At 47.1% G+C, this 143294-nt stretch overlaps 3 protein-coding genes and 1 non-coding gene across 6 annotated transcripts in view; all 4 read left to right on the top strand.

Moving 5' to 3' along the window:
* Positions 1–20976: 20976 nt before the first annotated feature.
* On the top strand, positions 20977–30678 carry MEOX1 (mesenchyme homeobox 1). Its single transcript, XM_033169560.1, has 3 exons — positions 20977–21506; positions 28244–28455; positions 30427–30678. Exons 1-3 carry the CDS (start codon positions 21053–21055, stop codon positions 30547–30549), a joined length of 789 nt encoding a protein of 262 aa, XP_033025451.1. The 5' UTR covers positions 20977–21052; the 3' UTR covers positions 30550–30678.
* A 35292-nt stretch (positions 30679–65970) lies between these two features.
* On the top strand, positions 65971–66046 carry TRNAE-CUC. The gene has a single exon. It is a non-coding gene; the product is annotated as a tRNA-Glu (tRNA).
* Positions 66047–97056: 31010 nt separating this feature from the next.
* ETV4 (ETS variant transcription factor 4) lies at positions 97057–137889 on the top strand. 3 transcript variants are annotated; one of them, XM_033170303.1, is made up of 13 exons: positions 97057–97283; positions 98433–98535; positions 98682–98778; positions 100682–100729; positions 114957–115010; positions 117943–118066; positions 119576–119650; positions 123173–123423; positions 129515–129589; positions 130754–130822; positions 134485–134654; positions 135980–136081; positions 137355–137889. In XM_033170303.1, the coding sequence occupies exons 2-13, from the start codon at positions 98476–98478 to the stop codon at positions 137568–137570; spliced, it is 1341 nt and encodes a 446-aa protein (XP_033026194.1). In that variant the 5' UTR covers positions 97057–97283; positions 98433–98475; the 3' UTR covers positions 137571–137889. The 3 variants fall into 3 exon arrangements, with proteins under 3 accessions (XP_033026194.1, XP_033026193.1, XP_033026195.1); XM_033170302.1 differs by having other exon boundaries at positions 97060–97283; positions 117940–118066; XM_033170304.1 differs by lacking the exons at positions 97057–97283; positions 119576–119650 and having other exon boundaries at positions 98476–98535; positions 117940–118066.
* A 4898-nt stretch (positions 137890–142787) lies between these two features.
* TMEM101 (transmembrane protein 101) overlaps positions 142788–143294 on the top strand; it is a 5347-nt gene continuing 4840 nt past the window's right edge. The window contains exon 1 of the mRNA XM_033170845.1: positions 142788–142969. Coding sequence (XP_033026736.1) covers positions 142818–142969 — 152 coding nt within the window. The 5' untranslated portion in view covers positions 142788–142817. The remainder of the gene's footprint in view (positions 142970–143294) is intronic.

Below are 143294 nucleotides of genomic sequence, written 5' to 3'. Positions count from 1 at the left end.
TTTTCCATAGAGAGGTGCAATATCTGTCCTAGATTAGAAAACCATTTGCAGAGAGCACAAAGCAGTCTCTTGATGAAATTGCCTTCTTTATCCTTCTTTATCCTTTCGTGTGTGTGTGTGTGTGTGTGTGGAGTGGAGAATCAAGATAATTATTCCACGCTATCTAGGATTCTGTAAATCATCTCTGTGCTCACAAACCAATCCAATTATTATCCAACATTTTCTCTTAAGTTTCTCAATTTTCTTCAGTGGCACAAATGCACAAAGCCTCTGACTGTTCTACAGGCAAATTAGTAAATTGCCTTTATAAAATTTGTGCAAATTTAATCAGCTCTGGGGACAGAAAAGCTGTTTTATACCAAGCGGCATATGGAGGCAGTGTGGTGTAGTGGTTAGGGCAGGGGTCAGCAAACTTTTTCAGCAGGGGGCCGGTCCACTGTCCCTCAGACCTTGTGGGGTGCCAGAGCCAGACTATATTTTGAAGGGGGGGATGAACAAATTCCTATGCCCCACAAATAACCCAGAGATGCATTTTAAATAAAAGGACACATTCTACTCATGTAAAAACACGCTGATTCCTGGACCGTCCACGGGCCGGATTTAGAAGGCGATTGGGCTGCATCCAGCCCCTGGGCCTTAGTTTGGGGACCCCTAGGTTAGGGTGTTGGACTAGGACCTGGGAGGCCAGGGTGGAAACTACACACATATAGAAAAACGTTGTGAAAATGCTTTTTTAAAACACGTTTTGAAAAATACATTGAGTTTTGCGTAGCTCATGGTTGCTATCTAATGTCACGTTTGTACATGTGCACTTTAAGTAAAGGTAAAGGGACCCCTGACCATTAGGTCCAGTCGTGTCCGACTCTGGGGTTGCAGCGCTCATCTCGCTTTACTGGCCGAGGGAGCCGGCGTACAGCTTCCGGGTCATGTGGCTGGCATGACTAAGCCGCTTCTAGTGAACCAGAGCAGTGCACGGATACGCCGTTTACCTTCCTGCCGGAGCGGTACTTGCAGGCTAGTTGCCATCTCTCAGCCTAACCTACCCCGCAGGGTTGTTGTGATGGTGAAATGGGAGAGGAAGAGAAGCAGGCATGCCACTATGAGCTGCTTGGAGGAAAGGTGGGATATCAGTGGAATAAACGAAGAAAAGATGGAGCAAACGGCATACAGGGTCACAGACTTTGCTCGGGACATTTTGCTGCCATGGGTGAAGACAGTGGTCTCAATTTATGTGTACAAAAACCAATGGACTGGCAGCTATACAGCCAAAATCACATTCCCCCCTGATTTTGCATACAGTCTTCTTCTTCTCCTCCTCCTCCTCCTCCTCCTCCTCCTCCACCTCCTCCTCCTCCATCTGCGATCACTCGTAGCCGAGTAAGATTGTTTTCCATAAACACGGTTTTAACGTGGATCCATAAGTGACTGTGGAGGCCAATTCTGGATCCACCCATCCTTCCACAGTGGGGGACATAGGTTTCCGGGCGGGAGTTGATCATGGTGAGGGTTTGCCAAGCGTGCCTTCCTCTTAGCGCATTTCTCCCTTGCGTCCTGAGGAAAGCATCCACACACAAAAATGTGCACATTAGTGCAAAATTTACTTGGCAAAATGAGAAAAGCTAGGAAGTGGAATGGGGCAAGCAGAATATAAAATGGAAGAATGGTATAAGGAGGTGTGGGATATAGCTATTAATGATCAGCTAACATGTGCCATTAAGGTAAGACGGGGAATATGCAGGAGAAATGATTTTGAGGAGATAATGAAGGGTGTTTGTAGGATTTGTACTGTTAAAACGGAAAGGGGCCAAACCATCGCAAGGGGTGTTGAAATTTTGGGAGGTTGGATAGTTACAATGGATTGGTCTCGGTGGCGGGGTGCACGTTTTTATTCTTATTTATGTATGATTATTATTTGCCAAAATAAAATAATAAAATAAAATAAACAAAAAACATGGAAAAGGGGGGAAAATGAGAAAGTGAGAGAAACCGACACTGACAGATCTTTCCATCCCTTTGTCTCTGTAAAATGCAGAAGATTGCTCTGTAAGCCTGCACTTCCAAAACCCAATTACTTTTAAAATCCTTTTCCCAAGCAAAGCCTCGCTCGTTGGATTTCCTAACACCCCCCCCCCCTTGACATTCCTTGGATGTCCTGCCCGGCCTGGAACACCCAGGTTTTCCTCAAGTTTCATTGTAGGCGAAGTTCACTGGCAACTCTAGATCTCTCCCAGCCCACGGCCTGAGATCCTTTAACGAGAGGCAGTGCCAGAACTCCCAGTCTGGGACTTGGAAGTACAGAGGCAAGCCAGAGCGTTTGCTCTGCTGCTGATCCGTAGGGAAACACCCCCAGGCCTTTTAAAGTCTCCTACCACTTCACCCAGGGACGCGGGTGGCGCTGTGGGTTAAACCACAGAGCCTAGGACTTGCCGATCAGAAGGTTGGAGGTTCGAATTCCCGCAACAGGGTGAGCTCCTGTTGCTTAGTCCCTGCTCCTGCCAACCTAGCAGTTCGAAAGCACGCCAGTGCAAGTAGATAAATAGGTACCGCTCCAGCAGGAAGGTATACGGCGTTTCCATGTGCTGCTCTGGTTCGCCAGAAGCTGCTTAGTCATGCTGGCCACATGACCCAGAAGCTGTGTGAGGACAAACACTGGCTCCCTCGGCCTATAGAGTGAGATGAGTGCCGCAACCGCCCAGAGTCGTCCGCGACTGGACCTAACAGTCAGGAGTACCTTTACCTTTACCTTAGCACTTCACCCATAAGCAGAGAGCAGTTGAGCATGAGACTCTTAAACTCAGGGTCATGGGTTCGAGCCCTATGTTGAACAAAAGATTCCTGCACGCGGTTGGGCTACATAGATGACCCTAAGAATCAGGAAAGCAGGCTAGAATTTTGAAAAGTCACATTCATCTCTAAATGTGTGTTCAGCACAAATGGTGTTTCCCGTGAGAACATATTAAGGCTGAGCAGTGGACCGGACTATTATGGATGGACAGAAATGGCATTAATACATGTTCCACATTTGCAATAGATCAGTTGTTTAGTTCTACACTTTGGAACTCCCTGCCTATTGACAACAAGCAGGCTGCGTTCTTTTTGGTGCCTACTAAAGGCATTCTTGTTTAGGCAAACCTACCCAGAGGCTTAGAAAGTTTTTAACCTGTTTTAGTATTTTAGCTTGGGTGTGTTTTTAAGTAGGGTTGCAAACTTCTTCCTATTTTACCGTTTCATATCTTGTGAACCACTTTGAGGGTTGTTTTTCTCTTTACAATCATGCAGTGTATAAATTTTATTAAATAGGTACATTGGTAGAACTAGTAGGCTCATAGAACTGTAGAGTTGGGGCGATCCCGGGAGGGTCATCTAGTCTGACCCCCTGAAATTTGACGTGGTACACTGAAATATATACGTTTGTCTTGCTTGCTTAGGACAGTTCTCTATTTGAAGGGCTGCCACAGATGGCAGGTTGCGGATAGGCACTGGTTAGGTGATAGGGATGGGGGAACGGTCTCGCCATCCCTATGTGAAGGCTATTCCATTAAGGGAATCCAGGGACTCAACTTAGTTTGGTCAACCCCCGAGAGGGAGTTGTGCCCGTGCCTGAGTCCAGGGGAGCATCTGGGGAGTGAACAGAGTCTGTTCCTGAGCTTTTCACCTACCTCAGGTGTTCACCCTTGGCTGACCTATGATACAGCTCTGGGTCAGCGCTACCTGCAAGGGTGCAAAGAGACGAACCAGAGCCTTTGCAACCACTCATTCTTCTGTAATCAATGAAGTAGTGGCCTAAATTCTGCCAAAAACCAAAACTAAAATTTGAGTCAAATGTGTGTTTATTTAGGGGGGAGGTCTCTGGGTCTGAACACGCAACTACTGCTCTAACCAACTGAGCTATCCAGGCTGACATTTCTAATGCTGTTTTGCCACTGAGCATGCTCAAGTCCTCACTGGGCTCTTTTGGGAGTTTTCTCCCTCCCCTGACGATTTTCTTTTACCCTAAGATCTACAGTGGTACCTTGGGTTACAGACGCTTCAGGTTATGGAGGCTTCAGGTTACAGCCTCCGCTAACCCAGAAATAGTACCTTGGGATAAGAACTTTACCTCAGGATGAGAACAGAAATCGTGCAGCGGCAGCGGGACGCCCCATTAGCTAAAGTGGTACCTCAGGTTAAGAACAGTTTCAGGTTAAGAACGGACCTCCAGAACGCTTGCTGAACAGAAGGTCAGCGGTTCGAATCCCCGCCACGGGGTGAGCTCCCGTTGCTTGGTCCCTGCTCCTGCCCACCTAGCAGTTCAAAAGCACGTCAAAGTGCAAGTAGATAAATAGGTACCACTCTGGCGGGAAGGTAAACGGTGTTTCTGTGCACTGCTCTGGTTCGCCAGAAGCGGCTTTGTCATGCTGGCCACATGACCCGGAAGCTGTACGCCGGCTCCCTCGGCCAGTAACGCAAGATGAGCGGTGCAACCCCAGAATCAGACACGACCGGACCTAATGGTCAGGAGTCCCTTTATTTTTACCTTTACCACTGTATTGGGGTTCTCTCCAGCCTGCCTTTTGCCCATGGATGGTGCTGTTTTGGCTACTCGGAATTTTGTTGGAATGCAGGCCGGCAAAGACCTCCGGGTTGCAAACTGGCAACCTTTCCCACCTTCCCGGTCTCTCTTTTTCTGGCCCTTCCAATACGATCGTTACCGTTTTCTATGGGGGGAAGTTTGGAGGCCAAAGCGATTGGGGTTTATGCGCGAGGCAGTCACATCCATTATCTTCATATCTCCACATTAGACATTTCATTATGTCTGTCCTCTCTCTCTCTCTCTCTCTCTCTCTCTCTCTCTCTCTCTCCCCTCTCTGCTCAGAAACACAGGGATAATGATTTCTCTGAAGTGATGGCTTTAATGGAAGTGACCCATATGTCTCATTAATCAAGTTAACACCATTCTGTAAAAAAAAATATATATCTGGATTCGGTTTGCTAATGTTATGATCTCCTTTTCAGATGTATTTTTAGCAAATGTTCCAACCATTACAAAAAAAAGAGTGGGTGGGGAGAGAAGGAGAAACATCCACCACATTTCTATTTTCCATCTCCCTTACTTGAGTCTCTTTGATACAAATAATTCAGTTTTTCCTGCACTCTACAGCTCTGTGACAAGAGAATTGTGGGTGCAGGGACCTGTTTGGCCTCATGTACGAGCCAGGAGTGCCTGGCGTGCTCTGGTCCATGGGGTCACGAAGAGTCAGACATGACTAATTGACTAAATAGCAATAACAATGCACCAAGGTAGGTAAAATGGTAAAGGACCCCTGACAGTTAAGTCCAGTCAAAGGTGACTATGGTGTTGCGCCGCTCATCTCGCTTTCAGGCCGAGGGAGCCGGCGTTTGTCCACAAACAGCTTTCCGGGTCATGTGGCCAGCATGACTAAACCCGCTTCTGGTGCAACGGAACACTGTGACGGAAACCAGAGCACACGGAAACGCCATTTACCTCACCGCTGCAGCTGTACCTATTTATCTACTTGCACTGGCATGCTTTCGAACTGCTTAGGTTGGCAGGAGCTGGGACAGAGCAGCGGGAGCTCACCCCGTCATGGGGATTCGAACTGCTGACCTTCTGATCGGAAATCCCAAGAGGCTCAGTGGTTTAGACCACAGCGCCACCCATGTCCCTGCACCAAGGAACCCCAAGGAATGGAAAGTGCTCTACTGCACAGCCTGGATAGCTCCGTTGGTTAGGGTATGGTGCTGGCAATGGCAACATTGCAAGTTCGATCCCCGTACAGGACAGCTGCATTGCAAGGGAGGTGGACTAGATCAGGAGTCCGCAAAGTTTTTGTGGCTTGGACCGGTTCATGGTCTCGCAGCCACTGTGGTGGGTCGGAGTGTGCGTGCACGCACGCACGTGCAAACCCTATTTCCGGCGCTCCTTCTGGCACGGAGGAGGCGTGCACAGCTTCCCATTATCTGCAGGAGTTTCTGGCAGCCAATGGGAAGCCGGCCAGCGTCGCGGAAGGCGGTCCCTGCTCTGCTCCGCGCCAGTTTAGCACAGCAAATGGGAGCCAACCGAGTGGGCGCCGGGGGTCCATGGGCCGGTTAATCGACCCCAATAGGCTGCTTGTGGCCAACCCCTGGACTAGATGATCCTCGGGGTCCCTCTTCCAGCTCTGCAATTCTACGATTCTGCTGCCACACGGCAAAGTCATTGAGTGGGATTCTTCTGCATAGCGGTACCAGGTTACAGGATGCTGCCCACGTGACAGGGTTCGGATAGCCAGAGAGAGAGGCAACTCCGCGTGCAGAAATCCGGCTTGTATTTCCTGGCTCAGGGCGAATGGAGGAGACAAAGAAGGAGGGCATGTTGCAGGCATGTGTGGCATGAGCACATGGAATCCTTTAAAAATAAAAACAATTAAAAAAAATTTATTTGGTTTTACAAATTTATAATTATAATCATACCACATCAAATCCACAATTAAGAGAATCTCTGGACTTCCCACTTTCCCCTCCATGGGTTCTGTTATCACCCCTTTTCTGCTGCATCTTTCCCCAATAATCCAATTTACCGGTATATTTTTTTGTAATCCAATTATGTCCATAGTTCTCGTAACATTACAAGTGTTATTGCAGTCCTGCTAACGTTTTCAACTGCTTACAGTGGTCTTCTAGGTAAGTTACGAAATTTTCCCCATTCTGAGTTGAGGTTTTTGTCTTCCTGGTTTCTGAGCTTTCCGGTCCATTTTGCCGTTTCGAGCGCATGGAATGCTTGAGCGATTGCCAGGATCTGCTCAGCAACACGGAAGGATGAGCTGAAGCTTCTTGCCCAACACACTGGTTGGACACACAGGGATGGCTCAAGGTGTTTAGACCCCTAAGGTGAAATGCCTCATTGCCTCGACCAGGCCTTGTACGCCTCCTTCCGGCAACTCCTGCAGCCACGCTGGTGCCAAACGCATTGCTCTGCTTTCCTTTGGACCACATCAGCAAGGCCATGTCATCTGGGCAGCCCAGGACCTCCAGACACACTTCCCAGACTTGCACCCCGGGGAGGTCACTTCGGTGCTGCTAACATAGCAAAAGCAATGCAGGAGGCAACAGTTATGAGTTACCAGTCTCTGCAGCTGCTGCAGCTGCCATGATCGTCCAGCCATTTGATCTCACCTCCAGAAGCGCACTCCATTGTTTCTCGAGACTGACGGATGCCAACAGGGCCGGATTTAGGTTTGATGAGGCCCTAAGCTAGTGAAGTTACGGGGCCCTTTGTCAACAACAAATTGCCACTGTTTTTTGTGTTGAATATATGATATATTGTAATTTATGGACCTAATAGGTATCTAAAGCCATTTGGACATAACAAAATATGTGTTTTATCAAAGTAATTGATATAGAAATGAGCAAACCAGTGATACTTTAGGGAGCAGGCTAGCAGGCAGGGCCCATGACTTATGTCATAGGAGCCTACACAACACAAAACACTGTTGCTGTATGTAGGTTTTATTTTATTTGTTTTTTTATCTCATATTTTGGTAATATACGTCCAGTTTTTTCCCCTTAAATTTTTTTGGGGCCCCCAAGAGAGTGGGGCCCTAAGCTATAGCTTGTTTAGCTTATACATAAACCTGGCACTGGGTGCCAACAACTAACTCACACCAATGGGTGTGGCATGACACAACGATGAGCGTCATTGGACAACTTCCCTCAGCCTTCCTGCACTGCACATGTGTTGCTTGTGTTGCCCTGTGATTCCCTCTTGAAAACAGCAGGAAATAACCCCGAATTTCGTCACTTTGCTCCCACAATTTCCTGGGTTAAGGGGGCTGCAAATGGATTTCTTTTTTTTTTGTGGGGGAGAGACACACCAAAGAACATGAAAATGAGCATTAAACACGCACTGTGCCCCATTCGTTTCCTGGGTGTGGCTTTCACATTGTGTGAAACCTCAAATATATTGCGGAGATTAATAGTTAGGGAAATGTAATGGAATATACGGCTGTGGCAATGCAGCCAGTGTGCCCGAGACAATGTGGAATGGTCACACCCACTTTTGCCCATTTCCACCACTAATGTTAGGTTTCCAGAGAGCTGCATCGCCTCCAACAATTCTCTGATGGAAATAGGGGTGTCCCATTCAACAACAACAACACTTTTATTATTTGTACCCTACCTGACTGGGTTGCCCCAGCTACTCTGGGCGGGTTCCAACGTATATGAAAACACAATTAAACTTAAAAAAACTTTTTTTTAAACTTCCCTATACAAGGCTGCCTTCATATGTCTTCTGAAGGTTGTATAATTGCTTGTCTCAGTGCGTCGCATAACTCCATACCTTCCAACATTTCTACAGTGAAAATAGGGACATCTTAAGGGAAAGTGAAACATTTCGGGATCAAATCAGAAACTGGGACGGCTACAAACAGGCCAAACCCTACGCCAAAGGATAAATGGACATAAATCTGATATCAGGAATCACAAGACAGAGAAACCAGTAGGAGAACACTTCAATCTCCCAGGACATTCTATAAAAGATCTCAAAGTAGCTGTCTTAATACAAAGAAATTTCAGAAATAGACTGCAAAGAGAAGTGGCTGAATTGCAACTAATCACCAAACTTAAAACCATGGAGAAACCTGGTCTGAACAAAGACATTGGATTCTTATCTCATTATACATAACAAAGCTATCTTTAGCCATCTCACCCCTTGCCTTTCCCTGCAAGACTAATTGTAGCCGTTAAGAGTCGTCAACAGGTTTTCCACACCTATCAGCTGATCACCCATTCCCACCACCCTTCAGAGTAATACCCATCCCCACTCCCTCACTATATTTAAGGATCTGGTGACTTCTGTTTCAGTGTATCTGAATGCACAGGAAAGCTCATACCAGGAACAAACTCAGTTGGTCTCTAAGGTGCTACTGGAAAGAATTTCCTATTTTGTTTCGACTATGGCAGACCAACACGGCTACCCACCTGTAACTGGGATGGCTACTGTAAATCTGGGACTGTCCCCAGAAAATTGGGACACTTGGACGATCTGGAGTTGACCAAGGATGAGTCCAACCTGCGGGTACAAACGCACCTTAGAATACTGAATCTGAACGCTTCATTGCAAAATGATTTCGGGAGAAAACGATGGTTTCCCATCCCACTCTGTCTCACACTGACTGAACTAAATTGAAACCCCCCCACCCTCACCCCACCAGACATTGCCTCCCTGCCTAGACGGCCAGATGCACAAAGGAGCTCAGCTGTTTTGTCTTGAGTCACCAAAGTCTGGAAATCTTCCCCACATGCAGAAAAAGAAATACAGTAATAACCTCGGCCCCTCCCCCCCCTCCTCCCACAATTACAGAATAGGACAGAGTCACTCAGTATTAAGAGTGCATTTTGAAATCTGATAGCTGTTGACTAAGCCAGGAGAGAACAGGAGGCCTTCTGGGCTGGAAGACAAAAACCATTATAAGGTCCAACAGCTGGGAGGTGAAGTCAGACGAAAATGAGCCCTGAAATAAACCCCACTTCCTGGTGGAGGAGAATACATACGCTCTGGAGCTTCTTACTTAAGGAAAGAGCAAGGGGGCGGGGGGGGGGTGTGCATGCCACCGGCCAATTTTTACATGACTTGCACCTGAAAGACTGCAAATGGAAGCTTAAGAAGTCCACACTCCATCCTGTGTCCTGTTCGGCTTAATGGTTCGTTTCTGCACTTCCTAGGCCTCCCTCCCCAGACTGTTGTTGTTGCTGTTGTTGTTTTGTGTATGTGGGTGTGTTGTGCAATATGCGATTGGCTGTGTACACCCCAAAGTGTTAAGCGCACATGGGTCACGCAGATCAAAATTTCTCCATGTGCAGATCTATCCAAACACGAGTGCTTTCAATTGCCCCATCCTAGAGTTTTCCATACAAACCTGTGGGCAGTGCTTGATGGGATGCATTCACACTGTGCGCTGTTAACCCCCAATCAGTTAGTACTCCCTGAGTTCTGAAGCCTAAGGCGCATTGTGGGCATGCACGCAAATATTTGTTTACCTGTGTGCATGGCAATAAAAAATAAAAAATTAAATCTGTGAAATCCAAGATTTCCACTATACCCGGGATGTTGGTGGCGCTGTGGTATAAACCACTGAGCCTCTTGGGCTTGCCGATCAGAAGGTTGGCAGCAGAGTGAGCTCCCGTTGCTCTGTCCCAGCTCCTGCCAACCTAGCTGTTTGAAAGCACACCAGTGCAAGTAGATAAATAGGTACCACTGTGGCTGGAAGGTAAACGGCGTTTCTGTGCACTCTGGTTTCCGTCACGGTGTCCCATTGCATCAGAAGCGGTTTAGCCATGCTGGCCACATGACCCGGAAAGCTGTCTGCAGACAAACGCCGGCTCCCTCAGCCCGAAAGTGAGATGAGTGCCACAACCCCATAGTCACCTTTGACTGGACTTAACCTTCCAGGGGTCCTTTACCTTTACCTTTACCTGTAGCACAAGAGTGCCCCACCCCACCCCGAGCAGCAACACAGTCACATTCAGGAAGCATTGTAGAACAAATAATAAAATAGAATAAAACAAATAATAAAACTGTGCATAACTGAACCAATACCATCATAGCCACAGATTATCATGGATGTACAAGGAAAAGGAAGTTTGGAAGTGCCCTTGGTATGTATCGTGACCAGGATTGGCAAACCGGGCAACTGTCTAGGGTACCAAAATCCTAGGGATGCCTATCTTGGCTGCATCATATGAATGTTGGATTGATTTTATCTGCATTTTACTTTTTAAACTTCGCACGCAAGCCACCTTGCATAATCATAATGAAAAGAGGATAGTGATTTGCATGTGGTACTGTATATGTATAGACACATACTTCATACCCTCCAAAATTTCTCTGATGAAAATAGGGCTGCTCCATTCCATAATAATAATAATAATACTTTGTCCATCTGACTGGGTTGCCCCAGCCACGCTGGGCATCTTCCAACATATACAAAAACATAATAAAACATTAATCATTAAAAAGCTTCCGTATACACGGCTGCCTTCAGGTGTCTTCTAAAAGCTGTCTAGTTACTTATCTCCTCGGCTCAGGGTTGCAAAACTCCATACTTGCCAACATTTCTCCGATGAAAATAGGGACATCCTGAGGAAAAGTGGGACGTTCCGGAATCAACTCAGAAACTGGGATGGCTTCTGCAAATCTTGGACTATCCCTGGAAAATAAGACCACTTGGAGGGTCTGCACACTTATAAATATCACCATTATTTAAACAGAAATAGAATGCATTTCATCATAGTCGGGAAGACGCCAATGGACTCAAGGGCTCAGCTTGCTGACCTGGTGCTTCAAACTGCTGGTGGGCAGCTTCGGTGCTCCTGTTCTCTCCTTTGTGGTTCCTGATATTTAAACCAGTTTGGGACTGGGCAGCCCTTCAAACAGAAAAGATAAGGAGTGTTCTCCTTTATAAAGGAGTGTCCTCCTGCAGGAATCTCAGCTAAGGCATCCATGACAGCCATTTGATACCTTTAAAACAGAGGGAGCTAGGGGACGAGCGCAGATTGGAAATGAAGTAGAATGTCTACCTCAAAACCTTTTGCAGGTACAGTACAAACAGTATACCTGAAGGAGCGTCTCCACCCCCATCTTTCAGCCCGGACACTGAGGTCCAGCTCCGAGGGCCTTCTGACAGTTCCTTCCCTGCGAGAAGTGAGGTTACAGGGAACCAGGCAGAGGGCCTTCTTGGTGGTGGCGCCCGCCCTGTGGAATGCCCTCCCACCTGATGTCAAGGAAATAAACAACTATCTGACTTTTAGGAGACATCTGAAGGCAGCCCTGTACAGGGAAGTTTTTAGTGTTTTATGTTTTATTATGTTTTTAATATTCTGGTGGGAGCCGCCCAGAGTGGCTGGGGAAACCCAGCCAGATGAGCAGGGTATAAATAAATTATTATTATTATTATTATTATTATTATTATTATTATTATTATTGATTTATTTGCATGTGACTGCCCCAATAGCATCCTGAGCACAAATCATCACAAATGCACAATAAAAAAGGATGCCCGGAGATATCTTTGTTTCTTTGCTCTCTGTTCTCCGGTGAAGAGGACCCTCTCATGAACCTAAACTGTATTTCCGTGTTCCCTGTGACTTTGGGAGTGGGAGGAGTGGAGAGAAAAGGGGAATTATAAACCCAAGCACATTTCATCAGCGTCGGAAGCAGTAATCCTGTGCGATAAGACACACTGCCATAAAATTAGCAATGTAGAAATATGATGTCAGAAAACTTAAGAAGAGCCAAAGAGATGCGTCTGGGGTTGGAAGGGAAAGCAGGAGAGGATCCGATTGTGGATGTGCTTGGGAAATGGAGCATTATTCTTTTCTAAGAAAATGTGGGTTTCTGGAGTGTTGAGCATGCTGGGGGGTGGTGGTTTAGAAAAAGGAAAGTAGATGCAAAGGAGGTGGTGGTGGGGGATCAGAAATGTTGAGCTAAGAGAGGCACTCCAAAGGTTATCTCATCCAATCCCCTGAAATGCAGGAATCTCAACTAAGGAATCCATGGCAGATGGCAATCCAACCTCTGCTTAAAAACCTCCAAGGAAGAAGAGTCCACAACCTCTCGTGGAAGTCCGTTCCACTGTTGAACAGCTCTTACTGTCAGGGTGTTTGGAGACATGTCTCAAATGAACATTCAGGATCTCCCAGAATCTGAAAAGCAGCCTTTTATAAACTCACTCAGTCTCCTTAAACAGGACACCCTCATTCTCAGTTCCACCCCATCTGTCAAATGCTATTGACCTACCTTGCAGGGTTGCTGTGAGGGTTGAAACAAGATACATTCGTACCTCAGAAGTCAAACGGAACCCGTTCCGGAAGTCGGTTTGAGTTCTAAAACGTTCAAAAACCAAAGCACATCTTCTGATTGGCTGCAGGAAGCTCCTGAAGCCAATCGGAAGCCCCGTCGGATGTTCGGCTTCCAAAAGAATGTTCGAAAACCGGAACAGTCACTTCCGGGTTTCGATCGTTTGGGAGCTGAAACGTTTGAGAGCGTCTTCTTTTGTTCACTTCTTTTTATTTCGAGGCAGTGCACACCTATGTTTGTGGAACTGAAAAACCTTTCCAGTCATGTGTTACTTCAGTCAAATCCCACATATGAATGTGGGGTGGGGAAAGATGATGGTGTGTAGCCCTTATGTGATCCCTTATTTTCAAATCTGAAACTTGGTGTGTAGCCTGGTGTAAATTAATTTGTAGCCTGGGGGGATTACCACGGCGTGGACTGTCCCTGAGAACCGTAGACTGTCCCTGGGACAGGTGAGAGTGCTGATCCCTTATTTTCAAATCCAAAACTTGACAGCTATGGGTTAAAGGTGTCTATCTCTTAATGACAAATTGTTTTGCGCGAGTAAGGAGGAGAGGGGGAGGCCGTGTCTCCCTCCTGCCCCCCACCCCCCCAGAGAAAAGCACTGCCCCCCTGCAGAGGAGATGCCTGACAACAGCAGCTGTGGAAGGGGTCACGGCCGGAAGGGGTCACGGGTTCCCATTACTGAAGAATGTGAACTGCCCTGTGTAGCCGTAAAGAGAAGCATAGGGCGGCAGAGGACATGTGTGTTTGTATTTACTGTGGAACGGCGTTTGCTCTGATTCAGGGGTAAACAGTGAGTTTTTCCCAGGGAAAGAAGCAGGGAAAACACATCCCCTCCAACATTTCTCCAATGAAAAGAGGGACGTCCTGAAAAACGTCTCGGACCAGAGGCACCATCTTCGCAAGGTGATTGAGGGGGCCCGGTGTGATGTCCCGATGTTAAGCAATCTTCTGATGCTGTGTGTGCAGTGCCGGATTTACATATAAGCTAAACAAGCTATAGCTTAGGGCCCCACTCTCTTGGGGGTCCCTCAAAATTTGAAGGCAAAACAAAACAAAACCTGGATGTACATTTCCAAAATATAAGATAAAAAAACAAATAAAACCTACATACATCAGCAGTGTTTTGTGTTGTGCAGGCTCCTATGTGCAAATGGCTTTAGATACCTATTAGGTCCATAAATCACCATATAGCATATATTCAACACCAAAAGAGTGACAATTTTTTGTTGACAAAGGACAGCTGGACATATAAAGGGCCCTACTACCTTCAGTAGCTTAGGGCCTCATCAAACCTAAATCCGACCCTGTGTGTGTGCAACATCCAAAGAGCCGGGTGTGTGTGTGGAGCCGAACGCCCTCTGAACATTGAGGAGGCCTGGACCCTCCAAAAATACAGTGGGGGGGCCAAAACTGCCTCGGCCCCTAGGAGTTGACACGTATGTCTTGGACCTGTGCCTATAAAGCATGGGCCTAGCGGGGGAAAACATGGGACAAGCAGCAGGGTGGATGAGCCTGATGCTGCTTCAAAGCAAGCACTACCCTGAATGTTCCAGTACATTTCTGCTTCACTTTCCTTCCAGCAAAAAGTGCCAATCAACGATCCCAATCAACTATTGTTGTCCTCCTGGCAATGCAGCAATAAAAGTGCTGGCACATTTGCAAAGCTAAGCAGGGTCTGGTATGGTTTCAAATTGGATGGATGATGTCATGTTGAAATTGCTGAATTGCAGGGGGGTGGGTTTGGAATGGGTGACTCTTGGGGACCCTTCCAAGTTACAGAGTCATAGAGGTGGAAGGGTATGTGATTAAATACCACCCACAAATAGTGACAATCTGGAAGTGCTCTAATTCTCTCTGTGTGATTAAGCCCCTGCATTCAACACCCTCATGTAATACAGATAATGTTTGTCCCGGGGTTGCCATAGGGCTTAGTTAACCCCCCCCCCCTTTTAAAAACCAATTGTTATTTGATTTTACAAGTATAGAATTATAACAATACAAAAACCATATCCCTATCTAGAGATTTCTCTGAATCTCTGGGTTTCCCACCTTCCCCTCCATGGGTCCTATTGTCAACTTTTTCAACTGCATATTATTTAGCAATCCATACTTTATGTCTCGAGGGACCCAGGTGGCGCTGTGGGTTAAACCACAGAGCCTAGGGCTTGCTGATCAGAAGGTCAGCGGTTCGAATCCCTGCCACGGGGTGAGCTCCCGTTGCTCGGTCCCAGCTCCTGCCCACCTAGCAGTTCGAAAGCACGTCAAAGTGCAAGTAGATAAATAGGGACTGCTCCAGCGGGAAGGTAAACGGCGTTTTTGTGCATTGCTCTGGTTCGCCAGAAGCGGCTTTGTCATGCTGCCCACATGACCCGGAAGCTGTCTGCGGACAAACGCTGGCTCCCTCGGCCTATAGAGCGAGATGAGCGCCGCAACCCCAGAGTCGGACACGACTGGACCTGATGGTCAGGGGTCCCTTTACCTTTACCTTACTTTATGTCTCTCCATTTTGTCCATAATATTTGCTACATTACAAGTGTTATTGCAATCCTCCTAATGTTTTCATCTGCTTACAGTGGTCTCCCAGGTAAATTATAATTTCCCCCCAATTCTTTATTAAAGTTTTGGTCTTCTTGGTTTCTGAGCTTTCCGGTCAGCTTTGCCATTTCGGTGTAGTCCATCAGCTTGGTTTGCCATTCCTCTCTGGTAGGAACTTTTGTCTTCTTTCCATCTCGTCGCATACATACAAAAGTCTTTTCTGCTTTGGGATCTCGGTTCCTACAATCAGCCTTTTTGTGTGTGTAACCCAGGCCATGGAGAAGCTTATTCTAATTTCTGCACACCAAGGCCTTGGACATCATCTTGTCTAGATCCCTGTTCGATGCAAGGATCTTGACAAAGTCATGGGAGCAAATTAGGGTGTGTTTTGGCGGTCAGTGGGCAAGCCTATTAAGGATTGGTTTTTGCTGGTCAGGGAAGAGGTGACACAGGTCAAAGATCCTTCCCAGGAGCAGAGGTCAGACGATGAGCTTCTGGTTCCTTTCAGATCCATTAATCTCGTTTGGATGGCTAGCAAGAGCGGATTATTCAGGGCACCTCAGTCGGCAGAGCATGAGACTCTTGATCTGAAGGTCGTGGGTTCGAGCCCCGTATTGGGTGAAAGATTCCTACATCTGCAGGGGGTTGGGCTAGATGACCGTCATGGTCCCTTCCAACTCTACAATTCTATTCGATCCTATCATTCTTCCCTTGCTCTTGACTCCACTTCTTGGATTGCCCCAGGGCTCTCCTCGCCCCAACCTCCTCTTCTAAGCCCGTGTTTACAAAAACAGACATGACCCCATAAATCAACTATCGATGTCTTGCCGGTGGGAGCCATTTGGCGTGAGAATCCCAACAGAGAAGGAAAACAGGTTGTGTGGTGTTTATTTATTTATTTTAAAAAAATTATTTCCAGGTTCAGCCAAAGAGGGCTCAGCTCAGGACTACAACTTTTACGCTGCAGATTGAAGATTGCGGAAGGCAGAGAGGTCAGCGGTCACTAGAAGAATCAGGGAAGAGTCCCCCCCCTTCCCCCCGCTTGCCGCCTCTGTGATTTTACTTGGGTAGGAATAGGGGCATTGCTGTTTGATTGCACCTGTAGAATCAATCCTTCCCTCGCCCTTCCAGTTTCGAGAATTTTCTCTCCAAAGGGATATGAAAAGAGTTCATTCAATTTAGGGTTGCTAAATTCCGATTAAAAAACAACAACAAAATGTGCTCTCCAAACAGGGACAAGAGCTAGAGCAGGGGTAGGCAACCTGAGGCCCAGGGGCCGGATCTGGCCCAATCGCCTTCTAAATCTGGCCCGCGGACGGTCCGAGAATCAGCGTGTTTTCACATGAGTAGAATGTGTCCTTTTATTTAAAATGCACCCCTCAGTTATTTGTGGGGCCTGCCTGGTGTTTTTACATGAGTAGAGTGTGTGCTTTTATTTAAAATGCACTCTGGGTTATTTGTGGCACATAGGAATTCATTCGTTCCCCGCCCCCAATATAGTCTGGCCCACCACATGGTCTGAGGGACGGTGGACCGGCCCACGAATGAAAAAGGTTGCTGACCCCTGACTGGCTACATTTAAATTGTACGTTACTGGCTTTAGGATGAGGGCAAGCAGTTTAAAAAATACTTCTCTATATTATTTTCAGCAATAACACACATTACCATGCAAGCTTCATCCCTGCAGGTGCATTTTTATACACATTACTTGGGTGGAGAATCGGACTGCAAAATTTGGAGAAGTGGATTTCAATGGATGGCTGCGTTCCAGTGTTTGCATACTTGTTTTTGAAAGTGTGAATTGTGTAGGTTTGCCTTGAAAGGTGAAATGAATCAAATTTCTCCCCAATCCCTAGGTGGAAGCAACATTTCCCCAGTACTGTTAGCTTCTGGCGGGACGTAGTTTTACAGCTCAGGCTCATGAATATATTGGCTAGTGGTCAGCCTTAAACGGCAAGTGATTTGCACAATATTCAGTTTCCAGAAAGCAAGATGCTGCATCTCAAATGTACCTAGAAGCTCATATGTAATATTGTACTCTGCGCATGCTCAGGATCTAGGGTGGCCTTTTGTCCTACTATACAGAGGTCAGTCCTCCAATTGAAGGGCTCTTTGGTCCAAATCTGATTGAAATATAAAGAAGGGAGAGCAGGGGCATACCCAGGATCAAAACTGGGGGGGGGGGGAGGCAAGCCATGGTTGTTCAGGTTCAAAAACAAAAACAGCTTCAAAAAACAAAAACAGCTTCAAAAAACAGAACACCCCCCCCCCAAAAAAAAACAGAAAGCCCCAAATGGCTGAAAAACTCAGTTTCCCAGGATCCTCAGTCCTCGCAAAGGAACTACTCACCATGCAAGGGAACTCAGTTTGCCAAGCTCCCTTGCAACGATGAATCCCGGCAACGATGAATTCGCCCCCTGACACTGCCCAAGTCTCAGCCTGCATCCCCATTTGAACAAGCAGGGTGCAGGCTAGGATCCGGTCTCTGATAGGCACGCCAGCTCTTTGTCGGCATGAGGGAGGGGGAAGCAGCTGGCACAACACACACATACACATACACACACACAGAGTGGCCAACTGCCTCAGCAAGAGCGGAAGAGCTCAATTGTTATTGAGATTTTGGGAGGGGGAGAAAGACCAGTCTTGAGCTTTTTTTCCCTTTTAGGCTGCCGATAACCATTTAATATTTTTTTTGCTTCTGGGGGGGCAGCTGCCCCCCTGCCCCCCCTGGGTACGCCCATGAGGGAGAGCAGTAGGGGTTTTGAAGTTGCTCAACAGGTCATCTGATTTCCCCAGTGGCACAATGACTCAGAGCGTAACCAGAAGGTTGGTGGTTTGAACCCACCCAGGAACAGCTGTGGGCAAGATTCCTGCATGGTAGGGGGTTGGACTAGATGACGCTCAGGGTCCCTTCCAACTTTACAGTTCTATGATCCTGCAAATAGAGTCTTCACCATTATGGTAAAATGCACTATACATTCGTTTAAATGACACTGATTACTGTATTTTTCCAGGTATAAGATGGTGTTTTTTTCCCTAAATCTTTTTAGTCAAAAATTGGGGGTTGTGCTATATACAGGTGGTGAATGCACAGGGGTTTGGGTTTGGGCTCCGGCTCTTGCAATATGGCAATCCTAACTTTGGGTGACCTCCAGAACAAAACAAAACAAAAACCCAACAACTTTGGCCAACTTCCCTCAGAAAAGCTCTACATTGTTCCGCTTGGTGTTTAAAATATTGCTTTCTTAAATTTGGGTTCAAAAAAATAGGCGCCGTCTTATACATGGGGGCATCTTATACACAGAAAAATACGGTATATCTAAATCTGCACCTGTCTAAATTAGCATATGAAAATCACATGCAAATCTCAATCCCATTCCGTCCTCTTGTTTGGAGATGCGTAAGTGACTACCCTATCAGAAGCTCTTTTCTTTTTATGATTGCATTAGATTTTGCAAGGCCAAACTGTAGCACTGCCGGCAAATGCTTGGGGGCTGAGCCCTCAATCCAAGCATATCCCACATTCATTGAAACAAAGCCGCAATTTTATGTCTAGAATTTTACTTCCAGGCTTATGAATTCAACTCAGGGCTCTTAGTGAAAGAATATGAGTTCAAGGGTTTATGGGTGCTTTAATGAATGCTTCTGGTTTGGGTAATGGTATGACAAAGGATTCAATAAAACAGTTATCCAGTACAGAAACATCCACAGAATTTAAAATGCCAGAAAGGAAAGCTAAGCATACAACCCTGAAGTTAAGCGCATATATATATATATATATATATATATATATATAGGCCTGTGACTATCACAGACCCTCCAAGTGTCCCTGTTTTCCAGGGATTTACAGAAGCCGTCCCGGTTTTTGATTTGATCCCAGAATGTCCCGCTTTTCCTTAGGACGTCCCTCTTTCCATCGGAGAAGTGTTGGAGGGTATGGAGCCATACATCCCCTTGAGCCAAGGAGATAAGTAACTAGACAACCTTTAAAAGACATCTGGAGGCAGCCCTGTATAGGGAAGCTTCTTAATGTTTAATGTGTTATTATGGTTTAATATGTATGTTGGAAGCTGCCCAGAGTGGCTGGGGCAACCCAGTCAGATAGGCGGGTTATAAATAATAGAATTATTATTATGATTATGATTATTATGATTATTATGATTATTGAATAGGGCGTCCCTATTTTCATCGGAGGAATGTTGGAGGGTATGGGCGACACCCACCCACCTGTAGGTGTTCAGAGGCATACAGCCTTTGACAGAAGAGGCAAGTACATAAGAGGTAAAAGGTAAAGGACCCCTGGACGGTTAAGTCCAGTCCAAGGCGACTATGGCGTTGCGGCGCTCATCTCGCTTTCAGGCCGAGGGAGCCGGCGTTTGGCCACAGACAGCTTTCCGGGTCACGTGGCAAGCATGGCTAAACCGCTTCTGGCGCAACGGAACATTGTGACGGAAGCCAGAGCGCACGGAAATGCCGTTTACCTCCCTGCCGTAGAGGTGCCTATTTATCCACTTGCACTGGCGTGCTTTCGAACTGCCAGGTTGGCAGGAGCTGGGACAGAGCAACGGGAGCTCACTCCGTCGCGGGGATTCGAACTGCCAACCTTCTGATCGGCAAACCCAAGAGGCTCAGTGGTTTAGACCACAGCGCCAGCCGGGTCCCTTTTGGCAAGTACATAGGCTGCGCACACAATATACCTTTCAAGGGAATTTGAAACACATTCCCCCCCCCCTCAAAGAATTCTGGGCACTGTAGTTTCTTAAGGGTTGCTGGGCATTGTGACTCTATGGGGTGTAAACTACGGTGCCCAGAATTCTTTGAAGGAAAGCAAGTGCTTCATACTCACCCGGAGCCATCATGGCTAGCAGTCCTTGTTAGCCCAACCCTCCATGTAGCAATTAAATTTACGAAGCAACTCGGGATTTCCCTTCTGCAGCTTTGCTTAGACCACTCCTGAAGTCTTTGCGCTTCACTCTCCGCATAAGCTGTCAAACTTTTAGGTCACGCCTGGAATTTTTAAATATCCCCTCCTCTTTACCTGGCTTCTCTTTCTTATCTTGTCCCCTTTGGACTGGCTCATGGATCCTTTTCTGGAAAATGGAAGTCTAAGGGTTTTCTTTACCGGGGCAATAAAAATAACTCCAGAGTGTGAGAAGGAAACATTAAACCCTCCTTTTGTGTGCGTGTGTACATTTCTCTCCCGCCCCCTCTACAAAAAAAAAAAAAGCGCAGACAATGTTTCTTTAAAAGTCTCCATCTGCAGTTCCCATTAGATGCGCCTCTAAGGTTTCGGGTGATTAATAGCTTGCATGCTTGGCTCGGGTTGGAGGGGTTGTGCACGCAGGTTAAGCCCTCCCCCTCGCTCCTCTCTCACATTTCCCTTCCTAAGCTTGTCACTCACACCCCAGCAAAGTATTTAAAAAGTGTTTTCTGGGCTTCAGCACTTCACAGCAAGGAAGCTTCGGGCTTCAAACGCAACAGATGTGAAGTTTCTCCCGTGGAAGCTATGGAGAATTCTGCAGGGTTTCCCCTTAACGGCAAAGCCATGGCAGTGAGCTGGAGAGCTGTCTAGCTGCAGAGGACCGGTTTTGTTTTCCTGGGCAAAAAGTTAGACCGCCGGGCTCCCTTTGCAATTGCGTTTGAAGAGCATCTTAAGAAACAAGGCACTCCTAGATGGATCCACCTGCTGCCAGTAGCTGCATGAGAAGCTCTCACCCTACCAATGCGCTCTGGGGTTGCCTGCGAAACCACCATGCCGAGGGTGGAGGGGCCACTGGGCCGCACCATTACCCACAAGCCCCCTTTTCGTTCCACCACAAACCGGACTTTGGTGTCTACTCGGACTTTTCCACCTCCTGCCTGGCTGCAGCCCCCCAGAGCCTTCCCCGCGACGAGAGAGCTTTCGATGAGCACCCTTCTTCCTTCCAGCACCCCGCGTGGCATTTTGCAGCCGCCGAGGGCAGGCGGCGTCTGGCGGCTGAGCTGGCTTTGGTCTCCGGAGAGCCAGAGGGCAGCGGCCCGAATGTGGTGGATGCCGCCATTGGCACGAGTGAAGATTACGTCCTGGCAGGGAACGTGGTGAGCGAAACGGAAAAGAGGACATCCAGAAGGAAAAAAGGGAGCGCAGGTAAGGTGGCGTTTTAAGAATCCTATAATTGTAGAGTTGGAAGGGGTTACACTTCCTCTGAAGGAGCAGGTTCGTAGCTTGGGGGCACTCCTGGATCCTTTGCTGTCGCTCGAGGCTCAGGTGGCCTCAGTGGCCCGGAGTGCTTCCCATCAGCTTCTGCTGGTGGCCCTGCTATGCCCCTATCTGGACAGGGATAGCCTAACTACTGTTGTCTATGCTCTGGTAACCTCAAGGTTAGATTACTGCAATGAGTTATACATAGGGCTGCCTCTGAAGACGGTTCAGAAACGTCAGCTGGTGCAGAATTCAGCGGCCAGGTTGCTCACCGGAGCAAGACGGCTTGAGCATATTACACCGATCCTGGTCCGACTGCACTGGCTACCAATTAGTTCCCGGGCCCAATTCAAAGTGCTGCTTTTGACCTCTAAAGCCTTAAACAGCTCAGGACCGCAATACCTCAAGGACCGCCTCTTTCCATGTGAACCTACCCGGACCTTGAGATCATCTTCTGAGGCTCTCCTTCGTGTGAAGAATGCCCTTCTTCAAGAGGTCAGGAGGGTGGCAACATGAGAACGGGGCCTTCTCTGCAGTGGCTCCCCGTCTGTGGAATGCTCTCCCCAGGGAAGTTCACCTGGCACCTTCATTCTACACCTTTAGGCACCAGGCAAAAACATTCCTTTTAAATCAGGCCTTTGGTTGTCCTGATCAACATCCTATACCCTTTTAAAATGTGGCTCTTTTTTGGGGGGGATATTACTGTGTTATTGTTTTATTTCGATTTTATATATTGTGATCTGTTTTGCGAACTGCCCTGAGACCTCCGGGTATAGGACGGTATATAAATTTATAATAATAATAATAATAATAATAATAATGCAATAGGAAGGGACCCCATGAGTCTAAGTTCTAGTCCAACCCCCTGCAATGCAGGAAACTCAGATAAAGCATCCATGACAGATGGCCATCCAACCTCTGCTAAAAAACTTCCAAGGAAGCAGCACCCAAATACTGTATATAAAAATCTCTGTGTTAGTCCAGTTATGCATCACTGAAAAATGTGGACCAAAAAAAGACACAGATTTGCATAATTTACATGCATTTGCTAATTTATATGTAGAGGTGCAAGTTTAGAAATGATTGCTGTGATTTGAATAGAAATACATCTGACCATGGCAGAGAAGACAGTGACCAGGTGCCCCATCTGCCTGCTGCATCTGCTGTCCACCTCAAACCACGAACAGATGAATTTGCCGCATACTGCCAGACCAATGGTCCGTCTAGCTCAGTACTGTATACAGTGCTTCAGACTTGGGGTCTCTCCCAGCCCTTCCTGGAGAGACCAGGGATTGAACCTGCGGCCTTCTACTTGCAAGATGTGTGATCTGCCACTGAGCTACGCCCTTTCCTCTGATTTCCCTTCCTGTAGTTCTTTATCTTTAAGGTGCCCTTGGATTGGACGGTCCTTCAAAAAGAGGGCTGTTCTCCATGAAGTAGGACACACGGCCACTCTAGTATGTATTATTGATTTGTTTTCATCTGGTCCAGGAAACCCCCCCCCCCTCTATATATATAATTCATTTTTGCCTTTAACAATTACCATCACAAATAAATCACAATCGTATAGACACAGGATTCTCTGAATCCCTGGACTTCCCTCCACCCCTCATTATTCTTTTCCAAGTGCATCTTATAATGTTCTCTATATCTTCTTAATACAGTAGTACCTTGGTTCTCAGACACCTTGGTACTCAAACAACTTGGAACCCAAACACTGCACACCCGGAAGTAAGTGTTCTGGTTTGCAAACTGTTTTCGGAAGCTGAATGTGCTCCGTTTTGAGTGCCACACTGCCGTTTTGAGTGTTACGCTGTGGTCTGCCTGTTTTTGCTATTTATTTTGCGCATTCACTTTTGCGGCTCTTTTTTGTTTTGTTTTTGTGACTGTGTGGAACCCAGTCCAGCTGCTGATTGATTGATTGATTGATTGTGTGACTGCAGTACATTGTTTATTGCTTTCATTTTACGGATCAGTGGTCTCGTTACACAGTAAAATTCCTGTTCAATTACTGTTTTAGGGGTTATTTTTAAAAGTCTGGAACGGATTAATCCGTTTTGCATTACTTTCTATGGGAAAGCACGCCTTGGTTTTGGAACGCTTTGGTTTTGGAACGGACTTCTGGAACAGATTAAGTTTGGGAACCAAGGTGCCACTGTATTCCATTCTCGCCATCGTTCTCGCTACATTGCAAGTGTTTTCTAAAATCCTGCCAGTGTTTTTAATTGTTTACAGTGTTCTTTTAAGTAACTTATAAATTTCCCCCCATTCTTTATGAAATTTGCTATCTTCTTGATCTTTGATCTTCCTGGTCATTTTCGCCACTTCAGCATAGTCCACCATCTTTGTCAGCCATTCTTCTCTGGTAGGTACTTTATCTTCCTTCCATCTTTGGGAAGAAACCTTCCAAGCAGTTTGGAATGCAGACAAAAAACTCTCTGGCATATTAATCATGGTGATGATGAAAGGAAACAAGACATCACAGAACAGAGATTAAGCAAAACAAGCAGTGGGAAATGCACTGTAATTAATTCCAAGGTGGGGAATCCTGCAGTCCTTCAGGTTTTGCTGGACTCCAACTCCCATCATTGCTGACTGCAGCTGATGGGAGCTGGAGTCCAAGAATGCCTTGAGGGCTCCTGATTCCCCCAGCCCTGGCCCATCATGGAACAACAAGATTTCAACAGGCCCATCTAAAAGCCAGTCATAAAAGGAGGTGGACTAATGAGCTTCTTGGGAAAAAGGGAATTCCACAATGTGGGTCCCCTACAGAAGAAGGCCCGTTCTAGCAGCCCAGCCAGCCAATTGGATGGCAATGGGAAGCAGAGCATGGCCTGCAGTGTCCAATGGCCAGATCCTGTGAGAGAAGGTGACCCTGCACAGCTTTGGACTGGTGTCAATATTGGGTCAAAGCAACCGGGCACCTCTTCGCGACAAACTGAAACGATTCTGAAATGGATTTCAAATGTGATGGCTTCTCTCCCACCAAGAGCCTTGGAAAGTGCAACTCTGAGTTTATGCTTAGGTGTCCTTTCTAGAAGATTCTAGAAAGGCGAATCTTCCTCTGTGAAATAGCCGCCATTGCAGGTGTTGTTTCGCATCATGGAGATGATCGCAACTCCAGATTTTGCGTACAAAGTCTAGTTAAAAGACAATGAAAATAAAGCACAGAGGTTCAGCTTATGAGCCAAAGGAGCAAGAAAGGAAGGCAGGCGTTTCGATTATCTAAAATAAAAACACCCCAGATTCCTACTGGAGATGGGAGTGTGGCCATCTCCAGCCTGCACTCATTACAAATAAGCTTCCCAGGTTGTCACCCAAAGATGGTATATAAGGTAAAGGTAAAGGGACCCCTGACCATTAGGTCCAGTCGTGTCCGACTCTGGGGTTGCGGCGCTCATCTCGCGTTATTGGCCAAGGGAGCCGGCGTACAGCTTCCGGGTCATGTGGCCAGCATGACTAAGCCGCTTCTGGCGAACCAGAGCAGCACATGGAAATGCCGTTTACCTATTTATCTACTTGCACTTTGACGTGCTTTCGAACTGCTAGGTGGGCAGGAGCAGGGACCAAGCAACGGGAGCTCACCCCGTCGCGGGGATTTGAACTGCCAACCTTCTCATCTGCAAGCCCAAGGCTCAGTGGTTTAGACCACAGCACCACACGGGAAGGAAGAGGAACCTGTTTTCTCAAGTTCTGTTGTCCCAGTTCAATTCAGACCCTGCCTCCTGGCAATGCACAGACACCTGGTTTAAAATATCAGGAGACCCAAACATTAATCCCTGATCCAATCATGGATTTCCCACACCAAATGTAGTTAGAACCCAATATGCCCTCACAAATGAGAAGTGGCTTAGGCATCTTGCAGTGGCAGGTGACTGGCATCCCCACAGTGCCCTGGGACAGCACAGGATTCAGGCATAGCGGGGCTGTTCCAATGAATGGTACTGGATGGGGGGGCAGATTGTCCGTCACATCCGTTGATGCTACCGTTGCTCACGGCCACCATCACTGTTGGGAAGCCTGCTGGCTTCAGTGGGGTGGAGTGGTCACCGTGGAAAGTTTGGAGCCTCCCTCACACCTGGCACTGTCCATGGATTAGGTCTGGTATAAGGCAGCGTTCTTTGTTCCTTCCTAAATTCAATCCTTCCTCCTGGATGGAAAACACATGCAGTCATTTTCAGGGGATTTGAAGGCTAGATAGCATGAGCGGTCGTATCGTTTAATCCAGACCTGTACCGCGGGCCAGGAAAATACAGCCAGCAGCTCCCTGTGAGGCCCAAAAATGTTACGGCTGAGAGGACGGTTTAGGCAGAAATCCCAGCTCACATCCAGGACCTGCATTATGTTAGAGGAGTGTTCTGCAAACAAGAGAGTTGCTTGATGCTGAGCTTGCTTTTGGGTCTCCCCTAGATCAGGGGTAGGCAACCTAAGGCCTGTGGGCCGAATGCGGCCCAATCGCCTTCTCAATGCGGCCCACGGACGGTCTGGGAATCAGTGTGTTTTTACATGAGTAGAATGTGTGATTTTATTAGAAATGCATCTCTGGGTTATTTGTGGGGCATAGGAATTCGTTCATCCCCCCCCCCCCAAAAAAATATAGTCCGGCCCTCCACATGGTCTGAGGGACGGTGGACCAGCCCACAGCTGAAAAAGGTTACTGACCCCTGCACTAGATGGACCATTGGCTTGATCTAGCTGGCTTTTCTTGTGGTTGAGTTTGAGTTTGAGACCGATCCTGTTCTGGACACTGAGGTTTGGTTGTGTGGGATGGGTTGAATAGGTAGGAGAGGATATATGAATTGCAGTTTATCCCTCCAAGCACCCACGTGTGCTGGGTTGAACAGACTTTCAAAATCCTGTCCTTGGCAGCAAAACCCAGAAGCCTAGGAATTAGGCTGCAAAGCTTCCTTTCAGCAAATCTAGCTACAAAACAAGCTGGCTTCCCCCTTCCTTACAAAGCTTGAGAATGAATCAGGCAACAAGCTGGGAAGCAAGTTCAAAAATAAGATTTGCTTGCTTTATAATTATGCACTGTTCCGCAGCAAAGGCAGCAGTAAAAACTATGCAGGCAAAATACTTACATTTGCAGCATAACCAGTCGTAGGGAAGTGTGTGTAACTGAAGTACATGAGAGAGAGGAAGAGTACTCTGTGCTCCTTCCATTCCAGGAGAGGAGGGGAAATGACACCACACAGAACCCTCTCTAGCAATCACATTTCTATGGTCTGAGTATCTGCCTATCAGCAATACAGCTCTGTGGGTTTAACCCCTTCTTATGCTAACTAGCAAGAATACACATTTGTTGGGTTTGGCTGCTAATCTCCCACAGGTTCTGGTATATGTGTGATCCTGATGATGAAGAAAATGTATCGAGCCACAGAAGAGGGCCCTTCCCTCAACACCAAACAGGCCAGAGTGAATTCCCCATACGAGAGCCGCATACTTGGGGACTGAGAAGGTGGACTACTAAACCCACCTTTATCCTGTTCTTTAACCATCTTGATTTGTGAATGCTGGCTAAGACAGGAATGAGGAATCTGCGTCTGGACTATAAGTGCCATCATCCCTGGCCATTGGCCACGCTGGCTGGAGCTGATGGGGAGTTAAGCCCGTTAAATTCAATAGGCCTACTCTGGGTAAAATTTAGCTGAATGCTGCTCCCTGTTTTACACCTAGAGACCCTACCAGTAAGCTGGGATTGCTTGATCTTTGCATTTCTTTCATTATTTAATAATGTATTTATTGGATCTGTATCCTGCCCTTCACCCGAAGATCACAGGGCGGTTCACAACATACATAATAAAATACACATACACAAAATACATAATAAAAACAAGAACAAAAACGAACAAATATCCCCCACACAAATACATGTAAAATCACATAGAAGGTTAATCGGCCAAATTCCTGTTTATAGGGAAACATTTTCACCTGGAGTCTAAAGATACGTAATGAAGGCACCAGGCAAGTCTCTCTGGGGAGAGCATCCCACAAATGGGGAGCCACCGCAGAAAAGGCCCATTCTTGTGTTGCCACTCTTCAGATCTCTCGTGGAGGAGGCATGTGAAGAAGGGCCTCAGGTGATGGTCGCAGGGTTTGGGTCGGTTCATATGGAGGGAGGCGGTCCTTGAGGTATTGCGGTTCTTGAACTGTGCCAACTCTCTTTCTCCTAGTGGGCTCAATTTGCTTCCATGATGTCAGGAAACCCCCCTCCCCACGGATGGTAGCGTCCCAGGAGCGTTTGCAGTATAGGGATCCACCTCCATTGTTCACCAGTTCGTCCTCCCCCTCCTCTGCAGGAAGCGACCATTCCTCCAGTGGGAGGGGGAGTTGGAGGCAGGAAGTCGGTGCAGGGGCTCTGAAGGGATCGCAGAGCCTGAACACCAAAGGGAAAGCGGGGAACGGGGTCAGGTTCCCACGCCCTGAGTTCGCAGACAGGAAAGACGTGGAAGGGGGAGGCGGGGGTTCAGAATCCCGCGGCTCTTTTGCTGGACAAAGAACCGGAAGGGTTCATTCCTGGACTCTGCAGAGGGATGAGATGGACGTTTGAACTTTTGCTGCACTGTAAATATTTGCACAATAAAGAACTTAGTTTTAGAAGTTCTGCGTTCGGCTGATTTCTCATGAGCAACCACTGAACGTCCTTACACATGAGGAATGTTTCTGTCCTTTACCTCTTCCAGAAAGCCAGGACACAGGCGGCGGGGGCAGCAGCAGCAGCAGCAGCAGCAGCAGCACAAAAGCAGAAGTCAGCAGCTCCAAAGCAAGGAAGGAACGCACTGCCTTCACCAAGGACCAGCTGCGGGAGCTGGAGGCGGAATTTGCACACCACAACTACCTGACGAGGCTCCGGAGATACGAGATTGCGGTGAACCTCGACTTGACGGAAAGACAGGTGAAGCTCCTCTGCTCCAGATGCCCCCTTGAGGCTGGGCAGCCTCCTCTCCAGCTTTGGGCATCAATGCCTGGAGACAATAGGTGGAGAGAAGAGGGGTAATATTGGGGGAATGTTCATTTGCTACTTGCTCAAGCACACTGATTCATTTACCAAAAAAGCAAAAACAAACACCCCCCCAACGATCACAAGGCCAATTCACCCAACACGACACCCTAAATAAATAATAATAATACAGTGGTGCCCCGCTAGACAAAAATAATTTGTTCTACGAGTGTCTTCGTAGAGCGAATTTTTCATCTAGCGAAGCGGCAATGGAGCGCAGAGGTTTTTGCGCCCCCCCCAAAAAAACCGTCTTGCGAGGCAGCCCCATTGACATTTTCGTCTTGCGGGGCAGCCTTCCGCTAGTGAATGCCTTTCATCTAGCGAGTTTTTTGTCTAGCGAGGCATTCGTCTAGCGGGACACCACTGTAGTAGTAGTAGTAGTAGTAGTAGTAGTAGTAGTAGTAATTTATTTATACTCCGCCCATCTGGCTGGGTTTCCCCAGCCACTCTGGGTGGCTCCCAACAGAATATATAAAAAAGCAACAAAACACCAGACATTAAAAACTTCCCTAAACAGGGCTGCCTTCAGATGTTTTCTAAAAGTCAGATAGTTGTTTACTTCCTTGACATCTGGTGGGAGGGTGTTCCACAGGGTGGGCACCACCACCGAGAAGGCCCTCTGCCTGGTTCCCTGCAACCTTACTTCTCGCAGGGAGGGAACTGCCAGAAGGCCCTCAGAGCTGGACCTCAGTGTCCGGGCTGAACGATGGGAGTGGAGACGCTCCTTCAGGTATACTGGGCCATTTATGGCTTTAAAGGTCAGCACCAACACTTTGAATTGTGCTCAGAAATGTACTGGGAGCCAATGTAGGTCTTTCAGGACCTGTGTTATATGGTCTTGACGGCCACTCCTATATAGAATCACAGAGCTGAAAATGGGAAGGCGGATCTGTGAATTTCAGGTCTGCTCTTTTTCTCATTTCATCAGCCTTAAACTCAGTTCTCCACATTTGCATCTTACTCAGGGGTTCAGTTCCAAGTGTTCCACATATTCGCAAAAACGGCATGTACCCAAAGCATTTGAGCTGCCCCCAAGGCTAGTGGGTGAGGGGGAAGAGAGGGAATCCTCAGTGCTTCCAAGCTCTCTGCCTTGTTTGCATTTACAGTGGTACCTCCGGTTGCGGGTGGGATCCGTTCCGGAGGTCCGGTCGGATCCTGAGGTTTCCGCAACCTGAGGACCACTTCTGCGCATGCACAGACTGCTTCTGCGCATGCACGCACAGCAAAACCCAGTAAAATACTTCCGGGTTTGCCGTGCGTGCAACCAGAGGGTTAGGTAAACGGAGGTACGACTGTAATTGGCACAATTACAACCATTCTGTCTTCAACCATGTATGGTTGAAATGGCGCAAGTTAAACAAGTGTAGATGCAACAGCATTTCAGTGCAGATTTCTCTCAATGCGAACATTCTTGCAAGCAATTCCCCTTAATGTGATGCATGATTTATATTCACTAATACAATTGTACCTTGGTAGTTGAACGGCTTGGCTCCCGAACAAATCGGCTCCCCCAAACGCCGCAGACCCGGAATTGCGAACGTTTTCCAGAAGCCGGACATCTGACGCGGCTTCCGATTGAGTGCAGGAAGCTCCTGCAGCCAATCGGAAGCCGTGCCTTGGTTTTCAAACCTTTTGGGGAGTCGAATGGACTCCCAGAATGGATTAAATTCAAGAACCAAGGTACCACTATACATGCATTCTTATGCACACTCGACCCTATCAGGTGCATTTATTTATTTATTTGCACACGTGGCTAGAGAACCGCATTGCAAAATGCTGAAAGTACGAATTTGCAAGGGCTGCGTTTTGCACGCAGCAAATACCAGCATACAAGCTCACCTTAAGCCTCTCCCTCTTCTCGCGCAGGTAAAAGTGTGGTTTCAGAACCGCAGGATGAAATGGAAACGTGTGAAAGGTGGGCAGCCGGTGTCACCCCAGGATCACAGCCTGGAAGACATGGACTCGGCTCCTTCTCCAAGCTCAGAGTAGCCCTGTACACAGTAGCTTGGAAGCCCTGGACCAATCTCTTGGCATCATCACAGCCCAGATCGTCTGCTCTCTCCCCAAGACTTTGCAAGAGTCGGCTGAAGAAGGAGCAGTTTTGGAAGAGACCTGGTCTTGCTTTCCTAGGTAGATCTGGGCTCTCTCTTTCCTTTCCCTCTTATCTCTGACCGAATTGCTTTTTTTTACAAGCACCAACAATGGGAATCAAGGCAGGGGTGGCTTCCCGATCATTCTAACGTTGAAGACATGACATTGTTAGAGCCATCGCTTCTCAGCCTTTTGGCTAAGATCAAGTGTAGGCATGATTAGAGCCATGAAGCTAACATGTACGTTGTGTTCACACCCAACTTAGCATCCCTCTCCAGGATCACATTCTGAAAAACAGAAACAAGCTGACGTTTTGAGTTTGCAACAGAAGCAGGCTAGACTCCCCCCCCCCCGCGCCACCCAGGAGGTCACCTAAAAAATCTTACAGCCCGTCTCTCGAGCTCCCCGCGCTATGCCCTGATGTAGAATAAGTGTGTATATAGAATTGCCTTAAAGGTAAAGGACCCCTGACAGTTAAGTCCAGTTGCGAACGACTCTAGGGTTGCGGCGCTCATCTTGCTTTACTGGCCGAGGGAGCAGACAGTTTTTCCGGGTCATGTGCCAGCATGACTAAGCCGCTTCTGGGGTGGTACCTATTTATCTACTTGCACTTTGACGTGCTTTCGAATTGCTAGGTTGGCAGGAGCTGGGACCGAGTAACGGGAGCTCACCCCGTTGCAGGGATTCGAACCGACGACCTTCCGATCGGCTAGCCCAAGGCTCAATGTGGTTTACACCACAGCGCCACCCGCGTCCCTTTTTAGAATTGCCTTAGGCAGTTTCAGATACCACTGCAAAGTGTTATAGATCACACCTAGTACTATATTATCCTCCGCCATTAAAAGAAATAAAATGATCAGTCCTTGCCAAGGGCTGGACAAGAATCTGCACTCCCAGAATGTGTCGAGAACTGCCACTTTCTTGCCTACGATTAATGGGCTGCTTTGTTGCTTGGAAGTGTGTGCTGTGAATTTGATTCCTGCTGCCCACCGCACCTCCCCGCAAAAACCACTTGAAGAGCTCAGATCTGCCTAATTACGGGGCAGCTACTTGGTTGTGCAACAGTTCTGCAGATTTGGGGGAGTTTGCATTTTGATTCCTTCTCTTGGTGGTCCAGGCCTTTCCTAACATAAAACTGACGTCTGTATACAGGCAGGAACTGAGATGACACTGTACTGATAAATTATAAAAAGGAGGAATGGGTTTGTTCATAGGTGTTTGTGGCCTGATTCTGTTTGTGACATGAGCTGGCCAGTGCAGGGGTCCCTCCAGGCTGGTGTTTTACTGCGGTTGTATTCTGCAACGTATTTCTGACACAATGATAGTGCGCTAGAATAACAGCATTGCAAAGCTGGAAGGGGTCCCAAGGGTCATCTAGCCCAACCCCCTAGAAAGTTTGCGGTGTTAAAAATAGTGGGGTTTCCGCAGGAAGTGACTGGATATGCAGCAGTGTAACTGCCCCAAAACTTTTGCAGGCCTGAACAGTATTGAAAGCAGGACTGTGTGTAATAATAGCATCATGCACACAGATCATGAGTGCACCGTAAAAAAACATATCTGGAGGGGCCCTGGCTATTTTTGTTTTTGTGCAGAGAACTTGTCATGCCTTTGAATTTGTTGTGCCGTTTGCAATCCATGCAAGCAGTTTGAGAGGAATGAAGCAACTCATTCTGCAGCGTGTCAGCTGTGCATTTGGACTCTGCAAGGATGCCCTGTAACTGCCTTTTGGAAAATTAAAAAAAAATCTTTTTTGTATGATTAAAGACTAAAGAGACATTGATCCGCTGTAAAACACTGAGCCTGATCTACCCCTCATTGTGTGTTGCATACAAACAGGCCGGATTGTACAGCCTTTGGTTTTCTTTGGGGTGGGGGGTGGGGAAATGCCACTAAATATATCTCTGTGGAAATGTGGAGTTTTCCCTTGGATCAGGAGTAACCAATGGGGAGTCTTCCCAATGTTGCTGGACTCCAACTCCCAGCAGCCTCAGTCAGCAGGGGCAATCGTCAGGGGCAATAAGAGCTGTAATTCATGTGAAGGGCACTATGTTGACTAACCCTGTTTAGGATCACTCTCCACACACTGAGATGATGGGAGGAATGAACAGGCTGAACGCAGCGGCTCATAGCTTGTGCACAGTATTTGCTCTATATCATAGTGTTGGAAGGGACCCTGAGGATCATCCAGGGGTGGCCAACTACCAAGAGACTGCGATCTACACACAGAGTTAAAAAACTACCCCCTTTTGGGGGGTTCAGGTCAAAGTTGTTGAGCTTTTTTTGGGAGGAGGAAAGCCCCATTATTTTAGGGGAGCCAAGGTTTATTAGCTTTTTTTGGGGGAGCCAGTGATCTACCACAGGCATTCAGTGATCTACTGGTAAGTCATGATCTACCTGTTGGACATGCCTGATAGTCCAACCCCATTACAATGCAGGAATATGCAGTTGTCCCACACGGGGATTGAACCTGCAACCTTGGCATTATCGACACCACACTCTAACCAGCTGAGCTAGCCAGTATGGTTTATTCAGCCAAGGTTCTTAGCCACTCCCCATTTCCCATAGGGGTGAGATGCTCCAAGGCCAGGAACAGCCCTTTCCCTGGAGGAGAGATCACTGGAAAGTTAAGGCGTAATATTTGGATTAAGCTACAAATACAGAAGCTGAGCAGAAAGATACTCAAGCTACAGGTCTCTTTCGGATCAGGGCCAGGAGTGCATGAACAACAGTCCAAAAGACGTAAATGGGAGTCGTGCTAGAGCTTCTTTTTCCAGCTCCTACCCAGGTCACCTTCAGTGACAATCCTCCAGAACCAGGTGCCTTTCTAACTACCTTAGAAAAGCAAGGGCTCTTCCCTCACTGGGTCAACAGAATCACACCTACCAGGACATTCCAGAGTAAGATTGTCTTCCATAAACACGGTTTTAACAGTGTGTCCGTAATTGGTGGAGGCCAATTCTGGATCCACACGTCCTTCCACAGTGGGGACATAAGTTTCCGGGTGGGAGTTGATCACGGTGAGGGTTTGCCAAGCGTGCCTTCCTCTTAGCACATTTCTCCCTTTCGTCCTGAGTTCGAGCATCTTCAAAGCCCATGACACCTTTGGTAAAGGCTGTTCTCCAACTGGAGCGCTCGCAGGCCAGTGTTTCCCAGTTGTCAGTGCTTATACTACTTTTATTTTAAAAAGATTTGCCTTGAGAGAGTCTTTGACCCTCTTTTGTTGACCACCAGCATGTAGTGGAAACTCGCGGAAGATCTTTGTAATCACGAGGAGTCAGGTTACATGTCCTATTCCCTTTTCCTCCTCTAATTAGCAAAGTAAGGTTGCTTGTGAGGAGGATGCAATTAGTCGAGAACACCTTCAGCTGCCAATGACCTTGGCCAAGCCACACTCAGGTGCCTGATTCCCTGACCATTCGGGAATGGTGCCTGATAGCCAGGTGAAAACAATCAAACTTAAGTCAGCTATATAAGCAAGGGAATGGAGGGGACAGATTGGGGCTTCGCCACAGACTAGGTCTTGGGTGCTGTGGGGTTTCTGGTGTGAGGGATCTCTCCCGCTGCTCTCTTGAAGCCCCGGGCGGCAGAAGAGGAGGAGATTTGTGTTTGGGCGTTGGTCAGGTACGCTACGTTTGTCTGATTGTATCTAGAAAATTAAAGCATACTTTTTTGTGTTCTTCTTCCATCTGTGTGTTTTATTGGATCCAGATTCAAAAAAAAAGGAGAACCCTGCCCCTTGGCAGAACATTTGGCGCTGTGAGCAGGATCTGGAGACAATGCCCTGGTGGAAGAAGAAAAGCCCTAGGCAGGAGGATGGCCAGAGCCACATCCCTGGTTGGCCCAGCACTAGTGCTTGGGCACCAGTGGCTCAAATTTTGAACCAGTTGACCCCACCAGTGTCATGGGATGCTGAGATGGCTGGGTTTGGAGGTGCTACCCCTATGGCTGTGTCTAAGTGTTTGCAGCTAATGGGGATAGAGAAAGGTGCGGGGCAGAAGACAGTGGGGGGGCTTGGATGGGTCCTACTCACTGCGCTCCGGAGTGTTTGGGAGCAATTAGAAGCCTCTCAGAGGAAGGTACAGCAGCAATTAGAGGACATCGCTGCTTTAAAGGACCAGCAGGCAATTCTTAAGGAGGTGCTAGAAAGCGCTCGGGGGAGGGAAGAACTGGCTAAGGAGCGGGCTGCCACTATGGCTATTCGCTTCGCTAAAATGAAACACCCAAAGCGGGTAAGAAAGAAGTGTATCCCTAACCCTCGGAAGGTTAGAGCCCTCATTGCTTCCCGGGAATGGGACCCCAAGACATGGAGTGGGGACATTTGGGATTCTAGTGATGAGGAGTCAGAATGGACAGAGGGAGAAGATGAGGGGAATGAAGAGGAATGGGTTGCTGAGGCACGTCCTCTAGTGACCAACAAGAGTAAGGGGCCGCCAGGTAACCCACAAGCGGCCCAGGCCACCCGGATAGTACGGGATTACACTCAGCAGGAGTTGGCGGAAATGGCAAAGACAAACAGGCAAAAACCCGGGGAGGGGTTGAGCCAATGGCTGGTTAGGTTGTGGGACCAGGGAACTACCAGTCTTTACTTGACGGGGGAGGAGTTGGTAAAATTGGGAACCCTATCCCGTGATACATTGGTTAATCAGTTTTTGCGCATGCCTAATTTGGGTGCAACAGGTTCCCTATTTCAGTGGTGTGTAGAGGCTGTATACGCCAGATACCCCGCCCCAATGGATTGGGAAGAACAGCCAGGCCCCTGGCAAACCATTGAGGAAGCCATAGAACAGCTGCGTGGCATGGCTTTGCAGGCTGGGATCTATCAGCAAGGGTTCCAGGGACCAGAGAGTCAGCGTCTCACTGCCGGCATGAGGGCGCGGCTGTTAAAGGGCGCACCTTCACATATGCGTGGCCCATTGTTAGCGCTGCTGGGCCCCGCCCAAGGGAGACCTGTTGGTGAAGTTGTTCTCTTGATAGGACAATTAGGGGAGGCAGAGAGAGAAAATGTCGCTAAACCCCGCGCCCGAATAGCACAGGAGAAGGGAAAATCAGGGACTGATAAGAAGTCCTTCACCAGGACAGATAAAACATCCTCCACCCCTAAGGTGACGAGGAAGCAGATGTTTTTGGAACTATTGGAAGCAGGGGTTCGCAAGGAAGATATAGATGGCATTCCCACTGCAGAAATGTACAACTTGTGGAAGTGGTATATTGCAGAAAGAGCTAGACCTGGTTCTCATGGGGTGAGCGCACTGCAGGAGCAAGTGTTGGCTGTGACTCCTACAGGGGAAGAAATCCAAGAAATTCCTAGCTTAGAACTTGAAGATTCCCCAGCACAGGAAGCTCCCCCATATGAGCAGGTTACTCATGACGAAGTCTGGTTCACCGATGGCTCCGCCCGTTACCAGGGAAATGAGCGAGTCTGGCGTGCCGCCGCTTTAAATCCTCGAAAACAAATTACTCTGACCAGAGGAGGAAAAGGGAAGTCCAGCCAATATGCTGAGTTAATGGCTGTATTAATGGTCATGGAACATGCAATTGAGCAAGGAGGGGATGTTGTATATATCTATACTGATTCTTGGGCTGTGTTTAAAGGGCTGACTGTATGGTTTCCAAAGTGGAAACAGGATGGCTTTTGCATCCACAACCGACCATTGTGGGGGCAGGACCTCTGGATAAAACTGGATCAGATGCTCTCAAAAGTACAAATGCACATTGGACATGTAGATGGACATACAACAGGGACACCTGTTGCCCTGTACAATCAGGCTGCTGATCGGTTAGCAAGAGTACGGACAGCTACTCCAGAAGACGAAGAAGAGGAGTTATTGGTATTAGCACGCTGGGCGCATGTCAAGGCAGGGCATCTGGGGGCCAAAGCCACCAAAGAATGGGCCATCAAGAGAGGCATTCCATGTTCAGTGAGTGCCGCTGCCACAGTGGTTGCTAATTGTCAAGTGTGCTCCCAGGTGAGACAGATGCCTCTGTCTAAGACACCCATGGGAAAATTACATCGGGGAAGTGGTCCTGGGCAAATATGGCAGATTGATTATATAGGACCCTTACCCAAATGTGGACGTTGGCAGTATGCATTAACCATGGTAGACACCTTTTCAGGGTATCTTTTGACTTACCCCTGCGCACGAGCGAACCAGCAGAACACCATAAAGGGGTTGGAGATGTTAATACGGAGGTATGGAGCGCCCCTTCAGGTACAGAGTGACAATGGGAGTCATTTTGCAGGGGGAGAGGTAAAAGATTGGGCAAATGAATGGAATATCCAGTGGATATATCATATTCCTCACCACCCACAGGCTTCTGGGTTGGTAGAACGGCTAAATGGGTTACTGAAGCAAAAGCTTAAACAGTTGACCCCCACCCATACCCTGAAGGGGTGGGGTAAAGTTCTAGATCAGGCTGAATTTGAACTAAATAGCCGTCCAATATGCGCTGGCCAAACACCATTGCAACGAATGATAAGTTTGCCAGCGCCAGCACCAGTGGAGCACCTAAAGGTCTGGAAACTCCAACCTTATGGCCAGCCACCCCTCCGAGCGACGCCCGATAGTGCTGGGGCTGACCTCATAACCCCTAAGGATGTGGTGGTACCAGCCGGAGGGCAGGTACTAGTACCCTTGGGGATTGGGGTCACCGTTCCCCATGGAACCTATGGGCGCATCGCACCTCGATCCAGCCTAGCCTTAAAAGGCTTGCAGGTTTTAGGAGGGGTGGTGGACGCCGACTACCAAGGAGAAGTAAAGGTGCTCCTCCATAATGTCAGCACTCAAGATGCATCTCTGCTAACAGGACAACGAATAGCGCAACTCATTTGCGAGCGTATCAGTGTACCCGATATTCAGGAAGCACCAGGTCCACCTCTATCTACTGTCAGGAGGAGAGGAGAGTTTGGATCTACAGATACCACTCTCACCTCTGGACAGAAGGTATGGGTGGTATACCCCGATCAGCCAAACAGACCTGGAGAGATTGTTAGTAAGGGACCTGGGGCCACCTACTGGGTGCTTCTGGCAAATGCTACTGCACCCATATGTTTAGATGCAGCCAAGCTGAAGCGGCGAGAATAATGACTCTCCTATTTCTTTGTAATACGCCATAATAATTTTCTTATTATATGCTTCTAGGACACCATGAATTGGTGGTGGTGGGTAATAGTCTGCCTCTGTGCGCACATCTATGATCAATCGAATCCTCCTGAGTTGAACACGACTACGCTGCTGCTGTGTGAACAACCAGCTCTGTCTCAAAGGCGATGGCTCCCCGGCATCCATGGCAGATGTATGAATGTGACTGGACAGGGGACATGGATGATGTCTGGCAAACGACTGTACTTCTCCATCCCATGGACGTATGATAATTTTACGCTGTCATGGTCCATCACATGGAATGTCACTTTCCAATATTTTAATGGCCAACGATGGATAACGCAGGGGAGTTGGCAGGATATCACTAGGTGGAAAGATTCCAGAGAGGGCAGATTGAGGGGGGATCATATAGATAGTCATGAGTATGGTTTTTTCTTTGTAAATTTGATTAGAGCACACCGTTTGCAGGAGGCAAGTCCTTCCACTGTTATTTTGTTAAGGGATCAGCCGCATGCCGTAATAGAAGCCTCACAACGGCGCATTTACCATATAAGTATTAATACCACGGCATACAACATTTCTATGTTCGAACCACAATGTAGGCTATGGGCGTTACCAATTTACAACTCCTGGATGCAGACAAGGCATAAGCGATCTTTAACGGAAACTATTCTAGGAGGGATAGGAACAGGGACAGGTGTTATTAACTCCATGGATATAGAAGCCTTGGAAAACAAAATGGCTGCACTAGGGCATAATATACAAGTAATGAGCTCGATCACTGAAAAGCAAGTCGTACAAGAAGTGAATGTGCTCCACCAGAATATAGAAGTAATATTAAGCTATTTCAATCTAACCTCATATATGATTAATGTAACCCAGCAGGGACAGCGTATGTTATCTACCATGACTCGTTGTGCCCTAATGCAGATGGGAAATATCATGAAATTGGAACACAGTATCCAAGACTGGTCAGCTGGAGAGACAAATGCTTGGAAAGAAATTATTACCGATTCAGATATAGATTGGGAGTGGATCCGGGTTACCCGGGTTAAAAAGCAATACCCTCTCTTGAAATTCGCGGTTACGGCTATAGTAAAAGGCACAGTTGTAACTGCCTACCCCTATCTTCCACTCCCTGATGTAGTAGGCAATCATCTTTGGATACCCCATTTCAATTCCCGGTTGGCGACTGACCAATATTTTATAATGACCACTCGTTGTGAGCAGTGGGGATTCCAAAAGTGGATATGCCCCAGCTATAGCACCCCTTTTGAACCCTGTGGCTATAATTTCAGTAGTGCTACTTGCATATGGATCCAATTAAATGATGATACCCCTAGAATAATTGATAATGGAAGGGGGTGTGTTTGTGTAGCCTCCACCGACCCTGTACAATGGGAAGATAATCACATAACACACCCTCCTGTTCGGGAATGTAGATGTAATGTATCCCGTGTTCAGACCACTATTGGATATTATGTGACGATTAAATATGAAGAGCGAACCCTAGGTTGGGAAGCCAAGGAATGGAATTTTACTTTACCAATGGGATTTAATGTTAGTTCTATAGCCCAAGTATTATGGAAGGATAATAAGATTCAAGCTCAATTACTAGCCCTAGCTAAACAAGACAAAGGAATGATGTTAAAAATTAAACATGAGGGAGCAGAGTTAGTGCGAGTGATGCGAGATGTTGGGGATCTCACTGTGCATCATTGGTGGGACATATTCTCCGGATGGAGTCCCACCATGACCAATATTTTGAACCTGGCCTTGCATCCGGTTATCATTGTTTTGGTGATTATATGTATTTCCATGATCTTCACTTGTTTTTTGTTTGTTAAAATTAAGCAGCTGTATGCAAAGGTGCAACCTATGTGGGCTATACTCAATCAAATGACACCGAGGATGAAAAGGAAATAGGATATGTTAAGGGGTGGAGTGTAGTGGAAACTCGCGGAAGATCTTTGTAATCACGAGGAGTCAGGTTACATGTCCTATTCCCTTTTCCTCCTCTAATTAGCAAAGTAAGGTTGCTTGTGAGGAGGATGCAATTAGTCGAGAACACCTTCAGCTGCCAATGACCTTGGCCAAGCCACACTCAGGTGCCTGATTCCCTGACCATTCGGGAATGGTGCCTGATAGCCAGGTGAAAACAATCAAACTTAAGTCAGCTATATAAGCAAGGGAATGGAGGGGACAGATTGGGGCTTCGCCACAGACTAGGTCTTGGGTGCTGTGGGGTTTCTGGTGTGAGGGATCTCTCCCGCTGCTCTCTTGAAGCCCCGGGCGGCAGAAGAGGAGGAGATTTGTGTTTGGGCGTTGGTCAGGTACGCTACGTTTGTCTGATTGTATCTAGAAAATTAAAGCATACTTTTTTGTGTTCTTCTTCCATCTGTGTGTTTTATTGGATCCAGATTCAAAAAAAAAGGAGAACCCTGCCCCTTGGCAGAACACAGCATCACGCTTTCCGTTTTCAAGTTCAGAATAGAGTAGTTGCTTTGGAAGACGATAATCAGGCAGCAGAGGGACAGACATGCCTATCTCTGTGAATCTGTCTCTCTTAAAGCCAGTGGCCACCAGCACACCTTGTGGCAGTGAGTTCCCTAGGTTATATATGTATTATGCCTACCCCCGAGCTCCTGAAACAAATGTCGGGATGACAGATATAGGAGGCAAGAAATAATCCGTCATAAATAATAACTGCTGTTTCGGACACAGCTTTAGTCTTGCCGCATAACAGATTGCTTTTCCGCACCTCCACCAGTCTGCTTGTCAGAAGGATTAAAAATAAAATAAAATAAAACCTAGTTTGCTGGCCACGAGGGACCACAGGAGAGAGCGAACCTGACCACCTGCAGCTCGCTCTGATGCCTGCATGGCACTGGAAAACCAGAACCTTCCCTGGTCAACATCAGCCAGGAGTAGGTATGTGTTGTGCATGGAATGAGCAGCAGGAAAGTGCTTAGTCGGCAAATAGCATGGGATGAGTCATGCAAGCAGAGATGGGATTGGGAAGCCAATAAGCCCCAAGGGTCAGTGCTAGCTTGACCCAAGAGGAAATTACTTCCTGACCACAGAAGCATGTCAGCCCTGGAGCATGAGCAAAGCAAATGGTGGGGGGAAATGTAATGGGGTGAGTGCTTTGTGTGCCACCAAAACCTGTCTCTTGTTGCTCCACGGGTAGTCAAGGTGGTGCCCTCCATATACTGTGGGACTCCAAGTCCCGCCAGCCTTTAGCCAGCACAGCTGTAAATGCCAATAAAACACAGTATACCCCACCTTTCCCCACGAGGAGGTTAAGGTGGCGTACAAAGAACTGCAGAGTTGGAAGGGGACCCCGAGGGTCATCCAGTCCAACCCCCTGCAATGCAGGAGTCTCGACTAATTCCCGGTGCTCCTCCTGCAATCCCCACAACAACCTTGTGAGGTAGGTAGGTCGGGCTGAGAAGCCATGGCTGGCTCAAGGTCACCCAGTGAGCTTCAAGGCCGAGTGGAGATTTGAACCCTGATCTCCCAATGGTCTTTGTCCGACACTCCAAACACTACACCATACTGGCTCTCAAGAGGTACAATATTATCTGGAGGGCACCATGTTGGCAACCTCTGCTCCAAAGGAAAGCGAGGGGGTGGAATGCAAGGGCGTAATTTGAGCCAGAGTTCAGCGCCCCCGTCTTCTGTTTTCAGGCTGCGACTGAGCCCTGGGAACTCCACATTATTGCCAGTTCGACAACTGAAAAGCACACCAGCGACTCTGCCAATTTTTCTTCGATCCTTTGGCCAATAGGCAAGAAAGTCTCACAGGAAGCCTCCACCCCCGTCTGTTATTATTTTTGTTTCCTCCATTTGCTTCCAAGCAGGTACACGGTGCCAGCAGGAGGAGAGTCCCAAGGCTGGTTGCGTTTTGAGCTCCAGCCCCTCATTTTAGTTAGCTGCATCTCTCTGCCTGTGTGAGGTTGAGGGTGGCTTCCTTGGGGGTATTCCAGGCCTGCTCCCGGAATTTTCTTCTTTTAGACTGCTGGAGATGTGCATGCAAAGTTCTGCCCAATCGCTCACTAAAGGACAAATCCTAACTCCCCACCACCCCCACCCCCCAGATTGGAGAAGCTTTATTGTCGCTGGTGGATCTGCAGCCTTGCCATGCCTGGGGTGGAAAGGTGGGAGCCGCAGCTGGCACAGAGATCAGCCCACAGAGATCAGTCCATGTGACAGCAGCAGGACCATCTCAGGAGTCAATGGATCCTAGGTCGGCTCAACCCTGGACTCGGCTACATTAGTAAAAAGAAAAGAAAAGAAGCCAGTGTTTCGAATGTATCATGAACATTCAGCACCAGATGGTGCTGGAGAGCAAAAAAAAAAATTCTTTGCGATTTTCCATAGCGGTTTTTTGTTTGTTTGTTATTACGATTTGATTTATGACTTATTTATAGTGGGGGGGGGGTTTCCCCTGCGTGCAGATCCACCCCGTCTCCAGTGACAGTTCTCTGCCACCTGTGGCACGATCATAGTGCCACTCTGCATGCAGCGGCTGGTGGAAGGATGGCAGGACTGGGCAAGGAGACACCTCTACCCAAACCAGTCTCCCTCTGCCCCTAGCTCCTTCCAAGTTGTTGTTTGGGTTTGGATTGCTGTGCTGGAAGAAGAAGAAATGTTTCCACCATGCTCTATTCTGGCCAATGAGTAGAATTCTAAACAGGCGAGCCCAAGAACCTTAATTTTTAAAATGAATACAATGAAGAATTTTAAACATACTGTGTATATGTATGTGTGTGTGTGTGTGTGTATATATATATATATATATATATACACACACACACACACACACACACACACACCTGCATTTTTGTTCTGGCTTTTCTGCAATGATTCCCCACCTCGTCAGGCCCCCTTACAACATTTATGGCGATGGGTCCCCCTGGAAAACAACCCAAGACCACATATTAGGGATAAACAAACCAAAAGACATCACAGCAAGTCCCAGAATTCAACTACAGAATGGAAGGAGTGCCTCTGAACATACACAGAGTGCCTTTTGTCTTCCACCCCACCCTCCATTATCTAGTCAATATAACTAGAATGGTAATGATGATTTTAACACTGGGAAACAAAAGGCAGCCTCTCCTTTTATCATCCTGAATAACTATTGATTTAATTTGAAGCATTTTATCCTGCCACATAAACTTTGACCTTTGCCCTTTTTAAACCTGATCAGTATTTAATATATGCTGATAGATTTTTTTTAAGACAATCTCTGTAACATAAAGATTTATAATAATAATAATAATTAATAATAATAATAATTTCCCTATTTTTTTCTGTTAAAGAACACCTCTCCTAACAACCATTCATAATTATTCTTATACACATAATTCAAGAATTTTATTAACCCTATCCCCAGATATTCCATTGGCTTGCTCCTTCCCCTCCGGCAAACCAAGGTATAACCAATTTCTTCTTTTAGCTGCTCTTGTTTTGTTAATTTATTTTTATTCCCAAAATTTTCGGTGGCCTTTTGGCCTTTAACAACAACAGCAGCAATAACGTACCATTCTCAATTTAAAAGGCAAAGGAAAATCTGTTTTGAAAGAACTGCTCTGGGGAATAGGGCTGGAGCGGAGTTTGGGATGCCTGAAGTGTCAGACAGTCAGCAGCTGTGAACTGGCAAATTGTTTCCCCTAAACTTGATCCGTATAGGAAATTGTAAATCTGCGCTAGCCAAAACAGAGGAGGTGCCATTTTGGGGGGGGGGGAGGGCAGGCAGCAGAGAGGGGAATCCCTTTGCCAGACACTTTTCCTCATTTCAGGATAACTTGGAAGTTCTGTGAAACGGGTCAAAAATGTTCGCCCATTCGGAACCAGGGCAGGAACCAGGGCCGGCCCGGGACATTTTGGCACCTGAGGTGAAGAACAAAATGGCGCCCTCCTCCCTGCCAGGGAAGAACCAGCGAGCGAGGATCTACATCAGGAACAAGGGGGCGGAATAAAGATCCACATGGGGATCTGCTGCCTCTATGGACCCCAGCGCCTGAGGCGGTCACCTCACGTTGCCTCACGGGTGGCCCGGCCCTGGCAGAATTATTGACGTCCTTCCGTCAGATTTGACTTCGTTGGCGTCGTCTTGGGCAGCCTTATCTGACTGGCTACATGGTGCCCTGATGCCCTCACCCTGGCTATGGGGTGTCATGGGCAGGAGCCAAGCGATTTGGGAAAGGCAACATTTTGGGGAAAGGCTTTTCAGATAACCGTGCGAGGGCCCCTAAACTCTGCTTTCCCCACTGAAAATACCCCCCTCCCAATTGGCTCTGACCTGGCCGCAGCTGAGCTGAGTATTACTACTAATATGCCCTTCACCATAAGGTCCCAGGATGGGCTACAACAATATAAGAATGCAATATTAAAATCAGTTTTAAAACATGCAATCAGAACCATAGTTTGGGTTTTCACATCTCTCTCTCTCTCTCTCAGGTTTCAATGGGGTACAGAGAAATGTGTATCTTTATAACATGGCAATACTTATGACATTTGAAGGATGTCCATATCAATGAATGGCCTTCGGGACTGAATCTGCCTCCCAGACTGCTCATTGGACCTCTCTGGCCAGAGATAAATATAAGAAGACTTCCTTTGTCAGCCAAGACTTGCTTGAGCAACAATGAGCTCTCACAGGTCTTGCATGTGTGTGTTCTTGCTTTTCAGCCCTGATTTGCCCATGGATCCCAATTGCTTCTTGGTCCTGACATCTGGCTTGCTCTTTGACTTTGCCTCCTAGTTTGTCCTGACTTCTGTCTTCTCCTATGGCTTTTGCTTCTTCAGCTCACCTCAGACTGCCCAGCCCTGGTCTCATGGTTGACCCATGACATTTTCCTGCCTGAGGAGACAGACAAGATGGCACCCCCCTCATTCCAAGTACAGAAGTTCTTCTTCTTCTTCTTCTTCTTCTTCTTCTTCTTCTTCTTCTTCTTCTTCTTCTTCTTCTTCTTCTTCTTCTATCACTTGTAGCCGAGTAAGATTGTCTTCCATAAACACAGTTTTAACAATGAGTCCATAAATGACTGTGGAGACCATTTCTGGATCCACACGTCCTTCCACAGTGGGGACATTGGTTTCCGGACGGGAGTTGATCACGGTGAGGGTTTGCCAAGCGTGCCTTCCTCTTAGCACGTTTCTCCCTTTCGTCCTGAGTTTGAGCATCTTCAAAGCCCATGACACCTTTGGTAAAGGCTGTTCTCCAACTGGAGCGCTCGCAGGCCAGTGTTACCCAGTTGTTGGTGTTTATAGTACCTTTTTAAAAAGATTTGCCCTGAAAGAGTCTTTGAACCTCTTTTGTTGACCACCGGCATCACACATTCCGTTTTCAAGTTCAGAATAGAGTAGTTGCTTTGAAAGATGATAATCAGGCAGCAGAGGGACAAACATGCATATCTCTGTGAATCTGTCTCTCTTAAAGCCAGTGGCCACCAGCACACCTTGTGGCAGTGAGTTCCCTAGGTTATGTAGTGCCATATATGTATTATGCCTACCCCCGAGCTCCCGAAACAAATGTCGGGATGACAGATATAGGAGGCAAGAAATAATCCGTCATAAATAATAACTGCTGGTTCGGATTGTCTTCCATTGAGTAGTTGCTTTGGAAGACGGTAATCAGGCCTCCACACAACATGACAGAAGTCCACAGATGTGGCAACAGACTTGACGCAACACCATCACCATCCGACCGCAGACAAATCAGGATGAATGCTCATCAGATAGCCAGTGCTATCTGACCTCCATACCAGTGAATGAGGCTGAATGCTCATGAAAGTGGTTGTCTGGGAGTGGTCTGTGTTGGGGGTGTTATGTATTGAAGTTCTCACCCTAGGCCACTAGGGGTGTGTGTATATAGTTTCATTCTGCTGCAGTTTTCACTAAGGTCCGCTTATGCAAATGAGGAATTGAAAGTGACGTTCAGGCATTGGTTAACTACAGAAAGTTGTTACTGTTGCTTTGTAGCTGAGTTCTATATAAGCAGGCTGCTGAGGCCTTCAACTCACTTCTGTTCCAGCCCGAGAATAAACAAGAGCTGTTCGGAAATCACTGTGTCGTCTGCTGTGTCCACCCACAACTTAACAGGGGGAAAGGCTGGAGGTACTGAGTTTGAGGAACAAGCAGTGCACCTCTAGTCAAAGACGGCTTCCTAACACAAGAATTTCACACAGAACCAAAGTCTGGCTTGGCAGTGTCCCCCCAGCTCAAAATGTAGAGGATGTTTTCAATCAAGAAAGTGAGCTCGGGGGAAGGTGCTGGCCTCCAATGGTGGTTTGTAAACCCAAATCTGAAGCAGCTGCTACTGCTGCTCGGAGCACCCGGAGAAACACAGAGTTTCATCCCCACCCTCCCTCAGGCTCCCGCTGCCGAGGTTTCGGAGGGTCTAATCGAAACAGCAGGCCTGGCGCTGTCGGCGTTACAAGCTGGTGAAAAGCCTCCGGAATGGATACCTGCCGGCGAGCGCATTTCTCGCCAGTTTCGGAGTCACAAAGGTGTCCAATAAAAACACGATGCTTCCTTCTCCAGGAGGCATTACTTAAGTGGATGTGACGGCATTTCACTGGGGAGCTGAGCCGGTAAGAAACCGAAGGCGGGCGGTTCTGTTTTCCTTCGGTGCGCTTTCGAAGCCTGTGACGCATCCCCGTGGCAAAGTTTGTTTAATCCACCTGCTGATTGCTTCTCCTCCTTGCTTTCTCCTTGACCAAGCATGAGGCAAAGTCCTTGACGAAGCTTAACCCGGCTCCACAGCAGTCAGTTGTCTCCTGCCCCTCCAAATCCCTCTGATTTCTTCAGTTCATCCTCCCTCTGGGCCCATGAGGAAAGGAGAAGGAAAGCGTGGCGCTAAGGAACACAGCGAGCATGACAGAACATTCCAGAAGCTGCGCGTCCCTCAGATCCCCTCCATCGCCTCCCCCAAATAAAAATGGCTGCCCTTTTTATCCTGCTAAATTTGTTGCCCTTCTGGGATTGGGAAAACGAGTCCCTGCTCACCCGGCATAATATGTCTGGATGAACTACAATCATATGACACAACATTAAATTACTCCTTCCTCTTGGTTTCCTTTCCCTGAGCAGTAATGGATGCCAGAGTACGTCAAGGCAGACAATACTTCTTTTGAGCTGAGGTGGATCTGGGTCCGGAGAGCAAAACTGTTCCAGAAGGGGAGGGGTTGGGGTAGGGGAGAGGAAATTAGGCAATGTTTTTGCAATGCAACCTCAAACCCACTCCGTCTTTTTTATTTTTATTTTTTTATTTTTTTAAAAACCCTGCTAAATGGCGATTGACCGTCCTAGGGAGTTAGGAAGTATTGCAAGGCCCACATGGCAAGTGATTCAAAAAGGGGGGAGTCAAAATGCCACCTCTTGTTTTGGGGGGAAAGGTTATTTCAACTCAATTTCCTTTCCAGGGCAGGAGCCCAGTGGGGAACTGTGCTTACCCTCCAACATTTCTCCGATCAAATTAGGGACTTCCCATTCCATAATAATAATGACGATAATTTTATTCTTTATACCCTGCTCATTTTACTCGGCTGCCCCAACCACTCTGGGTGGCTTGCAACATGTATAAAAACATAACAAAACATTTAAAGATTTCTAAGTTGCTACTGGAAAGAATTTTCTATTTTGTTTCGACTATGGCAGACCAACACGGCTACCCATCTGTAACTAAAACATTTAAAAACCTTCCCTATTCAGTGCTGCCTTCAGATGTCTTCTAAAGGTTGTATAAAACAAAATAAAATAAAAAATGCCTTCCAGTAGCACCTTAGAGACCAACTAAGTTTGTTCTTGGTATGAGCTAAGAAGTGTGCATGCACACAAAAGCTCATACCAAGAACAAACTTAGTTGGTCTCTAAGGTGCTACTGGAAGGCATTTTTTATTTTATTTTGTTTTGACTATGGCAGACCAACACAGCTACCTACCTGTAAAGGTTGTATAGTTACTTATCTCCTTGGCTCGGGGGCCTCATAACTCCATACCCTCTTTTGTGTTGCGAGGGGTCAGGAGCAATAAAACCCCTGCGTTCAGAAGCCACAAATCACCAAAATGGGTCCGGCAGGCTTCCCGATCGCGCAGTTTCAAAACACTTTCACCTTCATAGCAGAGTTCAAATGCACAGCGTTCTTGAAGCGAAACCCCCTGCAATATCGTCTTTGTTAATCAGCAGTCTTTAACAAACGTACACTGACTCCTCCACTGTCAGCAAAGCAGATTTATTACAGCGTAGCATAACTCAAAAGCCCGGAGATGAGGCGTTCATGGCTCCTCTCCGGTACAGGCAAAAACGAAAGCAACCTTCTCACACAGACTTCAGACTCGGTCTGAGAATTATAGAAGTCTCATATTACAAAGCATAACATCACATGTCAGTTCCTGTGTGACGGCGTAGCTAGATCTGTGTGTAACCCTTTCAGATCCTCACACCCCCTCTCGCCGGACACACAGGGCATGGTGCAGGTTGTGGCCTACACCAGATACAAACCATTGCAGAATTCCCAATGCAGTTGGAACCCTAAAGGTTTGGTGAACCCATCCGCTAGGTTCTCTTGGCTTGGACAATACTTCAGCTTCACCAAGCCTGTCTGAATACTCTGACAAACATTCCTAAACCGGATGTCCAAGTGTTTGGTTCTGGACTTGAACTGTCCAGTCTCTGCCAGCTTCATACAGGGCTGGTTGTCCTCCCAAACTGTGATGGGTAAACAACACTCCCCGTTGACTTCCTGGACCAAGCACTTGTAGAACTCCATCTCCCTACAGGCTTCAGATAACGCACTGAATTCAGCCTCTGTAGAGGAGAGAGCTAGAAGACTCTGCTTTCTGGATCTCCACCCGACCAGAGCCTCCCCGTACTTGACAACGAGTCCAGACACTGATTTCCTGTCGTCCAGATTGGCCCAGCTGCTGTCAGACCAGCAAGAGAGCTGTGCTCCACCTTCTGCTGACAGCTTGAGGCGCCAATCTCTGGAACCTTGTAGGTACCTCAGTACCCTCTTTATGCCATTCCAGGCATGCACACTGGGTTGTGCTTCTTATTGCCCTCGAACCTTGGTGGAGGTAGCATGTACAGAACCTCCTCCAACGACGAGTTCAGATAAGCAACGTCCACATCAAAGTGGTGCACAATAAAGCCTCTCTGAGCAGCTACAGCTAACAAAAAGCGAAGAGTTTCACTCCTAGAAGTCGGCGCATACACCTCCGTGTAATGCAAGCCCTTCTTCTGCGTGAAGCCTCTGGCTACTAGCCTAGCTTTATACTGAGGTTCTCCAGTTGCTGTGGGTTTAAGCCTAAACACCCAGCGACTGCTCACAGCACGCTCGCCCTTGGGCAGCGTCACTGTGGAGAACACCTTCAGTGCCTTCATGGAGTCCATCTCCTTCTGCATTGCCTGGTGCCACTTCATGGCTTCCGACTCAGGCAATTTCTGCACTTCCTCAAAGCTCTCTGGCTCACACAGAGCCATACAAGCCCACACGCTAGTGGCTGTGTACCGTTCAGGAGGAATTCCTTTCGTGGTCCTCTGGGACCTCCTCAGTGTGTCATTGGAGTCCCCCTCTGACTCAGACGAGCTGGACTCTGCCTGTGAGTCCCTGGCGTCTGGTGACTCTCCTACTGACCTGCTCCTCTTGAATGGTTCCCCTGGACCAGCCTCTGGAGATGTTCTACTGCGCTTGAACTGTCTTCCAGATCTAGCCTTTGGAGAAACTGGTGCACTCCGCGGCTCTTGCTTCGGAGTAGCTACTGGACGTGGTGCAACCTGGCCTTGGTTGGGTGCTCGGCCCAAACCACCAGAAGTGCCAGGAGTGGCAGCACCACTACCTCTCGGAGCTGGACCAACGGCCGGGGCTGGTCCGCCAGCTGGACCTGGTCCACCAGCCGGACCACCACCCGGACCACTACCACCAGCCGGTGGTGCACCTGCTTGTCCCACATCTTCAGGACCTTCCAGAATGTCAGTGAGAACTTCTGGATTGCCGTGAACACGTTTCCACCCCTCCTGCTCGCAGAACTCAGCACTGCAGCTGAGCACTACCCGAGACTGATCCTTCCCCTCAGGGTAGACGAACCTCCAGGCCTTGGAGGCTGGCTCATACCCGACGAAGATCATCTTTTGGGATCTAGGTCCACCTTTGCGGCGCTTGGCTTTAGGCAGCAGCACATAAGCCTGGCAGCCGAACACTCTCATGAAGTGAACCTTTGGCTTTTTGCCATACAACAGAGCATAGGGCGTGTCACCTACCACCGAATTGTAGGTGCGGTTCAAACAGAAAGAAGCACACTTCCATGCTTCAGCCCAGAACTTCTGAGGCAACTTAGCATCGAAAAGCATGGCTGACACCGCCTCTTGCAGCGTCCTGTTCCTCCTCTCGGCAACTCCGTTCTGGGGAGGAGCATATGGAGCTGACAACCTGTGCTTGATACCTTTCTGGCGGAAAAACCCTTGCAGTGTGGACCCTAAGAATTCCATTCCTCGGTCCGACTGAAAGCTGCGAACTTTGCAGGAAAACTCAAGTTCAACCGCAACGACCCACTCCTTGATCATGCTGGCCGCCTCCCCCTTGTGTTTGAGCGGAATCGACCATCCTGCTCTCGAGTGGTCGTCCGTGAGAGTTAGAATGAATTTGGCTCCGCCCATGCTGGGCGTCGGGAACGGACCACAGAGATCTGCATGAACTAGGGCAAAACACTCCGTGGTGACTCTATCTGATCTAGGAAAATGGCACGTTTTTACCTTGGCCTGTTTGCATGCAGCACAGTCAAGAAACCGTGAGCATGGTGAAAACTCGCACCCTTGCGTGTTACCTGGGGCCTTCTTTACGTACTGCCAATTCCTGTGGGAAAAGCGTCGATGCCATAAGTGTAAACAATCACGATGCATCGGCGTATTCGCGCACAGCGCCTGTGCTGTGTCAGAGGTACTGTTACCTGTTTCCAAAACAAAAACTCCATCATCATTACAAGGCACACTGACCAACAGTTTACCCCCTTTAGAGATGGTACAGACATCATTCTCCAAATGAACCACATACCCATCCCTTAAAAGAGAAGACACAGACAATAAACAGCGCTTCATGCCTGGAAGAACAAAGCATTGAAGATCAGCCTGTAAAAAATCAACAAAGACAGTAGCTTCAGTCTGCAGCTTTTTCTTTGAACCATCAGCAAGGGAAACTTGTTTGCCTCCAACAATGTCCTTGCAGTCCCGAGCATGGTCACCAGATGGCACAAAATGGTGAGATGCTGCTGTGTCAATCATGAACTGTAACTTAGCAACAGGAACGTCCTTGACGGTAGCCATAGCAGCAGCAAGATGACGTGGGTTTCCTCCAGACGATGAGCCCCCACCTGTGCCTCTCCTACGTGCGTTTCCAGGCTTGCCGAAACCTCTTATCTGTGTGTTTACATTAGCAGCGCCTCTGGCCTTGCAGTCTCGTTGCAGGTGGCTACTCGAATTACAGAGATAACAGCGACGTGTAGCAGCATAGGCCTGCACAGTAAAATCATGGCTTTTGTTTCTAGCTGCCCCCCCTCTCCTGCTGGGAACAGGGCAGCCTCCAGCATATCCATTGCCGGAGTCACTGTGCCTCCTACTCTCCTCCTCCTGTAAGCGTCCCGCAATCAACCGGAGATTAAGATCTGCAGCAGGCATGGCTTCCAGAGTGAGACAAAGGCTCTCATACTCATCAAAAACAGAAGTGAGCAAGATATACGACTTCTGCTCCTCCGTATACGTGATGCCCAAAAGCCTCAGCTTTTCCAACGTGGCTATCACTTTTTGCACATGTTCTTGGACGCTCTGTCCATGAGCCAGTTTTAAGCCATACAGCTGCCTGGTCAAATGGATTTTTGCACCAGCTGTAGGTCTCATATAAATTCCTTCCAGCCCGGTCCAGATAGCGTGGGCACTCTCAAGTCCAGCTATCAGGGGCAATTGGGAACCTTCCAGGGCCATTATGAGCATTCCCCTGGCTCTCTCATCCCTGCGTTGCTCAGCTTGTGCAGCTGCGACCACTGCAGCTCCAGCGCCAGCAGCAGCTTGGACAGGGGGGTTTCTCAGGCATTCACTAAGCCCTCTGGCAAGAATCCAAGCTTGGGCTTTCACTCTCCATTCCAAATAATTTTCTCCATTCAGTGGAGGAAAGGGGCAGGAAAAGGATTCATTTCCTTCAGCAGCGGCAGCCATTCTCTCCCCCCGGGGCTTTTCTACTTACTGCTGTAGAACTCAAACTCCCGGCTCCGGATTAATGGCGTCGTCCCACCAGCGAATGCTTGCCAGCCCTGGCTGCACTCCAGCTGGGTTTCACTGCCGTGGCACGCTGTCCATTCCTCCCTTTGAAGACGATAGCAGGCAGGCAATTAGCAAAGCCATAACCTTTTGCCCATAACCTTTTGTGTTGCGAGGGGTCAGGAGCAATAAAACCCCTGCGTTCAGAAGCCACAAATCACCAAAATGGGTCCGGCAGGCTTCCCGATCGCGCAGTTTCAAAACACTTTCACCTTCATAGCAGAGTTCAAATGCACAGCGTTCTTGAAGCGAAACCCCCTGCAATATCGTCTTTGTTAATCAGCAGTCTTTAACAAACGTACACTGACTCCTCCACTGTCAGCAAAGCAGATTTATTACAGCGTAGCATAACTCAAAAGCCCGGAGATGAGGCGTTCATGGCTCCTCTCCGGTACAGGCAAAAACGAAAGCAACCTTCTCACACAGACTTCAGACTCGGTCTGAGAATTATAGAAGTCTCATATTACAAAGCATAACATCACATGTCAGTTCCTGTGTGACGGCGTAGCTAGATCTGTGTGTAACCCTTTCAGATCCTCACACCCTCCAACATTTCTCTGATGAAAACAGGATCGTCCTAAGGAAAAGCGGGACATTCCGGGATCAAATCAGAAACTGGGATGGCTTCTCTAAATCCGGGACTGTCCCTAGAAAATAGGGACACTCGGCAGGTCTGAGCATGTGATCCAAAGATTTCCCCTCTTTGCTTTTTTTCTGTGCCAACTTCTGGATTTTCCATTAGGGTTGCATCTGGGGTGGCCAAGTGGCACACTATACAGAGGACGTTCCTCTATTTGCAGTATGCAGTTTGAAGAACTGTACAGCCACACAATGGTAAGGCAGATGCCTTGAAATGGCCCATCAAAGGATCAGTTTCTGGACGTCAGGCTGAGCAGGCACAGGTAAAACAACAAAACCCAAAAAAGTTAAAGGACCCCTGGACGGTTAAGTCCAGTCAAAGGTGACTATGGGGTTGCGGCGCTCATCTCGCTGAGGGTGTCAGCATTTGTCCACAGACAGCTTTCCGGATGGTGTGGCCAGCATGACTAAACCGCTTCTGGGGCAACGGAACACCGTGACGGATGCCAGAGTGCACGGAAACACCATTTACCTTCCCGCTGGAGCGGTACCCATTTATCTACTAGCACTGGTGTGCTTTCGAACTGCTAGGTTGGCAGGAGTTGGGATAGAGCAATGGGAGCTCACTCCATTGCACGGAATCGAACTGCCGACCTAACAATCGGCAAGCCCAAGAGGCTCAGTGGTTTAGACCACAGCACCACCCGTGTCACCTGATCATAGTCTTCCTACTATTTTGAGATGTATTGCGCATATATATATATATATATATATATATATATATATATATATATATATATTAACATATTTACACATACTAATTAGCATAGGCAAATGTTATGCAAATCAGCACCCAGTTTTGCCCTTGTTTGGTAATGCACCAATGCACCTCCTCTTTTGTGGGGTGATGCAGAAGTAGCTTCCTGAACAACGTCCAGTGGGTTGGTTTTGAAAAACGCTTGAGCCTTGCTCAGTAAAATTTTGTTGTAAACATACTTGTGTATTTGCACCATCTGCTCTCAGCCCTTAGGATCAAAGGTCACCCTTCTGCCTACTCGACAAGCCTCTTCTCTGGTTGCCTCCAGCCGCTATTTTGCAGGAGGGTTTAGGCACAAAGACCTTTGCAGTTACGAAAGTGAAGTGCTTTGAAAAGTGTGGGATGGACGAAAGTTGAATGGAAAGACTTATAACCTCCATGCAAGCAAATCAGGATGAATGCTTATTTGTCACATAGCTTCCCTGTAAACAAATCAGAATGGATGCTCACATGGGCTTAGCCAAGGGGGGCTGGGGGGCAGCTGCCCCCCCCCATCAAGTAAAACAATGTTGTTGTTCCAGTTACAGGTAGGTAGCCGTGTTGGTCTGCCATAGTCAAAACAAAATAAAATAAAAAATTCCTTCCAGTAGCACCTTAGATACCAACTAAATTTGTTCTTGGTATGAGCTTTCGTGTGCATGCACACTTCTTCAGATACAGTGAAACGGAAGTCACCAGACCCTTAAATAAAGTGAGGGAGTGGGGAGGGGTATTACTCAGAAGGGTGGTGGGAATGCGTGATCAGCTGATAGGTGTGGAAAACCTGTTGACGACCTGTTAATGACTGCAATTTTTACAGGGTCTTACAGGGAAAGGCAAGGGGTGAGATGGCTAAAGATAGCTTTGTCATGTATAATGAGATAAGAATCCAATGTCTTTGTTCAGACCAGGTTTCTCCATGGTTTTAAGTTTGGTGATTAGTTGCAATTCAGCAATTAATTGTTGTTGTTGTTGTTCAGTCGTTCAGTTGTGTCCGACTCTTCGTGACCACATGGACCAGAGCATGCCAGGCACGCCTGTCTTTCACTGCCTCCCACAGTTTGGCCAAACTCATGTTAGTAGCTTCAAGAACACTGTCCAACCATCTCATTCTCTGTCGTCCCCTTCTCCTTGTGCCCTCCATCTTTCCCAACATCAGGGTCTTTTCCAGGGAGTCTTCTCTTCTCATGAGGTAGCCAAAGTACTGGAGCCTCAACTTCAGGATCTGTCCTTCCAGTGAGCACTCAGGGCTGATTTCTTTTAGGATGGATAAGTTTGATCTTTTTGCAGTCCATGGGACTCTCAAGAGTCTCCTCCAGCACCATAATTCAAAAGCATCAATTCTTCAGCGATCAGCCTTCTTTATGGTCCAGCTCTCACTTCCATACATTACTACTGGGAAAACCATAGCTTTAACTATATGGGCCTTTGTTGGCAAGGTGATGTCTCTGCTTTTTAAGATGCTGTCTAGGTTTGTCATCACTTTTCTCCCAAGAAGCAGGCGTCTATTAATTTCGTGACTGCTGTCACCATCTGCAGTGATCATGGAGCCCAAGAAAGTGAAATCTCTCACTGCCTCCATTTCTTCCCCTTCTATTTGCCAGGAGGTGATGGGACCAGTGGCCATGATCTTAGTTTTTTTTATGTTGAGCTTCAGACCATATTTTGCGCTCTCCTCTTTCACCCTCATTAAAACAATAGAAGTACTTAACTAACTGACCAATCACGTCAGTTTTGCCCCCCCCAACAAAGTCCTGCCCCCTTCCTAACAAAAATCCTGGCTATGCCAGTAAAGATGGTAAATGCCTATGTGCAGGCAAATGAGGATGGATGCTGAATGAAAAGGCCACCCGGGGGCCACTTAGGGATGAAGGAGCAGTTCGATTCAGTGTGTAATTGAAGGCAACAGTCCTCCTTTGGAACCCTCACTTCTCTGACCTTGAGCTTGTTTGGAGGTTCTAGCAGGGGAGCACAGCTATCGTATACCCTTGACTGAAGAATGGTACACTCCTTCTATCTGGGATGGTCGTCCTCTTCCACCGAGCGCGCAGCTTCGGGAGGGACGCACATGGAGCGGTGAGGGAGGATGGGGACACCTGCCTAGCCAGCCAGATCAGCTGAATCAACCCTGGCAATCAATGGGGTGACAGGTGTCGCAACCAGATTGCCCTCACATCCACACTTCTCTGAATTTTGGGGTGCATTTCTCGGCCAAACGATGCTTACAAAAATGCATACCTTAGGGCATGGGTCGGCAAACTAAGGCCCGGGGGCTGGATCCGGCCTAATTGCCTTCTGGATCCGGCCCGCAGACGGTCCAGGAATCGCCGTGTGGATTCTGATTGTTCGGGCTGCACCATCCCCCACCCACTGCGGCGGCGCCTCCTCCCTCCCTCCTCCTGGTTTCTCCCTGTCCTGCCTAGAGGAGGAAGGGGGCTGGGCCTTGTTGAGCCGCGGTTGGCTGAGTGCCATTTTAAGCAGCCCCTCTCTGGAGCCAGCCCTTTTGCGCCGCTCATCGTCTCCCCGCCACCGCCAGCCCCTGCCGCTCGCAAGGTACATGTAAGCAGCCAGCAGGGTTCGCCCGGTGTTGTGGAGAAGGGAGGGGGAGAGTCTGGCCCCCCACAAGGTCTGAGGGACAGTGGACCAGCCCCCTGCGGAAAAAGTTTGCTGATCCCTGCCTTAGGGCAAAGTGCGGATGAAAACAAGGACATTGGTGGGGGGGGGGAATAGCATGCAAATCTGCACCATATTAGAAGTTGCTTGCAGAAATGTGCACATTAGTCAAAACTGCATGTGTATCAGGAGAAATTTGCACCAAAATGCTGAATAACTTTCTCGATGAGCACGCACACACAAATTGCTGCAGAAATGTGGAGAATCGAATTTAAGACTAGGAAAAACAAGAGGCCGAGAGAAGTGAAATGGGCAAATCCTTCTACGCCTAAGTTGCACGGTGTTTGCCGGCTCTGCGTCAGCCCATATTGAAGCGGCACTTGGTGTCCAGTTCTGAACTGTGGTTCCTTTTCCATTCAGCTTCAGATTGTTTAGTCTTGCTCAATGGATCTGGCACCCACAGGGCAGCTGCGGCTCAAAACACATTCGTGGCAACACCCACGATCCCAGTAAGTGGCCAGCGGGGCGTCGCCATGCTTTCCTGCCTCTGCACTAGAATCAAGATAACACCATCCCAGTTCCGAGAACGCAGCTGGGATTCGAACCAGGGACCCTCAGTTCCCTGTGCAGCTACCCCTTGTGGTGAGCTACTGGAACTGCAGCATGGAGCACCTTCCCGGGCGGCAATGTGTTCTTGGCTGAGTCCAGACTGGCCCTTGCCCACCTAAGCAGACCGCTGGTCCGTCACCTAGACAGAAAGATGCTTTCAGGGCTTCCTGTTTGTCCTGGGGCTTTGTCTGGCAAACAATGGTTCTTTTGGCTCTTTGGCGTGTTTGGGTTATGTTCAGACTCCTGGTTTTTGTTCCTTGGCTCTGACTCCTCACTGCGTCCCCTGAGTGTTCTCAACACAAATGCTGGCTCTTACATCCCAGCTGCTGGGTCTCTTCTAACAGCAGCCCAGACAGCTAAGCCCTGGTTGATATTTAGCTTCCATAAACACCTGGAGAAGGGAACACAGGGCCAAGCAAAACGTTATTATAAGTTTTCTGTTTTTTAATATGTTGCAGAAATTCATGTAAAGGTTGGGGGAGGGGTTGCCCCTCCAGCAGATATCACACACACACACACACATGACTACCAAAATGTCCCTATGGAACACTTCATCAGTTTTTCCTATCTCTATTCAAAGGTCCATATAGTTAAAGCTATGGTTTTCCCAATTGATGCTTTTGAATTATGGTGCTGGAGGAGACTCTTGAGAGTCCCATGGACTGCAAGAAGATCCAACCTATGCATTCTGAAGGAAATCAGCCCTGAGTGCTCACTGGAAGGGCAGATCCTGAAGCTGAGGCTCCAATACTTTGGCCACCTCATGAGAAGAGAAGACTCCCTGGAAAAGACCCTGATGCTGGGAAAGACTGAAGGCACACCAAACTGAGGGAGGCAGTGAAGGATAGGCGTGCCTGGCGTGCTCTGGTCCATGGGGTCACGAAGAGTCGGACACGACTAAACGACTAAACAACAACATTTAAAGGGCCTCTGCTGCACATTACCAAATGCAACAATTCACTGATAAATGTATCTACGTACTGTCTCACTAGGAAATTTTTAGAAAGTCATATAAAATCGCTCCAGCATGGATTTGCATCATACCAACTTTGTTCTGTTCAGGAAAGGAATGGCTACCAGGGGGAGGGGGGGAAGTCTGGGATGTGGGCAGCCATAATCCCTGAAACCTGGGATCATGTACACAGTAGTCTGTACACAGTAGCCTGTTGCACAAGAGGTAATCGCTGGCATCCTGGCAAATGGGTGTCAGACAGGCAGTCATCCCATGGACAATGGCAAAACATCCAGGAATGGATTAGGTTCTTGGTCCGGACAAAGAGGCGTGATTAACTTAGCCTGGGAAACCAGGAACTTGTAAATATTTCTTTTGTTTTACTTGATGGGTGTGAGGTGGAGGTCAAGGGAAGGATGGGGGGCAAACCTGATGCTCAGGTTTCTGTTACCAGACCCTCCCAATTTGTGATATATTTGTGATGTACGCATGATGTAATTTTAGGGGTGTTGTGGGTATCTTTGTAAAACTGATAAAAGTGGGAGCCATCCTTTGTTCTGGGCTTCTTCCTGCTTCTCCCATGTTGCAACAGTCCTTTAAAATAAAGACCAGGCCTACTGGCTGCTGTTTTGCTCCTATATTCCTGGCTGGTGTCTTTGTTCGGTCATCCAAGTGAGCCCAAGGATTTTCCTATAACAAATAAAAGTATGCTTAAGTGAGCCACTCTTATTTTGAAGCAGCAGCATCCGCCGAGGGGGCCTGCCTTGGAACGGGCTCCCGATCTGGATCAGGGCCTTGCCTGGTTCCCAGCGGACTCCAACTCTTCATTTGGATCAGGTCACATCTGTGCAATGCATCTAAAGTGCATTTGTAGCACAGGGTTTCTCTCAAGGAACTATGGGAACTGTAATTTTTTTAAAAAGAGCGCTGGCGATTGGAGCTTTGTTAGGGGACAAACTACAGTTCCCAGGATTCTACAAGGGGGAGCTGTGACAGTTACAATGCTACAGATGCGCTTTAAATGTATGGCATGGGCAGTAGTGACAGACCAGGAGTGCCCTGTGCTGCAAACTGTTTAACTTGTGTTTTATGTTGTTTTTTACGAGGTTGATGATGTTTTATGGAATTTTATCATTACCTGCCCAGAAATCTTTTGATGCTGAGCAGGATATAAACAGCCTACGGTAAGTAAATAAATCATGCATCTTGCACAAAATCCCTCCGCTTGCTTCAACCTGCCCAGAGAGAGAGAGAGAGCTCATTTTAGAAATTACAGCCTCTCTTCCCGAAGTCACTGGAAAGACCAGACTCCCCCTTTCCCCCTCCCATCCCCTTAGATATGAATCTGTCTTATCGTATGACTGTCAAAGGCTAATGTTTGGTTAAGAGGGGCAAAGGTTAACGTGCAACAGGTGCTCACATATTTCTAGGGAGAACCGATCTGCTCAAAGCATGCAAGGCTCAAAATCCAGGGGAAATATTAGTTCTTCACTTGAAAGAGGGGAAGCCGCCGCCACAATTGAGAGAGGGGGTGTTCAGCAGAAAGACGGCTCACGTTATCCCTCATGACACGAGTCCCCTTCGGTCCCTTCTCGCAGAGAGCTTTTTAGAAACATTTTGGGAGTTCTTTTCAAGCATGCCTATATTACAGACATGTGTGATGTAGCAGGCAAAGCCGCGTTCTTGCATTGGCAAATCTGCTTGGGTGACTTACATGCTGCCGGTTATGACCAGTGATGGATTGACGTATAAGTTAAACAAGCTATAGCTTAGGGCCCCAATCTCTCCGGGGGGGGGGGGGAATTAAAGGCAAAAAAAAACCCTGGATGCACATTTCCAAAATAAAAGATAAAAAGCAAATACAGTGGTGCCTCGCAAGACGAAAATAATTCGTTCTGCGAGTGCTGTCGTATAACGAATTTTTTGTCTTGCGAAGCACCAACGGGAAAATAGCGGTTTGATGGAAAAAAAAGAAGAATTTTTTTTTTCGTCTTGCGAGGCAAGCCCATTGACAAATTCGTCTTGCGGGACAGCCTTTCGCTAGCGAATGCCTTTCGTCTAGCGAGTTTTTCGTCTAGCAAGGCATTCGTCTAGCGGGGCACCACTGTAAAATAAAACCTATATACAGCAATAGTGTTTTGTGTTGCGAAGGCTCTTGTGATGTAAGTAATGGGCCCCGCCTGCTAGCCTGCTCCCTAAAATATCACTGGTTTGCTCATTTCTATATATAGGGTGCCTACATTCGCCATGGGTTTGTTGCATGGCAACATGTGCAAATGGCTTGAGATACCTATTAGGTCCATAAATTACCATATAGCGCATATTCAACACAGAAAACAGTGACAATTCATTGTTGACAAAGGACAGCTGGACATATAAAGGGCCCCGTTACCTTCAGTAGCTTAGGGCCTCATCAAACCTAAATCCGGCCCTGGTAATGATGGCTCTCCAAAATTGACCCAACACAATTGCATGACCACATCACTCTCTCTCTTTCTGAGTTGAAACAGATGCTTTGCTCTGGGACACCATACAAGCCCACCTGCCTGTTAAGCTCAGTGGCAGAAACTCTGCTCCATATTGTCTCACGGAGAGGAGTCATCTGGTAGGTTCCCCAACCTGGTGCCCTCCAGATCAAACAGCAACTCCCATCAGCCACCACAGCTAGTGTGGCCGGGTTGGAGGAGAGATTTCTTTGTTATAGCTTCTCCCCCACACCATACATTTAAAGCTTCCCCCGAAGAATGCTGGGAACTGTAATTCGCCCTTGGCAGAGCCACACTCCCCTTGCACCCTTAACAGACTGATCTTGGCACACAAGTGGGCTCACACAGTACCCCAGGACTGCCACCTGAGTTCCCCCGAGTGGCAGTCTGGGCTCACACAGTACCACAGGACTGCCACCTGAGTTCCCCCGAGGGACAGTCTGGCTGTGCCGTGCCCACAATGCGGTCCCACTGGTGCTAAAGGTATCACGGTATGGAAATCTGTTGAGAAACCCAGAAAGAGAAGCAGCAACAGGGAAGAATTCTCCAGATCATCTGCAAAGGCAGCTGAAGTTGCTGCTATCCCATAACCAGGCTGGAATCGTGAAGAGCCATAGCCCAGTGACAGACCCTCTAACATTTCTCCAATGGAAATAAAAAAGGTAAAGGGACCCCTGACCATTAGGTCCAGTCGTTAAGTAATATGTATACCAGTGCTGTCAAGTATCCCGTTTTCCCCGGGAATCTCCCTTATTTCAAGCAGTTTCCCGCTGCTATCCCTTATTTTTTATATCCCTTTAATTTCCCGTTTTTTCAAAGGAAGCAGGTCCTCTCCCTCCCCCTGCTGGCCAGGGACTGGGAAGACCTCGCCTCCTTGCAGCCTCAAAGCAAGCGGGAGCCATTTCCTGCGCTCACAGGTGTCGTAGCCCACGGGCAGCGTTTCCAAAATACAGTAAGCCTACTGCGCGCATTCACACCAGTGCCGCCCACTTTTGCTTCTGGCTCCGCCCACCACTGCCATGTGACTGTCCCCGGGATAGGTGAGGCTGCTGATCCCTTATTTTCAAATCCAAAACTTGACAGCTATGATGTACCGTATACCCCCCCCCATCTGACTGGGTTGCCCCAGCCACTCTGGGTGGCTTGCAACACACAAACACACACACACACGCAGTGAAACCTCAGTTTTTGAATGTCTTGGCTGCCGAATGTTTCAGAACACTGAAAAACCGGAAGTGGGTGCTTCCGTTTTTGAATGCGCCTCGGAAGTGGAAAGGCTTCCGCGGCACGTTTTTTCCATTTTCAGCATGGAAATTGCCGGCAGCCCTTTAATTTTTGGTTTTCAAACGTTTCAGAAGTCAGACAGACTTCCAGAACGGATTACGTTCAAAAACTGAGGTTCCACTTTATTAACATAATAAAACATTAAACGTTAAAAACTTCCCTATACAGGGCTGCCTTCAGATGTCTTCTAAAGGTTGTATAAAACAAAATAAAAAATAAAAAATATTCCTTCCGTTAGCACCTTAGAGACCAACTAAGTTTGTTCTTCGTATGAGCTTTCGTGTGCATTCACACTTCACTTACTTGGTCTCTAAGGTGCTACTGGAAGGATTTTTAAAATTTTTATTTTGTTTTGACTATGTCAGACCAACACGGCTACCTACCTGTAAAGGTTGTATAGTTACTTATCTCCTTGGCTTGGGGGGGGGTGTCACATAACCACATCCTCCAACCTTTTCCCAATGAAAATAGGGATGTCCTAAGGAAAAGTGGGACATCCCGGGATCAAATCATAAACTGGGACGGCTTCTGTAAATCCGGGACTGCCCCTGGAAAATAGGGACACTTTGAGGGTCTGCCATGGCAGAGAACTTGCTTTGCATTCACAAAGGACTCAGCTATGCAGCTGTAAATAAAACGTTTCAAGTGCGTTGCAAAGTGCATTATACAAATGTGACACTAGATGGTGATGTTGAGCTATGGCAAATATACATTTTTTCCAAAATGTTTTAAACAAAAGCATTTTCACAGCATTTTTTTTTATGTGTGTAGATTCCACCAAAGTGTCAGGCTCCATCTCTGGATGTCTCAACTACCATAGCATTGTGAAAGAGCCCAGTCTAAAAGCTTGGAAAGCCACCACCAGTCAATTGAGACTAAGCTAGATCAGGGGTCGGGAACCTTTTCGGGTTCGAGGGTCCCGTTCCCTCACAGAGAACCTTCTGGGAGCCGCATTCTGCTGCTGGTGGGCAGGGAATGGATACAGCTGAACTTGGGACAGGGTGTCTTCTCCTGCTGGGCTACCACTGGAGACAACAGGGGATGGAACTCTGAGATAGCTCAGATAGTAGAGCATGAGACTCTTAATCTCAGGGTTGTGGGTTCAAGCCCCATGTCGGGCAAAAAGATTCCTACATTGCAGGGGGTGGACTAGATGATCCTAGTGCTCCCTTCCAATTATGTTTCCGGACACAATTAAAAGTGTTGGTGCTGACCTTTAAAGTCCTAAATGGCCTCGGCCCAGTATACCTGAAGGAACGTCTCCACCTCCATTGTTCATCCCCGGACACAGAGGTCTTTCTGGCAGTTCCCTCACTGCGAGAAGTGAAGTTACAGGGAACCAGGCAGAGGGCCTTCTCGGTGGTGGCGACTGCCCTGTGGAACGCCCTCCCGTCAGATGTCAAGGAGATAAGGAACTACCTGAATTTTAGAAGACACCTGAAGGCAGCTCTGTTTAGGGAAGTTTGATGTTTTATCATGTTTTTAATATTCTGTTGTAAGCTGCCCAGAGTGGCTGGGGAAACTCAACCAGATGGGTGGGGTAAAAGGTATTAGTATTGTTGTTGTTGTTGTTGTTGTTGTTGTTGTTGTTTGTTATTATTATTACAATCATACCTCATGTTACGTCCACTGTGGGTTATGTCTTTTCAGGTTGCGCTCCACGCCGAACCCGGAAGTCCTGGGACGTGTTACTTCCGGGTTTTGGCGCTCACGCATGCGTTTGCAAACTAAATTGCGTCACGCACATGCGCAGACGCAGCACTGCAGGATACGAACGCTGTGGGTTGTAGACGTGCCTCCGTCATGGATTACTTCTCTAACCCGAGCGTCCACTGTATTATTATTCTAGGAACCGGAGACTCTCTGGCTAAGGCCCCTTCACTAAATCTGGGGCAGTTGGATGCGAAGAAGGGGTTCAGTACTGAAGCAATGGCACAGATTCATACTTTTCACTTTCTGCCACGTGTCTGTGGATGCTCCCAAAGCCCTCGCCAAACAGCAAACGTATGCCCAGAGGTGCAGTGTGCTTTCTGAGGCCTGGTTTGAGCCGAATGAGCTCACCTGAGACCTCCCAAGTGCCCTTATTTTAAATCCGATACGCCGGGGGTTAGCAGTCAAAGATCTTGCCCATCTAGACTACCGGTGGAATTTCCCACTGCTCTCCAAATGCATTGCGCCATTTAAGGAGAGAGCCCCTCTGGGTCTCCTTTTCCTTTCTCCCCCCGGTCTGTGCCGGTGGCTAATATGACATTGCCTCAACCACTAAATCATGCCGGGACTTGACTCCGGTGTACGTGTGTGTGGAAGATAAGACCCTCCTCGAGAAAGAGGAGACATTTTCCTCTGCGAGCCAGGCATCCCACACAGGCCAAGGTCTCGGCAGCTCTGCCGAAGAGTCAGGAAATGCCTTTCCTCTTCCTCCATTTTCACAATTTCGACACTGGAGGGGCTTCTGTCTGACTGGGGCTTGCCAGGGACCCCGGGAAGGCTTCCCTTCTTCCACTTCTCCAAACATCCCCCCCCCAAGACAACCGCTTTTGGGGCGGCATGTCTGAATCATGGCGAAGCTGTTCGCGGTATCTATTGCAAGGCTGAGCGCAGGCAGGTGCAAGCTAAGCCGTGCGGTTTCCTCTCCTCGGGCGCGTGGTTTTAATTCTGAGGTAAAAGGGAAATGCTCTGAGTCAGCTTTGGGCCTCTACCCTCCTCCTCCTCCTCTTCCTCCTCCCAACTCTTCTCTCTCTCTCTCTCTCTCTCCACAACAGCCATTTCTCTGGGCCTGCCATTTCTCTGAGAGGCAATGCGGTGCAGTGGTTAGAGTGTCAGACTAGGAACAGGTTAAGTAGGTTATGATGCACCGGGCAAAGGACTTGGGGCATAATATTCAGATGGCAGACTGGGAAAATTTATGGAAATCAGATCTGAAATTTACGGAATGTTGTACATTGAAAGAAAACTATATGAAAATGATGTACCGGTGGTATTTCCCTCCTACTAATTTAGCAAAAATGTATAGGACAAGTTCAAATATCTGCTGGAAATGTAAAGAAGAAGAAGGTACCTTTTATCATATGTGGTTGACATGTAAGGTGCAACGAACCTCCACTTCACCCTCTCCCCTTGTTACTAAGTGAATTTCTAATCAGGTGTTCTGGGTCAAATTTCAATCCACCCCACCTGTCCCTCTGAGGTCCGTCTGTTATTTCAATTCCCTTTTATTAATAATCTGGGGATCTCTTAGTAACGGGAGTTTTCCTGTCCAGCGGCCGTGGCCGGTTATATCCTCTGCTCTGGGCTTCAGGGGTTAAACTCTTCTTTGCCTACAGTTCGGGGTCTCTCTTTCATTAGATCCCTCACTATATCAGTTAGCTAAGCCCTCTTAGCAACTCTGTGGCAATACCAGGGTTTCCGCCCGCTAGCCCCTCCTGAGGGAACTCCAAGACACAAACTATCACCCTGCAGGTCAGTTTTGTCCTTTCCCTGAGTTCACCTCCTCATGAGCATACATAGCTCGCTGGACCAAATGAACGACGATATTTTCTTAGCTCAACAATAAGAAGTCTTTATTTCTTTCAGAACATAACGGTTTCAGTAATGGTTTATAAGCCTAGTTTCATAACAGTGTAAACTCTCTCTTTCAGCATCATATACACATCTTCAACGTATCCTAACCTATCCTAACCTACCCACCACTATCCTGGCCCCACGCCCTCCTTCTTCCAGTCACCACTCACTCTCTCTAACAGCTGCTCCCTCTTTTTAAAGAGCAGAATGTCCCGCCTCCCAGGAGATACCTGCCACTCAAACTGGCATGCCCATTAACTCATAAAACACCGTGGGTTTCTGAAAATCCCTTAACTTAGATCCGTTTCATTACATAAGGTAATAAAAGCTTTCTGGGAGATGACATATGATGAAAGGGAGAAAATGCTTGAAATAACTTTTGTTAAGAAACCAGAAGCTTTCTTACTAGGAATTACAGGTACCAATATTCCAAAGGAGCACAAAAAACTCTTTATGTATGGAACAATAGCCGCCCGGATGCTATTAGCCCAGAGTTGGAAAGAAGACAAAGTCCCTACCAGAGAGAGGAATGGCAAACCAAGCTGATGAACTAAGCCGAAATGGCAAAACTGACTGGAAAACTCAGAAACCAAGAGGATAAAAGATTTATAAAAGAATGGGAAAAAATTATAAATTACCTAGGAGAGCACTGTAAGCAGATGGAAACAAGAGCAGGATTTTGACTCACTTGTAGTGAAAAAAATACTATGGATAATGTGGTTTGATATAAAAATTGGAGTATGGATGAATATGCAGTTGCAGATGCTTAAACTAAGACTCCCAAAGAAGGGATGGGGGGGGGGAGTCTCGGGAATCTCTTTATACAGATATGTTTTTACTAGATTGTGTTTATTTGTATTTTGTATTTGTAAAACCAATAAAAATGATTTTTAAAAACATAGAGTGTCAAACTAGGACCTGGGAGATCAGAGTTCAAATCCCCAATCAAGCCATGAAGCTCACCGGGTGACCTTGGGCCAGCCACTGCTTTTCAGCCTAAGCTACCTCGCAGGGTAGGTAGCCGCCAAGGGATAGCTCAGTCGGTAGAGCATGAGACTCTCAATCTCAAGGTCTTGGGTTCGAGTCCCATTGTTGGGCAAAAGAATGTTGAACTGTAGGGGGTTGAGCTGAATGAGCCTTGTGGTCCCTTCCAACAATTCTACGATTCTCTGATTCTAGGGTGGGCGTGGGGACTAAATAAGGAGGGGTGAATGGTGTACACCGCCAGTGGCATGCAGTCAGTAGGCTAGAGGGACTAGCCCCCTAAATGTTCCTGCCTGTCAGGCTTCGGGGAATCAGATCCCTCTCACAGTGGCAGCCCAGAATCAGAGAAACTGTCAGGGGCGGGTCTGGATCAGAAGATTGGGGAATGCAATCGCTGGGAGATCAGTCCCTAACAGAAGAGGAGGGGTAATATTTGACCCCGCCTGCTTCCAGCGTTTCCAGAAGCAGAGAGACAGGCAGACACAGAAGCTGCACAGTTAGAGAGGAGCTACCCAGCTATGAGATAGTAGCTAAGCAACCAGAAGGGAGGGAGCAGCTGGGTGATACATCAATCGAGAGCAGGGAGGAGTCAGAGTAGGCAACTGATACCCTTGCGGAGGGTTGCCTGTTTGTGCTTGTAACAGAATGCTGTAATAAAAGGACTATAAATCTACCAAATGCTCGTTAATTCTTATTGGTGAGCCGCCGGAAGGGAGAGGGGAATTCCCGTACTTGACAGAAACGATAAAAGTTCTTACCAAGTAATTTATTCAATAATTCACAGAGAGGCTGAAGGAATGCAGCCTTCCCTAATAATGGTGTTGCTCCAAGTAAAGTCCCACCTCCTACATTTCCCCCTATTAGACGTCACTCCTGCATTGGTTAATCTGAGTTTTCTGCCTCTGAGCTGTCGGTTCTACTACCCTCAATGCCCACCTGGTCCTGGGAGAGGGCGGGTCGGGTCAGGAATGCATTCCAAGGACACTGAGTCTGTGGGTTGTCTCTCCCCTGGTGCTTTTTCTTCTTCCTGCTGTTCCTCCTCCAATATTTCCCAGCTTCTCCCCTCTGCAGCCTCTGAACTATGCCCTTCTGCAAACCACTGTTCTAAATCTATACTGTCCTCCTGTTCTAGGGAGGGAGACACGATGCTCACATGCATGACGTCGGCCCTCCCCATCACCCTCGCAAGCTGGTGCCTCTGGCCCTAACTGTTCCCTTGCGGAAAATTTCATTGCATGCCACTGTACACCACCTTAACCTCCTTGGAGATAGAAGTGCACAAACAAACCTGTAACATTCCCCCGACTCTCCATCTCACTGAACTGTGCTCCTCTAGACTGGGCATTGGTCCTGGTTTTCTTGGCCAACATTTAGACAAAGGTCAGACTACGACCGCATGTGCACCATCCCGTAAAGCTCACCCTCAAAGAATCTTGGGAACTGTAGTTTACCACCCGACACAGAGCTACAATTCCCAGAACCCTTGACAAACTGCAGTGATTAGGTTTCTTTGGGCAGGAGGAGATGGGATTTAAATGTGTGTACACAGCCATGCTGAGCATTCATTCTGATTTCTTTGCTGGGTGGTGATACATCTTCCTGTTCATTCATTCATTCATTCATTCATTCATTCATTCATTCATTCCTCCCACACTTCTCACTATGTTTCCCCATCACTTTCCTAACTGCAAAAAGTCCGTCTTATCTGTTTTGAAAAACAGGAGGGCTGACATTCTTCTTTAGCTAATTCGTATGGTTTTAGAAGGGGGCTTTATTAAGAAGACAATGTTGGACGGACAGTAGAGAGAAACTAGCCTACTGTATATAGAAACTAATCTGCTGCGCACAAAGGTTACGAATAACCTTTGTTGCTCTGCCTACTTTTGCCTCTGGCCTCGCCCGCCACTTCCATGTGGCCCTTGAAAAGCCACCTAAAAGGGAACGTGGCCCTCAGACTGAAAAAAGGTGAACTACCCCTGTTCCAAGGCATCACTGAAACAAACGAATAAATGAATTTCAAATGGAGCAAAATGGAAAGCTCCCCCCCCCCAGCAATTCTGCAATGCTGCCAGATTTGTGCAGAAACCGTAGCCCAGTTTCTTTTTTTTACCAGATCACCTATTCCTGCATTTAAAAGGGGGCCTAAGGCCTCTCTGACATCAGGGGTCTCTATTATTCACACGTGGAAAATAGCAGCTGCAAGGAAACAAATGTGTGGGATGCTCTAAAAGCCGCAGCTTGGATAGAGACCCTGGGCTCTAAGGCTGCTCCTTCTCCAGATGTTCATGGAGCTGCTTGTTGCTTTGCCATCTCTTACAAATGCCAGGAAAAAAAGAGGGGGGAGAGAGGGGGGGATGTAAAGCAGCACTTGGAAAACAATCCAGGTTTATAACATTGGATTTGGACGCAGACGGAATCCGGGAAATTGGCGAGAGAATCACTTTCTTGGCCTGGGACAGTCACCATTATAGGGAGCAAAATTAGTTCGTTTTCCCTCCCAGTAAGAGAAATGAGCCAGGAAGAAGGAGGGTGTTGCTGCAATTCAGTACCTGCATTTCTAATATTCTAAAGAGGGAACTGTGAATCTGTCGATTTCGATTTCCCTCTGCTCCTCATTTTCCTAATCTTAAATTCACTTTGCTACATTTCCCCATCCGTTTGTTATATTTTAAAGTTCTTGTGCAAAGCCACCAGCATTTCCATGTGATTTCTTTTCTAATAGGCGCATTTTATTTTGCATGCAAATATGCCCAATTTTTGTATGCTACGTTCCTTAAGAGTTGCAATTTTTATGCGCACCTCAAGGGTTGGAGAACAGCACCACAAAATCCTGAAGATCCATTTCCAGGCTTAGATAGCCAAGGCATGACACATGTTCCAAGTGACTCAAACAGCTGGCTAATAATAATAATAATAATAATAATAATAATAATTTATTTATACCTCGCCCATCTGGCTGCCCATTTGTCCCCATTGTCATCTACAAATGCCAGACTTTTTGAAAGGCCATTGCGTATTTTGGTTGGCTCACAGTTGTTAAAACCCCCGGTGCTGAAACATGGGCTGGAATTCTTTTTCCCCCCAGTGAAAACTGAAGGAGCAACATGTGTTCCGCATTGGTTTTGTGGACATTTTAAAAGCATAGGTCACCGTCAACCCGCATGACTCAAGCAAGTGAGCAAAGCCAACTGCCACAAGAGAATGAAGGGGCAGGAGGAAACTGCAGGAAAGTTGTGTTTAATGGAACATAGGAAGGTGCCTTATTGTCGTGAATTGGCTGGATGTAGAAGAATGGACCATAAAGAAGACTGATCGCCGAAGAATTGATGCTTTTGAATTATGGTGCTGGAGGAGACTCTTGAGAGTCCCATGGACTGCAGAAAGATCAAACATATCGATCCTTAAAGAAATCAGCCCGGAGTGCTCACTGGAAGGGCAGATCCTGAAGTTGAGGCTCCAATACTTTGGCCACCTCATGAGAAGAGAAGATTCCCTGGAAAAGACCCTGATGTTGGGAAAGATGGAGGGCACAAGGAGAAGGGAACGACAGAAGATGAGATGGTTGGACAGCGTTCTCGAAGCTACTAACATGAGTTTGGCCAAACTGTGGGAGGCAGTGGAGGATAGGGGTGCCTGGCGTGCTCTGGTCCATGGGGTCACAAAGAGTCGGACACAACTGAACGACTGAAAAACAACAACAAAGAAGAATGGTGGGAGGAACCAGCTGAGGAAGCCCCAAGGGAAGAAGGCTCAGAGCCCAGGGAGTGGTGGTGGGACAACGATGGGTGGTCACAGGGAGAAGACTGGAAAGAGGAGGAGTTGGAAGCTGAAGAGGTAACAGGGTTTAGTGAGCGGGGAGAATCTGTGGCAGACAGAAGTCCAGCATCAGAGGCAGAAGCTGAAGCAGGAGAGGTGGGGGGGGGGGCTAAGAGACAGAGAAATCTGTCTCCCTTTCCTCTTCTCTGGTCTCCCAGAACCAGGAGAGGCATGAAAAGGGCGGAGGGGAAGTTAGCTTCACGCGGGCACAATCTCAGATTGCTTGGGAAGGGCCCAGGAGACGAGGAGACTTAGGCAGCTCTGGGAAGGTGGGGAAAGGAGATTCCGACTAAACATATGGAAAAACTTTCTGACAATAAGAGCTGTTTGACAGTGCAACGGTCTCCCTTGGGAGGTTGTGGACTTTCCTTCCTTGGAGGTATTTAAGCAGAGGTTGGATGGCCATCTGTCATGGGTGCTTTAGCTGAGATTCCTGCGTTGCAGGGGGTTGGGCCAGATGACCCTTGGGGTCCCTTCCAGCTCAACAATTCTATGATTCTACGACCTTCAGTCTCCACAACCTTCAGACTTACCGGAGAAGAGCGGCTGTGGTCATTGGGCCTGGCACACCTGAGCAGCAAAGAGAACTTCATGTAATCCATGTGCTTTATTCCTGGCTCGCTCACGACACTTATACAGGATCAGAGCACTGGTCCATCCAGCTCAGTAATGTCAACACTAACGGGATTTCAAGCTGGGGATTGTTCCCATAACTAACTGGAGATGCTGAGGATTGAACTTGAGACCTTCTGCATGAGAGGCCAAAGCTCTGCGACTGAGCTACAGCCTCTCCTCACTAAATAGTGTGTGTATAGTTCCTTTGTGGCCCTAAAGGTATATCAAGCGCCAAGCCGGAAGGTGTCCACAGCTAAGTGCGCTGACGGCTGCTTCAAATTTGGTGTTATCAAGCATTGCGCATGCAAGACGCCTCTGTGAGCCAAGTGGAAGATCCCCCCTGTGCACATGCAAAAGCCTTTTCGGTGGTCCTTGGGCATCTGAAGGAGGCCTTCCCCACAGCCATCTCAAATACAGCATCAACTTCTCCCCAAAGCTGCACAGCCCCATCTTTCCTGTTGAATTCCAGATGGATGACATTTTCCTGGCTGTTGGAATCTACTCCTGGCAGCTGCAGCAGCAGCAGCAGTAGCAAACACTTCTTCCTCTGAATCACAGTAAATCAGGGTTTGAGGTTTCATCGACTGAAACCTACAACCGAAAAGACTCTCTGGGCTTTTCTGTTTTTAAGTGGTGGTGGTGGGGGAGTTGGCATCCGCCAAATGGAGACCATGACTTCATCCCTAAGTTAGGCAAACTGGAAAGCCCCTAAGTCCCTTTGTTTGCTGGGAACACGCCAGCCTCTGGGTCGGGACCATCAATGGATGCTCTGCTGTTGCACGACATGGTATAGCCCAGGCGTCGACAAGGTTATCTGGCCATGGACTGAATCAACCCCATGGAGAGCGTCTGTGGGCCGGACATGCACAGCGCAATGCCGAAAATCACATCTGCGCATGTCCGTGGTGCCGGAAATTGCTTCTGCGCATGTCCGTGACGCCGAAAATCACACCTGCGCAGAAGCGATTTCCGGCATCTGGACATGCACAGATGCGATTTCCGGCATCTGGACACATACAGACGCGATTTCTAGTATCTGCGCATGTTCAGACACAATTTCTGGCATCGCTTGGCAAGTGCCTGCACCGCGCCACGCCGGTTTAGCACAGCGCACGGGGGGCTTGCCGGCTCGTGGGCCGGTAAAACGGCCTTTGTGGGCTGCATCCGGCCCATGGGCCAGAGGTTGCCGACCTCTGGTATAGCCCATGGGTAGGCAAAGTAAGGCCCGGGGAGAATCACCTTCTCAATCTGGCCTGCAGACGGTCCGGGAATCAGCGTGTTTTTACATGAGTAGAATGTGTGCTTTTATTTAAAATGCATCTGTACTTCCCGTGAGAACTCAGGGCTGATTTCCTTCAGAATGGATAGGTTTGATCTTCTTGCAGTCCATGGGACTCTCAAGAGTCTCCTCCAGCACCATAATTCAAAAGCATCAATTCTTTGGCGATCAGCCTTCTTTATGGTCCAGCTCTCACTTCTATACATCACTACTGGGAAAACCATAAAGGTAAAGGTAAAGGGACCCCTGACCATTAGGTCCAGTCGTGTCTGACTCTGGGGTTGCGGCGCTCATCTCGCGTTACTGGCCGAGGGAGCCGGCATACAGCTTCCGGGTCATGTGGCCAGCATGACAAAGCGGCTTCTGGCAAACCAGAGCAGCGCATGGAAATGCTGTTTACCTTCCCACCGGAGTGGTACCTATTTATCTACTTGCACTTTGACGTGCTTTTGAATTGCTAGGTGGGCAGGAAAACCATAGGTTACCCTAAACTCAGCACAGGAGCCTCTAGGAGGGATGTGTTGGCAGGTGAGTGTGGGAACGAGTTGTGAGGTTTGGTTCACACGAACCCAGCTGAATAGAATTTGGAATAGCTATGAGTCTCTCCTTGCCCCTCTACTCTCCCCCGGAACAACCATTTTTGGAGCCTTAACCCAGCATAAGTTACGCTGACAGCGGTGCCAGCATGAATTAAAATATTGGGCAGGCCAGGCGAGCCCCTCTGCCCCTATGCTGGAATTGGCTCCTATGCTGTCTGATATTCCAGTGTTATCTCTGGCTGAGCGGCTTTCACTGGTGTAGCCGTGGCTCAGCTGAGAAAGCCCAAGATCCACTGCACCCAAAACCTATCCCGGTGGGTCTTGGGTTCGAATTACGCTGCTGGGCAATATTAAAAATTAGTAAAGCTGCAAAAGTGAAAGCTTAGGCTTTTTCCAGAGGTCTGGAGCAAAGGGACTCTTCCTTTCCTTTTTAAAATAAATCCCAAGCTGCAGCCCGCAACCCCAGAGACCTTCCTTGCCTCCCAGGCCTGCTGCTGTTGCTGCTGAGTTCATCTGGTCTCTTTTCATAACTGCATCCACCCGCTGCCCCAGCTCAGCAGGCAGCTTGGCCTGTTTATTCAGCTGCTAGCAGTGGCCGGTGCCCTGGGATCATCAATCATGTAGGTTTTGCTCTCAAGGGAACGGGGTGGGGGGGGGCGGACTGTGGGGGTGGAGAGGGAAGGATTAAACACAGCCCTGGTTTACACACCAGCCCAGCATCTATGAAACACCCCCTGGCAAATTAAAGGCGATTTGGAGCTCTTGCACAACAAACTTGCTCCCCCCCCTCCACCAAATTGGACTTTTTGCAGTAAGGAAAGTGATGGGGGTGGAGAAACACGCTGGGAAAGTGAGGGATACCACTCCTCGCTTGACGTAATGTTAGCCTCCCTGCCAACCAAATAAGAATGAAGGTTCAATAAATAGCTGTCGTCATTTAACCTCCCTGCAAATCAAAAGCGCAAAGCAAATGAGGAGGAACGCTCAATAAGCAGGTGGGCTGGAAACAGCCGGGAATTCATTTGTCAAAATCTTCTTTGGTTTCTATACTTAATTTGGTTGTTCTTCTTTTTGTACTTCTTAGGGTGTTTCTTTTTCCTCTGCTGCTGTTTTGAATTGCTTTATTTTTTTTTATAAAGTTTTTATTATTTTCCATTAACACAAAAAAGAAGCATAACATAAACACCAACATTAACACCATAAAACATAAAACATACTAAATAAACACAATCAAACAATGACAATAAAAAGAAAAAGAAGCTTATACAAACCTTAACCTAACATTTATCTTCCTACTTTCCTTGTTTCTATCTTCTCTATTTGGGGACTTCCCCCATTCCCTCCACTGTCTTCAAAATCTTATATATCTTCAAGGTAGCTTTATATCTTATTCAATTAACATTTAACCAAATTTTTAATATGCTTAATTTTACTTAATCCAATAACTATTCAACTATAAATCTTATCTTAGCATCAAATCTTAACACATTTTTGACAAATAAATCATCCGCACAAAAAATTTCCTCTTGACAGTTTTATCTAACATAAATCTACTAAAGCCGATATTCTATTTAGTTCTGCTCAAATATTCAATTTAACTGATTTAATTAAATAGTCTTTAAAAATTTTCCAGTCCTGTGACACCTTCTCCTCCCTCTGGTCCCGGATTCTGGCGGTCAGTTCTGCGAGTTCCATATAATCCATCATCTTCATCTGCCATTCTTCCACCGTTGGTATCTCTTCACCTTTCCATGTTCTTGCCAATAAAATTCTTGCCGCTGTTGTGGCATACATAAAAAACACTCTATCTTGACTGGGTATCTCTTCATTGGTTATGCTCAGAAGAAATGCCTCTGGTTTCTTACAAAAGGTAACTTTCATTACCTTCTTAAGCTCATTGTAAATCTTGTCCCAGAAAGCATTTACCGCTGGGCACAACCACCACATATGAAAAAAGGTACCTTTCGCATGTTTACATTTCCAACAAACATCTGACATTCTGGTATTCATCTTAGCTATCTTAACTGGTGTTAAGTACCATCTATAAACCATTTTCATTATGTTTTCTCTTAGACTATGACAAGCAGTGAATTTGATACCTTTCTGCCACAATCTCTCCCAGTCATCCATCATAATATTATGTCCTACATCTTTCGCCCAATCTATCATTGATGATTTAACCAGTTCATCTTTCGTATGCCACTCTAGCAAAAGATTATACATTTTGGAAAGGTTCTTAAAGTTCGATTCTATCAGTTCTGTTTCCAGTTTTGATTTTTCTACTTGAAAACCAACTTTTTTGTCCATTTTAAATGTTTCATACACCTGATGATAATGCAGCCAATCGGGGACCTGACTTTTCACCTGATCGTAGCTTTTTAGCTTAAAAGAGTCCCCTTCCTGCTGCAATATGTCCATATATCTTAACCAGTTTGCAGACATGTTCGGTCTCTTGTAGGCTTTGGCCTCCACTGGAGAGATCCATCTAGGGGTCTTTCTCTCTAACAAGTCTTTATATCTAGTCCAGACCTGATACAAGGATTTTCTAACTATATGAGTCTTAAAAGTTCTGTGAATCTTAACCTTGTCATACCAAAGGTATGCATGCCAACCGAACATATTATCGTGTCCTTCCAAGTCCAACACATCAGCATTCTCTAGTTTAAACCAATCCTTTAACCAGCAAAAGGCCGCTGCTTCAAAGTAAAGTCTTAAGTCCGGCAGGGCAAAGCCTCCTCTCTCTTTAGAGTCTGTTAGGATCTTAAACTTGATTCTAGGCTTTTTGCCCTGCCATATAAACTTTGATAGGTCCTTTTGCCATTTCTTAAAGCAATCCAGTTTATCCAAAATTGGTATGGCTTGGAATAAAAACAGCATCCTTGGTAGGACATTCATTTTTATCACTGCTATTCTTCCCATTAATGACAGTTTTAATCTTGTCCATATTTCCATATCTTTCTTTATCTCCATCCACAGTTTTTCGTAATTGTCCTTGAACAGGTTCAAATTCTTGGTTGTGAGATTGATACCTAGGTATTTTACTGTTTTGACAAAATTGAGGCCGGTGCCTTCTTGTATTCTTTGGATCTGTTCTGCACTCAAATTTTTACCTAAAACTTTGGTTTTCTGCTTGTTCAATTTGAAGCCAGCTACAAGTCCAAATTGTTCAATTAATTCCAAGGCTCTGGGGACACTGCTTTCCGGTTCCTGCAGGGATAACATCAGATCGTCTGCGAAGGCGCGTAGTTTATATTCTTTCTCTCCCACTCTGATTCCTTTTGTCTGTTTGTCTTTTCGTATCATATTTAGGAGGACTTCCAGGACCGTAATAAAAAGTAAAGGGGAGATAGGGCACCCTTGTCTTGTTCCCTTCTCGACTTCAATCTCCTCCGATATCACACTGTTTACTATTACTTTTGCTCTTTGTTCTGTGTAAATGGCCTTAATGCCATTCAAGAATTTTTCTCCAACTCCCATCTTTTCCAAATTCTTTTTCATAAATGTCCAAGATACTTTGTCAAATGCTTTCTCTGCGTCCACAAACAATAGTGCTGCATCTGTGTTTATGTCTCTCTCCAGTTTTTCTAAAATGTCCACAATAATTCTCGTATTATTACTTATTTGTCTTCCTGGTAAGAAACCTGCTTGATCTCTATGTATATAATCTTTCAACACTCTTTTTAACCTTGTAGCCAAAACATTTGCAAAAATTTTGTAATCCACATTCAAAAGGGATATTGGACGATAATTTTTCATTAAAGTCTTATCTGTATCTGGTTTTGGAATCAGTGTGATGAAGGCTTCTTTCCACGTCTCTGGTGCCCTATCTCCTTCTAGTATTTTATTGCAAATTTCTCTTAACGGCTGCGATAGCCAATCTTTCAATGTCTTATAGTATTTTGCTGTTAATCCATCCGGTCCTGGGGCCTTCCCCAATTGCATATTGTTTATTGCATCCTCTATCTCTTGTGTCGATATTGGGTGGTTGAGAGTAATTAGTTTTTCCTCTGGGACTTTTTGCAATCCGTTCTTTTCCAGAAATCGGTCTATCTCTGCTTCATCTATCTTCTCCTCCTTGTACAGTTGCTTGTAGAATCTTTGAAAACACCATCTGATTTCCTCCGGTTTCTCCACATTTTTTCCATTTACTACCAAATTTGTGATGACATTTGCCTTTTGTCTTTTCTTTAATTGCCAAGCTAGTAGTTTTCCACACTTATTGGCAGATTCAAATGTTCTTTGTTTCATCATTTTCACTTTCCATTCGATATCCTGATTCATTATATTCGCATATTGGGATTGCAAGTATTTAATTTCTTTTTGAATTTTAACACATCTGGGGTGTCCTCTTAATTCTTTTTCCTTTTCTTTGATTAATTTCAACAGTCTCTCCATTTCTACATTTTGTTGTTTCTTCTTTTTTGCTTTTTCACTTATGAGGAATCCTCTCATTACCGCTTTACTTGCATCCCAGGCAGTTCTTTTCTCCACTTCGGAACTCCAATTGATTTGAAAATATTCTTTCATCTTTTTCACCGCTCTTTCTACTAGCTTGGTGTCTCTCATCAGAGCGTCATCCATTCTCCATCTAAAAGAATCCTTGGAAATCATTTTTAAATTTAGCTGTACCGGATTGTGGTCTGAAAGCGTTTTGGGACCAATTTCTGCCTTTTGTATTTTTGGAGCCAATTCATTCGAGATCCAGATGTAATCTATCCTCGACCATGACTGCTGAGATTCACTGAAATAAGTTGCCTCTGTTTCTGTAGGGTTTTTTAATCTCCAAGAGTCCACCAAATTCAAATTGTCCACCATTTCAAAAAAAGTCTTTGGGAGTTTCCCATCATTCGTTAATTTGGTTCTTTGAGATCTGTCCATTAATGTGGAAACTGCACCATTAAAATCTCCAAGGCAAACTACCTTATAGTCCAGATAATCCAACAGCAAATCATGTATTTTTTTGTAGAAAATCGACTTTCCATCGTTTGGTGCATAAAGTCCCAGAATCAAAAAATTTTCGCCTTGTACATTAATTTCAATTGCGATGTATCTCCCTTCTTCATCTTTAAATAGCTGTCTTGGGCTATATTTCTCCTTTGCATATATCACTACTCCTCTCTTCTTGACCTTGTCCGATGATATAAACTCTTGGCCTAATTTTTTGTTCTGTAGTAATCTTCTATGACGTCGGACTATGTGGGTTTCCTGTAAACATATTATATCCAAGTTCTTCTTTTCTATGCTGTAAAACACTCTGCGTCTCTTTGGTCTCTGATTCAATCCCCGAACATTCCAAGTCATTAACTTGAGCGCCATTTTCCTTTATTTATTCTTCTCCTCCAGTTGCCTCTCCTTTCTTGTCTTCCTCTGGATCTTGACTTGGTCCTGGTAGTCCCGGCGGTGGTGGAAATACTTCTGGAAACTTGTACAGCTGTGCTGGATCAAGTGGGGTACCTTTAAATTGTTCCAGATGCTTATCCAAAAACTTTTGCTTTTCCGCCAAGGACCTTATTCTTATCTTTTTCCCTTCAAACGTAAATGCAAGGCCTTCTGGAAATTCCCAACTGAAGGAGATCTTTCTTCTTCTTAGCTCAGTCACCAAGTTGTTGTAAGGAGCTCTTTTGTCCAGGAAAAATCTGGGGATATCCTTATAAAAAATTACTTTATTCTGCTGTACCACCAGGTTGTTTCTGTAATGTAAGTCCAGAAAGTAGTCTCTATCGTGTCTATCGTGTAGCACAATCAAACAGTCACTGACTGTTTTAGTGCTTTTCTTTCCTCTGGAACCTCTAGGTCCGAATCTGAAGGCCTTCACTATGCGTGCTGAGACGTTTACCTCTTCTAACTCCCAGTATGTTGAAAATTGCTCCACAATATAGGCTTTTAGGTCTTCCCCTTCCAATTCTGGAAGACCCCTTAGACGGATGTTTCCCTCTCTCTGGTGAAGTTGCAGAAAAGCAAGAGACTCTTCAACAGTTCTCTGTCGTGTTCCAATATTCTCTATCTGCTCCAAATCTAAGTTGTCCAATTTTTCCTCCACCTTTTTTATTTTTTCTCTGACCACTTTAATTTCCTCAGAGTCCTTTTTCAAAGTGGTCACCTCCTGCCCAATTTTATTAATTTCTTCTCTGTTCTTCCTTACGTTCTCCTCAATTTGGCCAATTGATTTTTCCAAGGTCTGGGTGGAATTTTTAATATCAGCTTTTATATCAACTTGGAGTTTTTCTATTGCAGAGTTCACTGTTGTATTTACTGATGAAACTGAATCTTGTGTTTGCTTCAACCCTTCAGTCACACTTTTCAATCCTGCTGCAATTTCTGCCACACTAGCAACCAATTTCTCCATTTGTTCCTGAAGAGTTAGGGAGACAGAGCCTCTTTTTTGTGCAGAGCTAGATGTTTTAGATCTAGTGTCCATTTCCTGTAAGCTCTGCAATTGTAATCTCAAGGTCACTCCAGTTGCTGTGGTAACTATCTCAGACATTCACAGCAGAAGACCAACAGTCCCAAAAGTAAACACCAGGTGGCCAGCAGCTCACTTCTGAGAACAAAGAGCCTGCTGAGCCAGAAGCCCACACCAGTCCCAAAAATCCAACTTTTAGGCAAAGAGTTCAAATTTTCCAAAGTTATAAATTCCTTAAAGCCAAGAAGGGTTTCTTTTAAATAGCCCAAGTCAGTAGCTGTTTCTCACTTGCAGTGTTACCACCCAGTCCATAAAGTAACTTGTATCTGGCTACAAAGAAGTCAAAATGTCTCCACTGGTAAACAGTCACTGAAACACCAACAAAGAAAAAATGGCAACAATATATTGCAGCCCGCTACTGACCCGGAATCCTAATCCAGAGGGCGAGCGGTATCTTCTTTTGCCATATCAACTGTTTTTAAGTCTCTAAACATCCTTCAAACAACTTTTAAACGACTTTTAAAAAGTTTGGCAGAGTTCGCAAAACTTTTCCCGTTAGTCGCGGCTTTGATCTTTTAGCGCTACCGAGCTCGCTCAAACAGTTCAAAGGGAACAGGCTTCCTTTTAAAGTTTCCTCTTCCGGTTTGGTGCCGGTCAATGGCGGACGGGAGTCCGACGGCTCCGTCCTCCGCTAGGCTTTAGGGATTACCGTGCCTGCGCCACGGGTCCCTTAAAGCCACGGGAAGAGCGTCCCGTGGACCGTTAGCTTCGTGGGTCCCAGACGTGCCGTCTCCGCTCCTGATCGACCCTCGTAAGGGGGAAAATCAGGTGAGCGAAGCTCCGGCACGGGACTGAAGAAGCGACTGCCTTCGGAGGATCAAAGCAGCGATCCCGCCAGACTCGAGCACCCGGCACTTCCGACATAGAAACTTCCAAAGAAACTCTGTAAGTAAAAGTTTTGGACTGTTTGACAAGTTTGGAGAACACTGTTTTGAATTGCTTTACATTTTCTTAATTATAGGGTTTATCTAATGCAGTGTTTTTCAACCACTGTTCCGCGGCACACTAGTGTGCCGTGAGATGTTGCCTGGTGTGCCGTGGGAAAAACGTCCCGGCCGTTGTTGTTGCCTTCCTTCAGCCAATCAGGGTCAGCCCGCGTTTGTACACAGAGCCGAAAACAGACACCCGCCTTGCCCCAGCAGCGCCGAGGCTGCATTGCACGGCCCTGGACGCGGCAGCCGGGCCGGCCGCCTCAAAAGCGCCTCCCTCCCTCCTTCGCCCTCCCGCCGGCCAATCGTCAGGCCAATCGTCGGAGTTCCCTGTCTCCTCGGCTGTCGGTGTGGCCCTGAAGGGGTCCTGCGCGCTGCGCGCCGCGCGCCCCTTGTCGCGAGTGGGGTTCCGAGGCCAATGTAGGTGCGCACATCTTAGAAGTGGGAGGGGGGTGGAAAGAGCGGGCCGGAGATGAGGAGGAGGGAGCCGGCGGTGGGCGTGGGTGGGGGCTTGGAAATGGCGCGCGCGAGGCGGAGGCCGGGGGGGGGGGGAGATAGAGAGAGGATTCAGTACCAAATCGGATGCAAAACCGCATCTATAACCTCTCAAGGGAAACGTTTCCCAAAGTGCAGTCATCTCCAACCTACATAAATTAAGAATTCTTTTGCTGTTTGGAGGAAATAACAAGCCTGGCTCCTTTCAGCTGGGTGAGAGCACTTTGCTAATAAATGATGAATAATTAGGATGTGTAGGTTTCCTTTTGCATTTATTTTGCACTTGCTGGTTCAACCTCTTTGAACTTCCCAAAGCACAAGATCATCACAAAAAAGGGAATCACCACATTGGCTGGGCTCTCAAGTGTGGCATGGCAGTTAATTATATCATGTCAGGATGTTCAGGAGCTTCTCCACTCATGTCTTTGTCACAAAAAGTCACTCAGGTACAAGACTAGAGTCCCTCAGACCTTACTTGGGGCTGGACTATATTTTGAAAAAAATATGAACAAATTCCTATGTCCCACAAATAACCCAGAGATGCATTTTAAATAAAAGGACAGGTTCCAATTCTGTAAAAACACGCTGATTCCTGGACCATCCACGGGCAGCATTTAGAAGGTGATTGGGCCACATCCGACCCCCGGGTCTTAGTTTGGGGACCCCTGCTCTTAAGTCCAAGAATTATAAAATACTTTCTTTGTGTTTATTTGATTCCTATTCAAGAGAATTACTTTATATATAGTCAATATAGGCATAGAGTTAAATTTTTTAACATTTTCTAATGGTGGTGTGCCTCGTGATTTTTTTCATGAAACAAGTGTGCCTTTGCCCCAAAAAGGTTGAAAAACACTGATCTAATGAAATGGATTCTGCTGTATTGTGTTTTTCTTTTAATCTTGCTGGTGGTCTTGGAGATGGTTTGTGCAAGAAAGGGAGGGAGGAAATATTGGAAATCAATCAATATAAATCCTCACAGCCAAGGGCGCTGGCTCCTGGGGGCCGATGCACTTTAGGCCCCCTCAATCTTCTTTTGTTTGTTTAATTTTTGCCCCCAATGTTCAGTGGGCCCTGTGCGTGGCATCAGACATTGTGCGTCATTTCGCACACGTCAGGACACCATAGCAATCCTCAATCCTTTGGAAAAGCTGGTGTGTCTGCTCATGGTATCTCTGAGAGAGAGAGACAGAGAGGTTTGAAATTACCCCTGTTTTACAAATGGAGAACTGAGGCTGAGGCAGCAACTTATGAGGGACCACACAGTTTGATTGCAGAGCAGATGAGGGCCATAAACCCAGACTCTGGGTTGTCATGACCTTCCAAATCTAATACATCTGCATTTTTTAACAGTATCCAATCCCGAAGCCAGCATAGGCAGGACACTTCATAATATAACTTCACATCTGGCAGGGAGAAGCTACCTCTTTCTTTGCAATCTATCAGTAACTTATATTTCATTCTTGGCTCCCCCTCCGCCAGATACATTTAGATATTGTTTTTTGCCATTGTTTAAAGTGCCCTGCCTCACTGATCACAGGTACTGATTGAAACAAAAACAGCATTCTTGGTAGTACATTCATTTTTATAGCCAATATCCTTCCCCACACCCCTATGCTTTTCTTTATTTCTTTATTTATATTTTTTGCAGTTAACCATACCCCTAGGTATTTGAACACCACCTATCTCAGTCCTCTCCTGGGTTGGATGATCTGTTGGCAGGAATTTTGGGGTCTGAACAGCCCTTGAAGCACAGTAAGCCTGCAACTTATATAGAGGCTACGTTCCGGATATTACACCTAAAGCCAAAATCGTGAGTTCAACAGCGGGTGAGATTGCCAGTCTTCCCCCCGCCCCCGGACATCTGCCCCTTTCTGTTTCTTTAAAAAAAAAAATTGCCAAAAAAGCTGAATGTGCATTCAGTTAAATGTGCTCTAATTTCTTACCTATCTGTCCCTGTCTGCTTCCTGTTACTTCCGATGCTGCCACCTCATGGCGACGTAACAAATAGCACCCTAGTGTAATAGAACACTTGGTGTGACATTTGTCTAAAAATGTTTAGACTCTAAAAGCCTGGAGGGCTTAGGGCCAAACTAAACGAAACGTTAGAACCATGATCAGATATGCATTTTGGGGGGGGGGGAAGGAAGAAGTTAAAAGCAGGCACAAGAGGGAGGCTTAGTTTGTGACTGTGACACCAGAGATGGGAGAAATGTTTTAATTCTTTTCAGTGTCTTGCTTTCCTGACCTAAATTTTAACTCCTGCTGCTATTTTGCGAAGTGGGAAACACCTTCAATGTACTCTGTGGGTACCTGTATGTTTTCCTTGTGATTTTTAATGTTTTATTTATTTTTGTTTAAAAGTGCAAGCTATTTATTTGGGCTTTTATCTCATGTTTTTTATCTTGTGAATCACCTTGAGATCTTTTGATCTTTATTAATCTAATAAAGAAAACAGACCTCCCAAGTGTCCTTGTTTTCCAGGGACAGCCCCGGATTTACAGAAACCGTCCTGGTTTCTGATTTGATCCCGGAATGATCCCGGACATCCCTATTTTCATCGGAGAAATGTTGGGGAGTATGAGAAAACAAGGATGAAATACCCTGTAACATCACAGCTTGGGAGGATGAAAGTTTACAGGGGTAATAAAGTATTGGCCAGCAGGGCAAATACAGTCGTACCTCGAGTTATGAACGCTGCCTGTTGCGTTCGTCACGGGTTACGAACCCTCTGAAACCAGAAGTACCGCAACGGGTTACTTCAGGGTTTGGCGGTTTGCGCATGCGCAGACGCGCAAAATGACATCGTGCTCATGTGCAGAAGCGCCGGATCGCGTCGCACACATGGGCAGATGCGGCGCTTCAAGTTGCGGACCTTTCAGGTTACGAATGGGGTTCCGGAATGGATCCCGTTCGTAACCAGAGATACCACTGTAGCAGCTCTGAGAGTTGGAGAGCAGGGATGGGTTTGATCAGAGAAGCGCTGCAGAGACAACAGTTTAAAACCCCACTAACCTCTGCATTGTGCCTTGATCCAGCTTGGTCTACGCATTCCCTGCCCTGCCCCAGGCATGGTTGGAGAATATGAGATACAGCCCCTGTGCCATATAACAAAGGTCTAGCCCAGGGGTCAGCAACCTTTTTCAGCTGTGGGCCAGTCCACCGTCCCTCAGACAATGTGGTGGGCCGGACTATATACATATATTTTGGGGGGGAACGAATCCTATGCCCCACAAATAACCCAGATATGCATTTTAAATAAAAGCACACATTCTACTCATGTAAAAACACCAGGCAGCCCCCACAAATAACCCAGAGATGCATTTTAAATAAAAGGACACATTCTACTCATGTAAAAACATGCTGATTCCCGGACCGTCTGCAGACCGAATTGAGAATACAATTGGGCCACATCCGAGCCCTGGGCTTTATGTTGCCTACCCCTGGTCTAGCCCACATAGGCCTCCTGGAGTCTCATGGTGGAAGAACGGTGGGGTAGCAACATACTACACAACAGATTATTTTGAGCCTGGATAGCTCAGTTGGTTAGAGCACAGTGCTGATAACGCCAAGGTCGCAGGTTTGATCCCTGTGTGGGACGGCTGTACATTCCTGCATTGCAGGGGCTTGGACTAGATCATAATCATAATCATAATCACAATCATAATAATTATTATTTATTTATACCCCGCCCATCTGGCTAGGCTTCCCCAGCCACCCTGGGCGGCTCCCAGCAGAATATTAAAAACACGATAAAACATCAAACATTACGAACTTCCCTTCAGATGTCTTCTAAAAGTCAGATAGTTCTTTGTTTCCTTGACATCTGGCGGGAGGGCGTTCCACAGGGCGGGCGCTGCTACCGCCCTGTGCCTGGTTCCCTGTAACCTCGCTTCTCGCAGGGTCCCTCCCAACTCCATGATTCTGTATGAAATAAACAAAAGCAGGCGATCCGGTCCCTGCACTTCCACTATCCTGCCCTGTTTGGTCTTTGGATCCTGGAAATGTGGGTACTGGATCTTGCCCATGCCATTTAGCAACTTGATGAGGGCTGCAGTGTCAAACATCAGCCGTTTTCCTAGGCATGCCCTGCCTATTTCTTTCTTCTCTGCAGAGGAGGGATGGGGAACCTGGGGCTCTCTAGATGCTGATGGGCTCCCAGACATCAGCCCCAGGCAGACACATGGCCAACCAGCCAGGGATGATGGGAGTTGTAGTTCCAGTAACATCTCAGCGGTACTACAAGTTTCCCATCGTTGCTATATAACAGTGTGTGTGAGAGAGAGAAATGGAAGGAAGGAAGTACTGGGGTCCTTATTTGTTGGCAACCACAGCAAACATATGTGGGGGTGGATATGACTAGCGGGCCAGCTGGGCTGATCCAAGGGCCATATCTTTGTCTGAATTCTGCCGCTCTTCTCCAAAAACCGAAAAGGAAAAACGTACATTGAGAAATGAACGCCAGGGCTCTGGAGAAAATGGGTGGAACTTAGACATTTGGACAGCACACTCTTGTGGACAACCCTCAGAAATGCAACATTTTTGGGTCTTTCCTGCAGATCAAGCCACGCGGCACCTGCTTTTCTGATGCCCTCTCCAGGAGAGGTGGCCCAGAACACTTGTTTTGGGCTTCCTTCTTCCATTCAATATTTTATAGTGCAGTGCATTGATTATTGCTTTCATTTTATGGATCAATGGTCTCGTTCGATAGTAAAATTCACCTTAAATTGCTTCTTTTAGGGGTTGTTTTTGAAAGTCTGGAACGGATTAATCCACTTTGCATTACTTTCTATGGGAAAGCACGGCTTGGTTTTGGAATGCTTTGGTTTTGGAACGGACTTCCGGGACGGGTTAAGTTTAAGAACCAAGGTACCACTGTACTGCCAAATTCAGGATGCGCGATTGTAGTCGCTTGGGAGGCCTTGTGCAATACAAACCCACTTCCCCCAAAAGTTCCAACTTTTTGCAACCAGGGAAACCACACCAGATACTGTGATGCAACAGTTGGCTTGGATGCAACATCCCCACACCTCCCTGCCTACAAACCAGAATGAAGGCTCACTCGATCGTCTAACCTCCCTGCAATGAAATCAGAACAAACACAATTGATAAACCTAGATAAGAACAGGGGCTTTCCTGCACCAAATGCCCCTGTATCGGCAGCCCTCTGGGGCTCTGAGAGTTAAAAGCCTGCATGTGCCGTTTGGTGGCTCCTTTCCAAAAGAGGTTGCTGTTAAACCAAAGGTCCCCCCCCCCTTCGCTCACTCTCGTTAATAGATTTCTCCCATTGATTTCTCCCTTTATTGACTATCACTTCCTTTTTCTGCAGGGGAGCTATTAGCTATTAGCTGGGTCGCTGATCCATCGCAACTTAAAAGGCCGACCATTGATTGGGTTTTATTGGCGGCTCTTCCAAATGGGTGTGTGGTGTGTGGTGCAGGAGCGTCGCTAAAGACCCAAACACCCTTGGCTAAGACGTTTGCTGCCTCCCCACTGGTAGGGACTTTATCTTCTTGCCATCACTTAGGTATATAAGCTAGGCGCTTAAACCTGGGTTGCAGTCGCCAAAACGGAATGCCTGGTTGCCCTTTTGGGGCTGGACGGCTCGAAAGTCAGATTTTACAACGCGACTTTTGGGTTACCTGAATCTCATTCTGATTGTGCAGATAAAATATCACAGATGGGATGTGTTGTTAGTGCGTGAAAACAGTCAAGATCCAAGGATCTCCAGGCACGCACAGGGCCGGATTTAGGTTTGATGAGGCCCTAAGCTACTGAAGGTAATGGGGCCCTTTATATGTCCAGCTATCCTTTGTCAACAAGAAATTGTCACTGTTTTTTTGTGTTGAATATATGCTATATGGTAATTTATGGACCTAATAGGTATCTCAAGCCATTTGCACATGTTGCCAGGCAACCAGCCCATGCAGAATGTAGGCACCCTATATATAGAAAGGAGTAAACGAGTGATATTTTAGGGAGCAGGCTAGCAGGCGGGGCCCATTACTCACGTCATATGAACCTACACAACACTCCTTACCACTCCTTTCCCCCCCTTTAATTTTTTGCCCCCCCCCCGCCAAGAGAGTGGGGCCCTAAGCTATAGCTTGTTTAGCTTATACGTAAATCCAGCACTGGGCAGGCACCTCCAGATGGTGGAAATGTCGGGTGCCACCCTGGCGCCTGGGCATCTTCACTTGTTTGCAAGTGGCCAATAAGAAGGTGCAAAATGTGCCTGGTGGATTTCGAATGCTCGCCTTACCCCAGGGGACCTGATTGCACCTGAAAGCTACACAACCCATTGACAAATATCTCAGTGTCAGGGGCCGGACTGAGGAGGAATAGTGGGAACCGCCACCCCCCTCTTCCTGCACCTTCCCGAGAAGAGGAGGACAGTGTAGATTTAGAACAGTGGTTTGCAGAAGGGCATAGATCAGAGGCTGCAGAGGGGAGGAGCTGGGAAATATTGGGGGAGCAGCAGGAAGAAGAAGCACCAGGGGAGAGACAGCAGGCAGACTCAGGGTCTCTAGAAAGCATTCCTTACATGAGGGTCATCTAGTCCAACCCCCGGCAATGCAGGAAAGTTTTTAAGTGTGCGACGTTGTATTATGTTTTTCCTATTTTTGGTTGGGAGCCGCCCAGAGTGGTGGATGAGTCCATAATCGGGGTGAACCTTTACAACAGCAGTGATAGGGGATAAAATGGTAGGCTAGACAGTGCTGTTAACAACTGAAGTGGGAAAGAAAACCATTGCCTCTATTCAGACCCAAATGAATAGAGTTGAACTTCTGGATGGATTGTAGTTCAGTAGTTACTACTACTACTACTACTACTACTACTACTACTACTAGAATTTATATGCCACCTTATACCCAGAGGTCTCAAGGTGATTCTCAAAAAAGATCACAATACAGTCATACCTCGGGTTGCGCTCGCTGCGGGTTGAACATTTTCGGGATACGGACGCACCGAACCCGCAAGTACCGGAATGGGTTACTTTCGGGTTTCGGCGCTCGCGCTTTGCGCATGCGCAGAAGTGCTGAATCGCATCACGCGTGTGCGCAGATGCAGCGGCGCGGGTTGCGAACGCGCCTTCTGCACGGATTGCGTTCGCAACGCGAGCGTCCACTGTATATAAAATCAAAATTAAAACAATAACCCAATAATACCCCCCGCAAAAAAGCCACATTTTAAAAGGGTCTAGAATGTCGATCAGGTCAACCAAAGGCCTGGCTACAAAGGAACGTTTTTGCCTGGTGCCTAAAGGCGTATAATGAAGATGCCAGGCGGACTTCCCTGGGGAGAGCATTCCACAGATGGGGAGCCACTGCAGAGAAGGCCCCGTTCTCATGTTGCCACCTTCCGGACCTCTCAAGGAGGAGGCACACGAAGGAGGGCCTCAGAAGATGATCTCAGGGTCCGGGTAGGTTCATATGGAAAGAGGCGGTCCTTGAGGCATTGCGGTCCTGAGCCGTTTAAGCTTAGTTTCATGCAGGAGCTGCCCTTTGAAACACCCTGTTCAAGTATGTCCACCGTTAAGATCAGCCATCCTGGCAGATTGAAGTGTTCTACTGATTTATGAATCCCTGCTAGATTTGCGTCTGTGGATATGTTCGCATAGGGTCTAGTCGCTTTGTCCTACGTAGAATGCTATGGCTAGCAGATGACAGCATATATCACTTTGGAAGGTATTGACTCAACGGCCTTTATTGTCAACAGGCTTCCAGATCCCAGGCTAAATCTGTACGGCTGTAGAAGGCAGGGTTTCGCCTGTCATTGAGTATATATCTTGAAAGATATGGGGCTCCTTTGTCACCTCTTGCTCCCTCCCCCTTGCCCCACCTCCAACAGCCAGGCAGAAATGTAAAGTCACTGCTCTTGCTTCAATTTCCTCCTGTTTAATTAGGCGGCGAGCACCCGGGCAGTGCTTCCTTTGAGCCAAGGCTCATTTCCAGAGCGGACTTAATTCCAATAGCAGGGATCAGATCACAAGCTGCATTTTGATACTATCTGGACCTCCCCTCGCCCTGTGGGCCAAGTGGAACGAGTCAGCGGAGGGGCTGCTTAAGAACAGCATTCATTTATTTATTTTTTAAAAATCAAACAACTAACTCTGCCTACATTACAGGTAGGTAGCCGTGTTGGTCAGCCATAGTCAAAACAAAATATAAAATAAAAAAATAAAAAAATCCTTCCACTAGCACCTTAGAGACCTAAGGTGCTAGTGGAAGGATTTTTTTATTTTTTTATTTTTTATTTTGTTCTGCCTACATTGTGTGAGAGCCAGTGTGGTGTAGTGGTTAAGAGTGGTAGACTCGTAATCTGGTGAACCAGGTTCGCTTCCCCACTCCTCCACATGCAGCTGCTGGGTGACCTTGGGCTAGTCACACTTCTCTGAAGTCTCTCAGCCCCACTCACCTCACAGAGTGTTTGTTGTAGGGGAGGAAGGGAAAGGAGAATGTTAGCCGCTTTGAGACTCCTTCGGGTTGTGAAAAGCGGGATATCAAATCCAAATCCAATCCAAACTGTATGAACAGAGGCGGCCCATCCCATTTTGCCACCTGAGGCAGCCCATCCCATGTTGCTCCCTGAGCCTCTCTCATCACTGGGCCACACCCCCCTCACCTTCCACTGTGGTTGGGTATCCAGTGGTCAGGGATGATGGGAGTTGTAGTCAAGTGAGGATGGGGACCCATGCTGGCAGTAGCTCTCTGTGTTATCCTGGCTTTATCTGAAGATGGTAAGGATTGAACCTGGGAACTTACACATGCAAGGCAGATGCTCTAACAGTGAGCCACAACCCTAACACAGTTGCAGTTGCTGTTGCGAAAATATTAGTAGTAGTAGTAGTAATAATAATAATAATAATAATAATAATAATAATAATTTATTTATACCCCGCCGATGTGGCTGGGTTTCCCCAACCACTCTGGGCAGTTCCCAACAGAATATTAAAAACATGATAAAACATCAAACATTAAAAACTTCCCTAAACAGGGCTGCCTTCAGATGTCTTCTAAAAGTCAGGTTGTTGTTTATTTCCTTGATATCTGGTGGGAGGGCATTCCACAGGGCGGGTGTCACCACCGAGAAGGACCTCTGCCTGTAACTACCCTGTAACTTTGCTTCTCGCAGTGAGGGAACCGCCAGAAGGACCTCAGTGTCCGGGCTGGACGATGTGGGTGGAGACGCTCCTTCAGGTATACTGGGCCAAGGCCATTTAGGGCTTTAAAGGTCAGCACCAACACTTTGAATTGTGCTCAGAAATGTACTGGGAGCCAATGTAGGTCTTTCAGAACCGGTGTTATATGGTCTCGTCGACGACTCCCAGTCACCAGACTAGCTGCCACATTCTGGATTAATTGAAGTTTCCGGGTCACCTTGAAATGTAGCCCCACGTAGAGCGCATTGCAGTAGTCCAAGCGGGAGATAACCAGAGCATGCACCACTCTGGCGAGACAGTCTGCGGGCAGGTAGGGTCTCAGCCTGCATACCAGATGGATCTGGTAGACAGCTGCCCTGGACACAGAATTGACCTGCGCCTCCATGGACAGCTGTGAGTCCAAAATGACTCCCAAGCTGTGCACCTGGTCCTTCAGGGGCACAGTTACCCCATACAGGATCAGGAATATGATATGGGAAGTGGCTGCCTGAGCCAGACCCAGCTCACTCACCACCAATGCGCCCCCCCAAAAAAACCCTCCTGCACCAGGTGGTAGGTAGTATGTTCTTTTTCCCTCTCCACCTTGCCATTCAAGGGATGAGATCATGCCCTGGGACCTCTGGAGACTCAGCCACCCCTTGTTTAGTCCTTTTGGGGTTTTCTACCCCAGTGCCCTCCTCGTGGGTTACATGCTGGCGAAGCGGACCCCTGCAGCCAGCAGGTCTGCACCCTCCTCCACTCACCAGTTGGTGAGCAAAGGGTTCGAGCCTGCTGACTTTCGCTCTGCGCATGTCTTTACCTGCTGAGACCAGGCACATGCAGCCAAAGAAGAGCGTGGAGCTGTTTAAAAGCCCTTTTGCAAAGAACCCTGCGCTGCTCTTTGCAGAGGCGGCCTGCTTACCACTCCTTATCCCAGATATCTGACAGCCCCAGATAGCAGCTCCTTGCGCCGCAGCTCAAACCAGGGTGATCCATGGCTGACTCCAGGGGCATCTTGCCTATGCAGGCAAGTGGCGCAGGGCACCTGGGCTCCAAGTTCTGGAGGGTGCCTGGGAAGAGGCGGAGGCTGGACGAGGTGCCTCCTGGCATCAGCTCACTGCCCTCGCCCACCGTGCCAAAGCAGCGCTGACCCGGAGCCTCAACCTGCTGTGGCCACCGCGGCACGGGTGCCAGGGAAGAGGTGGAGGCTGGTCACAGCGCCCTCACCTGCACCGCTGAAGCAACACCATGTCTGGAGCCTCCGCCTCTTCCCTGCCGGAGGAGCCGCCTTCCAGCCACTGCCCGCCTCCTCCAGCCCTGCAAAGCTGCTGGCAGCGCTGTAAAAAGGTGACACCGGGGGCGGGGCGCTAGAGGGATCTTTGAACCACAGCGCCGGATATCCCTAAGACGGCCCTGGCTGACTCAACCAGACTCAGTCAAACCCTGGATCCACTCAGATCCACCCAATTCAGTCTGGGATTGGGGCTTCAGCCAATCCAGTGCACAGCACAGGCCAATGAGTTTCCTGGCAAATTTGGTGCTAAATCAGCGCTTGATTCAAAGCCTCATCTTAAGAGGTGTTGAAATGCACGCAGTTTGGAACAGTTTAGCTCTCCATCTTGATACGAAATGGCCCCCAGTGGTTTACAAGGTATGACCAGAAAGTTCGGTGAATGGTCACAGAAAACTGGACAGCAAGAAATTTTCGAACATACAATCGGCATCGGAAACCCACGAAATGCTCACAATTGCGTGCAGAGATGAAGCTGTAACTCGAAAGACAGTGTATGAGTGATTTAAGCGTTTCCGTGAAGGGCGGCAAACCATCGAAGATGACCCTCAGTCTGGCAGACCATTGACGAACAGAACGGTGTCAAATCTTGACAGAGTTCATGAGTTATTGATGTGGGATCAGCGTTTGTCTGTCCGAATGATGGCGGAAGAATTGCATATTCTGCGTAAAATTGATACTGAGGTTACTGAGTTGTCCCACCCTCCGTGTTCTCCTGATCTGGCCCCACCAGATTTCTTTCTTTTTCCAAAACTGAAATCTGCACTGAAAGGGCACAGATTTTCCAATATTTCACATGTCCAAGCTGCTGTGACGAGGGAACTGAAAGCAGTACGAAAAGAGGACTTCTCCAGATGTTTCCAACAGTTCTACGAACGTTGTCAACGGTGCATTGTATCAGAGGGGGCCTACCTTGAAGGCCTGTAATGACAATGTATGTATGTTCGACTATTTCTCGCTGTCCGGTTTCTGTGACCATTCACCGAACTTGCCGGTCACACCTTGTACAAACGTAGACCGAACTTGCTCCTCAATCTCAGGAACGATCACGGTGCTGTTTGGAACAGTTTGGCCTGTCACTTTGATAGGTGCCTCTTGCGACATCTCTCGGCATCCTCAGACTACAGTTCCCAGCACTCTGTGGAAGCCATGACACTGTCTTAAATGTATGAGCTACAATTCCCAGGAACCCTGAATGAACTACGACACCCGGGACTGTTTGGGTGAAATAATGTACTTTAAATGTATGGTGTGTACGCAGTCTCTCTCTCTCTCTGTGTGTGTGACAAAATGGTTCCTTTTACTCTCCGGTGTGTATGTTACTGCACTTTCTAACACGACCCCCCCCCCCTTCAGCCACGGGGATTTTTCTCTTCCTCGCCTTAGCACTTCCTGAGCTGCGGCCATTTACTGCTCCGCTGCCCCTGCCCCCAGTCCAATCTTACAAGATGGCAATCAATTAACAGCGCACTCCATCACAATAAAACCATTGCCCACCCTGAGATAACTCTTTTTAATTGTTTTCTTACATTATAACATTTTGAGAGAAACTTCAGCGGCTGTAAGTTATGGCATTTAATCTCTCAAAGTGCTAAGAATTTAATGGCTTCCTTCCTGCATGTAAAGTGCCCCCAACACGACTCCCACTCGGAAAATTATATATATATGAAAGGGGGGACTTGGGGAGGAATAGTAAGAGGTGGCGCCCTGCAGTCAAAGGGGCAGGGGAGTGGGGAAGGGCGCTGGGCTCGGAAGCGCCAAGGGGGCACGTCACCCACTCGTGGGGACCCCAAACTCTGGATTCCCATGATGGCGATGGTGCTGAGCTCTCATATTTATTGCAGGGGTGGCGGTGGGAATATTTTGCCTTGCAATATGTTCTTATCAGCAGTGCCTAATGTTCGGTGGCACTGATAGGGCAGGGGAGTTTGCCAACAGGGCCCTGGTTTGCATGGGGTCATGTTGGAGACCAGACGTATCCCCACATCCCAAGCTTCAACTCCTAGAATAATAATGCACTCAAGTTCTCGGAGTGTGGATCCTTGCGGAACCATAACAGTACACAAGAAGGAAATGTTTGCAGGACTCAGGGAACACAGAGCCTAGGTTGTTGTTGTTCAGTCGTTCAGTCGTGTCCGACTCTTCATGACCCCATGGACTAGAGCTCGCCAGGCACCCCTATCCTCCACTGCCTCCCGCAGTTTGGCCAAACTCATGCCAGTCGCTTCGAGAACACTGTCCAACCATCTCATCCTCTGTCTTCCCCTTCTCCTTGTGCCCTCCATCTTTCCCAACATCAGGGTCTTTTCCAGGGACTCTTCTCTTCTCATGAGGTGGCCAAAGTATTGGAGCCTCAACTTCAGGATCTGTCCTTCCAGTGAGCACTCAGGCCTGATTTCTTTAAGGATGGATAAGTTTGATCTTTTTGCAGTCCATGGGACTCTCAAGAGTCTCCTCCAGCACCATAATTCAAAAGCATCAATTCTTCGGCAATCAGTCTTCTTTATGGTCCAGCTCTCACTTCCATACATTACTACTGGGAAAACCATAGCTTTAACTATACGGACCTAGAGCCTAGGTTGCAGAGATGCAAAAAGGGGCAGGAAAAAGCTTCTAAGGTTGGGGGTCCTCCCCTCAGAAACAGAGAAGTGAGCATGCTGATCAGCCCCAGATTGCTGCCTGGGAACGGAACGGAGTATTCTCGAAAAGGGCATGATTGGGACCCGGAGAGGAAGAACTGCAACATTTTGTTGCAGGTCTCACTTGTGCACATTCCGCCTCTCCCCCTTCATTTCTCCTGCAATTCCTGCCCATTTTCACTTGAGGTTGCACTGCTATGTGTGTTATTTTTCAGAGTCCTTCAACAGCAGGGGGGGGGGGTGGAGCATAAGGACCTGCCCTCAGGCGGTGTACACATTCCTCGCCAATTGCAGTTGCCATAAGGAATGTGACTGTGCAGAAGCCTGCTGAATATTGCTTTGGCACTAAACACAACCTCTCTCCCTGCATGCATGCCTGCACCATTCTGCAAGCCCCTTTTCACTTTCAGTTACGCATTGCATTTCTTTTGAAGCTCTGTCCTCCCCTGGCGTGCAGCCATGGCTTTGTGATGGGACGGTCAGCAATATTTTTTTTTAATTGAAGTGTTAAACAGCAAAAACACACACCCCAAAAACCTCCTATATGCCATTTATTTGTACTCTGCTTTTCTGTGCTTCACCATGTCTCAAACAGTTTGCAGTACAGTGGTACCTTGGTTTTATTTCATTTTACATATTTTATTCCTGATGCGGGCTTATAGCCGAATAAAGATATCTATCTATCCAAGTGGTACCTTGGTTCTGAAATTTAATCCATTCTGGGAGTCCATTCGACCCCCGAAACAGTTCGAAAACTGAAATATACTCGGAGTCAAGTGTGAATTTCATGCTCTTTATTCAGCTCATAGTAGTGAGGAAATGCAGTTCCCCCAAAAACGTTTGCTTTATATACACTATTTACACAATGGGCCCCACGTGATTGACTAATTCCGGGATACTCCTGTATGCCAATCGGAGTGCGGATTCACTTCCACCTGGAGCTGGATTGGGTGGCTCCTGCGGACCAATCAGACTGCTGCAATCTCAATCCTTTTGTTCTGGGACCAATCAGACTGCTGCAATCTCAATCCTATTGTTCTGGGACCAATCAGACTGCTGCATTTTGGATCCTATTCAACTCAGTACATAACAAAAACCAAGGTGTGACTTCCGATTGGCTGCAGGAGCTTCCTGCACCGAATTGGAAGCCACGGAAGCCATGTTGGACGTTCAGCTTCCGAAAAATGTTCGCAAACCGAAACACTCACTTCTGGGTTTGCGGCGTTCGGGAGCCGATTTGTTCAAGAGCCAAGCTGTTTGACTACCAAGGTACCGCTGTAATGCCATATGCTCCTGTTTGGCATCTGTCTGTCTTGAGAGACAATCAAGTGCACATCCAGGGATGAAGTCAGACCGGTGCAGAATCACAGTGCCTCCTGTCAGTGCCGGATTTACGTATAAGCTAAACAAGCTACAGCTTAGGGCCCCACTTTCTTGGGGACCCCAAAAAATTCAAAGAAAAAAACTGGATGCACTTTTCCAAAATATAAGATAAAAAAACAAATAAAATAAAACCTACCTACAGCAACAGTGTTTTGTGTTGTGTAGGCTCCTATTTGTTATGTGCAAATGGCTTTAGATACCTATTGGGTCCATAAATTACCATATAGCATACAGGTATATTCAACACAAAAAACAGCGACAATTTGTTGTTGACAAAGGACAGCTGGACATATAAAGGGCCCCATTACCTACAGTAGCTTAGGGCAGGGGTCAGCAAACTTTTGCAGCAGGGGGCCGGTCCACTGTCCCTCAGACCTTGTGGGGGGGGGGACAGACTATATTTTGAAGGGGGGGGGAAATGAACAAATTCCTATGCCCAGTAAATAACCCAGAGATGCATTTTAAATAAAAGCACACATTCTACTCATGTAAAGACATCCGGCAGGCCCCACAAATAACTCAAGAGGTGCATTTTAAATAAAAGGACACATTCTACTCATGTAAAAACATGCTGGTTCCCGGACTGTCTGCGGGCCGGATTTAGAAGGCAATTGGGCTGCATCTGGGCCCTGGGCCTTAGTTTGCCTACCCATGGCTTAGGGCCTCATCAAACCTAAAACCGGTCCTGCCTGCTGTGGCTGCAGTAACTCATAACTACTGTTTCCCATGTTGTTTCTGCTGCATTTGCAGCACTGAAGTGACCTCTCAGGGAAGCAAGCCTGGGCAGTGTGTATGGAGGTCCTGGGCTGCCTAGAGGACAAGACACCCCTCTCGGCTTCACTGACATGGTCCAAAAAGGAATGTAGAAACCCAATCTCTCTGTTGTGAGGTATAGGTATGCCTTCATAAAAGCCAGATTTAATGTTTTCCCATCAAATGTTTGGGGCAATAGACTTTCCAATGGTCAAATCTCCCTTCTTTGCGACTGTTAATAGTGGTTCCATAGAATCCTTACAGCATATATATTTTTTTGCTGTCCAATTCATTCGGCAGCTCGGTCCAAATTTTTGGTTCCACTTTTGAAGAAAACCCAAGATGGAACTCAGGATGCTAAATTAATTTACTTATTAAATGACGAGGAACCGAATAGAACCCATATGGTCGCTAGGTTTTTGACTAATGTGCTATTTACAATGAAGAGGAATGCTTCTCTTCCCATTTATGACAATGCAGAAAATAATTAAGACCTATCATTGGGGCGATAAAATAGGTGATAAATTAATTTTAACAGATTTTTTATTTTAATTTAAAAAAACTAGTTCAGTTGGACTACTCAGATTTCAGTGTGACTTAGATAGAAGGGTGTAAATGGGTTGTTTTAAAATTGGTTTCGTACTGTATTGTTTAAATTTGTTAAATTGTTTTACTCTGGTGTATTATGATGAATGTGATATGGGCCACATGGCCGAAATAAACCTAAAGAAAGAAAGAAAGAATGTAGAGAAATACGTTTGGCACCAGCTTGGTTGCAGGATCCACCTTGAGATGCCTATAATATCATGACATTCATGAACAACTGAATTTGTGGTGTATCAGCAATGGTAGCTCTGGGAAGGGAACAGGGGTCTCCCAACAACTTCCAGCACCCTTAACAAACCTCAGCTCTCAGGATTACCTGGCGGGAAGCCATTGTATGGTAGTGACTTAAATATATGGCACGAACGTGGACCTGTTTACTGAGCAGGAACCCTAGTATAAAACAAGACAAATGTGCCTATGTATTTATAATTACAGTATATATTTTATTGTAGTAGCCTGACCTGGCACTTTGCAGTAAAGTTTAAGGAATAAAATAAAGTGTATGTGGAAAGAAAAATTGAAGCGCCTTTGCTTTAAAAAGTGGCACAGAAGGCTTAAAAACCCAAAATTATTAACTATTATTATTGATTAATAATAATCAATCCAGCCTTTAGCATATGGACCCCCCCTTTAAACTGCACCTCCCCTACTAGAAACTCCCCTTCCCCGCAAACCTGAAATCCCTAAATAAAATCCTTCCAACTCACTTTTTTTTAAAAAAAAGAAACCTCGTTTAGACAAAAATTTCCCAAATGCCTAAGCATAACCTATGGTGTGGATTAGTTTTCTTTTATCTACTTGATTCCCGACACCGTCAGCACGCCTCGCCTGTTTACGGGAGTAAAGCGGGAGGTAAACCGATCTCAACGCCTTTACAAACGCAGCAACAGAACCACTTTGAGGCCTAGAGAAAAGGCGCGAGCAGCCGGGTCTACGGCAGCAGCCCAACCAACGTGCCTACGACGTTTCCCTCCTTCCCCAGCCTTTTATGAATGAACTTTGGGCGCTCTTGTGCTTCTTTTTTTATGAATGGGAGTTCCAGCCGTGAATGAATCTTAGAGCAGCTCGCGCGGATTGGCTCGGGGCGCTCAAGCCACGCCCCTCCCCGGCTGCATAAGGGCGACGCGGAGCCTTGATTGGCCGAGCGTGTCCCCCGCCCGAGGCGGGGGAGATTCCGCCCCTCCCGCTCCTCCATTCACAAAGTCAATGAAACAAAGAGAAACAGAAAAGAGTCTGTTTCTGTGAAAGAGGAAACGACTCCCGGGCTGGAGGCGGGAGCAACCTTACTCGGCTCCGTCCCACGAGAAGTAGCGTAGCTCTGTTATCGGAGATCAGCTGCCCTGCGGTGGGGGCCGACTGCAAAGACCTGGACTGACCCCCCCCCCTACTCTTTTTCCAATCTCAGGTGAGGGCAGTGCTTTTTTTTTTTTTTTTTGCTAAAAAATGTTGAGGGGTACTCTCATTTTGACTCCAGAAAAATCACCATTTTATAGTTCAGATCGGGGAAAATAAATACAGCAAATGGACAAAAGTACAAAGATTCACCAAATGTTTAGGGGTATGCTTCCCCCTGCGTCTCCCCGGGAAAAAGCACTGTATGAGGGGGCGGTGAAGATAACTTTATAAGGCAAATGGGGTAGCGATTTCGCCTCACGTCGCAGAAGTTTTCGTAAATTATACCGGGGAAGAAAAGGACGTGGGAACCAGCTCTGGGGCCTAGTCCGGGAGGGAGCTGATTTTTGGATAGGGAGTCAGGATGTAGGAAAGACCGGGGGGAGGGAGGGAGGCAGGCGGGTAGCCAAAGGAAAGGGAGAGAAATAGAAAAGAGGAGTGACTAGGGGCGGGAGACTTTCCCCACGCGACTCTGATGCGTGTCTACTCGGAATTAGGTCTCGCTGGGTCCCGTGGGGCTTACTCCCAGGTAAGTGGGCACAAGCGTGCAGTCTTAGGCTAAGGAAAGCGAAGAGCAAACAAGGAAGCCGGTTTTTAGGAAAGGTGGGTTTTGAAGCGAGTGTGTGTGTGTGTGTGTGTGTGTGTTGAAGTCAACATGAGTAGGGCACATAGCAATCCCGCCCCCCCCCCGGGGGGGTGGGAATAAAAGTCAGTAAAGTAAGCGCTGAGAAAAGGATGCGGGGGGGGGCAATAGGAGGCAAAATCCAGGAGGGGAGCTCCATGGGAAGAGGGGGTGAAGTTTGGAGGGGTGAAGGGTTGCAAGGTCCATATGGGGTTGGGATTTGAAAGGGGATCTGGGGCACTGGGGACTAGATTAGGAAATGCACTCCTCTCTGTTGAGCAGGAGGGAGTCTTCAATTTGTGTAGTGGGGGGGGGGGGAGAGAGAGAGAGAGGATGTGTCCCACTTGGGTATTCCTGCTTGCAGCAGCAAAGAGAGGGTCCCTGGAGGGGGCTTGCAATCTCCCCCCTCTGCCATCACCACATATGGATCAAGCACACAATAGCACCTGTGATCCTTTTGTTTTGCTCAGCATGTCCTGACTGCTGTGGGGCACATTTTTGGTACCTGTTTGTTTATCCTATATGCAATTCTCCTTGCAGGGTCTGCTGCCCGGCCCTCCATGTTGGCGAGGGATTCGCACCCATGACTGATAGGAGGATGAAAGGGTATTTGGACCAGCAGGTGCCTTACACTTCTGCACAGGTGAGCGATGAAGCAGAATCTAACCCCTGGGCCTCTTTCCTGGTCAGCCTTTACATTTTTAGCTTTGCAGCCTGTAGATCGGACTGGAGTTGAGTCGAGCATTGTCTTACATCTCATGCGTTATTTTTCTTCTTCTTCAAATACAGAAACCGTCCGGAAATGGCATCCTGGAAGGCAGAGCTGTGATGGCTGCGCGGAAAAAATCCATGGATCCAGGGATGCCTCACGTCCCAGACCCCGAAGGTGTGTATGTGGGAGATCCTGGAGAGAGATGGATGTGGGTTATCTATGAGGACCACTTGAATATGCCACCTGCGTGAATCCTGTTAGCACTGGAATAAAAGGATCCTGATGCAACATCGTGACCTGAAATATGACTCTAATGATATTTCGGTACAGCTTTTGCTCCCGTTTCACAAACCGAGGAACTGAGGCTGAGCAGGAATCCCTTCTTGTGTGACCCCCTAGCTCAGGCATAGGCTACCTCGGCCCGCCAGATGTTTTGGGACTACAACTCCCATGATCCACAGCTAACAGGACTAGTGGTCAGGGATGATGGGAATTGTAGTCCCAAAACATCTGGCGGGCTGAGGTTGCCTATGCCTGCCCTAGGTTGTCATGGGTTGAGTTTTCCATGAGTTTTAATGCTCAGGGTTTGGCTTCTCTCTCTTTTTGACACTTCTGAAGCAGGCCTGGTTATCTTCAGTTAATGTTCTTGGGCATCCCAGTGCTGCCATTGCACAGCCTCTGGAATTGTCTGCAGCCCTGCCTGAGGTGCTGCCTGATGCAGTTGCTACAGATTTAGGCAGGAGAAGGGAACTTGTAACCTCAGTAACATCTGGAGAGCTACAACTCCTCCATGTGCCTTCCCCATAAGAGGTCCATAATGGGCCTTTTCTGCTCCCCGTTTGTAGAATACTCCCCCCCCAGGGAGGTTTGGCTGGTGTCTTCGTTATACACCTTGAGGTGCCAGGCAAAAAATGTTTTTTCTTCAACCAGGCCTTTGGCTGATTTACATACGATGGTCTTTTAAATGTGTTGTGGGAGAGGGGATTACCGGTTTGTTTTCATTTCAACTTTTATAATGTATTTTGCACTTCTTAAATTGTAATTTTATGTTGCGAGCTGCCCCTGAGATCTACGGATGAAGAGTGGCATGCAGATTTAATTGTTGTTTTTGTTTTAACTGTGCTGCATCGCTAGTCGGACCACGAGACCAGAAACTTGGGCTGCTTGGAGAAGTCGAGCAGGGTGCAAGCTTACCTGTAGCTAAGCTCTGCTGAATTCACCTGTGTTGTAGGCGCCTGTCACTTGTGTGCCTGGGAGCCTTGCCGCAAGATGGGTGATAGATAGCTCAGTCGGTAGAGCAGGAGACTCTGAATCCCAGGGTTGTGTGTTCGAGCCCCACATTGGGGAAAAGATTCCTGCCTTGCATGGATGGCTGTCCTGGTCCCTTCCAACTCCATGATACAATGATGATGATGATGAATTGAATTTATATACCACCCTATAACTGGGGGTCTCAGGGCAGTTCACAGAATAAAAGCAAGATATAAAACCACAAAATACCTAATAAAAATAAAAACAACAACCCAATAGGCTCCCCCCATTTTTTTTTTTTTTTAAAAGGGCATAGGATGTAAAATCAGATCAACCAAAGGCCTGGTTAAAAAGGAACGTTTTTGCCTGGTGCCTAAAGGTGTATAATGAAGGCGCCAGGTGAACTTCCCTGGGGAGAGCATTGCACAGACAGGGAGCCACTGCAGAGAAGGCCCTGTCCTCGTGTTGCCACCCTCCGGACCTCTTGAGGAGGACGCACATGAAGGAGGGCCTCAGAAGATGATCTCAGGGTCCAGGTAGGTTTATATGGAAAGAGGCGGGTCCTTGAGGCATTGTGGTCCTGATCCGTTTAAGGCTTTATAGGTGAAAACCAGGACTTTGAATTGGGCCCAGAAACCTATCGGTAGCCAGTGCAGTCGAACCAGGATCGGTGTAATATGCTCAAACCGTCTTGCTCCGGTGAGCAAACCGGCCGCTGAATTCTGCAGCAGCTGAAGTTTCCGAACCGTCTTCTACGTATAACGCATTGCTCTCTCTCTGCTGCAGCCGCTCCATGGCTATCACACCCTGTCCTGTTCTCTTGCAGATCTCTTCCACGACCTGAACCAGTTTCAGGAAACCTGGCTGACTGAAGGTAAGGCTGAGCTGCTGGATTCCTTCCACTGGCCAACCCCTTCCTTCCCCTTCCTCTTGATCTTCTCAGGCCACCTCCCCCCCCTCCTTCTGCTTCTAGAAACTTTTGCATATGTAGCTCAGGCTTGGGTAAACTCGGGAGTATGAATCACACCATTGTGTCTTTATTTGCTTATGAAAGGAACTTGGCATGTCCCCCCAAAAAACTTCCTTTTCCAGAATGGGCCGGTCTGGGACACGTTTGTTTGCTTTAAAACTTTCGTCTCCTTCACAGATCTGAAGATCTGCCACCTGCTTTTAAACTTTTGAATGAGACACACTATAAAAAAAATTGGAAGGCTTGAGTTTCCTTTTCCCCTTGGCTTGTTAGGTTAGGATATCTCTCTCCACTGTTTCTCTGCTTCTTCACTACTGACGTAGGTTTGGGAAGGGGGAACCTGTTGATTCCCCGAGAGCCCAATTAATGCTGATAGTAGTTAATTGCAGCTTTGAAGTGAGTTTTTGGCTTCTGTTCTTGGAGACGGTGGATCTAGGGACCTGGCATTTTGAGAAAGGTTATAAAGGTTAAAAATGGTATTGTTTACTTCACTTGCCGTTGTTCTTGGGCAGTGGATTGCCCACGAACGTAGCTAAGATTAAGTCATAATTGCTTACCATCGGCACTGATGACAGATTTTTCAAAAGAAAGAAGAAAGTGTGTGCTGTAAGGGGGAATTCCACCAAGATGACTCACAGATATGTTCATATCGCTGCAGGAGATTTATCAACTGGGTGCTACGATGTAGCTTTTGGTGCTTCTTTCTCATATGCCCAATAATTGCAAGGAAAACAATTTCTCAATGGAATTGAGCATCTTGAAACACGGCTTCTGTTTATAAATACCTAAAAAGCAAGCTGCTAGATCTCATGGTTTTAGAGAGAATCTTCTCCAAAACCTTCCCCCTTCCTGCATTGAAATGATTTAGGAAACTATTTCCAAAAGGTTCCAAATTATTTGAGAGTCTGGATCCTAGAAACGGAATAGATTTTGCAAAGTTGGCCCAGTACATGCAGAAACAATCAATCTGCACGGTGTATTCTGCTTCTGGAATTTCACTTTTCACCTTCCATATTGCCTCAAGAATGTGCCAGTCCTATTAGTAGTATGGTGCTTGGTGTATGGAATTGTGACTGCGTGTTGTCAGCTATATTGCAATAAACATAAGGACTAGAAGCTTGGGCGTTGCATTTTCGCTTCTGCTTTTTTATTTTTCTTAAAATGCTTAGTATGTCAGAAATTCAGTTCCCCTACTGGAATTCTATGCTCTTAAGATCTGCTGATTGTGTTGGCAGTGGTTTGAGGATATTTGAGAAGAAATGTACAGTAGTATCCTTGCTTTATATTTGCGAAGGGGAGGAGGGAAGCTCGGAGTCGAATTAAGTTTCATAGGGTGGGTCTTCGCCGAACATAAATCAAACAAAAAATGGGAGAGGGAATGGATTCTGGGTGCTTTTACTTCAATGCGTATTCCAAAAGTAGGGCCCATTCCTGGCCTAGAGTATTCTCACTCAGAGGATCACTTCCCTCCCTCTTGTTCAGTACTGCCAAAGTTCACCACACTCTGGTTTACTCTGTACGAGCCTATCCAGCACTAGTTTAAATCAAACAAGGCTATTTTGGTTAGATTGGCTATAGACTAGGCACATGATTGTCCCATAACATTCTAGCAACAGGACCAGAGCTTTGCAGCACCCAAAAATGCCAGGCTGGGCCTTTGCTTGGCATCTTAGGGTCCATGTGTGTGTACATTTCACACACGTGAGATGAACTGAACTCTTCCCCCCGCCCCCAACGCACTTGGAACTGAAACTTCCAGGGATTTGAAAGAGGAAATTCAAACTTTCAACTCTTTGCAGCTCAGTCACGTCGAACTTACATAAGAAAAGAAAAAAAAGCATTTGCCGGAACAAAATAGTGATGCAACGAGACATGTGGAATCGTCAGATTTGGGGAAGTTGTGCCTGTCTCTGGGGAATAGGGACAATTGGAAAATAGAGATTCTGGATGGCAGGTGGCAGGTTAGCCATCAGACCCCCAGAGGAGGGCTGCTCTCCCCACCTGGAAGTGGCAAGACATACAGACTGAGAAACCTTTAACCTGATCTTCCTGGATAGGCTATGCAAAGTGGGAATAACAGCCCTCTGCTAATTGTGGATCCTCTGCTAATTGTGGAGGGTAGCTCTTTGGAAACAGCTTGCGGAATGCAGCTGCCATCAATATCAGAATCTTCAGGGGACTCAAAAGAATCATAGCGCTGGAATCATAGTGCTGAGTGTCATTTAGTCCGACCAGTGCTCAAAATTTGCCATGTGCATTTTGCACCTGCCTATTGGCCACTTGCGATCAAGTGAAGATGCCTAGGCCACCAAGATGTCCCCTGGCATCTCCTCCATCTGGAGGTGCATGCCTGGGGATCCTTGGATCTAGACTGTTTTCACGCACTAATACTGTAGAATTCTATTCGTAGTATTTTATCTGTGCTATCAGGATGAATTTCAGGATCCAAAATGCTCTTTCCGCGCAGCCTGAGCAGGAGCAGTGAACAAGGTTATAGTGAATTCTTGCAGCTTGTCTTCACTTACCCCACCCTACTGCTGTGCTCTTAGTTGTGAAAAATATTCTTAACGTTATGAATGGTCCGTGTCACCATTAAGAAAAAGAGGTCGGAATCGGCCAATATATACAGGGCCGGATTTAGGTTTGATGAGGCCCTAAGCTACTGAAGGTAATGGGGCCCTTTATTTGTCCAGCTGTCCTTTGCCAACAACAAATTGTCGCTGTTTTTTGTGTTGAATATATGCTATATGGTAATTTATGGACCTAATGGATAATCTAAAGACATTTGCACATGTTTCCAGGCAACCAGTTGATGCAGAATGTAGGCACCCTATATATAGAAATGAGCAAACCAGTGATATTTTAGGGAGCAGGCTAGCAAGTGGGGCCCATTACTTACATCAAAGGAGCCTACACAACACAAAACTCTGTTGCTGTATGCAGGTTTTATTTTGTTTTTTATCTTATATTTTGGAAATGTACATCCAGTTTTCCCCCCTTTAATTTTTTTGGGGGGTCCCCAAGAGAGTGGGGTCCTAAGCTATAGCTTGTTTCGCTTATACGTAAATCTGGCACTGAATATATGTGGGCTGTCCCTGGATAAATGTGACTTTTCTTCTTTAATTTCTCAGAGCTGTTAACCTCGCTCAAGTTTGTCATCTGAACCAGCCCAGATATTTAACTGATAATCCATCCCAGTCAGTCCACCATTTGAAAAATAAGACTTCAGAGCCGTCTTGCCCCCAAATGGCAGCTAGACATTCTGTTTTGGTGACTGCAACCTTGGTTTATGGGGCCATTTGGCCCCTAGCTTATAGATCTTCAGTTTGAAACATGTGAGTCCAACCCGCTACGATGCAGGAATCTCAACGCATGGTCCCCCATCCAAGCTGAACCCATACCGGACCTCGCTAAGCTTTGCAAATGTGCTAGCAGTTCTATTGTTGTACCGCTGGCTGAGCTCTTTTGCTACTCCCCGGTGAGATTAAGACCCTGTCCAGCAATATTGTGCCAGAGGACAGGCACTGAGCCAAGAGCATGTGGAGGGCTGTGGGGCCAAGGCTTCGACCCCCAACCCTAACACAATGGTTAAACTCTGCGATCTCAGATTTCTTGGCGTACATTGGAACTTCAGGGACAGGGGATGGCTGCATCTCTTTTGACAGGCTTTGTTCTGGGATGGTGTCGCAACCAGAGGATGCTGGGAGCTGGTTCGGGCGGCGCAGCCGATCGAATGTTAGCTGGCGTTTAGCTTGTCTTGAATGCGCCTTTCCCGTCTCGGCACACATCCTGATCTCAGCTGGGGTTGTGTGGTTCAGCCTTACTTCCGGGATGGGCGGGGGAACGTGTGGGGATTTTATCTGGGATCACAATGGCTTATAATCCTAAAGGGCACCATCGCACAGCAGATGTTGTGATTTTTATTTGAGTGATGTGAGCGTGTTAACAGACTCTGAGAGACCCCTGCATGACAGCCTTGTAAATAACACGGAAACCACAGTCAAAGGGTACAGGAGCAATAGCATTGGAACAAGTAACAGTGCTGCATTTCACAACTGTCGTGCATAAAACACTTGTGCAATAGATATAGTATGTGCAATTTTTTTATTAAAAAAAAAAACACCCTAGCATTTTATTTTATCTTTTAAAAAATAGCCTGCATTTCCATGCTGGCTGTGGAAGAGGAGAAGCCCTTTCCAACACAGCCAGCAGGTTAGTTAAAAACAGAAAAGCCTTCTGCCAATTGTGCTGGCTGGAGGTGTGTGACAAGGCGATCTGTTAAGAGTGGCAAGGATACGTCCAAACCTGCACTTCTGATTTGTGACAGATATTTATTGGCTCCTGTATTTGTAATCCCAACATTTGTTTCAGGAGCCGCGGGTGGGACAGCATACGGCACAGCACAGAGTTAACATACGGAACTCACTGCCACAAGGTGTGCCGATGGCCGCCAGCTTTCAGAGAGACAAATTTACAGAAATATGCCAATCTGTCCCTCTGCTGCATTTTGATGCTGGTTGTGGAGAAGAAAGGTTTGGCAGTGGAACTGTGTCCCCCGGGAGGTGGCGGACTCTCCTTCCTTGGAGGTTCTTAAGCAGAGGTCGGGTGGACTTCTGTCATGGATGGTTTAACTGAGATTCCTGCATTGCAGGGGGTTGGACTGGATGACCCTTGGGGTCCCTTCCAACGCTGTGATTCTATGATTTTCCGCATGCCTGTGGTTACCAGGCGAGCTGTTAAATAAAGCTGCTGCTTGAGAATGAGGTCTGTTGCCTTATAGTGGGCGACGGGCGAGATGGAAATACATGACTATAATAACCTCTTTGTTGGATCAGAGCAAAGACTTGTCTAGTCCTGTGGCCGGTCATAAGCCTCTGGAAGCTTTCTTGCAAGGCAGGATGAGAGAGAATAAATCCCTCATTGCTTGCCCCTAGTATTTGGTGTTCTGTCTTGGATCATGAAGGTTCTATGTAGGTATTGGAGGAAACAGCCCTTGATTTAGGCTCCATGAGTATCTCTTTTTTTATTTTATTTACTTATGATTTTTAGTTATATATACTAGGTTGCAATTTAGCTGATTGTGTGGCCCCCCCAGCTCAAAGGGAGCCTCGGGTTGAGACACTGGTTCTTTTTTTGTCGTTTCACAACTTGTTTTTTGTACTTGCCTTGGACCAAAATCGGCCTGTTTGAAAGGAGCTGCTCGCCTTTTCTAAAAAAAACAACAACAAAAAACCCTCTCCCTGCTTCTTAGGCCATGTAGTCTCTGCTTCTTGAGTATCCTGCTAATTTTTAGCCTGTTGCAGATGTGAAGAGAAACGTGGATTCCCTCTCCCTCTGCCCATCTTTCCCCGGTTCATTATTTTATATTTTGGACACTATTGGTATCAAAAACACACCTGAGTCCTATGCAGGGAAGGAACCACAGCTCGGCGTCGGACCATTTTCTTTGTGTGCAGAATCTGAGCACCTCTAGTTGAGAAAGGGATTGGGTAGCAGGAGAAGGAAGAAGGAAGAAGACCTGTGGATGGAGAACCATTAGCAGCCTTGAAGTGCTTGTTGCTGGGCTAAGTAGAGAAAACCAGCCTGGCTCTGTATAAGGCAGCTCTCTCTGCTATTAAGGTAGATGCTCCAGCTACCTTGGATGAGCTTTCTGGGCTTCTTGGTTGCTTGCCAGTCAACCCCAATGTCTGCTCGAGAGGAATAAATTTGCTGTCTCTAGGAGGAAATGTTGAGCTCTCCTACTGTCTGGCCTCGTTCAAATGCTTTGGCCGGGACGAATTAAATCATGGCATGTTAGATGTCTGTCCAGCCTTGGCTTGAGGATGCACAGAGATGGTGAGTCCCTTTTTTTCACAAAACCAATCGATTATCTGTTTTAATTTAAAAGGGGGGGGGGCGCTCCAAACAACCAGAAAAAAATATTGTTTCTATTCTGTTCGCTGAACTTCTTGAAACTTAACACGGAAGGGGTTGATTCTGTATTCATAGGTTTGTAGAACAATAGGATTAAGGTCTTTTTCTCAACTCTGTTCATGTTATAACATTTTTGCTGTGAAGAAGAGGCATGTGATCTCTGCTGAGTCAAATTCAGTTCTGAGAACTGCAAAAGTAAACCAAGCATCTGTGATAATATCTTGTAGGCAGAGAAACTGCCCAATAATCTTACAAAAACCTCTGGAAGAGCATAAATGACATTGTGAATGGATTAATGGAATTTATTTACCAAAAAATTAAACATATACAGCCTTATTCTACATAATTAAAAAAACTAATCTCTAATTCATGATTGAATAACCTTTGGATGGTAATATTTCCCCCAAAAAGCATTTTATTAAAAAAATCCAATTTAAATAAAAAAAATCCGATTTCAATCAAAAATATATTATTTTTATTTTTATTTTTAAAAATCATTGATTTTTATCCACCCTGCATCCTAGGCATGCTTGCTTTGTTAGTACACTTGGAACTAATGGTGCGTTGCTTCTAGGTAAGCAAGCTTGGTATTTCACCGAAACTCTGCTTTTTAAGGAGATCCAAGCAGAATATTTGGTTGGGATGTGATTCATCTCCATAGCTCTGCATTTGGAAGGATTCCCGTGGTAAATCAGGAAGAGCTTTTTGGCAGTAAGAGCTGCTTGACAGTGAAATGGTCTTCTTGGGGATACAGGGCTGTCTTTACCCAGGGGTGCAAGGGATGTGGGGCACCTGGGCGTTGAATTCTGGGGGGCACCAGGCACCCGCCGCTGAAACTGCCTAAGCTCTTAACTATCTACCTGCTCTGAAATAATAAATAATTTTGATCAAGCTAGGAAAGCAAAATTCACATATACCTAGGTATTACTGAAATGCATACCTACGCAAAAGCTCATACCAAGAACAAACTTAGTTGGTCAACAGCGATAAAGCCGTCCACGAAGCCATAGCGGATAATACATAAATGGAATTATCTCCCATTAAATTTTAGCTTAATTTTAATCTAATACGTGATTTGAAATAGTATTGTTAAAAGGCGACATTTAAGAATTATTTATACTATGTACTATCGTTTTATTTTCTCTTTTGCTGGTCTATGGCCGTAATAAAGATTTATTTAAACTTAGTTGGTCTCTAAGGTGCTACTGGAAGGATTTTTTTGTTTGTTTGTTTCGACTATGGCAGGCGAACATGGCTACCTACCTGTAACTACATACCTGCTGTTTCACTAAAGGACTTTCGACTTTGTGCACTCGTTTACCAAAGACACACCGCGCCAGCTGTGGCACTTGTCATTCACAACGGTGCCATGCACGTGAAATTAACTCTTAAATCAAAATATTATGTTACGTATTGTACTGAGCTGCACTGCTGTGTGGCAGCACGGTCAGCGGCACCTTTGACACGACTGATGTTTCTCCTAAGTAGGTGCCTAAACAATACTTGTAAGTTTAAGAGTGGTGGTGTTGTATACTTAAAGTATAAGTGTATTGTAAAGAAATGAGAAAATAAAAAAGTTTGTATTGTAGTATTGAATTTTAGTATTCTGTTGGGAGCCACCCAGAGCGGCTGGGGAAACCCAGCCAGATGGGCGGGGTATATTGTAATTATATTATTATTATTATTATTATTATTATTATTATTTATTTCTTTTCCCTCTCTTCTTTAATAAGCAAGAGATTAAGGCGTAAGCGTGGTGACTGACATAAACATAATAAAAGTTAATCTGGGGGTTAAACTAAATTGGGGGGTGCTGGGCGGATCTTTGCACCCCGGCGGTGCATATGCTAAAGACAGTGCTGTTGGGGAATAGTGGACTCTCCTTCCTTGGAGGTTTTTAAGCAGAGGTGGGATGCCCACCTGTCATGGATGCTTTAGCTGATGTTTCTGCATTGCAGGGGGTTGGACTAGATGACCCTTGGGGCCCCTTCCAGCTCTGCAATTCTGTGATTCTATATATTTGTGTCCAGTGCTATGTGTGTGTGTGGGGGGGGGGTTCTGCTAATGCAATGGGACTTCCCCCTTTTCCTGTGTGCCCTCGGAAACTTTTCTGAGGACTGCAGAGGAGGTGAAAGCAAACAGAAATCTGCTGTGCTAATGAAGCAGCAGCATTGGGTAAGATCATGGGTAGGCAAACTAAGGCCCCGGGGCCGGATCCATCCCAATTATCTTTTAAATCCGGCCCACGGACGGTCTGGGAATCAGCGTGTTTTTACATGAGTAGAATGTGTGCGTTTATTTAAAATGCATCTCTAGATTATTTGTGGGGTGTAGGAATTCGTTCATTCCCCTCCATATAGTCTGCTCCCCGACAAGGTCTGAGGGACAGTGGACCGGCCCCCTGCTGAAAAAGTTTGCTGGCCCCTGGTTAAGATGGTAAATATGCAAACTGCCCAGATTGAAAGCCTGTACCAATTTCTTCCAGAAGCAGCACGTATGTTGGGGGTCTGCTGAACCCTCCAAATCTCTGCTCTCTGATCGATCCTGACAAATTTGGGTGAATTTTCAATGCCAACCTTCTCTGTTATTTATTTCTGCCCGAGATTTCTTCCGAAAGCTGATTCCCACAGTGGAAAATGTTGCGTCCAGAGAAAGGGTCTTGAATATTTTTTTTTCTAGCTCCCCCTTCTTAAGCATGTCCTTTCAGGAGTCATTCTTGAGATTTGTTAATTCAGAATGGTTGGTGATGCCAATCATAAACTCAGGGGCACATTTCTTTTTTTTGCAAGCAATCTTACATGGGGGATTTTTAACACCCCGTGTTTTGTAAACTGTGTTTTAAAAAAATGGTTAGAAAGCAGACCCTTGAGCTGGAAAGGGCTTCTTCCCAGAACGCATATTGCTTCTTTGCAACATTCAGGAATGACATGCCGGAAAAGAAGAAAGGCATTTGTGAATATTGTATTTTTTTGTGGCGGGGTGGGGTCTTCCTTCAACTCAACTACGCTGAGTGAGGCAGATTTCGCACCTGGGCCTTCTGTTTTTATTATTATTATTTAAAACATTTTTTAAATCCGGCATTTCATCCAAAGAACTTAATAGTTTTCTGTGCATTAGCCTAATTCGGTTTCTCCCCTCCTATGAAATGGATACAGGACTATCTCTTCCCATTTCTCTCTCTCTCTCTCTCTCTCCCTCCCCCCCCCCCCGCAAACATCATTCCTTTGAGTTTGATTAGGTTGAGGGTGTGGCCCAAAAGTCAGCTAGTGAGCTTCACTCTGCAAGGATTAGAACCTCCCAAAACCAAATCCAGTATTCTTTCTCCTCTGCTACGGGAAGCTGCCAATTCCTACTTTAGATCCTTTCAGGCTTCCGGCTTGCGAGATTCTCTCTCTCTCTCTCTCTCTCTCTCTCTGTGTGTGTGTGTGTGTGTTTACTAGAACCTTGAGATCCACCAATCAGAGCTTGATGCAAAATACTTGCACTTAGAACCAAGCTATTCTGATCCCAGGAATCGGCTCGGAGTGCCAGAACTCAACAGAGCTCACAATCCTTCACATCTACCCCTAGTATCATTTCCTGCTTCCTTCACTTCAGCAGTATAGGGAGTTATTTTGTTGGCGCTGTTAAACATTTGGGAGTCAGAAATTGTTGCTTATCTACTTCAAATTAGCCAGAGATCTACAGCTAGATCAGGATCTATCTTCTGCCTCTGCCTGCTGTAAGGTACATTCAGAGCTGTGATCTTGTTTCGTTTCATTTATGTGTTTTACATTCACACCTGCTTTTTCCTGGAATGGCAGCTTATGCCTTGTATCTGTTTATTTTTAAATCATGCTCGATTGGCATGACACTCCCCAGTAGATGTCTGTATGAAGTTATCACCTTCTATTCAAATAGTACTAATGAAATGGCGCCCGTCGGTAAATGCGATGAGCGGGTGCTGCAGTTGCCCAAATGTAGCATTAAAAATAAAAAAAGATAAAAGCTCTGATAATGGAAGGGGAGGGGCTGAATAAAGGAGTTTGCGGGAGCGGTTTTGCAATTGATTCCACTTCCCAGGAAAGTCTGGGAATGGTAGTTGTGTGAGGAATGGAGGTACACAGTATTCCTTGGGGGAAACCATGACCATGTAAAGTGGTATGATGCCACTTTAAATGTATAGGGTAGATGGGGCTTTACAGAAACAGCTTAGAAGGGTGCCGCCACATTTTGCTGTATAACTTTTCTTCTAGTGGGGCTACTGTAAACTGACCCTGTAATCCTCGGATGTAGGGCGGTATACAGAAATTTAATAACTTAAAATAATAAAAAACAAAATCGAAAATTCTTTCTAGTAGCACCTTAGAGACCAACTGAGTTTGTTCCTGGTATGAGCTTTCGTGTGCATGCACACTTCTTCAGATACACTGAAACAGAAGTCACCAGATCCTTAAATATAGTGAGGGAGTGGGGATGGGTATTACTCTGAAGGGTGGTGGGAATGGGTGATCAGCTGATACCTACTACCAGACCAGGGGTAGGCTACCTAAGGCCTGGGGGCGGGATCCGGCCCAATCTCTTTCTCAATCCGGCCCACGGATGGTCCGGGAATCAGCGTGTTTTTACATGAGTAGAATGTGTCCTTTTATTTAAAATGCATTTCTGGGTTATTTGTGGGGCATAGGAATTCGTTCATCCCCCCCCCCAAATATAGTCTGGCCCACCACATGGTCTGAGGGACGGTGGACTGCCCCTTGGCTGAAAAGGGTTGCTGACCCCTGTACCAGACCCTCCAAGTGTCCCTATTTTCCAGAAACAGTCCCGGGTTTACGGAAGCCGTCCTGGTTTCTGAGTTGATCCCAGAATCACCACTTTTCCTTAGGGCATCCCTATTTTCATCAGAGAAATGTTGGAGGGTATGGAGTTATGTGCCCCCCCCAAGCCAAGTAACTATATAACTTTTAGAAGACATCTGAAGGCAGTCCTGTACAGTGATGAAAAACTCGCTAGACGAAGGCATTCGTCTAGCGGAAGGCTGCCCCGCTAGACGAAAAAGTCTATGGGGCTGCCTCGCAAGACAAAAAATTATCATCTTTTTTTTTTCTTCGTTTTGCGGAGCACGGCTGTCATTGCCGCTCCGCAAGACGAAAAACCCGCTAGACGAAAATTTTCACAGAACGAATTATTTTCGTCTAGCGGGGCCACTGTATAGGGAAGGGATGTTTTTAATGTTTATTATTTCTCCAGCTTTCCCCCCTTTCCTTTCATAAGTCCAAGCCAGTTCAAAGTAGGGTGGAATATCCCTTTAATTCAGTGCCATGTGGAAGGCATTAAAAAGCACCAGCCTCTCAGAGAAGTTCTATTTATACTACGCAAGCGGAAACAAGACATGCATATGAAAGAAACATGAATGGTCCAGGGATGGGATGAGGCGGCGGGGGGGGGGGGGGGCTTCAGGGAATTGAGACTGATGGATTTAAAATGCAAGCGAAACTGGGCAGTGGATTGCTTATTTTTTATCATTTCAGAGATAATACATCATTTTATGTGACACGGTAGCATTTTAGTGCTATCCCTGGTAAAATAATTAATTTAGTATGACTCGTTCTTGGCCTGCAACCCTAGATCTGTTTTGTCGGCATCTTTTTGCCTTGAGAGACAATGGACTGCGCCTCCGGGGGTGAAGTCAAACTGCTTATGTCCTCCTCCTTCTGGGTTAGTTTGTCCACCTTTGGTCCCCACCCTGCACTCGGCTCTCACCTGTGGCTCCATATCTGTTTACCTGGGTGTCTTCTTCTTTGGTGATCACTCGTGGCCAAGTAAGATTGTCTTCCATCAACATGGTTTTAAAAGTGAGCCTGTAAGTGACTGTGGAGGCCAATTCTGGATCCACATGTCCTTCCACAGTGGGGACATAAGTTTCCGGGTGGGAGTTGATCATGGTGTGGATTTGCCAAGCGTGCCTTCCTCTTAGCGCGTTTCTCCCTTGTGTCCTGAGTTTGAATGTCTTCAAAGCCCATGACACCTTTGGTAAAGGCTGTTCTCCAACTGGAACGCTCGCAGGCCAGTGTTTCCCAGTTGTTGGTGTTTATACTACATTTTTTTTAAAGATTTGCCTTGAGAGAGTCTTTGAACCTCTTTTGTTGACCACCAACATTACGCTTTCCATTTTTAAGTTTGGAATAGAGTAGTTGCTTTGCAAGACGATAATCAGGCATCCGCACAACATGACCAGCCCAACGAAGTTGGTGTTGAAGAATCATTGCTTCGACACTGGTGATCTTTGCTTCTTCCAGTACACTGGCATTAGTTTGCCTGTCTTCCCAAGTGATATGTAAAATTTTTCGGAGACACCGTTGATGGAATCTTTTGAGGAGTTGGAGATAGTGTTTATAACTGGTCCACGTTTCACAAGCATACAGTAAGGTTGGTAGCACAATAGCTTTGTAAACAAACATTTTGGTTTCCCTGTGAATGTCCTGGTCCTCAAACACTCTGCACTTCAGTTGGGAGAAAGCTGCACTCGCAGAGCTCAGGTTTACCTGGGAGTAAACCTCGTTGAACTCAACATATAAGGACTGTGCTGTTAAATTCCCAAACCTAGAATAATAACTGCCAACTTTTTCCTTTTCTTGCGAGGAATCCTATTCAGAATAAGGGAATTTCCCTTAAAAAAAGGGAAAAGTTGACAGCAATGCCTAGAGTATTGCTTGAGAAACCTAATGGAAGCAAGAGAGTGATCACAGAACAGATAAAGGCAGGAGATCCCTTTTCACAGAAGCCACTTAGCTTTTAACATTAGCTATGTGTGCTGCCTTTTTACAGTGAATAGGCTGCCCAACCCTGGTGGGATATAATCTGTGTTCATACCAGGGCACTGTAACATTTCTTACTCTCATACGGCATCCCTTTCCTGGCTTCCTCCCCATTCCTACATCCAGCAGAAACCTTGTCCTTGCATTTAAAAGTCTCCCTTCTCCATCTCTTAGCCATTCGGGTATAGGGCAGTATGTAAAATCAGTTAAAAAATAAATAAAAATCATGCAGCAGTATATCCCCACCCTGTTCTTGTTCATAGGAGACCCCATTCCCCTCAGGGAGCTATAATTCCCTGGGAAGGACTGACTCTTGAACCACTTTGGAAATTGTAGCTCTGCGTGGGGATCTGGGGTCTCTAACAACCAGGGTTGAAAATTAGCCAGAGGCCAGGTGTGTTTTGTGTCTAGTGCAGGTCCAATTGTGACCACATGGAGATCTCTGGATGCCAGGTTGATGGCTGGGGAAAGCAAAATGTTACTGAAATATTTTCCCTTGGGTTTGTTTTCTTCTGCATTGTTTTATTTGATGTTTTGATGTGTTGTAAACCTGCTTTGAGATTTCTCCTTTAAAATATAAAGTGGCGTAGAAATGAAATGAGCGACAACAGCAAACATCAGTGAAAAGAAATGGCGCTTAGACAGTCTGTGGCGGTGACAGCAGCCTAGGTTTAAGGTGCCGTTTGGCGAATAAGTTATATACCTGAGTTTCTAATGTTGCTAACAACCCTCAGCACCCTTAACAAACTACAGTTCCCAGGGTTCTCCTTTTCCCTGGTTTATCCTCCCAGCAACTCTGTGAGGCTGAGAAACAGCGAATACCGCAAGGTCACGCAAAAAGCTTATGGCTGAGTAGGGATTTGAACCCCGGTCTCCCAGCTCCTAGTCCAGCACTCTAACCACTATGCCACAATGGCTCTCGCCAGAAGCTCGGTCTGGCTTGCCTTGTCTCTTGCTGTTTGAACCTTGCTGTGGTCTGGATCTCTTGGCTTGATCAGCTGCGTGGAGCTGCTGGTGGCTTTGCCTTCCTGTCTCTTGAGCCGGACCAAGCTAGCCCGGGCTTCTACGGCAGCATCGCCCGAAGCGCTAAGAAATCAGTGCTGCACAGTGGGGAAAAGGAGACAGAGCACCTGAGTTTTTGATCCTCCGGAGGAAGGGAAACAGCCAGCTGTGCTAATGGGCGAACCTACTGGGGGGAAAAGATTACGTAGAAGTGACTGAAGTCCCAAGGGAGAAACTGGCTCCCGTCTCCTGGCAGTGATCCTTTTCCCATCATCTCATGTGCAAGCTAGTTCTCCGCGTCCCTCCCTCCCCCCCCCCCCAACAATCCCCGCTGCCTTCTTTCTTCTGGAGCCTGGTTTTAATAGAGCGCCGAGTTTGATGCCAAACATTGCTCTCCCTTCTCTCTTGCCCTTTTGCAGCTCAAGTTCCAGACAGCGATGAGCAATTTGTGCCTGACTTTCATTCAGAAAACTGTAAGTACTATGGCTGGGGAGGTGGCGAGGAGGAGGAGGAGGAGGGGAAGGTAGGGCTTTGGTGGGGAGAAACCAGAAGGTGATGAAATGTCTGAAATGCCAGCATGCCTGATTCCTTTTGCACAACTGGATGCGCCAAACTGGGAAGTGGGGAACCGCAGGCCAGTGAGCCAGATGTGGCCCTCTAAGTCCCTCTGCCTGATTCTATCCCAGTCACACCCATCATGCTTTGCACCCTCCTTGAATGCTTTCCCTCCTGCCTCCGCCCCCCCCCATCTTGAACTCTGACAATGTTTTTGGCATTGTCCAGGGCAGCTGAGACCCTACCTGCCTGAGCACTGTCTCGCCAGAGTGGTGCCTGCTGTGGTTATCTCCCGCTTGGGCTACTGCCATGCGCTCTACGTGGGGCTACCTTTCAAGGTGACCTGGAAACTACAACTAATCCAGAATGCGGCTGCTAGACTGGTGCCTGGGAGTGGCCGCTGAGACCATATAACACCAGTCCTGAAAGACCTGCATTGGCTCCCAGTATGGTTTCCGAGCACAATTCAAAGTGTTGGCGCTGACCTTTAAAGCCCTAAATGGCCTCGGCTCAGTATACCTGAAGGAGCGTCTCCACCCCCATCTTCCAGCCCGGACACTGAGGTCCTTCTGACAGTTCCCTCTCTGTGAGAAGTGAGTTTACAGGGAAGCAGGCAGAGGGCCTTCTCGGTGGTGGCACCCGCCCTGTGGAACGCCCTCCCACCAGATGTCAAGGAAATGAATAACTATCCGAATTCCTTAATAATCTATCTTGGTCATTTCAAAACTTATTTTAGTCATTCACCCAGAGCCAGAGCCACCATGTGTGTTTATTTTAGGAGTTGGTGCCTAAGTTGTGGGGAGTTCGCCCCTTCCGGAAGCAATGCTATATGATACTTACTTGGGAGTAAATCCCATTGATCTCAACGGGGCTGACTTCTGAGTAGAGACATCTAGGGTTGTACCGCGGTGGGATATTCCAGGCCCTTTCCCTTACTTTTAGTCACTTAAAACAACAACAACAACAACAACAACAACAACAACAACAACAACTGTTTCTAGTCCTTTCCATAAGACCATCCACATATCTAGCTAGGCATTGACTACACTGATTGGCAGCAGATTGGCCAGGGTTTCGGACAGAGGATATTTCCAGCCCTACTTGGAGACATTTGGGGTGTTTGGAGAGGGGTAGTTCCTCTGCCCATGCTCCTTCTTGGGTAGAAGAAGAAGAAGAGTTTGGATTTGATATCCCGCTTTTCACTACCCAAAGGAGTCTCAAAGCGGCTAACATTCTCCTTTCCCTTCCTCCCCCACAACAAACACTCTGTGAGGTGAGTGGGGCTGAGAGACTTCAAAGAAGTGTGACTAGCCCAAGGTCACCCAGCAGCTGCATGTGGAGGAGCGGAGACGCGAACCCGGTTCACCAGATTACGAGTCTACTGCTCTTAACCACTACACCATCTTTGGTTCCCACCCTGCACTCAGCTCTCACCTGTGGCTCCTGGAAGCTGTCGGCATGTGACAGCTGCCAAACCCTGGGAAATGGCTTTGATTGGCCGGCTAAACCAGGGGAGGGTAGCTGATGGGTCTCAAACCCTTGATGAGTTAGGGACTTCCCTGCATGCGAAGATAGGCTCCAGCGGGTTGAGTGGATGAGACCAAGAGTGGGACCAACAGTCAAGAAGGCGGTTTCTGCATGAGCTGTAGAGGGAAGTGAGGGGCAGGTGGGGCTCGTCCACCTGGGAAGGTAGCCCACCCAGCAGAAGGAAGACTCTGATCCTAAACCCAGGGGCGTAGCAAGGTAAATTGGTACCCGGGGGCAAAACATTTTTGTCACCCACCCACCCCCCGAGGCGTAGAAAGGTCAGGTGGTAACCGGTGCGGAAATTTTCTCGTCACCCCCCCCATTGATTCCCCCCCCTGCAAAAATGGTTTTACATTATTTCATATTTTCTTACAAAGGAATAATAACAAGTAGTAGTAATAATAATAAACTTTTATTTATATCCCGCCCTCCCCGGCCGAAGTCGGGCTCAGGGTGGCTAACATCAGATACATAACATTGGTATAAAATCAAACAATAATTAAATTACCTCCTAAAAACATCTCAAAATCTAATTAAAGTCTAATTAGATGGCTTTCCACAGGGTTAGGGTTGGGAACAGTAAGTGCTCCACTGAACTGAAATTTCAGCCTTCACGACATAGGAAAACAGCGAAGTAAACAGCCATTTTCATGGAGGAGGGTCAAGATATTAACCGATATGCATGAAATTTCATATATAGCTATATAATCCCTGGTGTAGTAAGGTAAGACCTTTGGAGCAGGCATTTAATAATAATAATAATAATAATAATAATAATAATAATAATAATTATGAACCGCCCTAGTAGGGCAGTAATTGTTCCTTGATAATTTGTCACTCGCTCCATTGTGGAACATGGGGCAGACCGCCCCCTACGCACCCCCCTTGCTACACCCCTGCCTAAACCTCTGCTCCCTTGTGGGATATCTCCGGGAGAAGAAAAAGCCAAGGAGTAAACCCTACACAAATCCAAAGTAGCACCCCTGAGAGGGATGGATGGCACCCTGTACGTCTCCTTCTGGCAACTCCTGCAGCCAGACGGGTGCCCAAACATCTTGGTCCGCTTTCCTTTGGAGTGAGGCCGAGAGGGATGGGTCTTGCTGTCTGCGCAGCCCAGGACCTCCATACGCACTGCCCAGGCTCGGCCTTCCAAACGTTGGGACTACAACTCCCATGATGGCTGGCCATTGGCCACGCTGGACCGGGGCTGATGGGAGTTGGAGTCCAATAGCTTCTGGAGAACCGCGGGCTCCCCAACCCAGTCACAGTGCAGGCTTCTTTCTGTCGGAAGGCCTTGACGTCTCGATTTCCTTTTCCCAGTAGCCCTTCACAGCCCCCCAGCTAAGATCAAGAAGGAGCCGCAGAGCCCATGTTCGGAAGCAGCTGGGTCCTGCCGACGCAGACAGCCTTACCAGTACCGTAATGGGGAGCAATGCCTTTATGCCAGGTAATAGTTTTGGTGAGTGGGTTCCAACCCATCTCCCCTGATCTGACATTAACCTGAGGCACGCCTGTCATTATGAACAGAACAGAACAGATCTTTATTGTCATTGTCCCCTTGCGGGAAACAATGAAATTCCTCGGTTGCTATATTATGAGATGCGTTTCCATTGTTCCTTGAAAGCGTTAAGAATCGATGTGCTGGCAATCTGTCCGTACAAGGATTCCACCGACTCGACCTTCTTCAAGCAGCCGGCCAGCAAGACATGACCTTTCCCTGGTCACTCCATCCTACCCCTTTCCCCGAAACAGCCAGCTAGCGTTCCATGCCCACAGTCTTCATTGGTTTGCTTTGGAGATTTCCTTCCCATCCACCCCCCCCCCCCACCTTTTAGGGGTCCTCCAGCCCAATACTTTTTTATACTGCTGCAAGCTTCAAGGTTTCCCTGTGTCTGCTGATACTTTCCTCTTGTGCATGGGTGGTGCTGTTTTGGCTACCAGGGTGGATAAAAAAATCAATGTTTTTTTTAAAAATTTAAATCGGATTTTTTGATTTAAATTGGATTTTTAAAATAAAATGCTTTTGGAGGAAAAAGATAGTTTTCTATTTAAGTTATATTATAGTCCAAAGGCTATTCATCAGGAAATAAGTATTTGTTTTAAGTTTTTCATGTGTGCTAAAACTCAATCTAAGTCATTTAATTGTTTAACCACATCAGTTAACAAACATGGATACATATGCTATAATGTTATTGTTTTAGTTAAATAAATGGTTCAATTTGTTATTAAGGAAGTGATCGTTTTTCTCCTTCCAATAAAGTGCAGCAGAAAAGTTGTCCAAATATAAACAGTTAACTTTTTAAACCTCACAACTTCGCAATTATCTGTCTATGTATTTCTAATAGTATAACCAAATCAGTTACAGGTAGGTAGCCGTGTTGGTCTGCCATAGTCAAAACAAAATAAAAAATAAAAAAAATCCTTCCAGTAGCACCTTAGAAACCAACTAAGTTTGTTCTTGGTATGAACTTTCGTGTATGAGCTTTTGGTATCTGAAGAAGTGTGCATGCACACAAAAGCTCATACCAAGAACAAACTTAGTTGGTCTCTAAGGTGCTACTGGAAGGAATTTTTATTTTGTTATAACCAAATCAGTTGTTTTTTGATATAACTGTAAAAACTACTCTGGAAATGTATTATTCCAAAAATGAAACTTTCATCTGGTTGCAAATATTAAGATTATACCAGCAAGAATGAGTCTTTCTGTAAAAAAAATATGATTTAAAAAAAGTCTTACTGACTCGTGATTTAAATTGATTGGATTTAAATCAAATCCACCCTGTTGGCTACGTAACGATCTGTAGCTGGAGAATGAGGTCGCTAAGAAAAACGAGCAACTGTTTGAGAATCGCACCAGTTACCATGTGTCCGGGTTATGCTGGGATAAGTGGAGGAGGTCGGTGGGAGCAAGTAAGATGTGTATCCATCTGCAACTGATGTCTGCGTATTTCTCTAGGCAAGAGTCAAACTTTGTGAGCTCCCACGGCCTACCCCAGGCTGCGCCCGGACGGGCGTACCTTATGGAGCACAGGTGAGCCATGGCATTGAGTAGGTATCATTTTTCAATGCATCCCAACCAATCCTGAAGGCTCAAGATTGGCCTCCCAGCCAGCAAATGCCAGGAGTCCTTGAAAGACTTTAATGTTTCTGTAGGGATGGATGTAGACACTAGGAGAGGATATAGTTGCCTAGTTGCCACCCTTCCTTGCTCACATTAGCGAGATCATCAGAGTAGCATCCTTTGCGGGTTAAACTTGGAAGCTAAGACAAGGTGGATTTAACCTTCTAGAAACAATAACCCAGGATGCTTTGAAGGCAGGCTGGATTTTCCTGGTATTACCCCTTCCCCTTAAAAAACAACAACAATCACACACACACTGTTTTGTGAAGAAATAAAAGTGCCGTATTTTTCGCTCCATAAGACGCACTTTTTCCTCCTGGAAAGTAAGGGGAAATATCTGTGCGTCTTATGGAGCGAATAGTGGTCCCTGGAGCTAAATTGCCCAGGGGTCAAAAGCAGATTGTGCTTTTTTTTTTTTTACAAAGAGAAAAGGGGATGTTGAAAGGACCCGCTCAGCAGCTGATCAGCAAGAGATCGGGAGAGAGATAAGAGTCCCGGCTCCCTTTCAGCCCCGCCCTCCTTTGTTGAATGTGCTGCAGAGGGAGGTTGTTTGTTTCCCCAGGACATGTGACTGGCTGATTAGATTATCTGTCTGGAAACAGTAGAAACTGCTCCCTTTCCTTAAGATTTTTCATAAATGTGAGTTGAACCCCATAAAAATGGGGCTTTTCCTCTTTGCTTTTCCCCCTTTGCAAAAAAAAAGCTGCAAAACATTTAGCTGATCCTCAAAAAACCCCAGGGCTTTTCCCTTTGCAAAAAAGCTGCAAAACTTTTAGCTGATCCTCAAAAAAACAGGGCTTTTAGAGGAGGAAAACCAGCAAAATATTTTTTCCCCTGGTTTCCTCCTCTAAAAATGAGGTGCGCCCTATGGTCCAGTACGTCCTATGGAGCGAAAAATACGGCATTTACTTACCTAATCTAGGCATTGAAGCAGCGATTACAGTAGCAATTTGAAGGCAGGCTTATAACTACTAAGTTACAAAAGTACAAAATCCAAGTTAAAAAAATGGTGAGCTCAGACATGCACATGTGGTCAGCTTGGAAGCCCGATGAAGATGGAGGAGGCAGGAAGGAGGTACAGTGGTACCTCTACTTAGGTTCACCTCCGGTTATGTATCCTTCGGGATACGTGCACGGCAAACCCAGAAGTATTTTTCCGGTTTCGCCACGTGGATGCGCATGAGCGCTCTGCACGCATGCGCAGAACAGGCACCTCTGGTTGCGGAAAACTTGGGATCTGACCGGAGCTCCGGAACGGATCCTGTCTGCGCTGTTATGTAGTGTCACAGCTTCTTGCCAAGGCAGACAGAGGAAGTGATCTCACGGAGTTCTCTCTAGCATATTTTACAGGAGAGCTCTGTGAGCCTCAGCCCCTTCATACGCCTCTCTAGCAAAACATGAATTGTTGGTTTGACTGCAATAATACATCCTCCGACATATGCTCAGACTAGGGCTCTGGTGGGCCTCTGGGGAAGAGGGTGCCACATATGTGGTCCTGTTGCTTTAAAAACTACCAGATCCTGAGCTAAGTAGTCAACTGGATTGCTAGTGGGTAGGGCAAGGAGGGGGAAGCTGTGGCCGTCCACCTATTGCTGGTCCACAAATGGGCAGACATTATGGGTGTTCTAGTCCAACAACATATGGAGAGCTGCAGGTTCCCCATCGCTTGGGCAGGGTCCCTACATTTAAAATTTTATTTATTTTTAGTGGCTGGGGCTGGGAAACAGCTCCCTGAACCTCGACTCTTGTTTTAGAAAAGCTTTACCCTACCTTTTGGATGTATATATTTTATTTTTATTTATCATATTTCTATAACACCTTTTCTTCCAAGGAGCTCAAAGTGGAGCCCATGGTCCTCCTCCTCTCCAGATGCTGTTGAACCACAGCTCCCATCAGGCCTTGGAAGCATAGCCAACGACCGGGGATGGTGGAATTGTAGTTCTGCAATATCTGGAGGGCCAAAGGGTACCCCACATCTGGCGCTGTGGTCTTAAACCACTGAGCCTCTTGGGACTGCCGATCAGAAGGTCGGCGGTTTGAATCCCCGCAATGGGGTGAGCTCCCGTTTCTCTGTCCCAGCTCCTGCCAGCCTAGCAGTTCGAAAGCACGCCAGTGCAAGTAGATAAATAGGTACTGCTGCGGCAGGAAGGTAGACAGTATTTCCGTGCGCTCTGGTTTCCCTCACGGTGTTCCGTTGCGCCAGAAGCAGTTTAGTCATGCTAGCCACATGACCCAGAAAGCTGTATGTGGACAAACGCCGGCTCCCTCGGCCTGAAAGCGAGATGAGCGCCACAACCCCATAGTTGCCTTTGACTGGACTTAACCGTCCAGGGGTCCTTTACCTTTACCTTACATATGTTAGTCTTAGAGGTTTCACAACACACTCTGTGTGTGACGGGCTAACACATCCCTACCCAGAACGGGTTAATTTTAGAATGCAAACAAACTTCCAGGAAGCTCCTCTGCCCCATCCCATAATCGCCGTCCCATAATCCAAACCCAGCAAAGAGATAGAGAGAGAGAGACAGGAAGACAGATATAGAAATCTCCAGTCTGGGGAAGAGCTGAGTATCATGCTCACTTTTCACTTCCAATGCAATTTTTTCTGGGGTATGGCTAAGCCCCAACTAGTCCCGGCCTGTTCCCAACCAGTTAGCCTGTTTGGCACCTTCCCAACCCGGCATGCCGAAGACCAGAAACTCGGGCTGCTTGGAGACGTTGAGCAGTATAGAAGCTTATCTGCAGCTAAGCCCTGCTGAATTCACCTGGCATTCCAGACTCCCATTGTTTGCGTGCCTGGGAGCCTTTGCTGCAAGATGGGTGATAGCTCCGTCGGTAGAGCAGGAGACTCTGAATCTCAGGGTCGTGGGTTTGAGCCCCATGTTAGGCAAAAGATTCCTGCATTGCAGGGGGTTGGACTAGATGACCCTCAGGGTCCCTTCCAACTCCACAGTTCTGCAATTCTACAAAAGGGTGGTGGCTGTACACTCACATCGCTTTGTATGGGGGAGCTGGCCAGCTTGTACAGTCGTATCTTGGTTTTTGAACAGCTTAGTTCTCAAACATTTTTGCTCCTGAACGCCGCAAACCCGGAAGTGACTGTTCCAGTTTGCGAACTATTTCTTGGGAGCCGAACATCCGACAGGGCTTCTGATTGGCTGCAGGAGCTTCCTGCAGCCAATCAGAAGCCGTGCTTTGGTTTCCGAACGTTTTGGAAGTCGGATGGACTTCCGGAACGGATTCCATTCGACTTCCAAGGTACGACTGTAGTGTGTTTCTTAAATGTTAGCTTTTGCTGGAGGCGTTTTAAGCAGAATGCCTGTAGTTGCACCCAGCACCGGGTGGGGGGGTGAGACTAGAGGATCACCAGGGTTCCCTCAAAGTCTGTAATCCTGTTATTCTGTGCCCACTGTCTTTCTGTCCTCCTCCCAGCTCCTCGTATCAGCTGCGTGGCGAGATGGGCCAATCCTTCCCCACCTCTCAAGCCTTGGGATCGGACGCACCTCCGGCTTATCAGCGCCCGCTGTCTGCCCCATGCCTCCCATACCCTGCCCAGGGTTTCAAGCAGGAGTTCCATGACCCAATGTATGACCAGGCGAATCCGCTGGGGGCCGGTGGCAGCTCCCGGTACGCGGCAGGAGTAGTCATCAAGCAGGAGCAAATGGACTATGCTTTTGATGCAGGTAGGTGGTGAGAGAGTCGGGCTGAATTATGGGGTGTGTGTGCGCGCGAGACATGAGATGCACTAATATTTTTCTTCAGCACAGCGTATCAAAGCCCATTAACCCTGCAGAGTCATCTTGGTGGGGCCCCTCTTCTGAAGGCTGGGGTGTGGTTCGGGTATCATGCACAGGGCACGCAAAACCTGGAAGTGGTCCTTAAAAAAAATTATGCTTTTCAGGTTTATGCATTTCACTAATTCTACAATCATTTTAACATTCAGAACTTGACTTCCTTCCCCCGCTCTTTCTGCAGATCCGTAAATTTATTTTTAGTATCTTCTGCCTATCCAAATTATCATAATTTGCGCGTTTCTTCATCTACTTTAAATATATACAGTGGTGCCTCGGGATGCGGACACGATCCGTTCTGGGGTGCCGTTTGCACACCGAAAAGTCTGCATCCCGAGCGGCGATATCGCGCATGCGCGGAAGCGCCATATCGTGCTTCTGCGCATGCGCGAACTGCGCAGAATGCTTCTGTGCATGCACAGACCTCACGGCGAAACCCGGAAGTAAACACTTCTGGGTTTGCCGTGTTCGCAACCCGCAAAAACGCAACCCGCAACGGACGCAACAAGAGGTATCACTGTACTGTTATCAAACTGCAGGTTACTACAATAATCCTGCCAGTGTTCTTATCTGTTTACAATTTATCTGTAAATATTCAGTAAAACATTTCCATTCTTTTATAAAAAAAGATTGTTATCCTGATTTCTTATTCTTCCAGTAAGTTTTGCCATTTCTGCATATTCCGTAGGTTTTTGTATCCAATCTTCCTTTGCTGGGACAAAGCCAGCAAACTCCCAACGAAACTTGGAAGTGGTCCTGATTGGCTTTGGTTTTTTTTTTTTTTTTTTTACTAGGAATGGCTAACCTACAGCCCTTCTGATGTTTGAGAATACAGTTCCCATCCATCCTGGTCCATTGCCCATGTCGGCTGGGGAATGATGGGAGCTGGAGTCAACATCTGAAAAGCCAAAGTTGACTCCCCTTTTCATGCAGGAATAGGAAAGCAGTTTCCCAGAGGAAAAAGGGGGACTGCAGACTCCTGGAAAAGAATACGTTTTTAAAAAGAAAAAAAAAATTATCTGCACATGTTCAGGAACACAGAGTTTGGGGGATGGGGGTGGAAAAAGAAGCCAAGTTAATTGTCTGTCAGGCTGCTAACTTTTATTTAGCCCACGGAGCCTCTTTCTTCCCCATTCCCCTGCATTTTCATACTTTGCAATGTTTTCTCCTTCTTGTATCGAGGGAGGAGGAATGTAAAAAAGGGCTGATGATAAATGGCGTAGCTGATTGGTTGCCCTCCAGATATTTTCTGCACTACAACTCCCATCATCCCTGGCCAGGCCTGATGGGAGTTGGAGTCCCAACAACTTTTGGAGGGTGGTGAGCAGAGGTGCCCTGACAAGCTAAATGGCTTCAGCGTCTTACAGAGTTAAATAGAAGTTTAGCCCTGAATGATCTACTTTATACCTTATAGCATGAGCAGGGAAGACTGTGTCCATCTAGCTGTAACCATTGACCATGGTTTTTTTTGGGGGGGGGGGTTGTTGACACGGTGTATGTGTTCAACTAAAAAAAGTCTTGTCATGCACAATCACACAGCCTGGTTTGTGTGTTTTTTAAAAGCTGCTTTTTTCCTTAAGCTATTGATTATGTTATGGAAATGCTGTACAAGCTTTTCGGGTTCATAGAATTCTTCATCAGCCAACTATCACTTTTTGATGAATCTTGAAAGCTTGCAGCGTTCCATCCCACACTCAACTGCTTCCCCAAAGCCAGTGGTCTTAACCATCTCAGCAATGGCGTAGCAAGGGAGGGGTGTAGGGGGCAGGGAGCCCCGGGTTCCAGGGGAGGGGGGTGACTCTCCCTGTCCCCTCCCACCCCTCCCCGCTACCCGGCACCCCGCCCCTGCTGCTCCCGCGGTGACCAAGCGAACCGCCGAGCGAGCAGCGGCTCGTGGGGCTGCCCCGCCCGTAAATTTATTATTTATACCCCACCCATCTGGCTGGGTTTCCCCAGCCACTCTGGGCACCTTCCAACAGAACACTAAAACGCAATAATCTATTAAACATTAAAAGCCTGCCTAAACAGGGCTTCTTATTATTATTATTTAAATAAAGAAAAGGAAAAGGAAAGTATGATTAAGTGGGACCGTTCAATAGATACAAAAAAGCCAAGGCCCAGTTTGATCCCCACTGTGGTCTTGGAAGGCTATTGAAAAAACTGAATAAGAGGACCAATCTCACTGGAGGGGGTGTTGTTTATCCAGGGCAGGGGATAAGAGGTTTGTAGGAGGTTTGTAGCTGGAGCTGGCCCTAGAAGAACTTATTCAGAGATCTTGCAGTGCGTAAGTTAACACTATCCCTCCACAGTGAGATGCGGAGAGGAGGGTAAAGGTAAAGGGACCCCTGACCATTAGGTCCAGTCGTGGACGACTCTGGGGTTGCGGCGCTCATCTCGCTTTATTGGCCGAGGGAGCTGGCATATAGCTTCCGGGTCATGTGGCCAGCATGACTAAGCTGTTTCTGGCAAACCAGAGCAGCGCACGGAAACGCCGTTTACCTTCCCGCCGGAGCGGTACCTATTTATCTACTTGCACTTTGACGTGCTTTCGAACTGCTAGGTGGGCAGGAGCAGGGACCGAGCAACGGGAGCTCACCCCGTCGCGGGGATTCGAACCCCTGACCTTCTGATCGGCAAGCCCTAGGCGCTGTGGTTTAACCCACAGCGCCACCCGCCTCTTGCCTAAAAAACACCCGCCACCTTTTGATCAGATCTCACAGGCTCATTAGCTTGCAAGCTATGAAACCGAGCACAGAAACATTCCAGGCTGAGAAGTAAAAGAAAATGAATAAAGAAAGAAAAGATTTCCTCTCAGTCAAAGAAAGGGAAAGGGGGGAGGAGAGGTGCTGCCTGCTTGAAAGTGACCTGTGGCTTTCTTGAAAGAAAGAAAGAAAGTTGGATAGCTTATAGACTTATTTTGTCGTTGTTCCCTCAAAAGAAGAAGAATATTGAGCAGTGGCAGAGGAAGCCTCCGCGCCACCCGGGGCGGCGGGACGGAGGCACCCCACTGGGGGAGGGGCTTTGCAACGTCACAACGCACGTCGGGGGGGCTGCGCATGCGCGGAAATGGCGCGCACGCACAGCTCATCCGGCCCAGCATCGCTGCTCCTTGGTTCTCAAATGGCTTGGTACTCAAAACAACCTGGAACCCAAACACTGCAAACCCGTATGTAAGTGTTCTGGTTTGCGAACCTTTTTCAGAAGCCGAACATGCTCCGTTTTGAGTGTTGCGCTTCCGATTTGAGTGCCACGCTGAGCTCTATCTGTTTTTGCTATTTATTTTGCATTTCTATTTCCCTGGCTTTTTTTTTTTTGTTTTGTTTTTGTGACTGTGTGAACCAAGTCCAGCTACTGATTGATTGATTGATTGATTGATTGACTGATTGTGTGACTGCGGATCCATGGTCTCGTTAGTAAAATTCATGTCAAATTGCTGTTTTAGGGGGTTGTTTTTAAAAGCCTGGAACGGATTAATCCGTTTTGCATTCCATTCCATGGGAAAGCGCGCCTTGGTTTTGGAACGCTTTGGTTTTGGAACCGACTTCCAGAACGGATTAAGTTTGGGAACCGAGGTACCGCTGTACTTTTCTGTGTACAAAAAGAAACTGGCAACCCTTTCATTTGGCCGGGGACTTTTATCTGTCATGTGACGTTGTCGAGATTTCCTTTCCATCTACCCCCCCCCCTTGCTTAAATTGCACCTTCCCTTTTCAGGCTTATCAAACCCTGATGGCACGCAGTTATTCCGCTCTGGGGTGGCGTGACATTTTGCGACCTCCAAATACTGGCAGGGAGGGAGCGAAGAGGCGCTGCTGTGCTTCTTCCCGAGGCCTGGCGTTGCATTGCGTTGCGTTGCATAACCTCGAGCCGAGCCGCCACCCTACCCCCCCCCCCCCGGCGCACGCCTCTGCATCCTGGCAGGGAGCCCTCCTGTTTCTGAATGGAGCAGAAAGGAATTTCATTCACAAAATGGAGGCACAGGAACTGGGCTCTCTGGGCTGGCGGGGTGTCGGATTACAGCAAGGCTGCTCTCCTTATGGGCAGCTGACATCAGCGCACAGGCTGGTAACCGGAGCCAAATCTTGCTTGGCTTGAAGCCCAGAGGGAAGAAAGTCTGGGCATGCAACTTCCGAGCCTGGGGCGTCGAAATGCCTGGGCGGAACAGGGGTTTGTTTAGCTGCCAGAGAAGCCGGGGGGAAAAACCCAGCCCCCTCTTTCCGGCAGCCCTTAATTTTCTCCATGGGCTGCCTTTAAAGGCTTTTCCTGGTCTACCCTTTCCTCTCCGCTGAACCTTGCAAAACCGCAGGCTGCTTTGGGGAGAGTGCGGCAGAGAAGCCCCTCTAACCAACGTTATAAGAAAAAAACCGGTCCTTTTCCCTTATGGCAGGGGTGGCCAACTTCCAAGAGACTGCGATCTACTCACAGAGTTAAAAACTGGCAGTGATCTGCCCACTTTTGGGGGGTTCAGGTCAGAGCTTTTTTTAGGAAGGAAAGCTCTGTTTTTTGGGGTTCACGTAAAAGTTGTTGAGCTTCTTTAGGGAGGAGGAAAGTGACATTGAGCTTTTTTTAAGGAAGGAAAGCCCTTTTTTGGTGGTTCAGGTCATTTTAGGGGTGCAGGGCAAAGAAGTTGAGGTTGTTTTAGGGCAGCCAAAGTTTTTTAGCTTCTTTGGGGGGAGCCACTGATCTACCAGTGATCTACCACAGACGTCCAGTGATCTGCCAGTAGATCACGATCTACCTGTTGGACATGCCTGCCTTATGGGATACCCAAGAGCCCATATAGAGTCCTTATGTAGGTTCTCTCATCGGTAGGAGAAAATAAGAGGCCAGCCAGAGAATGATGAGAAGCAAAGCAGCTAGCAAGCCTGATCTTTATTAAACTGTTGCAACAGGGTGCTCACACACCCCCATAAGGCCTTAGAATTCCTATAACACCAACTTTTAAACATTTAACCCATGCATTTGAAACACACTGTTGTTCGGAGCCGCACTTCAGTGTTGGGCTTTAAATGCAGGAGGGGGGCAGGCTTGTGGGGCAAAAAGAGCACTTTTAGGATTTGCACCTCTGGAGGGTGGAAGCCGAATCCTGCCTACTCAACCCAGCAATTTGTGTCTGTCATTATTATCATAGCTATCAATCTTCCCTTTTTTTTGGCGGGAAATTCCCCTATCATGATAGGGGAATTTCCCACAAAAAAGGGAAGGTTGACAGCCATCATCATCGTTGTTGTTGTTTGTTTTTCATATTAAAATTTTACAGTGATATATCAAACATAAATCATAAAAACAAGATTCCAAGCAATCTCCTGGACTTCCATCCTCCCCTTTGTGGGTCCTATTGTTAATCATTTCCTGCTGCATCTTTCACGATGTTCCAAATCTTTTACATCTCCATTTGTGTCCAGAATTCAGCCTTAAACTACAAGTGATATTCCAATCCTGCTAACGGTTTTAAGATAAGTTTTTTTAAAAAAATCCCCATTCCTTATTAAAATTTTGGTCTTCCTGATTTCTACTTCTTCTGGTCATTTTAGCCATTTCGGCATAATCCATCAACTTGATCTGCCATCCTTCTCTGGTCGGGACTTTATCTTCTTTCCATCTCTGGGCCAATAACATCCGCACAGCCGTGGTCGCATAATAAATAGTCTTTTCTGCTCCCTTGGGATTTCGGCACTTAGAATTCCTAAAAGGTTTTTTTTTTTTTTTTAGCAAAGGTTATTTTTTAAAAAAAATCAACTCGTTATATATCATTTCCCAAAATCCTTTTACTGCCACATATGATAGAAGGTGCCTTCTTTTTCCTTACATTTCCAGCATACATTTGAGCGTGTTTTATACATTTTTGCCGACATGCTGAGAACCTTAAATTCTGTAACTTCTCCCAAGCTGTAAGTTGTATATGATACCCAAAGTCTCTCGCCCAGTGTATCATTACTGATTTGACCTGTTTGTCTTGTGTTTCTTTGTGTCTGTCTTATAGATGTCCCGAGCTGCCATTCGATGTATATGAATGTGGAACCCTTCCCAGGACATTCCAACCCCGACGGCACACTAGGTGAGGCATTTTCCTTAAAGGCCTTTTCTTGTCCGCAAGCCAATATCTCCTATTAGCTGGGCTGTTAGCCTAGCCGTTTCTCAGTCTACACACGTGGCCAGGCTGACTAGTAAAAGGCAGGTTTGTACACTCAGGAAAGGATCTGCCCTATGTTTTCTGTATTTTGAGTTCAGCTGCAGTACATACGGACCAGTAAGAAAAGCAAGTTTCCATGTCACACAGCCCTGGTTGGGCAACACCAAGGGGATTCATGTGGCGTTAGAAGCTTTTATAGGGGTGAGCGGTTGTCATGTGATCACTCCCAGCCAACCTGGAGCATTGGGAGGAGCACGTGACCTGTCCCAGCCAATCTGGAGCCCTGGAAAGAAGGTTTTGGCAGCTAACCCTGGTTGATGATTCAGTCAATCATCCCCCAAACAGGAACTACTGCAAGTCAGATCTGTTTCTATGCAGTTATTCACCAAGCAAAACTGAATTATGTTCATTTAGCCAAGCTATCTTTTTGAATCCAGGTTAAACGTTTTTAGAACCCCTCATTTTTGGAATGTGAAAGTTGGGGGGGGGGAGGAATTTATGAGATTTATCAGGAAGGCTAACCATGGTACTCCGACGTCAGAGGGAAACATAAGATTTGGAGAAGGGAAGAAATGTTTAGGTGTTTTTTTATAATAATGTTATGATTATCATATTTTTAAGGTAGGAATTAGAAGTAATAACAGCAATAGTTTTACTAAGAGAAAAAAGGATATAAGAAGTCAAGATTCAGAGTATGATTTTATGTGATAATAATAAGTTGGATGATATAAGATGATATAAGATGTATAAGATGTTTATTTGAAGTTTAAGATTTATGGTGAATGATTGTTAAATTACAAAGTTACTTAAAAGTAAATTAATTAGAATTTGAACGCAGAAGACAGAACGGGGGAAGTCCCCCCCAAACAAGATTTGAAATGAGATTATAATGAATAGATTCCCGTGTTCCGGTTTTGTTGAGGTATGTATTAGTTTTTGTTAGTTTCTGTTGTATTTGTTTTATATGTTGATTGAATGTGTTTATTTGTTGTTGTTTTTTATGTGGAAAACCCAATAAATTCTTATAAAAAAGAAAGAAAGTGAGGGGGGGAATCAGCACGCCCTGCTGATGTGTTCTTCTTTTCACAGGGTACAGTTATGAGAAACAGGCGCGGCCGTTCGCTGATGACGTCTGCGTCGTCCCTGAGAAGTTTGAAGGTCAGATACGCAATTGCCCTGGGGTATATGAGCTGTACCACTGGGCACCCCCCCCCCCATCTTTTCAAAGGCTGCCTGATTGAGCTAAGGAAACGTTTTGCATGAATTCAGCATTCTCTAAAACAAACAATTTAAAGAAATCTGAACCAGAATGTCCAGCTATCAGCCCCAGATCACAATCCCTCCATGCATAGGAAGAAAAGCCCAAGTCTTTTACAGCCTTGGAGATTTGCGGCATTTAAATGTAGGGCCTTTTGTCATGTGCATGGTTCTGGTAAGGAAGCAATCGAATCTTCTCATCAGAACCAGAGCAATGATCTACACCGCCTTCCTCTCTGGAAATTCAGGTGGAACTAGAACTGGAAAAATTAAATGTGAAATCCAGATTATAATCGAGGTGTGTGTGTGTGTGTGTTGGAGCAAGGTGCTAGGCCATTGCGTCTTACCTCATTGATGAGTAAAAAGGGGGTGAGCATCTAGGGGGAAAGAATTTGGCAATCCCACCCGCCATGGAGCCCAATGTGTTTTGAAACGGTTGCGAATGGGATCTGTTCCGGAGGTCCTGCCGCATTCTGAGGAATTCGCAACCGGAGGACTGCTGCGCATGCACGCGTGGTGAAACCCAGAAAAATACTTCCGGGTTTGCTGCGTTCACATTCCAAAGTTTATGTATCCCGAGGGATGAGTAAGCGGAGGTACGACTGTACATAATTTTGGCTTTAGGAACCACTGTGGGGATAGCCAGCAGATGGGACGACCAGTAATCCCGGAGTTCCTGCTCCCACTGTCCGTGAAAGGGTCTGCTGGCTATGATCTGAAGGTAGTTGTCGTGAGTTCTGGAGGTTTCTGAAGGTTTCCGAAGGTTTCTGAAGGTTCGGGAGATTCCGGAGGTTTCCGGATAGGAAAGATAGGCTAAGCTAAGTAGTGGCCAAAACTTAGAAGGCCAAATAAACGTTTTTGAAATAAAAGATATAAAGACTAAGAGACTGCAGTCAATGGTGAAGAAGCTCTCAACTGCTCTGTGCGGCTTGGTTTCTCTTTCGGTTTCTCTCTGGCTTGTCTCGCGCGTTCTCCACACACGCTACAGAGAGCAGAGGCTATTTATTAGGAAGTTAAACATCGTCACAACATTAACATGAACCAATCACAACGTTGTCTCTAGGCTAGTTTCTGGGTGGGAAACTCCTAACTGACTGTTACATTGGCTAAATTGGCGCGCTTTGCCCCCAGCGCGGAGGGATCCAGGCAGCAAACCTTCTGCCGGATCCTTTACCTTCCTTGCGATGTGCGGAAGGTTACCTTAAAGAAAACATAAAGCAAACAGGTGCAGGAGCACCTTAAAACGTATTCCCACAAACCAACCCCGGAGCGTAACTCCAGAATAAGTTTGGAGTTGCCTATAAACTTTGTGCTGCAGTTATTTTATATAAGGTAAAATTCTTACTCTCTTCCAGGGCTTAATTTGAAGCAAGTCTTAGCTCGGGAATCTGTCTTATTGCCAGACTCTTATCTGTCCTGGAATATATGAAGTAACATGGAAAACCTGCAACAAAATGTTGCAGCGTATCTCCATCTTCTAATGGGAGTGCTCCTATTCCGGGTACCAGCTAACCACACTAGTTTCCAAGATGCTCCCTCTGTTTTCCCTTCCACCCAGCCACGATTTTATAGTTTTCTTTTCCAATGGACATTCAGGGCTCCATGCTACTGAGTCCCCCTAGGGCTGTTTTGGGGGTCTTTTGCAAATATTTATATACCTCTGCAAAACCTGGGGTTCCACCAAGCATAGGCTACTGACTCCTGCCTCTTTGTTTGCTACTGGTCTTATTTTGGCTACTTAGCCCTTGGCAATCACCACCTGAGTTTGATAATGGAGGGAGTGATGAACTTTGAGCCAACGTTTGAAATTCACCAGGCGCCTTTTGCACCCTGCTATCGGCCACTTGCGACCAAGCGAAGATGCCAGGATGGCACCTGCTGTCTCAACCATCTGGAGGTGCCATGCTTGGGGATCCTTGGATATGGACCGCTTTCATATACTAGCAACACATCCTGTAGAATTCTCTCCGTTATATTTTATCTGTACGATCGGAATGGATTTCAGGAACCAAAAAGGCGCGTTTCCGTCTATAAGATGCCCCCATGTATAAGACACCTCTTATTTGGGGGAACTCAGGTTTAAGAAAATAGGGGGGGGATGTATCCGTGTATAAGACGCCCCCTAATTTTTGACATTATTTTTAAGGAAAAAAACCTAGTCTTATACACGGCAAAATACGGAACAACTTTCAAGCCACCTAGCCCCCAAATGGCAATTAGGCATTTCGTTTTGGTGACTGTAACCCTGGTTTAAGGAGCCATTTGGCACCTGGCTTATAAAGTCGTACCTTGGTTAACGAACGACTTGCGAGTCGGAACGTTTTGGCTCCCGAACGCTGCAAGCCCAGAAGTGCATGTGGACGTTCTTTTGGAACCCAAATGTCCGGCGCAGTTTCCAATTGGTTGCAGGAGCTTCCTGCAGCCAATCGGAAGCCGCGCCTTGGTTTCTGAACGTTTTGGAAGTCGAACGGACTTCAGGAATGGCTTCCGTTCGGCTTCCAAGGTACCACTGTATATCTGAGTTTCTAACACTGCTTTGAGTATACACACACACACACACACACACACACACACACACACACACACTAGCTGACCTGGCCACGCGTTGCTGCGGCTGATTTTGTGAAATTGAAGAAGTTCCCCTGTTCAACTTCCATCTGCCCCTTCTCCCCCCCCCCCCGTTTTTAATTACCCTCTTTTCGGGGCCCCCGTTCAACTTCTGTCTGCCCCTTCTCCCCACCCCGTTTTCATTTGCCCTCTTTCCCCCGCTGTTTTCAACTTTTTTTGGCCCCCCCATTTTCAATTACCCTCTTTTCTGTCCCCCCCGTTCAACTTCCATCTGTCCCTTCTCTCCCCCCGTTTTTAATTACCCTCTTTTCAGCCCCCCAATCAACTTCCGTCTGCCCCTTCTCTCTCCCCCGTTTCCAATTACCCTCATTGCCCCCCCACGTTTTCAATTACCCTCTTTTCCGCCCCCCCCGACTTTTCAATTACCGGTTTGCGATCTCGCAAATGGCCGACGGAGCTCTGCCAGAGGGAAGCTGTATTAGCTGCAGTACCAGTATAGCTGTCGCTAGAGGGCGATGTTTTGCTGGTGACATCTAATAGGCGCGCCATTTTTTTGGGGGGGGGCGTTTATTCTTTATTTTAGGTATGACAGGTGTGGGTTTTTTTTTTGAAATTTAATTATCCTATGTTATTCCCTGATGGTCAGTGGTTACGGAGCAAGGTGGTGACCGCCGCGCGTGCGCAATGGGAACATTATATATAGATAGATAGATAGCAGGATTGGAGAACCTTTTGCCCCCCCCCCAGTTGTAACTCACACAAGCCCCAGCAGGCATGCCAATGGGAGTTGTAGTTCGGCAGCACCTGGCGAGCTAAAGGTGCCCCACACCTTATGCACAGCATGCCTTTCCCCTGCTACCGAGAAGGAAATGAAAAATTGGAGTTCTAGGCAAAGCTTGATGCTGGCACCTCCTTTCTTGTCGGTTGAAAGAAATAGAGTTACCGGTAACATTTGGGGTGCTTCTTGTTTTCATTATGCTTGCTGTGCTTGGCAGGGGACATCAAGCAAGAAGGGGGTGGGTACCGTGAGGGCCCCCCTTATCAACGGCGGGGGTCTCTGCAGCTTTGGCAGTTCCTGGTAGCTTTGCTGGACGACCCAAGCAACTCCCATTTCATTGCCTGGACAGGCCGAGGGATGGAATTCAAACTCATTGAACCAGAGGAGGTGGGTCTTGTTTAAGGTTGAATTAATTTTTATACTACCCACCAAGTTTTGATTCTGGTGCAATTTACAGCGTGCTGTTATCTCCTACCTTTCTCCTTCCCCAAGTCAACTCCCATAAATGTGCCAGTGGCCACTGCTGGACAGGGAAGAGCACTCTGTGTGCACTCAGAGGCCTGCTTCACATCTGCCCAGCTAGCTAGTTTGTACCCCCAAATAAAAGCAGGCTTCAATGTTCGAATGTGGTGGGTTATTATTATTATTATTATTATTATTATTATTATTATTATTATTTCTTAGGTTCCTTGACATGGTCTGTTTCGCATTACAGTGGTACCCTGGTTCTCGAACTTAATCTGTTCCGGGAGCCAGGGTGGTGTAGTGGTTAAGAGCGGTAGACTCATAATCTGGGGAACTGGGTTCGTGTCTCCGCTCCTCCATATGCAGCTGCTGGGTGACCTTGGGCTAGTCACACTTCTCTGAAGTCTCTCAGCCCCACTCACCTCACAGAGTGTTGGTTGTGGGGGAGGAAGGGAAAGGAGAATGTTAGCCGCTTTGAGGCTCCTTCGGGTAGTGAAAAGCAGGATATCAAATCCAAACTTTCTTCTTCCTGAAACCGTTCGAAACCCAAGGCGTGGCTTCCAATTGGCTGCAGGAGCCGTGTCGGACGTTCGGCTTACGAAAAACGTTTGTAAACCGGAACGCTTACTTCCGGTTTTGCGGCACTTGAGAACTGATTTGTTTGGGAGCCAAGCCGCTCGAGTACAGTACCAAGGTACCACTGTATTGTTATTTATTGAATTTATATACCTGCTCTATATCCGCAGGTCTCAGGGATAAAACAAGATAAAATCAGAATATAACACCACCATGTAAATGATAATGATAATTTATTTATACCCCTGCCCATCTGACTGGGTTTCCCCAGCCACTCTGGGTGGCTCTCAACAGAATATTAAAAACATGATAAAACATCAAACTTCCCTAAACAGGGCTGCCTTCAGATGTTTTCTAAAAGTCAGGTAGTTGTTTATTTCCTTGACATCTGATGGGAGGGCGTTCCACAGGGCGGGTGCCACTACCGAGAAGGCCCTCTGCCTGGTTCCCTGTAACTTCGTTTCTCAGAGTGGGGGAACTGCCAGAAGGCCCTCGGAGCTGGACCTCAGTGTCCGGGGATGAACGATGGGGGGTGGAGACGCTCCTTCAGGTGTACTGAATAATCAAAATAAGAACAACCTCCCCTCAAAAAAGCACATTTTTAAGGGCATAGAATTAAACCAGACATTGTTTTTCTGTCTGCTCCCCACCTTTGATGGGCACGGCTGCAGGTGGCGCGGCTTTGGGGCATCCAGAAGAATCGCCCAGCCATGAACTACGACAAGCTGAGCCGCTCTCTTCGCTACTATTACGAAAAGGGCATTATGCAAAAGGTTGGTTTTGCGTTTGGAGCGGAGGGCGGTTGTCCGGAGTTGAAGCTGGGTTGCGCTTGGGTGCAGTTTTGTGTCCCGCCCCCCCCCCCCCCGAATTCTGCAAAGTCAAACCTGTGACTAAGGATAGAGAGGATGACAGCCAGAGTCGCCTCAGAGACTGCTTGTGAGAAGGCTGGCAGGTTGGGGGCTGAATGAGGGCAGACTGAGGTCGGTGGGGCAGTGCCTCCCCCCCCCCCAATAAATTAGCCTCCACTGCCTGTGCAGTTTGAGCTTAGGAAGGGGCATGTGCGTTAATAGAAATTATTCTAAAAAACAGCTACGAAAAAGGGAAAAAGAGAGAAAGAAGCAGGAAGAAGAAGAATCGGAGAGAGGAAAATGGACAGAAATGAAAAAGGGGGAAAGAACCAATAAAGCAGTGTTTTTCAACCACTGTTCCGCGGCACACTAGTGTGCCGCGAGATGTTGCCTGGTGTGCCGTGGGAAAAATTGAAAAATTCAAGAGAATTACTTTATATATAGTCAATATAGGCACAGAGTTAATTTTTTTAACATTTTCTAATGGTGGTGTGCCTCGTGATTTTTTTCATGAAACAAGTGTGCCTTTGCCCAAAAAAGGTTGAAAAACACTGCAATAAAGATGCTGCTCAGAATGTTGGGTTGTATAGTTACTTATTTCCTTGACATCTGATAGGACGGCGTTCCAAAGGGCGGGCGCCACCACCGAGAAGGCCCTCTGCCTGGTCCCCTGCAACCTCATTTCTCGCAGGGAGGGAACAGCCAGAAGGCCCTCGGAGCTGGACCTCGGTGTCCGGGCTGAACAATGGGGGTAGAGACGCTCCTTCAGGTATACTGGGCCGAGGCTGTTTAGGGCTTTAAAGGTCAGCACCAACCCTTTGAATTGTGCTCGGAAATGTACTGGGAGTCAGCGTAGATCCCTTAGGGCTGGTGTTATATGGTCCTGGTCGGCCACTTCTAGTCAAAAGCCATATTCGGGATTAGTTGTAGTTTCCGAGTCACCTTCAAAAGCATCCCCGCATAGAGCGCATTGCAGTAGTCCAAGCGGGGGATAACCACAGCATGCACCACTCTGGCGAGACAGTCCGCGGGCAGCAGGTAGGGTCTCAGCCTGCGTACCAGATGGAGCTGGTAGACAGCTGCCCTGGCACAAAGAACGCACCCAACCTCTGTTCTGGCGTCATCCATGTGGGGTTATTTGTAAGATCTGCTTGCTGAAGTACTCTCTTTTCCATCCGTTCTCCTCCCTGCCTTACAGGTGGCTGGTGAGCGTTATGTGTACAAGTTTGTGTGCGAACCAGAAGCCCTCTTCTCTCTGGCTTTCCCTGACAATCAGCGCCCGTCCCTGAAGGCCGAGTTCGAGTGGCACGTCAGCGAGGAGGACACCGTGCCTCTGTCGCACCTGGACGAGGGGGTAGCCTATATGCAAGATCTCGGGGGGCAACCGCCGTATGGGAAAGGCTACACTTATTAACTGCCGGCCGAAGAGACGGGTCAGATCACGGCCGAGTTGTACATATACGAAGACGCTTGCCGGTAATCACCAATGTAGAGTATTGCCTCGGCTTTCCTGACGCTGAACCGGACTGTACAGTGGGCTGCCTTTTTGAGGCGAGGGCAGTACGGCTGCCCAGTACCCAGACCTGGATTCGAATTCTGCCTTAGCCCTGGACTCGCTGGGTGAACTTTGGGCGAGCTGCTTTCATTCCAGCCTCCGTTCCAGAGGACTAGCGTCCTACCTCGCAGGGATGTTGTGAGGGCGGGGTCAAATAAAGATTGTAAAGTGCTTTGTACATTGGTTTTTTTGAAAATGCTATCTTGGTTGATTAACGGTAAGCGTACTCGGCTTGAACCCGGGAGTCGCAAGATCTGTCTGATGAAATGAGAAGCCACCAAGTTAGGGGCTTTGAATACGCAGACTCCAAATTCGAAGCAGCTTCTCTGCGACTGAGCGAGTATCCGTGCGTGGTTCGCAGACTCTTTGAAGCCGTGGCGACTGGGAGGAAATTTGTGTGGCCTGGTTTTCTCCCTATCCTCCCTTGGAAATAAACATTGGACATGTAAACACTGCAATTTTATTAATATTTAAGGGTCTTACCTTATTCCAGAAGGGGTCCTTGCTCTCACAGTTTCATGCCACAATAACTACATTACTCGGGAGTATACCCTCCTGAATTTCATGGGGATTGCTCCCTAATCAGAAAGCACACGATTGCAGCTTGAAGTGGCTAGTTTTAAAGGTTACACACAGCAGGGCTGTTAAGAAGGGACCCCGTAAATTTCTGGACCTGTGGGGAAAATATTATTCACCTCCCCTAGCTTATTCATGTCTACATCTTTTTTATTTCCAGAATATGGATGAAAGTGGGGGGATATTAAGTGAGCTTAGGACCTGGGAGGCCCACGGCTGAAATCAGCCGTGGAACTCAGTTGTGCGTCCTTTGGCCACTTACGGTCTCCCAGCCTAAGCCTACCGCACAGGGTTGTTGTGAGGAAAAGATGAGGGGGAAAGGAGATCCAGGAAGGCCGCCTTCAGCTCCTTGGAGGAATGGATAATATTATGACACAGTTTATATTAATAAACATAATAAATAAATAAATATTATAATGAATAATAAAAGCCTTCCTCCAGCATGTCTGTCCCCCCCAATTTTAAATGTGGGGAGAGGGGGCAGTTTTCACATAATGAAAAAAGCCTGACCTAAAGCCGCAGGGAAAAAAAGAAAGAATCTGGGATACACCCAGGCAAGCCTACAAAAACTGGACTTATAAATAGGTTCTTGGCAAATTGGATGTGTGGGTGTCTGCTGGGGCAGGCTTGCTTGGGTTGGGTGTGCAAGCAGGGCGCAATCAGAGAATCTTAGGAGTTGGAAGGGACCCCACGGATCCTCTAGTCCGACCCCCGGCAATGCAGGAATCTCGGCTAAATCATCCATGACAGATGGCCACCCAACCTCTGCTTAAAAACCTCCAAGGAAAGATAATCCACGCCTCTATACTGCGTACGGGTTTTACACACAAAAGCTCTCCTCTGCAGCATCCTGCTTTTTTGTAACGGAAGTTTGCAAAGTGTCCAATTGTTGTCTTCTCCTTACAAGGAGACCCTAGTGCCTTTTTAAGTAAAACAACGAAAAGGGACACTACTAGCACCCTAAGGACTTGACAAATTTCGGTGTAAGCTGTGTTTGCTTCACCAGATGCCTCGTTCTTGGTAATCACAAAAAAACTTGTGCAATACTATAAATTTGCTAGCTTTTAAAGTGCTACTGGACTTAGGGCCGCAGGCAAGACTCCTCCGCTGTCCAAAATTTTCCTGCTCACCTTGATGCTTCCTAGGGGGTCTCCTCCCTCTCCCTCTCCATCAGGGCCAGATTTAGGTTTGATGAGACCCTAAGCAACTGTAGGTAATGGGGCCCTTTTTATGTTCAACTGTCCTTAGTCAACAACAAATTGTTGCTGTTTTTGGTGTTGAATATATGCTATATGGTAATTTATGGACCCTAATAGCCATTTGCACATGCAGAATGTAGGCACCCTATATATAGAAATGAGCAAACCAGTGATATTTTAGGGAGCAGGCTAGCAGGCGGGGCCCATGACTTACATCATAGGAGCCTATACAACACAAAACACTGTTGCTGTATGTAGGTTTTATTTTATTTGTTTTTTATCTTATATTTTGGAAATGTACATCCAGGTTTTTTTCCTTTAAATTTTTGGGGGGCCCCAAGAGAGTTGGACCCTAAGCTACAGCTTGTTTAGCTGATACATAAATCTGGCACTGCTCTCCATAGAGGGCAGGGGTGTCCTAAAAAGAAATTGTGCTGAGACTTTCATAGAATTGTTGAATTGTAGAGTGGGAAGGGACCCTGAGGGTCATCAAGTTCAACCCTTGGCGTTGTCAGCAACCAACCATCTGAGGTACACAGGCCCCGTTTCCTTTTCCTTTTCTTTTAGGGAGAATTTTGGTAAAACAAAACGTAAGTCCCCTTGCACGGAAATCATAGCGAAGGCCCTTCTAGTCCAGTGGCCAACCAGATGTCTCCATAAAAGCCCACAGCCCCCTCCTGTTGCTTGTCTTCTTGCTGGAGGAATTCAGTGGTAGACTGCCTCTGAACCTGGAGGCTCTATACAGCTACAGTGATACCTTGGTTTACAACCATAATCCGTTCCGGAAGTCCGGTTGTAAACCAAATCAGGTTAACTTTCGCCAATGTGGCCTCCAAAGGAAAAAAAAAAAAAGTTTCCTTATTAGATGAAAGTGGAGAGCTGTTTATGCCTTCCAGCACATGTGTTTGGGGGATCTCAGAGTATAATCTGAATGTATACGTAAAAGGTAAAGGGACCCCTGACCATTAGGTCCAGTTGTGTCCGAATCTGGGGTTGCGGCGCTCATCTCGCGTTACTGGCCGAGGGAGCCGGCGTATAGCTTCCGGGTCATGTGGCCAGCATGACAAAGCCACTTCTGGCGAACTAGAGCAGTGCACGGAAACGCCGTTTACTTTCCCGCCGAAGCGGTACCTATTTATCTACTTGCACTTTGATGTGCTTTCGAACTACTAGGTGGGCAGGAGCAGGGACCAAGCAACGGGAGCTCACCCCGTCACAGGGATTTGAACCGCCGACCTGATCGGCAAACCCTAGGCTCTGTGGTTTAACCATAGCTGTCAAGTCTCCCTTTTTTGCGGGAAACTCCCTTATTCCAAGCCGTTTCCCGCTGCTATCCCTGATTTTTTATATCCCTTAAATTTCCCTTATTTCAAAGGGAATATTCCTCTCCCCAGGCACATCTCTACCCTGTGGCGCCAGTGGCACGGGGAACCAGGGCCAGGCGGCAAGCTGAGTGTCCGGGAAGGAGAGTTGGAGTCTGGGGAAAGCAGAGCTTCTCCCCCTCTGCAATCCCAGAGCGCCGCTGAGAGAGGAGGAGGAGCCGGAGGAGGAGGAGAGTCCACCACCCACCCATCTCCCTGCCCGCGCAGCTGGAGGACCATGCTAGGGAAAGAGGCCACGCTCCCCAAACTTCCTGCCCCACGTTCCTCAACATCCAGCTGCCGAACGCGTGCCAAGTGTCAGGAGTGAGGAGAGACCCGCGTCAGAGACCCTAAAAACTCCTACCCCTCCCCACCTGCGCGCGCCTCTTTCTCGCTCCATCGCCCCCCCCCATCATCTTCGCAGGGACAGCAAGAGCCGCGTGCCTCGTCCGGGGAAGGGGAGGGGGGGCAAAGCAGGCAGAGACAGGAGGAGATGGCGAGGGAGGCTTTTTATGGGGGTGATGTAGAGAGCTTTCTCTCCTTCCTCCGGTGGGTCTCTAACCCCCACCCCCACCCCTGGATTTCTTCCTGGTGAGTTCTGGCACCTCTTTCTCTAGAAAGCACTGGGAGAGCGTTAAGCATCATATTGTTTGGTCTACGTAGTAGGCAGAAGACCTGAGGCCTGCCTTAAAAGGAGTGGTGAGGGACTTTGTTGTCCCAGTGTGGTTGCAACTCAATGTTCTTCTCTGAGGGGTTGTCCACACTAGAGTTTAATGGGAATTTAAGGTTGCTTATGTCTCTGTTATTTAGCAATGCCCTCATGATGCCCTTCCCCACTCAGCCCCTATCTCACACATTCTCACTTGTAAATCGGGTTTTCCCAATCTGAGAATAAGCCTAACAGTGAGCCCAGCCACTTTTTATTCACAGTCGCATAAGCACTACACTACATGGCCTGCACCCAATCAGTTATGAGATTCAGGTGAGGGTCAGAGATTCAGGTGAGGGTCAGATGGTTTGTCAATCCCAGCAGGTATATAAGAGGGTCACATGACTTGTCACATGACATGTCAACCCCAACAGGTATATAAGAGGGTCACATGACTTGTCACATGACATGTCAACCCCAACAGGTATATAAGAGGGTCACATGACTTGTCACATGACATGTCAATCCCAACAGGTATATAACAGGACGTCCCGACCTGCCCAGGCCTCCGGCCTGCCCAGGCCTCCTGATCCGGGTTGTTTATTGGTCTTTTGGTTAGTCGGTTGCTCACCCCATCTTTTCACCGCATTTCCCCATCCCTTTCCAAACCACAAAAGTCTGATTGTTGTTGTTGTTGTTCTTCTTCTTCTTATTATTATTATTAGCTTTGTTGCTTTAGGATGACAAGGCCCTTGAAGCCAATCAAAATGCACAAACTTAAATTTCTGGTATGTGCTAAAATTCCACCTGTCCCCCCCCCCCAAAACAAACAAGACCTCCGGATATAGGGTGGTATATAAATTCAACAAATAAATAAATTAAATTAAATAAAGATGGGATATAAATGTAAGGGAATGAAAGTGGGGGAATAAATGCACAAATAACTTTACAGCTGCACGACTGCTGCAAATTCAGCTGGGGTGCAATTGATCGGCTGCGTGTGGACGCTTCGCCTGATGAATTTCTGCCTCTCCTGGGTGTCGGGAATAAACAGGGGGCAACCCGAAACTTTTTTGGGGGTGGGGTGGGGTGGGGGGGAACGCGCTTGTTGTTTCCCGCTGGGAAAAGAAGCCGGGGCTACCGCTGTGCTGCAGCGGTGCCCAGGTGCGAGGAGGAGAAGACAGGACCCTTCCGTCCCGCGTGTCAGTTCCAGGCCGGAGAGCTTTGGGAAACTGGCCGCGGCGGGAGCGAAGCCTCGACGGACCGCAGCGTCGGGCAGGGAAGGCCGCCCGCGTTGCCCGCACTTCCGCCCTGCAGCAAGATGGCGGCGGGCAGTGGGGGTTCCGGGCACCGTCGGCGGCGCGGGGCGCTGCGGCTGCTGATGCGGGTGGGCTCGGTGCTGCTCACGCGCTTCCCGTTCTGGCACTGCCTCAGCGGCCTCCTCCTCAACGCCGAGCGCGCCGACGCCCGCCGGTGAGCCCACGCCGCCGGGAAAGCGGTGGGGTGTGTGTGGGGGGTGCGCGGTGGCGGCGTCGGCGTCGAGGGCGCTTCTGAGCATGTGCAGAGGGCCTTCTGCGTCTTGACTCCCCAGCGGGTTGCGAGGTCGGGGAAGGAATCCAGTATTTGCTTTCAGGAGGGCGTGAGCTAAGGGGGCTTGTGGGGTGGGGAAAGGAGAAGGGTAGGGAGCCCTCCACGGTCTTCACAGAAAGGGATGCGGTGGGGGAAGAACCATAGAATTGTAAAGATGGAATTATTATTATTATTATTATTATTATTATTATTCTGTGAACCGTCCTGA

The sequence above is a fragment of the Lacerta agilis genome, chromosome 14, assembly GCF_009819535.1.
Source record: "Lacerta agilis isolate rLacAgi1 chromosome 14, rLacAgi1.pri, whole genome shotgun sequence".
Classification (NCBI taxonomy): Eukaryota; Metazoa; Chordata; class Lepidosauria; order Squamata; family Lacertidae; genus Lacerta; species Lacerta agilis.
This window is presented reverse-complemented; position numbering and strand designations above follow the sequence as displayed.

Bases quoted from the DNA above. Each gene is read 5' to 3' on its own strand.
- MEOX1 (XM_033169560.1), top strand. From the start codon at position 21,053: ATGGATCCACCTGCTGCCAGTAGCTGCATGAGAAGCTCTCACCCTACC. The intron at 21,507-28,243 runs GTAAGGTGGCGT...TACCTCTTCCAG, and splicing joins AAGGAAAAAAGGGAGCGCAG to AAAGCCAGGACACAGGCGGC. The intron at 28,456-30,426 runs GTGAAGCTCCTC...CTTCTCGCGCAG, and splicing joins TCGACTTGACGGAAAGACAG to GTAAAAGTGTGGTTTCAGAA.
- ETV4 (XM_033170302.1), top strand. From the start codon at position 98,476: ATGACTGATAGGAGGATGAAAGGGTATTTGGACCAGCAGGTGCCTTAC. The intron at 119,651-123,172 runs GTGAGCCATGGC...TCCTCCTCCCAG, and splicing joins GCGTACCTTATGGAGCACAG to CTCCTCGTATCAGCTGCGTG. The intron at 136,082-137,354 runs GTTGGTTTTGCG...CCTGCCTTACAG, and splicing joins AAAAGGGCATTATGCAAAAG to GTGGCTGGTGAGCGTTATGT.